This window comes from Lemur catta, chromosome 7 (genome assembly GCF_020740605.2).
Source record: "Lemur catta isolate mLemCat1 chromosome 7, mLemCat1.pri, whole genome shotgun sequence".
NCBI lineage: Eukaryota > Metazoa > Chordata > Mammalia > Primates > Lemuridae > Lemur > Lemur catta.
The window spans coordinates 56346726-56477068 of NC_059134.1; the positions used below are offsets into that span (position 1 = coordinate 56346726).

The window sequence follows — 130343 nt, forward strand, 5'->3', positions numbered from 1 at the left end:
AAACAGACCTATAAGAAGTAAAGAGATTGAATCAGTGATCAAAAAAACCTCCCAACAAAGAAAAGTTCAAGACCAGATGGCTTCACTGGTGAATTCTAGCAAATACTTAAAGAATTAACACCAATCTTATTAAAACTAATACAGATGCAAAAATCCTCAATACTACCAAATTGAATCCAAAAGCATATTAAAAAGACTATACACCATAAGCAAGAGGAATTTATCCCAGGAATGCAAGGGAGAGTCAACATCAGAAAATCAATGTAATATACATTAATAGAACAAAGGAAAAAGTCCACAAAGTCATCTCAATTGATGCAAAAAACGACATTTGACAAAATCCAATATCCTTTTATGATGGAAGACACTCAGAAAACTAGGTATAGCTTCCAGTTCTCTCCTTCCCCTTACATTCTGCTTCCTTCCTCCCCATTCACTCTAATGCTGTCTCATTGTTCTTCCTGTTCCTTGAACATGCCAGGCATACACCTGAGGGCCTTTGTACTTGCTGTTCTCTCACCTGAAATACTTCCCGCAGAAATCAACCTGGCTAGCTCTCTCACTTCCTTCAGATTTTTTTTGAGTCATCTTTTTGGTGAGGCCCTCCCTATCTACCCCCTCTAAACTTTCATACTCACACACCTTAGAATCTCTTATTCCCCTTCCCTACTTTACTTTTTTCTTATTATCACAAAGATACTATACATTTTTTGTTTATATTCATTGTCTGTTTGAAATGTAAGCTACATAGGGCAAGTACATTTTACTACTAATATTTTGTTCACTGCTATAGCCCTAGTGGCTAGAATAGTGCTTGAGACACAAGTGCTCAATTCAATGACTTAATCTGTACATAAGAAGTTGAAGCTATAGCACAGATGAAAGCTACAGGAATACTATGCAGAAGAAGAAGGGATGTAGGTTGGGTACAAATCCTGGTGAACACCATCATGCAGGGAAATAACAGTTGACTAAATAGGAATGGTATTGAGTTGACTGTGAGAGTGAATCTTATCAAGATTATTTAAAATCTCACTAAACATTTTTCTAATGAACTTGAATATAAAGCCTGAGATTTAATTCAACAGCATAAGAGAAAAAGAACTGAGAAAGCTCAGTGCTTATCACTTCCGGATGAAAGAATTTTTTACAATGACTCCCTAGAATATTACATTTCAAGGACTCTCTGGGAGTCACAATGTGGGGGATTACAAAGGAACCCTCATAGCGTGTCATGGTGCACACCTGGAGTTCCTGTCATAAGGAATTCGATAACTTCCAAAAATAAAACATTAATGCTTACCCAAAAAGAGGATCCTTATGCACTGCAAATACTTCTCAGTAGGTAACCAATGGTAAGTGCTAAGTGCTAAAGGAATCCAGCAGTGGGGTGGGATGAGTTCTTACTGAAGAGATCTGGGCAGTTTTGATGAATAAGGTGGAATTCAAGCTGAACTCTGAGCAATGAGTGAGATTTTCAAATGCAAAGCATAAACTGTGTGTAGTCAGGGAGGTAGCTAGTAAGTAGCTTGGGGTAGTGAAATCAGAACATGAATCTAGAAATTTAGGTTGAGGCTTTGGCCAAGAGCCTTAAATGCCAGATTCATACCCCTGTAGGGAACCATTGAAGATGTTTGAGAAAAGGATAGTAAGGTGAGACTGGCATCAAAACAGACATGTCAAGTATGTCTTTCTGTTCTACTGAACAAGCAAGACTCCAAATGTTTTAGAAACGTATTAATTCACTTTTGCCAGTTTCAGTGACTTAAGACTTTTCATTCACTTCCTCTTGTTCTTAAAGATACACACACCTTTATCACAACCTGCAAGATTCTTACAGTTCAGTCACCACTGTCTATGCCCACCATGCTGCCTTTGCTATCCATGTGGCAGCTACATTGGCCTACTTGAAGTTCCCCTCCCACCATGCCTCTCGCACTACAGGGCTTTTGCATCTGCCGACCCATCTACTGGACAGCTTATCCCCCTCCTCTTTGCCTACTTAAATTCTAATTCCTGCTCTTCTTTCTGATCATGGCTCAAGCATTCCTTCCTGAGGAAAACTCCCCCCAACCTCCCCATTACAGGCTATCATGGCACTATGTATTTCTCCACCCAGCTCTTACCATTTTATACATATAGTTGTAATTCTTTGATTAACATGTCTCCTTTACTAGGCTGGAAGCTCCAAGAGAGAAGAGGCTTTCTTCCCCTGGCTGACAACTGTATGTCTGATGTCTGCACACACAAGTGCCCAATAACTATTCATTGCAAGGAAGAGAAAGAAAAGTCAGGACACCAGACAGAAGAACCATTTGGAGGGAAGAATGCTTATCTATCAGTCTTTTTTAAGGAATCAGATAAAAAATGTAGTACTATAACTCATTCTGTCCTCTACTGTTTTATGCCTTTTAGAGCTTGTTCAAGCTCACATTCCTTGTCAGGATTCAAACCCAGGCTTGCCTGGTTTAAAAAAAAAAAAAAAAAGCTGTATTTTCAGTTACAGTGTGTATGTATGAGCATGGAAGAGGGAAGAAGGCAGAGTGAGCCTCCTCACAAGTATAAATCTGATCCTACTGTGTTTCAGTTACTCTTTTTCAATATATAGGTCATCAAGTCTTGCTTACTTAAAAGCTTTTAGACCTGCAAGCACAGGCAGCAGACTGTTGTCAATATCCTTTCTTGGAAAGGTCTTGCTTATATGGTGCTTTTTTCACTCCACTTCCTCTCATATGGGATTTATGACACATAATTGAACTCAAAAAGAAAAAAAACCAAAACAAATCCTGAATTGAGCACCTCTGTGTGAAGGCACCTAAGGCTAGTTAGTAGACATGTCCAATGCCAACTTCAGCTGTCCTTCCAATGTCCAGTTCTGTTTGGTGGCACAAACATACCCTTCCAGAGAAAGTAGTAACTCATGGCTCACCATGATGCCATTAGCATTTAATCTCTGAGTTTGGGTATATCATTTAACTTCTCTGAGCCCTCAGTTTTCTATTTATAACTACTGGATTCAAAAAATAGTGAGCACCTAACTCTGTCCCTGGTATTTTTACATGCACTATTTCATCTTGTCTTCACAATAATCCCATGTGGTTAGAAATACTCACTTTGTATCACGAGGGAAACTAACTTGGAGAGGGAATGTGATTTGCTCAAGTTCACGTGATCAATAAAGGAGCCTGGGACTCAAATCCAGACCACCTGACTACTATTTCTATGTACTGTGTCTCCTACCTCAGCAGGCTATTGTAAGAACCTCACAAAGAAATGTAATTAAAAGCAAATTTCAATTGTAAAACTATACAGTTTTAGTAATGTTATACAATTTGCTACATTAGAAAGAACTAGAACCTAATCTAAGATTTTAAGGGTGATGAATTAATTAGCAGAGAACAGATTACTTCTCTCCTAAAGAATAGTAATTATTTCCTCTACTTCGAAAACTCTCAATTTAAAATAGGAAAAAAGAAAATAATTGAAAAATGGGCCAAGAGCCTGGATATTTCTCCAAAAATATACAAATGGCCACTATGTACATGAAAAGATGCTCATCATTAGCCATCAAGAAAATGTAAATTAGAACAGTGATGTGGTACTACTTTACACTTCACACACTAGGGTAACTATTTAATACAAGCAAAAAGACAAATAATAGCAAATGTTGGCAAGGATGTGGAGAAATTGGAACCCTTATATGCTGCTGATGGGAATGTAATACAGGCATTCACTGTGGAAAAGTTTGTCAGTTTCTCAAAAGGTTAAACAGTTACTGTAGGACCCAGCAATTTCAATCCTAGGTATATACCCATGAGTATTGAAGAAAACATATATAAAACTTGTACATGAATGTCCATAGCAGCATTATTCATAATAGCCAAAAAGGAGAAACAACACAAATGACCATCAACAGATGAATGGATAAACAAAATGTGATATATCCATACAATGGAATGGCCATAAAAAGGAATGTAGTCCTGACACATGCTACAACATGGATGAACCTTGAAAATACTATGCTAAGTGAAAGAAGTCAGTCACAAAAGACCACATATTGTATGATTCCATTTATATGACATGTCAAAATGGGCAAATCCATAGAGACAGAATTAGTGGTCACCTATGGCTGGGGTGGTGGTGGTGGTGGCAGTTTCAGGGTTATAGATTTCTTTTGGGACCAACAAATTGTTCTAAAATTGATTGTGGTAATGAGTTGCCCAACTCTGTGAATATACTAAAAACCACTGAACAGTACACTTTAAATGGATGAATTGTATGGCATATGAATATCTTAAAAAAGCTTTTTCTTAAAATGTCTAAGTTCATCATAAACTGCACCTGCAATACTAGGCACTCATTAAACTTTACATTGAACCAAATGGACTTTTCTTACCACTGCCTGACAGTTGTTAGGATGCTAATAATTCTGTAGTATTTGCATTGTCATCTCTGAATATTCTTCACAGAGATGAACTTAGAATTACTTTTACTTTATGGACTTACACACAGAATACTAATAGACATAATGCTAAGACTTTCAGTAAAAGGATGTCTGGAAATCCACATATGGCACCACCATCTACCCACTTAATCAAGAAACCTAAGACTCATTATTGTTTTCTCATTCCTTCATCCCTCATATCCATTTCATCAGCAGGAAGCCCTGTTTACAAACTCCATAAAGGTAGGGTTTTCTTTTTGTTCACTATGGTATCCCTGGTGCTTGGTATGGTATCTGTCACATAGAAGCCGCTTAATTAATATCTGTTGAATAAATAAACGAATTCATGCTGTATTTGGAATTAGCACATTTAAAAGAAAAAATTTAACCTCTCACTTGATAATCTGTGTGTGTGTGTGCGTGTATATATATACATATATATATATATATATATATATTTTTTTTTAACTTGGACTATGGCAGTTCTATTTGCCATCCCAGATGTGGAAACATACTAAGGCTAAATTCTCAAAGGGATACAGGTAAGCTATGCTGCTAAAATATGTAGAACATAAATTTATTCAAGTTTGCCCTTGCTTCCTGATCCATGAATATTTAAAAGATACTTTATTTCATAAAAACTTACATCTGTAAGTAATGGATTGACCATAAGAGAGGGCTTAATCTGGAATACATGGATAGGCCTAGGGGCCCATGAACCCCTAAAATTGTATGCAAGGTCTAACATGTAGTTAACATGTGGCATGTGAATCTTTTTGGTGAGAGAGTTCATAGTTTAATCAGATTTCCAAAGAAGTCTATGACCCAAGAGAGGTTAAAAAATTACTTAACTAGAAACAGAGACACAAAGATTTTTAAACATGAATTTGTACAATAAAATAATATCCAACAGCTCCATCTATGGGTAAGTCATTATCACCTAGTAGAAATATTGACAACCGCCAGAGATCAGTGCTTCTCATGAATGCTTGTGTTTAAATCTTCAGTGTCACTCTAGTGGGAATTTATTAACTATAATATCACAGCTTTTTTTCCCAGATGTAGATGCAAAAATTAGGAAACTGTTGAATTCTACTTACAGTACTTCAGCACCAAAAAATTGGGCAGTTATGCTGATATATGTATGTACAGTTCAACATTTGTCAGTCTTAAAATGCTTATTTATAGTGAAATCTATATAAAACCGTTAAAAATTTTCTATTTACATTTTTTAAAAACGAAAAGTATAGTTTCCTTTGCCACAACTTGTCAAAACTGACTCTTACCCTCCCACCCCTTTACCCCTCACTCTACTTTTGACAGACAACAATCACAAGACCAAAACATATTGTTTAAACAAACTGTGTCCCAAAAAGGTAGAATACTTAAAAACATTACATTGAGAACTGTAAATGAACTTTTTATACATTTCAAAGGGGCTTAAACAAAAGTATGTAATAAAAATTATTTTCAAAGTCTCAGTCCAACATGAATGTGCAATGTCAACGTTAAGGAGCATTATATGAATGAATAATTTGTTTTCTTAACATAACTGAACATTTCCTTTGGGACAGAAAATGTTTCTTTTCCTCTGCTTCACAATGAAACATTTTCTAATAAGTTTTCTTAATGGAGGAGAGGAAGGGAGAGGGGGGAGGGGGTAATAGCCGTGGAAAGGGTTGGCAATCCTGATTTATAAGAAATTTGTCAGAAGGAATATGGCCTGCTTTGAAATGTTTACACTTAAATAAATAGAAGGCAAGTGTGCTGCCTAGAGTACAAAGGAACACCACCACAATAAATTAGCATACAACTGATGAGAATGTACAAGCCACCTAAAAAGCACTTCCTACTGGTTAGGGATCTGATTTCCACCATCCAACAAGGATTCTTTAATACTAATGTTTTTCTAGATATTTATAAACTAATTATGAACTGAGCAAATGTAAAATGTTAACCAATTCAACACTTCCAGGGATTTGCAAAAACATAAAAGATTTTTAAAAAACTTTTCCTGACACATCATTTCAAAATACAAACTATTCACATTCTCCTTCAAGATGGTATTTTGCTCAGTAGAAACCAGTTGAGAAACATTCACAGGAAAAGTCTCTTTCCACTGCAAGACAAAACTTTTCCATCAGCCATGGTCCAACAGAGAAAGAATTCAGGTCTTAAGTCACTGTAGATGTGCATCTTTTTTTTTTTTTTCCCTTTTCTTCTTCTTTTTTTTTTTTTTTAAAAAAAGTACATTCCCCTGTGAGTTTTATCTTGTTTTAAAACGCTGCTCCTGCAGCAATATCTTGTTGAAACACTGCTGTTTTAGGGTCCACAGCCTAAGTATGGGCAAAGTGCTCTTTTTAGACATCAAAATACAAGGGTTTCCCTGGACACTTGGTAACCAAGCAGGTTTTAAAGTGCATTACTGTGTCCAAAACACTAAGACCGTTCAGCAGAACTCTGAGAGGGGCTGGGCTCTGTTCCATCCTCCGTGCTACTGTCTATGTCCTGCTCCATTGCTGTCTCATCGTCATCCAGCTGCTGACTGGTGAAGTTATTTAGCTCAAGAAGCCCACTGGGCTCTACTACCACATTGGAGCTGGAGTGACAAGGAATAGCATACTGGGGAATGGCCTGGAAAAGAAGACACAGGAGAATCTTTATGGTAAGAAAAGGTAAAAGAAGGATTTCCGCAACAACACTAACAAAGAAAAAAAGAAAACTGACATTTATTGGACAACTACCACATGCCAGGCACTGTGCTAGGTGCTTTCACATATAATGTTTTACTAAATCCCCATAAGAAAATTATTATTCCCATTTACAAATGAGGAAGGTGAGATGGTAAGTGACTTAATCAAAGTCACAGAGTTGGTCAGGGTTAATGCCAGGATTCAAATCCAAGTCTTATACAACTCAAAGTGATCTTTTTACTTGGAGCCTCTTCTAACAAAGGAGGCGGAAGTCTATTGCCTAATACAAGAGACAAACTTTGAGGGATACTTTCATTGGATCATTAGGGAAATTTAAACATAAATGTAGTCAAATTTTGGTCTGTATTTGCAAGGTGAACGATTAATTTGCTGATACCACAATATATTTTAACCCTCTTTGGTGGTTCAAAGGGGAAGTTATTTATTTGGGTCACATAGTAACAATCTTTATTGAAAATGAGAATAATGAAATCATTCAAGTATAAGAGAGGTCAAAACTTGCCTTTAAAACAGTAAAAATACCAGTAGATAAACAATGGCTATGGGCCTCTGAGCAAGGAAATATCATAGGCATATTGCCTTGTCAGATTCTTTTTCTTCATCTTTATTAGACATCTTTTTATTTCTTTGTTATTTATTTTTTTAGACAGGGTCTTGCTCTGTCGTCCTGGCAGTGGTGCCATCATAGCTTACTGCAACCTCACACTACTAGACTCAAGAGATCGTCCTGCCTCAGCCTCCAGAGTAGCTGGGACTACAGGCGCGTGCACCACCACACTCGGCTTGAACTCCTGACCTAAAGCGATCCTCCCACCTTGGCCTCCCAAAGTGCTAGGATTATAGGCGTGAGCCACTGCACCCGGCCTCTAGATATCTTTTTAAAAGATGTATCAGTTCATGTCATACCTCTGCTTAAAACTCTGTAACTGTTTCCTCTTGTACGTGCTATATAATCAAACTCCCTACCACAGCTCCAGCCTCACGCCAAACGCACTTGTACGTCAGGGCTTTTGCACTAGTCCTGCCCCTCTTTGTGGAATACTCTTCCTCTTAATAATCTTTGCATGCCTGGCTCTATCCTGTCATCTGCAATTTAGCTCAAATGCTTGCAGAAGCCTTCCTTCTATGGCCATCCAACCAAAAGTTTTGTTTTTCCCACCCTCCACCTCTATTATTAATATAGTCTATTACATTTTCTTTATTGTATTTATCAAGTGTTTGTTAGATTGCTTTTTATTCTTAGGATGTAAGCTCCATGAGAGCAGAGACAGAGCATAGACCTTGACTATTTCATTCATTGCTAGATGCCTAGAGCTTTGACCAGGGCCTGGCACACAATAGATGCTCAATAAACATTTGACAAATGAATAATACATTTTTTAGAATACATTTTTAACATTAAAAACCTCAGAGCGAAGTTGAATACTAGAGCTGCGCAAATATATCTGACCAAAATAACCTTTTATTGAGGAAAGATATAAATTTAACACTACGGGGTGGGGGGAGGATAAATTTAACACTCAAGAAAATAATGCAATCAATAGGCATTGATTCTAGGATGTGAAATTTTGTTTGCTTCTCCCTCTCTCTTCCATATTGCTGATCATTGTGAAAAACTATTAGATGGAGTCAGGAGACCTGGATTTCAGTTCTGCTTTGTCCCTGACTTGCTGTGGGGCTCTAAGTAAGTCACTCCACCTCCTTGAGCCTTAGATTAATCTTGTGTAAAATAAGATAGTTCGAAGATACACTCTAAGATTTTTACAGTTCTAAAAGTCTATAAATTCCATATAGATGTCTTCAGGATAGAAAATATATCCATCTTGTTTACTTCCCTATCCTCAGCACTTAGCACAGTACCTGAAACACAGTGGTTAAAAAACATATGTGGAATGAGTGAATGAATAAATGAACCAATGAAAGAAATACAGATTGTCTGTCTACAAAGAACAATGCGTTTCATTCCAAGCATTTAACATCAAATGTTGAATTTTATAGAGCATTCATTCTTCAAAGAATCAAAGCACTTCACAGACTCAATAAATCAATACTTCAGATCAGAGTTAAACATAACTGATAAGATCTGAAAATGTTCTAACAATACATAACTGATGAGTATAATAGCAGGAGTTATCTTTATGGAATACTGCTCTACATCAGACACTTGACCAGGTGGTTTTACATACATTTTCTCACTTCATCCTCAGAGCAACCCTGTGAGATAGGTGTTACTGTTTCCATTTCATTGGTAAAGAAATTGAGGTACAGAGGTTAACTCAGTTGCCCAAAGCCACAGTGCTATTACATAATGAGTACAGGTGGAAATCAAATCCAGGGATCTCAGACTCCAACAGCTTGGTTCTTTCTTTCTTTTTTTTTTTTTTTGAGACAGAGTCTTGCTTTGTTGCCCGGGCTAGAATGAGTGCCGTGGCGTCAGCCTAGCTCACAGCAACCTCAAACTCCTGGGCTTAAGCGATCCTACTGCCTCAGCCTCCTGGGTAGCTGGGACTACAGGCATGCGCCACCATGCCTGGCTAATTTTTTCTATATATATTTTAGTTGGCCAGATAATTTCTTTCTATTTTTAGTAGAGACGGGGTCTCGCTCTTGCTCAGGCTGGTCTCGAACTCCTGACCTCGAGCGATCCACCCGCCTCGGCCTCCCAGAGTGCTAGGATTACAGGCGTGAGCCACCACACTCGGCCCAACAGCTTGGTTCTTAATTAATTATTCTGCTGCCCTTACCTCTGACATAGCACATCTAGCACATGTGACATGCTAAAATCTGGCTGAGAATTCTGTAGAGAACCTATACATTAGTTATCATCCTTGATACATGAAGCAAATTATATTTTCACCCCTGTTAATAAAGTACAGAAAAGTAATTTCCAAATAAGCTATCCAAAATGGTTTTCAATTTAGTGAGTATGGCAATCTAAACTCCCAGTAGCCACAGCAAATTTCAGTAAAAACATTACTAGTTACCACATGTTAGACAATAACTACAAGCCAGGTACTGTGCTAGGTGCTCAATTTTGTGTAATCCTCACGTCAGTACTGTAAACTAGGCAATACTTATTTTCCCATTTTACTGATAAGGAATCTAAGGTAGGATGAGGTTAAGTAGTCTTGCCCAAAGTCATACAAAGAATGGCAAAGCCAGAGAACTATTCCTTTGCCACCATACCCTACCTCTTCAGGGAAAAATTTTTAAAATCACAAATCCTTTTATCAAGGATTATTTAATTCACTAACATTTGTTTTTACAAACAGAAATAAATTATTTGAATAATTCAATGGCCATTTCTAATTGCCTTTGAGCATTTTCCCTATATTTAATTATATATTATAATTGGTTTAACATTGGTCAATTTGCATTCTCTCATAGTTTGACATCACAGCAAAGACAAAGTTTACCACAGAAACTTCCAAGTCACACAATAGTGAATCTATGGTAAATCCTAGACTATTCATATTTCAATAAATCCAAATGCTCAATTAACTAAAATGTGCTGCTCTGACACCTTCTAAGCTATATATCAGCTTAGCAAAAAATGACAAATGTCAAGAAAACAACCTGATACATTGACAAGGAGAGAGGGAAATAAAGCACAATTTCTAAGATATAATCTGGACTCAGAAATTTCTCAGTCTTGATCTATTATGCATGATGAGAGATGACTTTTAGAATGAAGGGAATGTGAGGCACAGGAAGATCTACTGTCAGGGAATATTCCACTATGTTAACTAGCCTGTACTTACCAAGGCAGACAGTAACCGTAACAAGATTTTTAAAATAACAATGATTGAAATAAAAAGCAAAATTTATGGTTAATCCCAAGTGAGACATAAAATTATTTAGAAACATCCCCTTAGAACATGTTTTTTCAGACATTCCAGTTAACTGAGGTTTGTCCCAAGAACCAAAAATTTGGATAAAGAACGAGAACTGTTTTTCCAAGGAAAGAGTCCCTGAAGTTAACTTGAAATAAAAGTACAATCCAGTTACATTCCAGGATTTTTTGGGTAAAGATTGGGGAGTTTAAAATTTGAACTTAGGAACTTGCTAATCTTCTGGGTTAACTTGCTAACACATTGGGAAGTATGGCTTGTATCTCACAAAATCAAGCTGACACATGGGCTCGGGGCCCTTTGTTGTCTTTACAATATGCTGTGTGACAATATCCATCAATTTTCTGTGACTCTCTTCCAGAAGACAAGTATAAATTTGTATATTTGTAATAGGTATTAAACCAAATTTGTCAAACACCATCTCAAAGATAATCTCTATGTCTTCTTGCCATCTTGGCCTGATTCTTCCTGTGACATCCCAAAACACACCAAACCCACAACCCCCAAGATTTCTCATTTTCCTTTCAATTCTTACCTGGATGATAATTTCTGCTGGACTCTCTTCAGCTTTCTTTTGGCCTACATTCTGAATACGCACGAACTGGCCTGTCGTAGGCACTCCTGGTGCATCGATTTTTCTTGTCATTAGGGGAGGGCCAACAGCAGATGGACTTGAACAGGACTCTCTACATTTCTGTTGCTGGGGAGTGGAATTCGCCATCCCTGCCACCACCATGTGGGTGGAGGGTAATGATCCTGCTTCACCAGTGAGCAAACTAGTGGCAAGAGCTTTCTTTGGGGGTTCCACTACCATATGCTCTACATTTGTATCAATCTGTGCTTCCATCAAAGACATTTTCAAAATGTCTGACACTGCTGTCTTCTCAGAGGCCTGAATGGGAGATATGCTTGTAACTGGTGATGTCAGCTTAGGCACAGAACTGCCACCAGTTATCTTTGTAACTGTGGGAGGCTGGCGCCCCTCAAAAGTTATCTTTGTAACAGAGGATCCTTGGGTTATAATTGGCTGCTCCACCTGAAAATAAATTGGGGTTGTGTGTGTTACAGCTACATCTCTTTGAGAAAACCTAATCAAACACCCCAGACAACATGGCAAAAGAAACATTCGTGCGGTATTACTAGGAAGACATTTATGAAGCTTGGTGTTTTAAAAAGAGGGCTGAATTGGAAGGATCTGGTTACTTTTACGTAGGGAAAGAGGAGGGGTTGAAAGAACTTTTGTTCAGCCAGCCAAGGTTTATGGCAGTAAAGGAAAAAAAAAAAGTCACGGCAGCCGAGTTTTCCTTTGGGATTTATATCCCTTAACAGTATACCTTCAGCCTGGCTCAAATTATTTCATACAATCTTCGGCTTTTTAAAATAAAAAGTAAGATTTTTTTCCAATCTTTTGCTTCAAAACACATTTATACAAACATATTCTATATATACATATATGTATTTATAATATATACATACACACATGTATATCACTCCAGAGCCACTGACTTTCACTAATGTAATTTTTTCAATTATCCACAGATAATTCCTCTGCAATCTAGAAGATAAATTTATTAACTAGATGGTGATGATGTAAACTACAAAGGAAGACGTTCAGTGAAGTTCCTTAGACTGCAGTTTACCTGCATTATTGCCACAGAAATAAGAGTTTATAGGTAGGCAAGGAAATAAATATTTTATATCTCAAAATAAAAATAATTTAGAAATATCGCTTCTATGCACTGTTGGTCAATGCTGAAGTGATTTCATTAAAAACTGCCTGGAAAACCAAGTTCTGAGTGCTATGCTTTTTTTTTCTTCCTACATATTAATGCGTGCATTTCTTTCCTAATGTCAACCTTCTGATGGGGCAAAGTAATACCAGCGTAATGAGGCTTTTGGGTTTCCTCTTGCCAGAAGAAAGCACTGCTACCATGATAGGGTCGTGATGTTCTCATTTTTTTTCCGTGAACAGTGAAGTTTAACTTTGCATGCTATCAATATTCTGTTACCTGGCTTGCCGGCTGTTTCTCTGACGAGGCTGGGAGCGACATTTGGCTCTGGGGGGTTTGGGGTTGCACGTAGATTTTTGGTTGGTTCGGAGCCTGCTGCAGTTTAGGAAGCTGCTGCGTGGTTTTCACTGCAAGCACCTGTACTACAGTTTGCGGGGGCTGTGCCATTAAGGTAGGAAGCTGCCTGTCTTTGGCCACCATGGGATGCTGGGTGTGCTGTACATCTGGCTTAGGCTGTGCTTGTTCTTGCTGGAGAGGGGTGAGTTTTTGATGCCTGATGGAAAGCTGAGGCATTTGCGGGAGTTTGTGTTGGAGCTGGTCTGCCTGCAGGTGGATGGTCTGCTTCTGCTTAGTCTGGAAGCACTGCAGGGTTTTCACTTGCAGCTGAGTCTGTTCCAGCGGGGGCTGGCTAAGTTTCTGCTGTTTAGCTGACTGTGACTGAGTCAGGGCGGATCGGTAAAACAGACCTGTCTGAGGGTCTAAAGTGTCCATCTCTTCAACCTCGCCCTCCTCAGTTCCAAGTTCCTCGCTGTGTTTGGTAAAAGCAGTGTGACTGCTTAATGCCTAAGTAAAAAAGGCACAAAGTAAGAATGAAATAAGAAAAACACCTACATTGCTACATTTTCCTCTAACTGGAAAAAGAGTTGTTTATGAGATTCATTCAAACTTTTTCAAAAGAGCCTAAAAAGACCAAGAAACCTCAAGGGGGCTTTAGAGAGAAACTCTTATAATTTAAATTCTCAGACATTAAGTACTTCAAAAACTGGTCTACGGGCCAGGCACGGTGGCTCACGCCTGTAATCCTAGCACTCTGGTAGGCCGAGGCGAGTGGATCGCTCAAGGTCAGGAGTTCGAGACCAGCCTGAGCAAGAGCGAGACCTCGTCTCTACTAAAAATAGAAAGAAATTATATGGACAGCTAAAAATATACATATAGAAAAAATTAGCTGGGCATGGTGGCGCATGCCTGTAGTCCCAGCTACTCAGGAGGCTGAGGCAGTAGGATTGCTTAAGCCCAGGAGTTTGAGGTTGCTGTGAGCTAGGCTGACGCCACAGCACTCACACTAGCCCGGGCAACAGAGTGAGACTCTGTCTCAAAAAAAAAACAAAAACAAAAAAAAACAAAAAACTGGTCTACTCACTACTATAGGAAAAGTCCTAGAGGGCCCAGAACTTACAGATTAGAGGAATAAGGTAGCCCTGCAAGCACAGCTCAACACAGAAAAAAGAAGAGAAAAGCTTCCTGGCTCAGGAAAAACTCTTCAGCCTACTCCAAAGAGTGAGGTGTCCAGAGAAGCCCAGATTGGCCATGTGTATGTCCAGTGCTGTCCGAAAAGTCAGGGATATTGTCTGAGAGATGTACCCATCCCAGTCCCCACAGAGAACCTCCCTGCAGGGAACGGAGATGGTTCTTCAGGCTTCACCAAGGTCTGTGTGAATCACTTCTCCACCAGCCCTTCTTGCCCCATTGCTCAGATTCCAGCCCACCAGGCAACAGCCTCCCAGAGACCTGGCTCCCAGGAGGGAAGGAGACTGGGGAGGGGACAAGAGCGCTTCTGTCAGTGGAAAGGAAGACTGTCTGGTGTCAGTAACGGGTTGGGAGGAGGAGTCATCTTGAGTGACATGATTATGGCTAGCTGGTCTGACCCCTCTAGGTGTCTGGACAAAGGTCAGTGTCAGGACCTGCCAGGTGAGGGACGTGCTACCCAGCAAAACCTCTGACCAGTTGGCTTCCCCTAGAGACACAACAAGATCTACCTATACCTGGAGGGGAGGAGGGAATGGGTATATACACACATAATGGGTGCAGTGCACACCGTCTGGGGGATGGACATGCTTGAAGCTCTGACTCGGGTGGGCCAAGGGCAATATTCGTAACCTAAACATTTGTACCCCCGTAATATGCTGAAATAAAAAAAAAATCTACCTATACCCATCCTTAGCACTGCCTTGTCATATGCTGTATGTCCACTCTGAACTTGACTTTACACATACAGATTTTCAATTCAATATCTCTTCATTTCCTTTCAGGTAGTTTGCTTACAATTATTTTCAACTGCTCCCATCACAGCAATGGTGATTTATGTGACTACTAAATCTACCACTATGTTAAATATGATATCCATGATGTAACTATATAACAGAGGCAGTTCACTTGAGTTTAAATTCTGGCTCTGCCACCTGGGACAAGTTACTTAACTTCTGTGAGCATGAGTTTCCTCACTTGTAAAAGAGGGATAATATACCCACCTTGCAAGATCATACTGAGAATCAAACAAGTTAATATGCTTAAAGCTCAAAGCACAGTATCTGACACAAAATCAACCTATCAACATATTTTTTCCTTTTCTCCACTACCCTTAATACCAGATGTTCCTATTTTATATTATATTTATATTCTCAACTTCCTATCACATCTCTTCCTCTATTGGCCACATATAGTTAAAAAAATCAAATATTTATTTTCATCCTTATTTATAACATTCCCATGAGCAAAAGCAAAAAAACAAAACAAAACAAACCCAGCAGCAAACAGCTAAACATTAGCCAAATACTATTTCATTTAAAAATCTTATATACAATAAAATACAAAGAAACAGTGACCAATTCTGATGTCATTAGATTCATCTAGACAGCCTCACCCTTTTGAAATGGTAAGCATACACAGAAGATTAAAAAATACTGTTTCATAATTATTTTCTGGTGTTAAGATCTTTAATTCACAGTTAAATTATACACTCTACAATTCGGTTATTTCTCCTCTTAAAATAGATGAAACTGAACCTTATTTCAGGAAGAAGACAGTTACAGAAGACAGGAAGGAAAGGAAGAGATACAACCTGCTGCATAATGTGGGTGATTGCTCCAGGGGAAGATGCTGGGATGGACTTCACCACCACTGAAGTCTGTGTTGCAGTCTGTGACTGAGCCACATGCTGGAGCAGGGTCCGCTGGGGCTGGGAGGGTTGTTGGGGCTGGGAGCGATGGCTGACTGAAAATAGAGGAGGTGATGATATTTCTCCAGAAATCACCACAGCATCTGTAACCAGTAGTCATTTTAAACAAATGTCTGTGAGCTTGAATCACAGATAGAAAGTGTAGTATTGTGAACTAGGAGGCAGGAGATCAGAGTCTGCCCATCTATGAGCTGTGTGACTCTAGAAAGTCTCTTATCTTCTCTGAGACTCTGTTTCCTCATCTGTAAAATGGGAATAACAGAGCTATTATAAGGATGAGATGAGAAATGTATGAGGAAGCACTGTGAAAACTATTATCACAAAGGAGGAACTTCTTAAAGTTACATCCTCCTGTCAGGCGTACTCACTTTCTCCAGTGATTTTTCTCCCATTAAAATAACAAAGCAATAATCAGTTTCTATAATCCCAGACTAATATCTTAAGGAGAGTAAGGCAATACAAGTTCTTTAATCTCCTGGTCCCAGTTTCATATGCAATACAAATATTGGAAATATTCACTCCTTTACATGAAATGACTGTCTCATAACCTTACAGTTCCTGAAAACGTAAAAAGTCAGGGTGATAATGCAGAAAATAAATTAGACCAAGAGTCACACTTGGATTCTGTCCTGCTCTGCCACCAACTAGCCAAGTGAAGTTGAACAGATCACTTACTCACTATTAGCCTCTAAAACTTAGAAGTTTTATTTTGTTTGATTTTTTTAATGAAATAATAAAAACTTGATGTTTCTATGTAGGAGAGGACCAAATGATGTAATGGATTAAAAAATGTTTCTTAAATTATAAAGTACTGAACAAAATGTAAGGTTAAAAAAAAAAGAACAGAAAAATCTGTTCTGTCATCTCAAACTGTCATCTCAAGCTCATCTGACACAAATAGGTTAAGAGTATGGTATAGAAAACAACCTCACTTCTTATTCTTTCGCTTACAAAGGTCCCATGAAGTAATTAAAACTATATACATCTACATAAGAGCCAATTTATCATCTTTTATCAGCCTCAATTTCAACTTTTTAAACAGTATAAACGTGTGCTACTTCCAAATCCACAGAGCTGTAGAAACACTTATGGTTACTGGGAAACTGATCCTTTGAAGCAGAAACAGATAAAGTCAAACAAACCTGAAAATTAGATAAGGACTGTGGGGTTATTAAAACTCTCTCAATAATCCATGATTCTACTGTTCATACACTTTGATCTACAATTTCAAGTAGCACCAGTTTCATGCTTAGAAAATTCATAGTGAGGTGTACAAGATTGAGATGATCACGATAGAAATCAATGTAAAAATGCCATCTTTGTACTACAACTATGAACTTTAAAACTATCCAGTGAAATATAAACTTTATTGATTTTTTTATTATACATTCTATCTACATTCACAAATGTGGTGTTTCTATTGTTGCTATTTATATGTCTACATGTGATAGGAGATTACAGGCAGCATTACCAGTATTCTTTTATAAATATATGCTACAATACCTTACTGTATTTCACAGTATGCTTTATATGGTCATTTTAAATGATATGAGTTAATAAAATCTTCCACATATGCTCAACTGAACTGAAAATAAAGGAGTCAAGGTTTATATTAAAACATAACTACTGAAATCATTTACAATACAACTGAGAAGAAAAAATAACTTATAGTAATATTAAAATTAAGCAAGCAAATTAGTAGTTTTTTAATGAAAGCATCATCAGAAATGAATTACATGTGAAAATAAATGAATTTATTATTTATGTTACATAAAATGTTATGTTATATAAAAGATTATACAAAATGTTTCTGGCTGCCCATACTAATCTTCATAATTATATTTTTTATTAAGAAATGAAATGGATTTAATAGAAGATCAATTTAAAAAATTTAAAAATAATCCTCCTTCAAGATATTGTAAATTTCTTCACAGTCATTCTGCAGAATTTAGGAAAGTTAGAGAAAACTAACATCCACAACGGAAGGATACAAGGGGCAGGGCTAGGCAGCTGGTTTTGAAATCAAAGAAAATGCTCAATATGGCTACAGGTATGGTGGGTAGAGATTGTGGAAGGAGGTCACAGAGTTAAGATTTGGAAAATGGCTGAATTGACCTTAACTGGGCCATCTAAGTACCATAAAACAGTCATTTATTTTTTACAACAATTCTTATTTTTCCCAGTGTCAAACTGCTCACTTCTGACAAAGAATCCCACTATTCTGCAAAAGGAAAATCTCTCTCCCTTTCACTAAGCGGAGCTTACCTTTCCTCTACCAGATCAGAGTAGAGCGCATCCATTTAAGTGGTTTCCCCCAAACAACATCTTTTACCTTCAGTGATACTACAAATGGATGCACACCACTTACCTAGAAGGGGAAAAGCAACCTCTGTCCCCTCATCAGTGCGTTCTGAAAAGGATAAGTAAGGGAAGAAATCACAGGTCTTTTCATCTATTTACCATTTAATAATCTAGTCTACCCCCAGAGGTTTAATCCTGAGTTCCCCAGAATACTGGCCTCTGCTTTAATTAGCTTTCTGCTAAATATCTCTAAAGAAAGATTCTAGATGGCTTTCTGTATCTTAACTGGATTTTCCCTTTTGGCAATTTTAACCCATTAGTTTTAATAGTATCTCCTAAAGTGATGCCAAAAAATTTATTTTCCTTTGTGGTATTTACATCCTTCAAATATTTGTAAGTTTATGTTCTCCTTTAATCACTGTTTAAGAAAACTTAAGATAGGAGTTCTCTACTTATGATATTGCCTCATAAGTCATTTTTCCTAACTCCTTAATTATTCACATTACTACTCTCTGAACTATTTCAAATCACGAGGTAATGAAGTGTTCAAAACAGAAAGCAGTGATCCAGGTGTGGTCTCACCAGAATATGAAAGAAAGAATCTACTATCCTTCCTGCTTTACTTCATATATGCCATCCAAAAATCTCATTAGTACTGCCAGACCACATTTCAAACAAATACCCAATCTGCTTTCCACCAGAACTCCTGAGTATTCACAGGAGTTAAGGTTTTTCACATTTTTTATATTAAAATAAAAGAGTTGGATTTCATACCTTCTTTCCCCCGTGACCCACCTCCCCAAAACTAAAAAATCCAGATGCATAAAAATACTTGTTCTTAGATAAAAGACATTTTATCCTCTCCTTACAACCACTGCCCTATATTCACAGATGTTGTTTATGGCCAACTTGCAGTTTTACATTACTTGCAAACTTTGTAACATCCTATTTTTTTTCCCTAGTCATTAAGATGGGGTAAATCCCAAGGATGATGTAAATTTGCTCTGAAAACAAACAGGAAAAGAGCTAAAAATATAGCGAATATATTCTTCCCCAAACAACCGTCCCATGAAATCCAGAAAGGTAGCTCTCCTACTTTAATACTACGTTTTAATAGGACACCTACCAGTAGTGATGTATTCAGCAACTAGTTCTGACTCTACCACAGCAATTGATGGACTCTCAGGAGAATGTCTCTTTTCCTGGGTCATCTGAATAGGCACTGCCATTTGACTCAAGTCAATAGTGGGTTGTCTTGGTTTAGATTCCAATTTTTCCTTTACTGTGTAAAAAAGTCAGGGGAAAAGTTAACTTTTATTACAAACAAGTACCAAAACCAGAGTAGTCCACGGGGGTAATGAACCAGACCTCTGGGGTGCAACACTGGCAGTGACTAGTAGACAATGAATCAAAAAGAAAAAGGCAGACTGCTATGTATGGCTGTAAAGGTACAACTTACATAACCATACTCAGCAGCCTAGCAAGAAGGACTCATGTAATCACACTAAAATCCTTCCCCTGTTATTTCTAGGCCAAACAACTGGGTGTTTCTCTTGTACACACTCCCCTTAGGGTATTTCCTTTACCCTTCTTCAAGATGGTAGTCTTGAGTTCACCAACCTAAAAATAAAGGGTGAATAAGCAGTATACCGCATGAGTTGCTCTAGGGTGTATCTCCCCAGAATAGCACAACACAGTGACCAGTTTAATTGGAGCTACTAAAAATTCAAGATAATCTCCAAAGAAATATTAAAATGTTTTCAATGACTCTTAAAAATAAAAATTTTCATTGTTAGGAAAAAATGGCTTCTCTGTTTCTGTAAAAATGTCTGATATAAAAGTCTAGAATCAAGAATGGTTTCAGTGAATAGATTCACTTTCTAACTTATCATAAATACAAAAATCTATTCATTCAAAATTCCCACCTCTATAAGGCATTAATGGAAATGGCTGAGCACATCAAAGACAAGGAACTAAGGAAATGCCTAAGGTCAAAAATAAGACCACTAGGACTAACCAAAGATTTACATTAAATGCTAGTAATCTTTGGGTAGTACAGAGTGGAAGTTATAATAAACAGTAACCAGTAACTAAGTCCACTGAATGATCATTCCCACCAAGTATATAATGTGATAAAATCAAAACAATCATTTAAACAAAGAAAGTAAAACAAAACAAAATGAATACAAAAGTCACCCCACAAGTAGAGAGGACATTAAACTAGGAACCAAAAGATGTGACTCACTCTGCCACTAACCAACTGGATAACCTCTCTTGATCTCGGTTTACTTATCCATAAAATGAAAGAGTTGGATGAGATAATTGCTAAGGTCACTTAAATACTCTAACAATCTTTCACTTATTATAATAGAAAAGTCAGTATAACTTCCACAGATTTGTTCTAGAGTTTACCAAACATAATCAGTAACTAGAAATACTGATAGGATCTTATTACATGAGGACAGCTTTGCATGGAAGCTCAAGTGGCTAACCTATGCTATACAAAGAAATAAATCGAAGATAAAGTTAAAACAAATCAAAATGTTAGCAAGGGCCATTAATGGTGTTTTATGACCATAAAACTGCTCCATCAGTATCAAGGAAGAACACAGGGGCCCTTTAAGCTGCCTCTTGCTATTCAGGAATACAACTGGCAACTATACTGCATCTATCCTTGTGCTTATAAGTGATATTCTCTTTTTTTTGAGACAGGGCCTTGCTCTGTCACCCGAGCTGGAGTGCAATGGGACAATCATAGCTCACTTCAGCCTTGAACTGATAGACTCAAACGATCCTCTCATCTCAGCCTCCTGAGGAGCTGGGACTATAGGCACATACTACCATGCCTAGCTAATTTTTCAAATTTTTTTAGAGATCTCTTATTTTTAGAGATTTATTTTATTTTCTTGTTTTTTTTAGAGACTTATTTTTTCGGGGTCTCACTATTTGCCCAGGCTGGTCTTGAACTCCTGGCTTCAAGTAATCCTGCCACCTCAGACTCCCAAAGTGCTGGGATTACAGGCATGAGCCTCCACCCCTGTCCAGATCTACTCCTTTCTGGTGGCTAGAAACAATAGGAGTGTCCTTTTTAAGCAGGAGACGGAAAGAAGACAGAGCTCTGTCATATTTTTTCTCCTTTCTACAGATAGTCCATCTGTGCTTCAGCACTCCTGTACACATCTTAATGAACTAACAAGTAAACAGACTGTACCAATGATTATAGACAAGTCCAGAGGGGGAAATGTGCTCAAATAATAGTAAAAAAAATATAACAGTGGTAGTCTTTTAGCACAACCCATCTCTAGAGAAAACATGCTTCATTCAATTGAGCATGTGAATTCATACCTGTTGTCTGTTGGAGTTCTAACAGAGCTTTGATTGTTGAAGTAGCTGATTGTGATTCACTGGATACATCCTGATAAATTATGGTGGGGCTAGTTTCCATTGCAATCTCATGTTCTGACCAATCCTGACGCCGGGAAGCAATTACATGAACTACAGGCTGGGAATCTGTTTTATATTAGTTAAAAAAAAAACAAACCCTATAAACAAAGTTTCTTTTTAAAAAAAAAAACAACTTGTTTTTTTTTTTGTTTTATCTTTGTATTTATTGTAAACTTCATGCTTCATCTCCCCAAGAAGACTGTAACCCCCCAGAGGGCATGTCATTCACTTCAGAATTCACTTATTCATTCATTCATTCATAAATTCCACAAACTGAATACCTTTGTGTCAGAATCTATATTTGGTATTGAAAATATAAAGGAACTCATAGAATAATCAGAGGATGCTCAAGAAGCATAAAGTCTGGTTGGGGAGACGGACATGTAAAAAGACAAATTACCATTCAATGTGATAACTGCTATATAAATAGATGTGCATTTGTGTAGGCACATGCATGTTTGTGTATAGTAAGAACAAAATGCTCTAGGAGTCTTATCTTCCCCAATGCACCTGAAATGTGTTCTGTATTACAGCCTGAGCATTCAGTCAACATGTATTAGATGACTGAATTACTGAAAAGAAATCCTGTCCACTGCCAGCAAGACAGATAACCTAGAAGCAACGTGATATAATAGGACAAGTATAACTTTTGGAGTTCAAAGTCTTAGGTTATAGCCCCACTATCAATTATTAGTAAGTTGATTCTTTGGGTCTTAGTTTCATTATTTCTAAAATGGGAATAATAAAATTACCACTCTATCTCATAGGATTTCTGAGGATACAATGAAATGATATATGTTAATGAGGCTTTATAAACTATGAAGGACAATAGAAATGCTATTATTATCATTATTGTGGCCTGGAAGTTCTCAATTCTAAGACTCTTTGTTAGTTTCAAAATAAATTAAATGAAGGCTTATTATATTCATGTTATACAGGTATATATATAAATACTAAATATGCATCAAATCAAGCAACAAATTATTTATTGAGTTTTCCACCTATAAAATAAGCAGCTTGGGCTAAACTATCACTAACTTCCTAAACTCCTTTGTCCAAGACACTGCAGAACAACTTGTGGAGAATATAAAGGCATGATTCTTACTCCCAAATTTAGATTATAATGGGTGAAACATAAAATAAAGATATATGGCTTTGTATCTTGGGATAAATATCAAATGATTAGGGCAAACCAGACCAATCTATAGAAAGTAAGAGACTGCTTTGAATTGGACGGTCAGTGAAAGCATCACAGAAGAATGAAAAAAATTCAAGTAGCTCCTAAAACAAGAATAATTATAACAAAATTTCAACCCTTTATGAACCTTATCTTTTTGAAAGCCACAAAGCTGTCCAAAAACGTTAGGGCAAGGGAAACAACTCTTCAAACAAAACAGCCTTCCTGAAAAAAACAAAATCAATATACAATAGATCTAAAATTTTTAAGTACTATTAACTGTATTCCCCACCCCTGCCCCAAAACACTGGGTAGAATATACACCACACCTGGGTTGTATAATTTCCATTAAGCTTCAAAAAAAATACAGAAGACTGAAAGACACTATCCTTTGATACCAAATGTCACATGAAGCATGTAACAGCCTTTCCTTACTCATTGTAAGTAGATATGTAGACTTTAAACTTAAGAGAACTGATATTAGGAAATCATTTCTTTTATATAACTTAAGCTCTCAAATTTAAATTCTCATGATGATATAGGCAAAGAATGACTTTGCAACCCAACTCTGTGAAACACACTGAAAATCCAGAAGGCAGGGATTGTGTTTGCACAGATAAGGTAGAAAGAAGTAGGAGAAGGGAAATAAATTTCACCTATCTGAGACCATCATCCCAAATACCCGCCCATGGGGACTAGGGAAATTGCTCTGTCTCTGTCTGTTTATACTCAGAAAGAACAACTGACCATCATAAATTATCAATGCAGTAACCCCAACAAGCTGTGACATAAGATGAGGGTGTGAACCTAGGTAAAAACCATTCCTTGAATGATTCTCCTCTCTACTTCTAGCTATGCTTTGATAAATCTACTGTCTATCAAGTTTGATGGTGGGGTCAGAGAGTCCAATGACTGAGACCACCAGGAACCTGATCTCACCAGTACCATCTGCTTATGCAGAGTGTATCCATCTAGACTTCCCTACCTCTTTTGAGGATGGCAGCCTGCTGTCTTTCCCCACCGGTCATTTAACAAATATTTATTGGATATCTACTACATGTGAGATACTAGAGACACATACTTTCGTATTATATTCAAAGGCAGACTCAGGCATCTCCTATGTCTTTATTATAAATGGCCTATATTATACTTCCATAGATTCTTAAGACTTCTCAGTTAGAAGGAAGCTTAAGGTTTATTTAATGCTATCATCAGTCCTATACTAAAGTCTTTACAACAACATCTCTACCAGTCTGGGAACTCCAGCACCAGAGAACTCACTAGTTTCTAAGGCAGTTCCCTTATACCTCTGCACAATTATGACAATTAGGAAGTTTTCTTACATTGAGCAGAAACAGATCTTGCTGTGACTTCTACCCAATGGTTCTAGTGTCTGTCCATGTATCCACAAAGACCAATTCTTTTCCCTCTTCCACAACATAGTCCTCGATATACTGACAACCGCAGCTCCCATGTTCCCCCAACCCAAATCACCCCCATCTTCTCTTCTCCATGATAAATATCCTGCCTTCACCAACCACTCCTCATACAAAACGATTCCCAGATACCCTACCCACCTACACCATCTCTTCTAAAGTAACTTAAGACATCTAGATCCCTTCTATGATGTAATATGTACCTTTCCTCTGAAGCATAGTCATAAAGCTCAAGGCCTTTACAGTATTTAATTACCTAGACAGCATATTCCAACATGTTCTAGAAAAAATTAGTTCCTCAGGATGTTCTTAAAAAAAAGAAGGGTTTCATGGTCAAAAATGTTGGGCAACAGTTACATTTTATATTCCACTCTTCATCTTTCACAATACAGATTAGCACCTAATGACTCTGATAGTTCTGCAATAAGTGTTTTGCTAAACTTGAATTTATTACCCACCCTCACCTGAACTACTGAGATGGTGAAGCTTCAGGAAAAATCATCCTAGAAACTGAGTTGTGACCTTTGCAAAGCAATGTCTTTATAAGATACATCTTTGCATTTGCCTCATGCCTTACTACATTTTTAAATACCTACTCTTGGTGTTGTCTCCTTGTTCTCTTCCACTTTACTTAATATATATAATATTAATTTAATCCACCTTAAAATCTTGCAGAAACAAAGCAGAATATAAATAAAGAGATCTTTAATGTTTATTTTTAAAAAATCAGGAACCCAATAAGGCTAGCCCATTCCCAAGTGAGAAATGGAAAAAAGGAAGACCCGTTTAGGAAGGAAAGCACAGGAGCAATCGAAGACATAGGGCCCAATCATCAGTAAGTGACCTAGGTAAGTATGAACTTGATCCATCAGGCTTGGTCACCTAGCTACCTATCAATATCTAAGCAATAGTCTAGATATACCACTTGAAAGGCCCACCTACAAGGCTGTGGGGAACCCCAGAAAGGAAACAACATTTTGGACTCAGGCAACAAAAATCAGTCTATAAGGCTAGAGCTTAACCCTATGCCACAGTTATTATGGTTGCTGCTCGGCTGTTTATTCACTCAGTGAAACTTTTACTGAGTACCTACTCTCATTGCTAATGAACCTCTTTGCTAAATACTGGATATATAAAGATGAATATGATCTCTGCCCTTGAGAACTAGTAGCCTAGTGGAAATGAAAATAATTATAATAAGCAAAAAAAAGTATAAAATAAAATGGTTGATGTTAAAATAGCTGATAGTACAAAGCAATATTGGAAGTATAATGTAAAAGGAGTGATGAATCCTCCAAGGGTGATCAAGGAAAGTCTCAGAATAGGGTGATGATGAAGGCCTCTATTCTAGCCTATGAGAAGACAGATGAGGAATGAAACATGGGGCCTAAACTTTTCCTCCTTGAGAAGTTTAGAAACCACAGTGGAATAACTACACAAGGAAATGGGGGGAGGGCAAACAGATTATAAAAACTGGCTTTACAGTCAACTATGTCTACTCTGAATTGTGAAATTTTCTGTGTTACAGAATATTTAAAAAGAAGTAATACACAATGAAAGATATACAATAAAAAAATTGATGAAACAAACTTTTGTCTCATTCTTAGAATGAAAATTGAAGATTCAACTAATGAAAGGCCATGTTTGAGAAGTACTGATTGGCTTATAGCCCCCTTAGGAAAAAACTACCAATTTCAAAGGACAACCTGAGATTATGCACATAGACTTCTACTGTTCATGTCCCGTTTCCAGTAACAACTCATAAGCTAAACATTTTACCTGTCCTCCATGAAAATATTTCTTGAGGGTAAAAAAAAAGCCAATATTACTTAAGGGAACTGTAGGCTTAATAAAAGAAGGAAAAGCAGCTAATCAGTTGACCTATGAATGGAATCTGTAAATACCTAATCAGTAAGTCCAAAAGAAATAATTAGAGAATAAGCATCACTCAAATGTAACTACCACAACTGATTCATAATCAATATAGAATAATAAAGTGAATCTTAGCAAATGAATTCAGAAAATATTACTATCATGGATAATATGCTGAAGGAAACCATCCATTTTCTAAAATGAGTGCCACATTTTTGTTAAAAATCAATATTTCCATTTATTTTTAACTGATAAGTTTTCAAAGAACATTTCAAATGCTACCTCCCATTCATGAAGCTTTCTCATCTTCTGCTCACTAGAGTGTGAACTTTCAGCCTTTGGCATTGTTTTGTTTGCTTCTAATAAAATTATTATACTGGAGTGTATATGTATTTTTTTTTAATCTCCTAGTCTAGATTTTAAGCTCCTGGAGGGTAAGAACTATATTTTACTCTAATTCTATAGGGTCTAGCACAATGCTCAGTAGGTAGTATAAACTGATAAATCATTGTCAAATTGAATTAATGGACTAATCAGCAATATGAACCAAGAAAAAATAATCTGGAAAGACTCCACCAAGGAGTTAAAATAATAAAGTGTTTGCACAAAATGAAGACTGTGTATTAGAAAAGTGAAGGTGTTAAGAGTGCACTCCAGCAAGAACAGGAAGGCAGGGAGGGGGAATGGAGACAGTGAGGAAAGAACAAGGGAAGATAAACAGCTTTGCGTAATGCATCAGAGTGCAGCATAGATATAAACATACAACCTGACAATATGGGCAGTTAAGATAACTGAGAGACAGGAGTACTAGATTTGTACATCTCAAAGCTAATGATCATGAGTTTATTTCAAGAGACTCCCTAGAAGAAAAATAATAAAATTAAAATGGCACTGAGACAAAGAACTTCCCTGCTACAGAATCTAGTTTCATAGTTCCTTCCTTATAATTAGGACAACCATACAATTATCATCTGTAATACTTCTGACAGTGAAAGGGAACACTATTACTAATTATGCCAGAACAACAGATATAAACTAAGACTTGTCCCACGCAAACTGGAATGTACAGTCATCCTACTTACAACTCACTTAATAGTCTACCTCTGGCCACGTTGATTCTTTCTCAAGATTCATCAACAACCATTTCAAAAGGTATATTCACTTTCTTGCAATACTTCTTTCCCTACTTACCCAAAGCAAATAGGAAGAACATGAAAATTACCCTCTGGGAATCATAGCTCCATCCAGTTTAACATTACCTACCTAACAAAATCATCATCTAAAGTTTACCAATTATTTGATGAACATATATCATGCAGGAAAGAATAGTAAGCTTTACCAAAAATAAAACTTCAGCTCACTGATTAAACATTACACAAAACAAAATAAAACTAAAAGAACTGACAAATCAAAACATACAAGTTTGTCGTGAAATCCCTAGAAGCAACTTCCATTTTAGAACTAGGGCACTATGTCAGCAGTACTTACATAAATCAGAAGTAAAATAGATCTTACCTTGGGAACTCTGGGAGGACTCCGTAGAAGAGGAACTACTATCCGTATAACTTTGTGGTTCTTCTTTTCCTTCCTGAATAGATGAATTACCAGCCTCTGCTACCCTGGATGCTTGCTGTAATGTTTCTGTTACTAGCTGTCTTGTTTGTTCACTAACAACTGTGGCTTGAAATGTCACTGGTTTGGGTTTAATAAGAACCTAGAAGAAAAGCAAAAATATATCCAGGTGAAATTTTACAGCACTTTTTAAAATGCTAAACTTCTATGTCACAAAATATTTTTCTGGGACGGAAAACAGTATTCTGTATATTTATTATGCTTTGGGCACAGTATTATTCATCAAAGACTAATTCAATCTAGAGACAAATTACAGTTAAGCCACAGACAAAATTTTAAGTGGTACATGCCAGACTGCAACAGCCATGATTTTGATAATAGCCTTAGTGCCTATTTTTGCTGGCCTATAATGACTTCAGAAGTCATTTTACAACCTGTTAACTTTATAGTAGAATGATAGCCAAAAGCTGAGGATGACAACAAAAAGACACAAGAGCCTAGATTCCCAATGGAATTTCTGAGCTGAAATATCAGTCCAGAACTTCTTTCCTCTGAACTCTTATTAATATAATAAAAATAAAACCCTAATCTGTTTAAGCCAGTGTTCTTCAAGTTCCTTTTAATTAGGAACCAAATGAAATTCTTAACTGACACACCTGCATAAAGTAAACTTGCTTAGAACCTAAGTAATCTTTGAAGAAACCCCCAGAGGAACACTGATTTAGACCTGTGGTCCCCAGTCCCCAGGGCCATGGACCAGTACTGATCTGCCTGTTAGGAACCCAGGCCACAAAGCAGGAGGTAAGCAGTGGGCAAGTGAAGCTTCATCGTATTTACAGCTGCTCCCCATCGCTCACATCACCACCTTAGCTCCACCTCCTGTCAGATCATTCACTGTCTCCCATCACCCCTAGATGGGACCATCTAGTTGCAGGAAAATAAGCTCAGGGCTCCCACTGATTCTGCATTATGGTGAGTTGTATAATTATTTCATTATATATTATAATGTAATAATAATAGAAATAAAGTGCACAATAAATGTAATGCACTTGAATCATCCCCAAATCATCCCTCACCCCCACCCCTGATCTATGGAAAAACTGTCTTCCATGAAACCAGTCCCTGGTGCCAAAAAGGTTGGGGACCATTGATTTACACAACTATCAGAAGCAACATGGACTATGTGGTAGATCAACTACTTTTGCGAAAGTCAAAATCACAGACACTGAAACAAGTGAAATGGGAGAAAATTTTCAAACTGGACCTTTCCATTTCAAAATCTAAACTCTAGGAGTTAACTTCAATTGAGTTAACTTCAACTGAATAAAAATGTTAACTCACCACAATTATTTTTATTTCTATATATACATAAGATTCTAAACTTTTCTGGACTCTATTAAATCCCCCATTTCCAAGAGTTCAAGAATGAAGAAATGATTACACCAGCTTAGATGATGGAGCAAATGAATTTGTTACAGTTGAACTCAATAGGCAATTTGAACTTGTCACAAAGCTTATGTTTTAGACATGTAAACTATTTGGCTACAATTCTGAGGGAACAGATTCTGAAGGCAAATTATTAGTTTATAGGTAAATTAACACCTTTTATAAAACTTCTAGGATAGTATTTGTCAACTAAAGCTGATACTGCTTTCTTTGACATTCTCAGGAAAACAGTTAAAGTACGTACAAAATAATTAGTAGCCTAGCAATATATGATTAAATCCCAAGCCTCATATTCCTAGGCAAATATTCAGAAAAGTTCCCTTGTCTTCTATTGGTTGAAAAAATGAACACATCTCTAGCTTCTCCATTATGTAGGGTTCAAGTAAAGTAAATTTTATAAGTAAATAAAAGCTTTTGAAGGCTATGTTAGCTTATGAAAAGTAAATATTTTTTGAGAGATTATGAATAACTAACATCCTCGCTCAACCAACCACTCCTCAAATAACAATATACATCTTCAAAAAATTTTATTCCAAAGGGATTCTTTCCCACAATCTTTGCTCATAGAATGACACAAATATTTAAACATTTTTAAAAAGTACTGTCAAAACACAAGTTTTGACAATAGAAGAGTAATTATATAAATTCAGTCATAACTTTTAGTAATCTGATATTTTAAAGGAATGTTCATCTTTCCCTTCAAATTTCTACCTGGAAATTTTAGGAATTTAAAATATATAAGAGCCCAGAAAAATCACCATATCTTACAGCATACCTGTGTTTTACCTTGCTGCCCATAAACAATTTTTGTTGGGATGATTTTAGCTGCTGGTTGAACTGTGGAACCTATTGCTTTTGGTTGAGTTACAATCATTTTGGTGATGGGTCTTGTAGCAGTGATGATAGCTGGCTTTGCTCCTGTTGGCACCGTCTGAATAGTCTTTTCTCCCTAAATTGAAGTCAATGATTATATAAGAGATTTGTATGCATTTAAATGATAAAAATTGTCCTTACTGAAAAATCAGAGAAAGGTTTTACCAGGATGATAGGAAAAGAACTAGAGATTATATAACAGAGTACGATGTTTCTTGGTGATCAAAAATCGTACACTTAGTTGAAATTATCTTAATAAAAGTCATCTGACCCACGTTTTATCTAAAGAAGGAATTATTTCTTGATCAGTGAATTTTTAAAAATTACCTCATGTAACAATATTTATTATACTGTCACATTCATAGAATACATATATGAAAATAGAGTCAGAAAACTCCAGAAGAATATACAGTAATCTGTTAAAAATGTTTATCTCTAAGAGTTGGGATTATAGGTCTCATCTTCCACATTTATCTTTATTTTCTAATTTATCTTAAATGAATATTTGTGTAATAAAATATTACTATGCAATATACCAGTAGCTAAATGTACACATACAAACTCCCTTAGTCCCACATACTATAAGGATATATAGCAGAATGTCTATGTGAAAAAGTATGGGCAAGAGATAAAAATCAGCACAGATTTTAACATCCTTTCTAAGGTTACATGGAAAAAAAAAAGGAAGGAAAAACTCGGAGTGCTTCTCATGTTTTACTATTAGTATATTACTAATATCACTTTAGTCTATCAACTAGATAGCTTAAGCCCATTAACTTTTCACCATTTTCTGCACTTTCACCTGCTTTATTCATCAGTACCATTTTCTGGTCATTCACGGACTCGACATTTTTTCACTTGAACTTAACAAAATTAAATTCAAATATAGGGATTTTACTAAATTATGAAAATTTTCAAAATTAAAATGGAAACGAAAGGATCTGAGAATTTTTACCTCATCAGTTTTTCTTAATTTTTAGCTATCATCATCTAAAGGTGTGGCCATCTAAACTTAGCAGCCAGTAAAAACAAAGCACCCAGGTGAGCTGGCTAAAAAGTAATCACTGTGAATTTAGAGCTAAACATGATTATAAAAATCATAAGTTTAACTATCTGCTATAATTATCTAGGGAAACTTGAGGTGTCTGCCAATTGTAGTATTACTTACTTTGACACACACATACTGTTTACAGCAGCATCTCTGGAAAGAGCTCTAGTTCATTTGCTAAGAGCCACTAGTTTGCAAGTAAGCATGCCTATTTATTAAATAGCTCAGTGGGTCCTGCCCAAGTATGATGACCCATTCAAAGGAGCCAAACAAAACCACTAGCAGGCTGTTTTTTAAAAAAGCTCTTCTGATGTGTGTTGTGGGCATGCACGGGTGAGCAAGTGGTAAGCATGTGCACCACACATGCCTGTGTGGTGAAGAAGATGGTCTTACATGCTGATCTGCTTGTTTTACTAGTATTGCCCATCAAAGTGTTGCTATCAGATATACCTAGCAGCTATGATTCACATGTGACTCTTAGATCTTTCTGACCATAAGGGTCTAGAGTACAGGGCATCCCCTCTTATATAACATGTTATATGAAATTTTAAATCACATTATAAAGAGTTCTAAAAATTTTAATTCTAATCTTTGCTTTTCTGTTGGCTTACTATGTAAATTCAGGCTAGGAATAATCTATTTTTCCCAGATGTTGAAAAAATCTAATGCTGGATTCCTACCAACATTATAAAGACTGTGATGCATAAGAAGCTTTTATGAGATCTACTTCAATGAAGTATAGCATTCTGTTTTCTTTTCTTTTTCTTTTTTTTTGAGACAAGGTCTCACTCTGTTGCTGGGCTAAAGTACAGTGGCCTAATCATAGCTCACTGTAACCTCAAACTCCTGGGCTCAAGCAATCCTTCTGCCTCAGCCATCTGAGTAGCTGGGACTACAGACACGCACCACCATGCCTGGTTAATTTTTCTATTTTTTGTAGAGATGGGGTCTTGCTATGCTGCCCAGGCTGGTCTTGAACTCCTAGCCTCAAGCAATCCTCCCACCTTGGCCTCCCAAAGTGGTAGGATTACATGTGCCCAGCCTGTGATCTACTTAAATGAAATATAGCATTCCATTTTCAAGTGGTGTCAGGCAAGCCTAAATAGTTAAGTACCAAGAATAATAACAAGAAGAAGAAAATCAATGGTTGAGGACTTCCTACGTACCAGGTATTGTTCTAAGCACTTTCAAAACAGCCACCAGTTACTGAACAACCTCACTAATAAAGATCATCATCCCCAATGCACAACGAGAAAATTAAGAATGAGAGAAGTTGAGTAAGTCATTCAAGGTCAAACAACTATAATACTGAAAGAAGAAGCCCAGGTTTGTAACTACAAACCTCTTAAGCTCTTAACAACTACCTGCCTTTGAAAGTATAGATGAATCCATTATTTATTTGATTGTTTTTTTTTTACTAGCTCAAAGAGGTAAAAAGGAAAAAAATATAAAAGTAACAAATCTCTATCAATTATGTAGTCTTAATCCCAAATATTTCCCTTTGCCCAGCTTAGGCCAAACACTAGGCCAATATCTATTTACCATAAGAATGAATAAAACTCTGCTTCAACAGAAGTCCTCCTGCAAGTTTAACAAGTAGAATTCTCTATCTGGACCAAGCTAAGCATCTAAATCGTGGTCATAAGCAACCTAAGCTATGAGCAAGTATGAGCATCATATTTTAGAAATTACTGTGAAAAATGGAATCAGTTGGTGGTGCTTTGACAGTTATTATATCACAGTAGTGGTAAATCAAGCCATTCAGGCCATTGTGGGGTTTTGAAGTCCTTATGCAAATATTTGTATAGCTGGTCTTTAAAAATCCTCAGTGGATTGCTGAGTCTGCAGTTCAAGCTCTTACTTACTCCAGCATTTAGCAATGTTGTGACAACGTTTTTGCCCGGGAGGCCTTGAATGGTCGTTCCTTTTCCTGTAGTCTTTTGCACAACAATCACATTGGGCTTGGAAGTCATTGGGATTGTAGTAATTTTGGTAGTCGTTCCTTAGAGAAGGGGGAAGAAAAGGAGGCCTGAGTTAAAGGACTAGTGATATTTGGTTATTTCTATTTAGGTTGTACACAATTAATACATGTAGTTAATGTCATCCCTAGATGACGTGAAAGCTGTCATGAGGAAGAAAATGAAGGCTTGAAATAGTAAGTTATAAGTCATCCCAGCATGAGAGAATATTAAGAATTGACTCTTAAAGTAGTCATCTTTTTAGAATCTGAGGAGCTACATACCAAACTCAGAATCTAAAAACATTGCTATCAGTGTCCACATCAATATTCCTTTTCTAACTAGTTAAATTAAAAAAATCAAATCTCTATTTGATATGTATTTGCCCCAAACTCAGTATTATATCTGTATGACTAGTGTGGTAAGAAAATTCTCCAAAAAAGAACATAAGAGGTAAATATTTATCAAAATTCACACCACACTAGACTCTAGAGAAAACTGATGAAAAGAAATAAGCCATGTATTTTTGTGTGAATAAAAAAGACAAAGTAAACACTGATACACAGACCAAGTCACAGATTCACTGTGTGCTTCTGTAATCTGCAGCACTCTGGAGAGTATAGGGGTAAAACTCATTTATATTTTCAATCATTAAGATCTACCTCATGAGGCATCCTTAGATCTGTATCTACTGATTCAGACATAACATTACCTTGTTTTCTCCCCTACATCCTGTCATAATCTGCTTCTCCTCTACCTATCAAATCTACCACCTATCAGATTTATGCTCCATATTCTCCTAATTGTCCAGGTCGGAAATCCTGGTGCAAATCTTTAATTCATTCCTGTCTTAACTCCCTGTGCTCCCCAACAAAATGAAAGCCCCTTAAGCTCCACACTGTGTCTTTGTCATGTCAATGATTCTTCGGTGCTTAGCTCAGTGGATGGTAATTACTCAATAACAGTTGTTCAAGTTTTTCAATGGATATATGAATGAACTCAATTTGTCACCAACATACATCCTCTTTCAAAATGTTATCAATGAATGACTCAACTCAAAAGTCTCATCTCCTTTCCCACACTGTATCCCTATTGCGAGTTTCTCCATCATGCAAATAGCTCTGGTGCTCCCTGTCATATCAAATATCCTAAAATAAACTAACTTTCCTAAGCCAAGAACTTGGAACATGTCAAATGGGTTTAAAACCTCCCTAATCCCTGTATCCCTAGCTCCAGCTTCCCTTCTCCTGTTTCAAAATCCTACAAAATCTGGCCTTTAATCTACCAATTCAATCTAATTAGTTTCTACTCCACAGTATACACCATAAACTCTAGTCTAACAAATAACTTCTTCATTATGGCTTCCCATTATCTACCATACAAAGTGCAAACTCTTCTGCCTAGCTTTCCAGGTTTTGTCAGACTTTAATTTTTAGGATTATCCAACATACACCTCTCCTTCAGTATGTTGGTTTCCATATCGGTCCTTGAGTATACCAGTCCCAATGCTACCTTTGCTCCTATAATTTCCTGTGCTTATGAAAAAGGCATGCCATATTCTTCTTCTACAGGCTTGTATATCATTTATCAATGACTAAGCACAGAATAAGCACTCAATAAAAACACGACTGATACATTCTTAAAAAGAAAAATTAAGTAAAAGTGTATTATTTTCCACTGGATAACCTTAATCCTTACTAGAGTTTTAGAAATAAAGCTATACCAAAAATAAGAATATTCTGTTATATGTTAATTTGGGCAATATCATTATAAAAGTATCTTTATAATATATACTTGCTGTTATCCAATGTCTCATCAGTCCAAGGTAACATACTCAGAAGTTACATTAAAAGCACTTTTATCTATGAACTAGCTTTACAACTGTTTTTCCCTTTATCTGTAGATTCTGAAGTGAGCTTTAAGAACCACAATAACCAAGCTGCCCATTATTCACTTATACCAACTACAGCTCTTAATTTACGCCAATCCTTCATATGGATTGACTATGTAGAGATCTTTTGACACTGCAGCCTCTCCAAATATTTGATTAATAAAAAGTGTTTTTAGAAAGTAAGCACTAAAAATTACCTCAACGAAATGTAAACCATGCTTTTAACTCTACACCAAAATACAAAGACCACTTTTTGACAAAACTTGCTTAGCAAGTGAATTATATCGACTAAAATATCTAATCCTTTCCATAATGGAGGTTTGTAAATTTATTAGATAGTTGCAAAACAAGTCCATAAGCGTAAGAAAATGGGGTGTAGGAGAATGTTAGAAAATAGAAGAAAAAGGAATAGAACAAGGAAAAGCAAATCTAACATCATATCAAAATAAAATACAATGTATGACTAGAATTATCAATTATGAATGCCTGAAATTACAGTGAGCATGTTTCTGTATCTCAGGAGATACCTATGTTATATTGAAGAAAGAAGTATTACTCACTACAAAAAAAAAGTCACCTTCTACGCTTTCATAGTAGTTGGTCTATAATTCTCATGTTACAACAGAATTATACAAATTCATTTGTTTAGCATTCTTCAGGACAGAGAATAAAACTCATGTACAACCCTATATATCACAGCACCTACCACAGTATCTAGCTCATAGCAAATCAGAGAATCCACCTATATAGTCTTTACTTATAAAAGTCAAGACACAATGGGTACAAATAACTACGAATCCCATTTGGTTCACAATGGGCTATAATACTGATACATTCCAGGGATTCTTATTTTTAAAAAAGATGAGGGTGAAAGTTTGGACATTACGGTAGGTAGGATTACAGAAGAACACAAATTTATTGGCTCAGATTTTACTATTCACAGATTGTTAAATCACCTGATAATTTTGATTTCTTCTGCAATGTTTTATGTTGCTTTACTCAAAGAATGGATGAATGAAAAACTATCCTTGCCTGGACACAAGAGAATTAAAATAAGGTCCTGCCATTGTCATGGTGGTCATAATGCCTTCAGAGTCAAGAGAATGAGATCACTTCTGAAGAATCCAATCTTCTGCTAAAATGGGTATGATTCTTCAATCAACCCTCAACAAAGCTCACAATAAAACCTATAGATTTGATAACCTCATACATACACATATAAATAAATATTCGACTCTGTTAAGATGGGAGTTAACTATAAAGATAATCATGGCTTCCGCTTAATTGGTTATTCAAATAAAAAGAAAAATTTGACTTTTCTAGAAAGTACTTTGGAAGCATTAACTTGCCTTCTACGATATTATACAGAGGAATTAAGAACTTTACAAAATAATTTATGTATAATAATGTTCAATACATGATTATTTATAAGGACAAAAAAAAAACACCCCACACACAAAAAACCCTATAAGCAACCTAAAACATTCAACAATAAGAAAATGGTTAAAGAATGGTACCTCATATAAGAGAATATTATGTAACCACTGGAGATGTCAAAATACATTTACTAGCATGAAAAAAAATCAATATTACATAAAAAAAGGACAAAAACTAATATTAGAACCCAATTTAAAAATATATATGTATATTTTTAAAATATACATACATACACACAAATACATTTTTACAAGTGAATACAAAAAATGAAAAGAAATATACCTAAATTTTAATACATTACTATAGATGGTAAAAATCATAGGTTTTAAATTTTCCTTGTACCTTTCTGTATTTTCCAAATTCCCCCAAGATGTGGGGGAAAGCTTTTTTTTTAAGTCTTCTATTCTCACAGATAGATGTTTGAGTATATTTTAAGAAAAGTATTTCTTTTTTGTTTGGAGGAGAGGGGACTCTAGAATCCAGCATCTATTCACGGATGAAGGTAGAAAACCATCTAAATTCATTCAACCAGGCTTATCAGTTTACTATAAATAGACAATAAGTATTAAAAAACTATTATACTAATAAACTAACCTATAATTCCAGTATCATGGACCAACAAGAATATTATGAAATAAGAAAACTGTCTTTATAAAGAGCATAGTGATGTAACATAAAGATCAGTTTATAGCAAACAGAAAGAAGTTCTTTGGAATAAAAGTGTCAAACAGTGAAGCAGAGGTAGAGACAAAATGAGCTCCATGCAATGAATAAAGTTATTTCAACTGCATGCCAAGTATATCTTATAGTACTAGAGAAGTTTAAGAACTCTTCTTATGTATATACCTATGTACTTGAAATAGCAACTAACCATGAATGGTTTTATAACTAAATACAAAGGTGGATAATATGTATATTTATATAGGATATATATCTCAGATTACATCTCTGGTTATAGGAAAATGTGCTTTTGTATTGCTCTGACAACGTACAAAGTAACTACATTATGAATAAGGTCTGAAAACAGAGGCTTCATGGTATGTAAACATTCCCTCAAGCTATATGGTACTATAAATTCATATATATAAGCAAAGAAAAATCCTTAAAGTCATAAAAAGCTACCTACCAATAAAAAACATGATCACTTTTTGACAAATATTTAATTGAGTAAGTGCTTTATACTAAAGATATTGTCAAGTAATAAATTATAATTTAAGATTTAACTGTGTTATTTAAAATATTCTCTTAAAAGCCAGAATATGATTCTTTCCCTACTGGTTTCACCCTCCTCAGTCTGGCAAACATTAGATTTTCTCACTTACACTTAAAAGTAGGGCCAAAATTAACAGCTTTAAATATAGTGCTTTATGCCAATACCATGCCCAGCTTTGGTGTATTTTTTTTTTTTTTTTTACTCCCTGAGTTATCAGCAACATCAAATTACTGCCAGGAATTTCAAACCCTTGACTTTAAAATGTTAGAACAACTCACCTGGGGCATATGACTAGTCTACAAAAATAGTAGACAGTTAAAGTCCATAAGGCTTGCTTAATCAGAGTTTATTTATATCATTATAATTAAAAATTAATAATCAATGAAAACAGATGCCATGTTAGGGTCCACAACCCAAATACTGCAGGGATTAATGAGCCAATAAAACCAGGTATGGTTCCAATATACCAATAAACAGGCAGATAGTTAGCCTTCACTATCTGAATAAAATAATTTTTAAAAAGCAAAGAGTTAACATAAATGGTGAAAAGCAAATAAAGATATTCAAGTATTTTTATTTTTAATAAGCTAAAGTGACATCAGTAATTGAAATTAGGAGATATGTTCCTCAAACATATTTAGATGAACAAATACTACCTCTTCCACTATCTAGCTTGTATGGCCTTGGACAGGTCAATTTGATCTCTCTAAACTCAAATCTGTCTTCATTTGTAAATTTGGCACAATGCCAACCACCTCAGAGTTGTTATGGGGTCTGAATGGATTGATAAATGAGAGAATACTTTGCAAATGAAAAATCTCTATGCAAATATAAACCATAATTTTTCCATTCTGATTAAAAGCAACTAAATGGTCTTTCTGTTTTAGAACTATCAAAGCTTGATATGTGAATATTTAATATTAAAACTAAATACTATACTTAATACTAAATATAAGGACTAAAAATAAAGCTTTAGGTTTCTAAGCAGAAAACTGAGATCAAACAGAATCCTTCAATAGTGAAATATGTTTTTTTCTCTCACTGAAGGCCAGAGATATACCTACCAGACACTATATTACTGCTAATTATCTTGCCCCCCAAGGTAGCTAATGATTTGGGTACTACTGTAATGATGCTACCACTGGTAGTTTTCACATAGGTTGCAGCTCCAGGGGTTGCAGCCATCCGACCTATGGATGGGCTCACTGTTGGCCGGGTATAGGTTGCTTGTGTGCCTACAAAAAGGGAAAAGCCAAAAGAAAAACTTGTCATTACTTACAGAAGAATGATAATTTATACAGTTTAAGTACAATTTAATATAATCTACATTACTTTAACTTGAAAATGAAATTTCCAGGTATCAAGACATTAATTTATATTTTTACAGCCAGTTTTCAACGCACACAGCAAGAAGTACTATAGTCAAGTGAATTTAAATTATTTTTACACATAAAATTTTGTGATGTGTTGCATCAAATTACTAACCCAAGAAAAAGTAGAGCTAACTCTATTCCCTTCTTCCACTACCCTTCTTCCACTAGTTTTATGCCAAAAGAAACTTAAATTTAATCATCTTTCCTGCCAGAGCGTTCTAGATATTTGTTATAGATTTAAAGGTCTCTGCATCTGTTTTATGCTGTCTCAGTGCCAAACCCAATGTCAGCACTCAGCAAATAAGGCAGTATTGTTTGCTTAAAATTTTATAAACGTTTACTGTTTTGTACTTTGCTACTCTCTAAATATATTTCCATCTTTTAAAGAGTTATTCCATCATTTTAGTAGAGATTAAAGTTGAAGCTGCCAAGAGTTGCCAGGAATATTTCTCTTCAGCCTAAAATGTTCTCTAATTACATATTTCCTCAACTTTAACTGACCTGCTTAGGATATTTTTCTTCATGTCACTCAAAAGATTTTACACCTTTTCCCACTATTTCTAAGACTTTTCTCTTTTCCCAAACAGGAATTAAAAACTAACTAGAAGAGTCTATTGTTGTTTCTTATAAATCCAGTAACTCAGAAAGACTATTCTTAAATTGAGAATTAATAGCCTTGGGGAGAATGACAAAAATGACTAAGCTAACACCTACTTCTATCAAATATAATTTTTCATAATAATTAAATTCAGAGGCCACTGTGATAGCCATTTGCAACAACCCCCCCAATGCTTTTATCAAGTTATTTATCATTTAAAAATACAACCACTATTTTTAAAAGGGAAGAGGAAAAGACCATTAAGTAGAATTAGTTTAAATTGGTTACAAGGATAGATCTGAGTCAGAAAATCTAGCGCAAAGTAAATAGCTACATGGATTTATAGTTCGAATCTGCTGAATTATAACTGAAAAAAATTTCATATTAAGCTTTTGTCTTAAAACCACTTATTCTAGACACATTACTTTCCACTGCCTTTATATATATATGAGGAATCATATATCTGTTACACTACTGTCTGTGCCAAATGGAGAAATGATTGGGGGAAACACTATAAATTTAATACAATAATAACAGTGTTTAGCACATGTTTCACATACAGAAAGTAGAATATGGTTGCTAGGGGATACGGGAAGTGGGGAAATGAAGAGTTATTGTTTAATGGGTACAGAGTTTCAATTTGGGAAGATGAGAAAGTTCTGGATGGTACTGATGGTTGTGCAACAATGTGAATGTACTTAATGCCAATGAACTGTACACTTGAAAATGGTAAATTTCATGTTATGCATATTTTACCCCTCCTCAAAAAAAAAGAAAGCACAGGTTTTGGAGTCAAACAGATTTGATAAGTTCAAACACCAGTTCTGCCTCTTTTTGACTATGTGACCTTGGGCAAGTTGCTTAATGCCAAGTCACTGAAAATGGAGATAATAAAACCTAAAGGAGATTAAACCCAATGTTTGTACAGACCTTTACATACTGGTCAATAAATGACAGCTAATAAACTTGAGACAGGTATCATTTTACATTATTTAAATTCTGTCATCCAAATACCAGCCCTCATTTTTGGGGGGTGGGAGGGCATGGGCAATATACATAACCTAAACTTTTGTACCCCCATAATAAGCTGAAATAAAAATAAATAAATAAATAAATACCAGCCCTCAAAAAGTTTGGTTAAGAGTTACACACATTTAAAGTAATAGTAATGGCTAATTCTAATATTAATAGCTATTGAGCACTATGCTGGGGACTTTTTACATACCTGATTTCATTTAATACTTATGGCACAGGTATTATTATCCCAATTAAATAGACGAGGAAAAAGATTTAGAGAGATTAAGTAACCTGTTCAAGGTCACAAAGGGTGGTACTATTTAAAAAATATTACACACCGTCACTTCCTCCAGCATAGGCTGATTGCTCTCCTATCTAGGTACAATGGCATCCTGTGCTTCCCTCAGTCTCATAGTAATGCTTACTATACTGCAATGTAATAAAGACTCTCAATCTCATCAGAGTGAGATCCTTGGGGGTTGGGTCTATTTTTATTCATTCAACGAATTCCAAGTGAGTACCTACTTACAGACCAGCTCTACATATATATAGCAAATAAAATGAAAACAGTCCCTTACCCTCATAGAACTTATCATCTAGTAAGGAGAAGAACATTAAACAAATCAACAAACAACTAGCTAAGTAACTAGAAATTGTATTAAGTGCTATAAAGGAAAAGAACAGAAAGCTAATTTCAGGGCAGTGGGGGCACAAAAGTCAAGAAAGCCCTCTTTGAAGCATTGTCTAATTAATCTCTATATCCCCAGTATCAAGCCTACTGCTGGTACAGAGAAATTGTTTGATGAATATATGAAAAATGAATGAACCAATGCTCAAGGGAACTTACCAGTAGGAGTGGTTACCAGTTTAGTTGTCATAATTGCACCATTACTGCTAACCACCATAATAGGGGAATTGCTACTGGTGGGTAGAGTTGCTGCCACTGGTTTGGGTAGGATTTTACTTGGCTGAACCTGTTGTGTGATGATTTTAACACCTTTCAAAGAAAAAAGATAGATCTCAGTTCAAATTATTTTTAAAAACATGTCCCTTATATCAACCCAAGAGGGCAGCAGTCACACACATTTGCTCAGTCTTGCCTATAGAGAAGCTTTTTTCATAGCTTCTCTATAGCTATGAAACTCTATAAACTTTAATTCTTCAAATTCCTGTCTTTCCTAATTTTTTTCATTTCAGGAATGCAACTAAAACATTACATTAACAGAGTTCTTAAAGAAAAACAAATCTTTTCTTTTGTCTATATAAGAGCTTTCAAACCAAAGTTATCCATTGGCCTTGTATTTTTACAAGCAAATAAATACAAATATTTAGGATGAAAGGACTAGCATAAGAATTCAAAAACAAAAGTTAATGTAGCTTTTATGTATTCCCAACTCCACCAAAGATTTTTCACAACTCCTTAAATGTATATAAAATCTGCTAAAAACTATTAAAGACCAAGAACATTTTTTGTTTGAATTATTAAATTGCCTTCTTTTAAAAGTACTTTTAATAGCTCACTTTGACAAATACAGAATACATAAAAAGATACATTATTATTGCACCTACACAAAATATGCATGTGGACAAGAACTTGAGGGCAATATGTAAAAATAAAATAAAAATGTTAGGGCAGTGATGTTATGATGTTTTTTAATTTTCAAAATTTTTATTTAAAATGCCATAATTATTACATTGACTATCCAAATGTAAATATTCCATTAACAGAAATTTCTTATGCTAACTACAAATTTAAGTTCTAATATTAATAATTGCTAACTAAGGAAGGAAATTTTTGGTAACACTTTTCCCCCACTACTTTCTTCAGTGAAATAATTCATGAGAATTATTTCAAACTGTATTGCTATAGACAACTAAGAATTATACTACTTTTTAGATGGTGATGTAGATTAAGACATTAGCAACCAAATAGAGTACTTATTTAATAGCTTTAAATAATTTGAAACTTCTGTTGCCAACAAAGAAGTTAAAATTATGACATCCAGGTGTAATTAGACAAGTTGCATAATCACTATGACTCAGTTTTCTTAACCATAAAATAAAGATACTATTAGTATATACCTCATAGGGCTGTCATGAAGATTAAATAAATCAAAACTGTAAAGTGTCTAATGTATAGTAAGAATTCAATATATAATTATTTTGGAAGTTTGGAAATTCTGATTATAATAAACAGTGAGGTTGTAGGGGATAAAATGAGTTTTAGTATTATTTCATGAACAAATCACAATAATGCTTAAAGCACATATAAAAAGAAGCCCCTAAAGAAATAACCACAGACATAGAAAAAAATTAAGAGAATCAGAAGACTACCCTGCTCAATTATATACAAATAAGTTTAAAATGTGGAATAGGTAATTTTCTAGGAAAATAGTATTTATCAATATTGACCCCAGAGAAGAGAGAAAATGTAAAACAGACAAATTTCCATAGGAAAAAAATGTTATGAGCTCTACCTCTTTGGCAAAAAGTTGCAGGCCCAGATACTTGCACCTGAGAATTCTATAGTCCTTTAAAAAGAAGATAATTTTAATGTACTTAAAACCACTCCAGAGATTGATTGCTGGCATGGCAGCATGAGGAGCTCTGCTACCCCCTAACCCAGTGACACTGGTGAAAATTATAAAACAACAACCATTGAAAGGCTCTGGAAATGGTTCTAAAGGCAAAGAGCAAATGAAACATCTACTTAAGAAAATCTACAAAAATTCAGTAAGAAAGGCAAGATTTGTGATATTTAAACCAAAACTGTTTCCTCTTTCCCCCTACCAGCTCAGCAAGAGGGAGGCTTCATTCCAGATGGCTTCCATCAAGAACACAGGATTCCTTTTCTCCCCTCCAGCTCCCAGTTGAAGGGCTTTCTTCCCAGGAGAAACAAGACTTCAGATTATCTCATCCTGCCTCCAAATATCTGTTGCTAAGGCTAAATTCCTATCAAGTACAGTAGAGAGGTGGGAGCTCCCTTATTCTGCCCAGCCTCCAACTTGTAGACAAAGGCTCTACCTTGGGCACAGCACCACTGAGAATACTGGAATACTGACTACTCTTTCCCTGGCTGGTGAGGTGGTAGTTCCACCACCAGGAAAGGCAAGAAGAGAGGAACTTAGGTTGCTGCCCAAACCCTCACCCCTACCTGCACTGAGTACTCAGTGCCTCAAGCAAGGATGTCACATAGAGATAAGTTTGCCACTGAGCCCATCCCCAGTTCCAGAGCCCTGGCTCAGAGTCTTTGCCTGAGAATATAAACAGGTCATAAAACAGACAGCTTTTAATCTCTTCCCAAAGGACATGACTTCATAGAGCATGGAGACATTCAAGCCTAAGGGCATTCTCAAGAACACGATGGAAGATGTAGTGACAGGTAATTGGAAGGAGATTCATAAATGTAATGAAGATGCAGTGTAGACTATAGGCAGATAGTTTATAGGAAAGAAGCAGAGAATAAGAAAGCTGGAAGGAGCCTTCCTGGGGTCAAAACAAATATCAGAAATGACCTCCAGAAATTACTCCTTCAAGGGACCCAAAATTTGGACAAGTTTGTAGAGTAATTTATGTTCCAGGGCATTGCTAAAAACAATAGAGTGGAATTTAACAGCTGGGTGTGGTCAAGAAAAGAGAGGAAGAAAGCCATACCAATACCCCTGTCATCCCAAAATGACTGTGGGCATATCCAGAGCTGTGGAGTAATAGCAGATGTTTAACGGAGTGGAGGGGGGCAGCGGAGGCGGGGAGAGTAGAGATGAAGCATGGGATAGAGAAGGAATAAAAGACTTCACGAAAATAATTGATCCAGCCACTAAACAAATAACCAAACAAATAATAACAAATTCTTAGGGAAAAGACAAGTACCCAGCTACTATACAGTCATCCCTCAGTATTTGGGAGTGGGGGAGGGGGGGGTTGTTCCAGGACCCCTGTAGATACCCAAATCTGCAGATGCTGAAGTCCCTTATATAAAACAGCATATTTGCATACGACCACACATATCCTCCCATATACTTTACATCATCTCTTGATTACTTATAATACCTAACACAATGTAAATGTTATACAAATAGTTGTTATACTGTATTGTTTTATTTATTTATATTATTTTTTTACAGCTGTATTATTCTTTTAAAGATTTTTGATCCATAGGCATCTGCAGATATGGAACCCAAGGATACAGAAGGCCAACTGTAATTGTATAGCATCTAAAAGGTCCAATTTCTCACAAAAATATAAGGAGATATGTAAAGAAAGAGGAAAATATGGCCTATCTGTGAGAGCAGCCAAATGTCAGATTTAACACAAAAAGACTTCGAAGTAGCCATTATAAGTATATTCACAGAACTAAAGAAAAGCATGATTACAGGAATAAAGGAATATATGATAACAATGTAATATCAATTAAGAATATTAATAAAAAGATACAAATTATTTAAAAGGAACCAAATAGAAAATCTGATGGTTAAAAGTACAACTGAAATTTTTTCCCTTATCCAAATTTAAAAATTCACTAGAGGGGCTCAAATATAGATTTGAACTGGCAGAAGAAAGAATTAGCAAAGCTGAAAATAGATCAATAAAGATTATGCAAGCTGAAGAACAAAGAGAAAAAAAAACAAAGAAAAATGAACAAAAGCCTCAGAGAAATGTGGGACCACATTAAGCACACCAACATATATGTAATAGAAGTACCAAAGGAAGGAGCAGAAAGAAAAGAAGAGATATTTGAAGAAATAATGGCTGAAAACTTTCCAAATTTATTGAAAAAACAATAATGTATACATCCAGGAAGCTCAAAAACCTGCAAATAGAATAAAAAACAAGAAGATATAGACACATCTCAGTAAAAATGCTGAAATCTCCCAGCTAATTGGGAGGCTGAGGCAGGAGGATCACTTGAGTCCAGGAGTTTGACACCAGCCTAGGCAATATAGTAAGACCCTGTCACAATCAATCAATTGATAAATAAATAAATAAATCTTGTAAGCAGCAAGAAAAAAACAACTGACCAATTATAAGGGAACTGCAATAAGGTTAACTTCTCAGTGGAAAGAATGAGGCCAGCAGGCAGCAGAATAACATATTCAAAGTGCTCAAGGGAAAAAAAATCAGCCAAGAATCCTGCATCCAGCAAAGCTATCTTTCAAAAATGAAAGCAAATTAAAGACTTATGATGATATGCAAAAACTAAGAGGATGTGTTGCTGTTAGTAGACCCTTCTTACAAGAGACACTACAAGAAGTTCTATGAATAGAAGGAACAAGAAATAAGACAATGATGCCTGCTCTTTCCACTTCTATTCAATATTGTAACAGAGGTTCTAGTGAGGGAAATTAGGCAAGAAAAAGAAATAAAAAGCAACCAAACTGAAACAGAAGAAACTATCTCTATTTGGAGATCACATGATTCCTAATATAGAAAAACCTAAGGAATTCACTAAAAAACTATTAGAATTAATAAATGAGTTTGGCAACACTGTAGAATACAAAGTCAACACACAAGAATCTATACATTAGCAATCAACAATCCAAAAAATTAACTATTCTATTTATAATAGTACCAAAAGAATAAAATATTAAGAATAAATTTAACAAAAGAAGTACAAAATGTATATTCTGAAAACTACAAAACATTGAAAGAAATTAAAGAAGCTCTAAATAAATGGGAAAACGTAATATGTTCACAGATAAGAGGATCAAACATTGTTAAGATGACAATATTCCTCAAATTAATCTACAGATTCAATGTAATCTCAAAGTCTCAGCTGACTTCTTTGTAGAAATTGACTAATTCCAAAATCATATGGCATTTCAACAGACTCAGAATAGCCAAAACAATCTTTGAAAAAAGAAGAAAACAGGATGACTCACACTTCCTAATTTCAAAATTTACTATTATACGAACCAATGGTAATCAAAAGTATGGCACTGGTATAGGGACAGACATATAGATCAATGGAATAGAATTGAAAGTCCAGAAATAAACCCTATAGTCAACTGATTTTCAACACAGCTGCCAAGATCATTCAATAGAGAAAAAAATAGATTTTTCATCAAATTCTGTTGGGACAACAGGATAGGCATGGGCAAAAAAGAATGAAGTGGATCCCTTACATCACACTATATGCAAAATTAACCCAAAATGAATCAAACATTTACATTTAGAGGTAAACCTATCAAACTATTAGAAAAAAACAGGGGTACATCTTTATGATCTTGGATTTGGCAAAGGATTCTTACACATAACAATAAAACATGAACAAGAGAATAGTATAGATAACTTGGATGTCATCAAAATTTAAAATTTTTGTGTTTCAAAAGATACCATTCAAGAAAGTAAAAAGAGAACACAGAGAATGAGAAATAGTATTTGCAAGCTGCATATCTGATAAAGGTTTAATATCAAATATATATAAACTCTTACAACTCAATGATAAAAAGACAAATAACACAATTGGAAAATGGGCAAAGGATATGAATAGACATTTCTTCAAGGAAAATACATACAAGATACAATCAGCATATGAAAAGATGCCAAACGTCATTAGTCACCAGATAAGTGCAAATTAAAACCATAATGAAATACCAATTCTAACCTGGCTAGAATCAAAAGTAAGAGAATAATAAGCATTGACAAGGACATAAAGAAACTAGGGCCGGTTGCAGTGGCTTATGCCTGTAATCCTAGCACTCTAGGAGGTCGAGGCTGAAGGATTGCTAGAGGACAGAAGTTCAAGACCATCCTGAGCAAGAGTGAGACCCTGTCTCTACAAAAAACAGAAAAAATTAGACGTAGTGGCATGTGTCTGTAGTCCTAGCTACTAGGGAGACTGAGGCAGGAGGATCGCTTGAGCCCAGGAATTTGAGGTTGCAGTGAGCTATGACAATGCCACTGAACTGAAGACTAAATATCAAAATATTGCACACAAATGTTTTTAGGAGCATTATTCTAATAGTCAATAGGCAGAAAAAATCCAAATGTATGTCAATGAATAAATAAACAAAATGTGAAATATTATTTGACCATAAAAAGGAATGAAGTACTAATACATGCTACAACGTGAATGAACCTTGAAAATATTACATTAAGTGAAAGAAGCCAGTCACAAAAGACCACATATTATATGAGTCTTTTCATGTCAAAATCCAGACCAGAGTAGAAATCTATAGACAGAAAGTAATCAGTGGCTGCTTAGGGATGGGAGGGAAGGGGGGCAAATAGGTGGGTCCAGAGAGTAAGAGGTAAGAGCTAAAGAATATAGGGGGTTTTTTTAAGCGATGAAAATGTTCTAAAATCAAACGTAATGATGGCTGCACATATCTGTGAATATATTAATTAACACTGAATTGTACACTTTAAATGGTTTCATTGAATGTTTTGTGAATTATATCTCAATAAAGCTGTATTTAAAAAATTCCAGAGCACTAAAAAAGAAAAATTTCAAAATTCTTTCTTGGAAGCACACATGATACTCAAATGAAAAACTGATAAAGACTGCACACAAAAAAGTAAACTACAGACCCATGTCACATATGACTATCAATATATTGTATTATCTACACTTCATATCAGGATAAAGTCAAAAAAATTTAAATATGAAAAATGTAAACTGTGATGGAAAATGTGTGGTAGCACTAAAGACCACAATGATTAAATTCAACTACACAAAAACAAAAAATGTTTTGCACAGAAGTCTCCATACATAAAGTCAAAAGATACACAAATAAACTTGGAGAAAAGTATCTACAAATCATGAAACATACAGTGCCAATTATTCTGATATATAAAGAATTCGCAAAAACTGATCAAAACACAACAGCATGGACAATGGATACAAACAGTACACAAAAAAAGGAATTACAAGGACCACTAAAACATATGAATAGTTGTTCAAACTCACTCTCTAAGAAAAATGAAAAATAAAAGAATACTGAGATAACATTTCCCCCTCATGAGATTGGCAAAAATCCAACTGTTTGAATATATACTAGTGGGAAAGGGGCACTATGAGCAAACTGCGATTCATATACATTACTGGTTGGAGTACAAATTGAAAATTGCTACAGACAAAAATCTGGCAATATGTATAAATATTTACAATTATTTTATCTTTTGACACAGCAATCACACCTATGGAAATTTATCCTGCAGATATACTTACAGACATGCAAAATCACGATATATAGGCTTGTTCACTAAAGTTTTATTTGAATTTTTAAAAAAACCAAATGATTGGAAACAACCTTTCAGGAGATTAGTTACATAAATTATGGCACAGACATATCTTAGAGATATTGCAGGTTCAATTCCAGACAATTGCAAAAAGCAAATATCACAATAAAGCAAGTCACATGAAATTTTTGGTTTCCCAGGACATATAAAAATTATGTTTATATAATATTGTAGTCTATTAAGTGTGCAATAGAATTATGTCCAAAAAAACCAATGTATATATCTTAATTAAAAAATACATTATTGCTTAAAAAAGGCTAACAATCATCTCAGCCTTCAGCGAGTCGTAATGTTCTCACTGATGGAGGGTTTTGTCTTCGTATTGATGGCTGCTGACTGACCAGGTGGTGGTTGCTGAAGGCTGGAGTAGCTGTGGCAATTTCTTAAAATAAGACAATCATAAAGTTGGCATCAATCAAATCTTTCTGTCACGAAAGAGTTCTCTGTGGCATGCGATGCTATCTGACAGCATTTTACCCATAGTAGAACTTCTTTTAAAATTGGAGTCAATCCTCTCAAACCCTGCCACTGCTTTATCAACTAAGTTTATGGAATATTTTAAAACCTTTGCTGTCATTTCAACAATATTCATAGCATCTTCACCAAGAGTAGATTCCATCTCAAGAAACCACTTTTTTGCTCATCCATAGAAGCAACTCCTCATCTGTTAAAGTTTTAACACGAGATAGTTATTTTCTCCACTGAAGTCTTGAACCCCTACAAAGTCATCCATGAGGGTTGGAATCAACTTCTTCCAAACTCCTGTTAATGTTGATATTTTGACTTCCTCCCATGAATCACAAATGTTCTCAGTGGCATCTGGAATGGTGAATCCTTTCAAGAAGGTTTTCAATGGACTTTGCCCAGATCCATAGGAGGAATCACTATCTATGGTACACACAGCCTTACAAAAAGTATTTCTTAAATAATAAGATTTAAAAGTTGAAATTAGTCCTTGTTCTATGGGCTGCAGAATGGATATTGTTTTAACAAGCATGAAAACATTAATCTCCTTAAACCTCTCCATTAGAGCTACTGCTCTAATGGATGCATTGTCAATAAGCAGTAATATTTTGAACGAAATCTTTTTTTCTGAGCAGTAGGTCTCAACAGTGGGCTTAAAATATTCAGTGAAACACGCTGTAAAATGACATCCTGTCATCCAGGCTTTGTTGTTCCACTGATAGAGCACAGGCGGAGTAGATAAAGCATAGTTCTTAAGGGACCTAGGATTTTCAGAATGGTCAATGAGCACTGGCTTCAACTTAAAGTCACCAGCTGCCTTAGTCCCTAATAAAGAGAGTCAGTCTGTCCTTTGAAGCCAGGCATTGACTATGAAAGTTCTAGATGGCATCTTCTTCCAATAGAAGGCTGTTTGGTCTACATGGAAAATCTGCTGTTTGTTGTAGTCACCTTCATCAATGATCTTATCTAGATCTTCTGGATAACTTGCTGCAGCTTCTCCATCAGCACTTGCTGCTTTACCTTGCACTTTTGTGTTATAGAGATGGCTTCTTTCCTTAAACCTCATGAACCAACGTCTGCTACCTTTCAACTTTTCTTCTGTAGCTTCCTCACCTTCATAGAATTGCAGAGTTAGGGCCTTGCTTTGGATTAGGCTTTAGCTTAAGGTATGTTGTGGCTGGTTTGATCTTCTATTCAGATCACTAAAACTTGCAATAAGGCTGTTTCATTTTCTTAGCATTTGCATGTTCACTGAAGTAGCACTTTTAACTTCCTTCAGAATCTTTTCCTTTGCATTCACAACTTGGCTAACAGTTTGCTGCAAGAAGCCTAGCTTTCAGTCTATTTCAGCTTTCAACACGCCTTCCTTAATAAGCTTAATCATTTCTAACTTTTAAGTGAGAGACAAGTAATTCTTCCTTTCACTTGAACACTTAGAGGCCACTACAGGGTTATTAACTGGCCTAATTTCAATACTGCTGTGTCTCAGGGAAGAGGGAGGCCCAAAGAGAGGGAGAGAGACATATAAATTTGCCACCTTATGTGGGCGTGGCCGATGGCAGCCAAAAATAGTCATAATAGTAACATCAAAGATCACTAATCACAGGTCCTCACAACAGATATAAAAATAATAAAAAAGTTTGGAATACTGCAAGAATTACCAAAATGTGACACAGAGATACAAAGTGTGTACATGCTGTTGGAAAAGTGGTGCAGATAGTGGTGCTCAACACAGGGTTGCCACAATCTTCAATTTGCAAAAAACACAGTATCTGCAAGGCACAGTAAAGCAAAGCACAATAAAACAAAATGCAATAAAACAAGGTATGTCTACATATTCATTGTAGAATGAAGAGGCCATTTCACTTACTGACTGTATTAGAAAGATCTCTAAGATATATTGTTAAGAGGGCACGGGGGAGCAAGGTCCAGGTATTACATTCTGCTTGTATATAAAAGGAAGGGAAGTATTAAGAATCTTTCTTTCTGAACTCCTGGCCTTAAAGGATGCTCCCACCTTGGCCTCCAAAAGTGCGAGGATTACAGATGTGAACCACTAAACTGGGCCAAGAATCCATATTTAAATTTGCTTATATATGTAGAAATATCTACATATATTTCTATATATAAAATATATAAGAAACTAAGATTTTTTTTAAATGGTGAGGGAGAACTACACAGATAAAGGACAAAGAAGACAAGTTATTCACTGTTCAACATTTTACATTTTTCAGTTTTTGATAAATATATTTTCTATTCAAAAACTAAAATAAAATCCAATAATTGGGCCAGGCACAGTGGCTCATGCCTGTAATCCTAGCACTCTGGGAGGCTGAGACAGGAGTATTGCTCGAGGTCAGGAGTTCGAGACCAGCCTGAGCAAGAGCGAGACCCCGTCTCTACTAAAAATAGAAAGAAATTATTTGGATAGCTAAAAAAATATATATAGAAAAATTAGCCGGGCATGGTGGCGCATGCCTGTAGTCCCAGCTACTCGGGAGGCTGAGGCAGAAGGATTGCTTAAGCCCAGGAGTTTGAGGTTGCTGTGAGCTAGGCTGACGCCACGGCACTGTAGCCCGGGCAACAGAGTGAGACTCTGTCTCAAAAAAAAAAAAAAAAAAAAAAAAAAAAAAACCTAATAATTGACTCACATATAAAAATGCAACCAATACAGACCTTAGAAACTGGAACCTTGCAGAAACAATGTATTATACATTAACCAACATTAGGTACACTAAAAGCTCCCCTTTTTATTAGAAAAGTAAAATTATTTCAAATATAGAGTAATATGTGGTGAAACAGTCAGCTGTGATAAGTAACAGATATATATATTGTAATACCATAAGCGAACACTTAAAAAACCAGAATATACTTAAAAATAATATAAATAAATCAATATGGAATCCTAAAAATTTTTCAAGTATACCATACGTAGGCAAGAAAAGAGAAACAGAGGAATAAGAAATGGAAGAGAAAAACAGAAAACAAATAATAAAACAGCACACTTAAGCCCTACCATAGCAATAATTACCTTAAATGTAAGTGATCTAAATATATTATTTAAAGGATAAAAACTGGCAATGTGAATACGAAGACACAACCACACTATATGCTGTGCACAAAAAACTCACTTCAAATACAATAACATAAGTAGTAAAAGGATGGGAAAAGATATACTATGTGAACATGAATCAAAAGAAAACAGGAGTGGACATATTAATTACAGACAAAATAGACTTTAGAAAGCAACAGAAAACTCACTGCATCCAATCAAATTGATACCTAGCACAATTGAAATCACTTTAGTTCTCTAACATGGACTAAAATATACTAATGTAGGCTAGTTATCACAGTTACCACCATTTAGTTTATATAGCAAACTTTCCAAATTGAAATTGGAATTAAATTTTAAGAGTAGAAATAAAGTATCAGCCTTTATATTAATAAAAAAAGAAGTGAAATGACAGAGTATGTTCTCAGACCATAATGGACTCAAACTAGAAATCAATAGCAAAAAAGATCACAGAAAAATCTCCAAACTTGGAAATTAAACATAATTCTAAATAATCCATGGGTCAAAGAACTCTCAAAGGAAATTTAAAAACACACTAAAGTGAATGAAAATGAAAATACAACATATTAAAATATGTGGGATGCAGCAAAAGCAGTGCTGAGAGAAATGCATCACAAAGGTATTTATATAGACGCAGATGTAAATGCTAACAATGTGCTTGGAAAAGAGAAAATGTCTTAAATCAATAATAATCTAAGTTCCAACCTCAAGAAATTAGAAGGGCAAAATAAACCCAAAGAAAGCCAGAAGGAAGAAAATAATAAAGATAAGGAAATTGAAAATGGAAAAATGATAAGATCAATGAAACAAAAATCTAGTTCTTAAAAAAAATTAATGAAAAAAAAATTAATGAAATCGACAAACCTTTAGCAAATCTGACCAAATAAAGGGGTCGGGGGGAGAAGATACAAACCATCAGTATTAAAAATGAAACAGGGGACATTAATATAGATCCTGTAGCCATTAAATGAATAATAAGGAACTACTACAAATTTACTCATAAACTTGGCAACTTAGAAGAAATGGACCAATTCCTTAACCCACAAAACTAACAAAACTCAACCAAGATGAAATAGAAAATCTGAATAATTCCATAACCATTAAAGAAACTGAATTCATAAATTAAAAGCTTTCAAAAAAAAAATTTTCCTGGCCCAGATGGTTTCATTAGAGAATTCTACTAAACATTTAAAGAATTAACACTCATCTTACAACAATCTATTCCAAAAGAACAGAAAAGGAACACTTCTGAACTCATTTTCTAAAGCCAGTATTATTATGATACTAAAACCAGACAAAGACAGCACAAAATAAGAAAACTACAGACCAAAATCTCTCATGCAAGGAGACACAAATTGAACCCAGCAATGTATTTAAAAAATTATACACCGTGAGCAAGTAGAATTGACTTCATATATGCAAGGCTGGTTCAGCAGAAAAATCAATCAATATAATCTAGCATATCAACAGACTAAGAAAAAACACAACATCTTATTAATTGAACAGAAAAAGCATTTTACAAAATCTAACACTCATTCATAATACAAACTCCCAGAAAACTAGGAATGGAAGGGCACTTCCTCAACATTATAAAAAGCATCCACAAAAAACCTACAACTGGCTTTATACTTAATGGTGAAGGACTGAATGCTTTCTCAAGATCAGGAACAAGGCAAGGATGTCCACTCTCCTCACTCTTATTCATTCAACACAGTATTGGAAGTTCTAGTCAGTATAGTAAGACAAGAAAAAGAAATAAAAGACATATTGATTGGGAATGAAGAAGTAAAACTCTCCCCTTTTACAGGTAACATAATTCTGTACATAGAAAATCCCAAGAAATCTACATATAAATACTCTCAGAACTAGTAAGTGAGTTCAGCAAGGTCACAGGGTACAAGATCAACACCATATTTATATACTAACAAGAAACATATGGAAATTGAAATTAAAATCATAATACCATTTATAATCACTCCAAGAAAATGCAACACCACTTAGGTATAAATCTAACAAAACACGAACAGGATCTTTATGCTGAAAAGTGTAAAACATTGATAAAAGAAGTCAAAGAAGACCTAAATAAATGGAGAGACATATGGTGTTCATGGACTGGAAGATTCAGAGAACTGGTGATTGGGGAAGAATTAACACATCTTGTAAACATTTTCCAGTTACCTGACTCTTGTTTGATCTGGATAGTAGGTTTGATACCAGATGGCAAAGGAGACTGCTGAGGCTGTTGCTGATGGGATACTGCAGAAGGTTGGGGCACTTGTTGCTGTGTCTGCTGTTGCACTTGATGTAACTGCTGCTTAGGAGATTGTTGATGCTGTTTAGGAAACTGTGCAAGAATCTGAGTTGGGGTACCCACTAAGTTTTTGGGAGAAGGAAGTCTGGTTGATGCCATTTTGATTGCTGATGTAGACACACCTGCACAAGAGTAAGGGAAAAAAGAATTTGAAAGGCAAGCATAATTAAAGTTACTTCTGGTTATTATAGTAGATAACAGTTTAAAGACAAAATCAATAAAAACTATGATTTATTGAGCACCTAGAGTCAGATAAAATGTGCGATTCTTTACGTATTTGATATCTAGTCTGCAGACTCTGCAAGGGAGGCATCATTGCTCTCAGATTCAAAAAATGAAGTGATTTTCCCTCAGTGAAGAGTTAGAATGAAAGAAACAAAATATCACACAGGATGTTCCCTGACCTGTTTCTCAACAGATTTTTTAGAAAATGTAGGTTCTCAATGTGAATAATATAAGAATAAAGCACATCTATTAATTTTTGAATCTTATTTATAAGTAATACATTTTTCAAATATTACTTTTCAGATTCTAATCAGTCAATTTAAACATGACAACAGATAAAGTAACTCAAACATTCATCTTTTGAACTATTTAGCAAGGTAAAATAGTTTGTCTATATCTCATTTCTAATAATCTATAAGATAAAGTCATTTCCTAAAAAATTCTAACTGGTTCAGTAAATAATCATGTAAAAAATTTCTATATCTAAGATACAGCAAAAAAAATCTGATAAGGTCCTTTCCAGTGCAATGCTAATATTAGCAAGCATATATAGATAAGAAGTACTAGTAACTTTCACTAAAGATGTATGAGTTTGAGAAATTCTTTCTTCTCTCAGATTTTTCATCTATAATTTTTTTTTATAATTAATCAACTACCCAACAGGACTATTATCTGTCAATGAGTTAATAAATTAATATTCCTAACAGAGAGAACCTGGAATATAACTCATCATATTTACTTTTTAAGCACTGCTGAAACAATAAAAAAAATTAATAGCCTAATTCTCAAGTACTTAGGATGTTTTTTTCACACCTTCCTCCACCAAATCCTCACCATGACAAACACTCACTGTATTACAGAAAAATTTTAAATACAAATATCACATTCTTATGTCTCTAGAGAATGATAAAAATAGAGAAGGATAAACTTTGAGAATACATTCTGATTCTCTAAGGCCTCAGCTTCCTCATTTGTTGAATTTTTCTTTTGCCCGCTAAAAGTTGTAATGTGGATCAAGTAAGAGCACAGATTGAGGAACACTTTGAGGAGACAAAAAGTGTAGTCACAATCACCTGTAGGGCTTACTCACATTACTTACATAGTTCCCCACCTCCCCCACCCCAACCCCTCCCTGAATACCAGTGCAGCAGGGAGCCATTTTGGTGCTATATATGTTCTGTATTGCTTAGTCTTGCTGAACTGAACTATCTCTGGAGCCCCTTTCAGAGCTAACATTTTATGATTCAATGAGTATAAAGTGTTATACAAGTGAAAGATATTATTTTTAAACCATTTAAAAGCTTTAACCCTTATATTGTACTCATAATGTATGGTCTTATATTAATTGAAGCTAACTGTACATATGGGTAACTCTCTAACTCAACTATGATCTCCATATACTTTTGTATAGGAAAAATATCTGACGTAAAAGCATACAAGGTTCCTTTAGAATCAGATAATTGTAGTTAAGCCATACCTTCAATACATAAACACATAATAGCTGTGTGACCTGATTAAAGTACTTAATCTCTCTGAAAATTCAATAAAAATTTATTGAGTACATACTTTATATGCTAGATCCTGGGGAAACTATTTTGTACCCATGAAACAGTCCCTACCTTCAGGAAGGTTTAAGTTTAGAGTAGACAATCACATGATCACACAAGTGTATCATTACAAACTAACAAATATTACTCTTATTTTAACAAGTACAAGGTGCTCTTCCTCTTCCTTTGCCCTTAGCTTCCCAAACCATTCAGTATTAAAGCCATCAGGTAGCACAAAGCAAAATGGACAGCTATGCAGCTAAGCAGAAGAGTGACCTAAAGCATGAGGTGCCAGAACCCACTGAGGAGACTGGCCTAGCATGGGAGTCAGAATGAGAGCAGGATGAGGAGGGTGTCCACAGTGGGGGTAGTTCATGGGGCAGCTCAGCACGTAGAATTAGAACCCAAGTGGGATGAAAAGAACTTCTGTGAATGTGAGCCAGCTACACAGGGTCTCAAAGTTTGAGCAGGGTGTCCATGGGAAGTGGTGGCTAGGGTGGGTATCAGAGTCCAAACTAGGTAAGGGCTTTTGGGTAGGAAGGCCACCCAGCACAGGTATCAGAGCTGACCCAGGTGAGATAGCCACCAATGCAAAGCAGTGGCTGGAGGAGGGTGTCAGAACTCAGGTGGGGTGAGGCAGGAATATACAGGATGTCAGAGACCTAGTGGAGTGAGGAGAGCATCTGCACAGGGGACGGGCAACAGCAGTAATGATGAGCGATTGGTTACATACCAGAGGACTGATAAAATATGTATATTCAAGATAATAGAAGCTAGGTTTTTCGAGTGAAGGGAAGGGAGAAAACCATAATTAACATGCATTGTTTGATTAAAATTGGATGCATCAATTTGAACTCACAAATTTTCAATATATAGAAATAAATATGGATATAAATATGAATGTTTATGTACACATTCCCTAGCAATAAGCATATCTAGCACCCAAATCTTAGCATCTAATTATTACTTTCCACTAAAAGGAACCAGGGCACCTTGAAGAAATAACTGATTGCAAAGCTAGAGTAGGAAAAGTACAAGATGAGCTTGGTAAATATAAAAGGCTTCCCCCCCCCCACTTCTTTTGTAATTTCTTCAAAAGCAAATCACCTGTTTGAAGCAAAATTACTAACAATACAATGTAAGGTTTATAATATATACATAGAATTAAAATGTATGACAACCATAGTACAAGGATGAGAGGGGGGAAATGGAAGTACTGTTTTAAGATTTTAAAACAATACATAACGTGGTATATTATTTGAAGGTAGAGTGTTAAAAATTAAAAATGTACACTATAAGTTCTAAAGCTGTGTTTTCAACCAAGAGCAATTTTGCTGCCTCCTCCCTCCCCCAGGATAGCTGGCAATCACTTACAGACATTTTTGATTGTCATGACAGGGGGTATGCTATTGGCATCTAGTGGGTAGAGGCCAGAAATACTGCTAAACATCCTACAATGTTTATACAGGTCAGCTCCCATAAGAAAAAAATTGGTCCAAAATGTCAATATGTGGAGGTTGAGAACTAGACTATTTTTTTTAAGTGTAGTTAATAAGCCAATGGAGGAAATAAAATGGAATCCATTAAAAGAAAAAAACTCAATAAATCCAAAAGAAGACTGGAAAAGAGGGGAAAAGGAATAAAAGCACAGATGAGACAAATACAAACAATTATCAAGATGACAGACTTAAACTCAATCATATTGATAATTATATTAAATGTAAATGGACTAAACACTCCAATCAAAGGTCAGAGATGGTCAGACTGGAGAAAAAAGCAAGACCCAACCATACAATGTTCATAAGAGATGCATTTTAAATTTACAGGCACAGATGAGATAAAAACAAAAGGATGAAAAAAAGATGTGTCATATAAGAAAGTTGGAGCGGTTACATTAACATCAGAAAAGGCAGACATCGGGCCAGTAGTGGTGGCTCAAGCCTATAATCCTAGCATTCTGGGAGGCCAAGGCAGGAGGATCACTTGAGACATCGTCTCTATCAAAAATAGAAAAATTAGCTGGGTGTAGTGGCACACGCCTGTAGTCCCCGTTACTTGGGAGCCTAAGGCAGGAGGATTGCTTGAGCCCAGGAGTTTGAGGTTGCAGTGAGCTAGGATGAGGCCACCACACTCTAGCCTGGGTGACAGAGACCCTGTATCAATAAAAAAAGAAAAAAGAAAGACATCAATGGTAACATCTAGGGTTACGACATAAAGAGGAACACTTCATAATGAAAAAGAGATCAATTCATCAAGAAGACACAACAATCCTAAATGTGTATGTACAAAAAACGGACAGAATTACAGGGAGAAATGTACAACGCGAAAATTATGGCTAGAGGTTTTTAAACTTTTTTCTCAGTAACTGACATAACAAGCAGAACCCCTCGAAATAGAAAAAAACAAAGACGCCGTGAACAATTCTATCAATAAGTTAATTTCATAGACATGCACAGGAGCAAATGAAAAGCCAATTGCTCTAAAACCAGTTATTACTTTCTCCTCTGACCTTCTACATTTCTAACAGAATCCTGTCTTCTTTCCTCAAAAATTCACCTTCTTAACTTTGGGCTAGAAGGATTTAAAAAAAAAAAAAAGAATCCACCTTCTTAGGCATTAGTCCATACTTTTAGCGAGGCTGGCCTTAAGCCAGCTCTAGAGGGCAATTCCTAATTAAACCAGTCATGGTGGCCCCATTATTTTTGCCAGGGACTAGTTTAGGCAAGGGTATGACACAGTTGTGGCCAACATGACATGAGGGCAATCTTCTCCTGGGGGACTCCTGGGAAAAGTTTTCTCTTTCCTACGACAGACCCACAGAAGGAGATTGTTTCTTCTTTCTCTGAACATTTTCATGGCTGGATGTGGCTCTTGAAATGTACTCATCTTGCCCATGATGAGAATTACCTGAGAAAAAAGCTGACATACCAAGAAAAGCAGAGAAGAAAGGTAAAAAGAAACTTCTTGATGGCTCCACTGAGCTATTGTCTAACTTAACCAGAGCTTCCCTTTTTCTGGACTTCTGATTTTGTGAGATAATAAATTTTCTTATTATGAAAAACCAATCACTCAATCAATGCAGATTTATGTGGTGACATTCATTCAATTACTTACCACATTTTCCAAGCAAATTAAGATACTAACAATCCAGAGGATTTCATAAAACATTTGAATGCACAAAAGAAAACAGGCTGCTGTGAATACCACTGAAGCAAATATATCAGTCCGTGTTTGGAGAACTTATGGTCCAGGATACATTGGTATTTTTGAATAAATATGAAATACTTAAGAGTTTTCAACATGAGCCCTAGAGAGAGAATGAAGCCCAAAAAGCTTTTTTTTTAAAAAAGCCATGAAACTGAAGGGGAAAGATGGCACATAAATGTTAAGAACAATACCCACGTTTTGTTTTACACCCATAGATACTAAAGAAAAAAACTTCAGGTATAAAGCAATACAGAGGTTAAGTATCCCTTATCCAAAATGCTTGGAACCAGAAGTGTTTCAGATATTTTTTCAGATTTTAGAACATCTGCATATACATAATTAGGTATCTTAGGGATGTGGCCCAAGTCTAAACATGAAATTAATTTATGTTTCATATATACCTTAATGCACATAGCCTGAAAGGAAGTTTATACAATACTTTTAATCATTTTGTGCATGAAACAAAGTTTGTATACATTGAACCATCACAAAGCAAAGATGTCACTATCTCAGCCATGTGGACAGTCTGTGGTTGTTTGGCATCACCATAATTCCTGACTCTGAATTTATATGTTACTAATAAGCAATCATTTTCTTATACCTATTCACATGTAAGTACTTAATAGTAAAAAATATGATATACCATTAATACAGTGAGAAAAAAATGTGTTCAGGGTAACTAAACAGCACAGTAGCATTATCAGAATACTGTTATCAGCTGTTAAACAACAGCAACAACAAACAATGATAGCCTTTCAGTATCCACCTACAATGCTATGTTTTGATTAAAAGGTTACTATATACTGTATATTGTAACTGCATACTATATTTTCTTTTTAGGTGATAACAAGCAGTTGAAGGACCAAGAAGTAGCACCTCTGTGGATGAGGAGGCATTCTGGTAGATGGCTTTCTAAAATGTTTCCTTAGAGTCATTTGCCTCATTAACAACAGTTTTTGTCTTAGAAGTTTCCTTTGATTTTATAAAGTTAAATGATTTATTTTTCTGTTATGAATGTACTTTGCTCTAGTCCTTCAATAAGCTCATCACACATTTTCATGATGTTGCCTACAGGCACTTTTTTCTACAGTGTTAACAAAGTCATCTTCATCATCACTATTATCATAACCACCTTGATTCAGAACCATTTCGGCTATTTCACCATGGGTCAGTAAATTAACAACTGGAGCCCCATTGCTGATGTTAAAAACTTCATTATCCACTTCTCCCAGCTTACTGATGGACTCTGAAAGTATGTATTTTGCATATGCAAGGAGGTCAGACTTCATTTTTTTCCTCACTTAACATAGAGATTCCTTCAAAGCCACCACTTTGTTCAACATTACCACTGAATATAGTCACACACCAGAGGTTGTGCCAGGCATGCACAATCATGACTTTAGTCATTATGTTCTAAGCATTGGCAATAGCATATATGGTAAATTTTATGATAAACTCCTCTTGACAACCTTCCACACCCACACCTCTGTTCACTGCTGCTAGCATGCTATTCAAGAAAGTGTTTTTATATTTACTCTTCATTGATCTAAGGATACCCTGGTCACATGGCTGAATTAACGAAGTCACATTTGAGGGAAAGTACATGGCATAAACATTATTTTTGATAAGAATTTCAGCTGGAGGATGAGAACAGTTGTCAAGAAATAACATCTTGCAGTCATCACCCAGTCCAGCTTCACTGCTGTGAGCACAAGCCACTGGTACAAACTGTTTGTGAAACCAACCTTGGTGATCCATGCCTTTTTGTTAGCATTAGTAACGGACTGGTAAGAAAATTCACTCCTTGAAAACAGAGTATGCAAGCTTTTGCTTATCACAGAAAGTTTACACTTATGTGTGCCTTCTGCATTAGCACAACCCAGCAGTTACTCTGTCCTTGGCATCCTTCATTCCTATAGCGGCTGTCTCATTAGCTGTAGTTGGTGTCTTTCTGAGGGCAATAACACCAAAACAGTGATGTTTCATCAGCATTATTGACTTGTTCTGGCATCCAATTTTCATTAGCAATGACCCTAACAAATGTTATCAGTGAATTTCTTGCTGCTTTATGATCGGCAGATGCTTTATCATAACAAATTTTCTACACTCTGGAAGAGTCTTTCTTAAAATTTTTCATTATGGGTCCATAATAGTTGTGTATCTTTATAGGGTACAAGTGATGTTTTGATACCGACATACAATCAAATCAGGGTAACTGGGTTATCCATCACCTAAGGCATTTAACATTTCTTTGTGTTAGGAACATTCCAATTCCACTTTTTTAGTTATTTTAAATTATACCCTAACTTACTGTTGATTATTGTTACTTTGTTGTGCTATCAAATATCGTTCATTCTATCTAACCATCTAACTATATTTTAGTACTCATTAACCATACTGACTTTACCCCCACCCCCAACCACTACCCTTCACAGCCTCTGGTAACCATCATTCTACTCTCTGTCTCTATGAGATCAATTGTTTTTAATATTTAGCTCCCACATACAAGCGAGAATATGTGAGATTTATCTTTCTGTGCTTGGCTTATTGTACTTAACATAATGTTCTCCAATTCCACCCATGTTGTTGCAAACGGCAGGATTTCATTCTTTTGTGGCTATATAATATTCCACTGTGTATATGAACCACAATTTCTTTACCCATTCATCTGTTGGTGGGCACTTAGGTTGATTCTGTAACTTGACTGCTGTGAATAGTGCTGCAATAAACATGGAAGTGCAGATATCTTTTCGATATATTGAATTCCCATCCTTTGGATACATACCCAGTAGTGGAATTCTTGGGTCATATGATAGAACTATTTTTGGTTTTTTGAGGAACTTCCATACTGTCTTCCATAGTGGTTGCACTAATTTACATTCCCCTCAACAGTGTAGGAGGGTTCCCCTTTCTCCACATCCTCCCCAGCATTTGTTATTGCCTGTCTTTTTGATAAAAACCATTTCGGAAGGGGTGAAATGGTATCTCATTATAGTTTTGATTTGTATTTCTCTGATGACTTAACAATGTTGAACATTTTGTCATATACCTGTTGGCCACTTGTGTGTCTTCTTTTGAGAAACGTCTATTCAGATCCTTTGCCCTTTTATTAATCAGATCATTTGATTTTTTCCTATCAAGTTGTTGGATACATTAATATATTCTAGTTATTAATTTCCTTGTCAGATGAGTAGTTTGCAAATATTTTCTCCAATTCTGTGGGTTATCTCTTCACTTTGTTGGTTGTTTCCTTTGCTGTGCAGAAGCTTTTTATCTTGATGTGATTCCCATTTGTCCAATTTTGCTTTGGTTGCTTGTGTTTTGGGGGTATTACTCAAGAAGTCCTTGCCCAGACCAATGCCCTGAAGTGTTTCCCCAATGTTTTCTTTTAGTGGTTTCATAGTTTCAGGAATTAGATTTAAGTTTTGAATCCATTTTGATTTTATTTTTGTATATGGCGATAGGGGTCTAATTTCATTCTTCTGCATATAGATACGCAATTTTCCCAGCATCATTTATTGAAGAGACTGTCCTTTCCCCACTGTTATGTTCTTGGCACCTTTGTCAAAGATGAGTTCACTATAATGTATGGATTTATTTCTGGGTTGTCTCTTCTGTTCCACTGGTCTACGTGTCTGTTTTTATGCCAGTATCATGCTCTTTTGGTTATTACAGCTCTGTAGGATAATTTGAAGTCAGGTAATGTGATTCCTCCAGTTTTGTTCTTTTTGCTCAGGATCGCTTTGGCTATTCTGTGTCTTTTACGGTTCCACATAAATTTTAGGATTTTTTTTTCTATTTCTGTGAAGAATGTCATTGGCATTTTGATGGGGATTGCACTGAATCTGTAGATTGCTTTGGGTAGTATGGACATTTTAACACTATTGATTCTTCCAATCCATGAACATGAAATATCTTTCCATTTTTTATGTCCTCTTCAACTTCTCTCATTAATGTTTTATAGTTTGCATTACAGAGATCTTTCCACTTCTTTGGTTAAGTTTATTCTTAGGTATTTTATTTTATTTGTAACTATTATAAATGGGATTACTCTCTTAGTTTTTTTTGTCAGATTGTTTACTGTTGGCATATAGAAATGCTACTGATTTTTGTATGTTGACTTTGTCACCTGCAACTTTACTGAATTTGTTTAACAGTTTAATCGTTTTTGGGTCAAGTCCTTGGATTTCTTTAGATATAGGATCATGTCATCTACAAACATGGATAACTTGACTTTTTCCTTTCCACTCTGGATGCCCTATGTTTCTTTCTCCCATCTGAAAGCTCGTTAGAACTTCCAGTACTATGGTGAACAACAGTGGTGAAAGTGGGCATCCTTGTCTTGCTCCAGGTCTTAGAGGAAAGACTTTCAGTTTTCTACCACTCAGTATGATACTAGCTATCCCACAACTGTCATATATGGATTTTATTGTGTTGAGGTAAGTTCCTTCTACACACAGTTTTTTGAGGGTTTTTTATCATGAAGGAATATTTATCTAATGCTTTTTCACCATCAGCTGAAATGATCATATGGCTTGTGTTCTTCGTTCTGTTGATATTAATATGATGTATCATATGATTGATTTGCACACTTTGAACTATCCTTGCATCCCTGGGATGAAACCCACTTGATCATGATGAATAATCTTTTTAATATGCTGTTGAATTGAGTGGCTAAAATTTTGTCGAAGATTTTTGCTTCTATGTTTGGAGATATTGGCCTATAGTTTTCTTTTTTTGTTGTGTCATTGCCTGGTTTTGGTATCAGGGTGATACAGGCCTTGTAGAATGAGTTTAGGAGTATCCCCTCCTCAATTTTTAGGAATAATTTAAGTAGGATTGGTACTAGCTCTTCTTTGAAGACTCGGTAGGATTCAGCAGTGAAGCCATCGAGTCCTGGGCTTTTCTTTGATAGGAGACTTTTTTATTACTGCTTCTATCTTGTTACTTGTTGCATGTTTATTCAGGTTTTGGATTTCCTCCTGGTTCAATCTTGGTAGGTTGTATGTGCCTAGGAATTTATTAATTTCTTCTAGGTTTTCCAATTTATTGGCATATAGTTGCTCATAGTACTCTCTAATGATCCTTTGGGTTTCTGTAGTATTAGTTGTAATGTCTCCTTTTTCATCTCTGATTTTATATATTAAATATTTGGGCTTTCTCTCTTTTTTCCTAGTTAGTCTGGCTAAAGGTGTGCCTTTGTTGTTTATCTTTTCAAAAAAGATAAACTTTTTGTTTCATTGATCTTTTATATTGTTTTCTTCATTTCAATTTCTTTTATTTCAGCTCTGATCTTTATTTTTTCTTCTACTAATTTTGGGTTTAGTTTGCTCTTGTTTTTCTAATTCTTTGACATGCATTGTTAGGTTGTTTATTTGAAGCTTTTCTACTTTTTTGATGTAGGCACTTAATACTATAAATTTTCCTCTTACTATTGCTTTTGCTATATCCCACAGGTTTTGATATATTGTGTTTTCATTTTCATTTGTTTCAAGAAATTATTTAATTTCATTCTTAATCTGTTCATTGACCTTCTGGACTTTCAGGAGCATATTGTTTCATTTCCATGTTTGTATATTTTCCAGTGTTCCTCTTTTTATAGATTTCTAGTTTTATTCTATTGTGGTCACAAAAAATAATTGGTATTTCAATTTTTTTGAATTTTTTGAGACTTGTTTTGTGGCCTACCATATAGTTTATCCTTGAGAATGATCCATGAGCTGAGGAGAAGAATGTGAATTCTATAGCCATTGGATGAAACATTCTGTAAATACCTATTAGGTCCATTTGGTCTATAGTGCAGATTAAGTCTAATGTTTCATTATTGATTTTCTGTCTGGAAGATCTGTCCAATGCTGAAAATGGCATCTGATAATATGTGCATTATATATCTGGGTGTGCCAGTGTTGGAAGCATATATATTCAGAATTGTTATATCCTCTTGTTGAATTGACTCCTTTATCATCATATAATGACCTTCTTTGTCTCTTTTAACAGTTTTTGTCTTAAAAGTTATTTTATCTGCTACTCCTGCTCTTTTTAGTTTCCATTTGCATGGAATATTTATTTTTCCGTCCCTTTATTTTCAGTCTACGTGTGTCTTTACAGGTGAAGTGTGTTTCTGGCAGATAACATATAGTTGACTCTTTTTTTAATCCATTCAACCACTGTCTTCTGATTGGAGAGTTTAGTCCATTCACATTCAATGTTATTATTAATAGATAAGGACTTACTACTGCCATGTTGTTATTTGATTTCTGATTGTTTTGTGGTTCTCTCTTTTTTTCTTACTTACTTCCTGTCTTCCTTTGTTAAAAGTGATTTTTCTCTGTAGTGTTTTAATTTCTTGCTTTTTTATTTTTTGTGTATCTGTTGTAGGCTTTTTGATTTGAAGTTATCATGAGGCTTGCAAAAAACATTTTGTAACCAATTATTTTAAGCATGTGACAACTCTGCTTATAAATAAAGAGAACAGTAACAGAAATTCTACCCCTTAACTCTATCTCCCTGTTATCCCCCTGCTTTTTAACTTTTTTCTTCCCATCCATTTCTTTTTATACCATCTATCTCTCAAAAAATCATTATTTTTGACAGGTTTGTCCTTTTAGTCTTCCTCCTCAAGATATAAGTGATTTACACACTGCAATTACAGCAAGAGTATTCTGTATTTGTGTGCTTACCTTCACCAGTGAGTTGTATACCCTCAGAAGATTTCTTATCATTCATTAACGTCCTTTTCTGTCAGACTGAATAACTCCTTTTATCATTTCTTGTAGGATAGGTCTAGTGTTGATGAAATCCCTCAGCTTTTGTTTGTCAAGGAAAGTTTTTATTTCTCTTTCATGTCTGAAGGATATTTTGCAGGATATAATGTTCCAGGGTTAAGGACTTTTTCCTTCAGCACTTCGAATATGTCATGCCACTCACTCCTGGCCTGTAAGGTTTCCACTGAGAACTCTACTGCCAGATGTATAGCTTTTATAAGTTATTTTTTTTCTTTCTTCTTGTTTCCATTAGGATCTTTTCATTATCCGTGACCTTTGGGAGCTTGATTATTAAATGCCTTGAGGTAGCCTTGTTTGGGTTAAATCTGCTTGATGTTCTATGATCTTATACCTATATATTGACAGCTTTCTCTAGGTTTGGAAAGTTCTCTGTTATTATTTCTCTGAATAAACATTCTACCCCAATTTCTCTCTCTACCTCCGCTTTAAGGCCAATAACTCTTAGATTTGCTCTTTTGAGGCATTTTCTAGATCTTATTGGTGTGCCTCATTCTTCTTTCTTTTTTTTCTTCTAACTGTGTATTTTCAAATATTCTGTCTTCAAGCTCACTAATTCTTTCTTCTATTTGGTCAATTCTGCTGTTGAGAAACTCATGCATTTCTCAGTTTGTCAATTGAATTCCTGAACTCTAGAATTTCTGCTTGATTTTTTTTTTTATTAACAAGGAGTCACTTACTAAGTTACTGTTATTAAGACCTTTTCCCCTCTACCACCAGGCTGCACCTACAAGAATAACCAGAGATACATCAGCTATAGAACAGTCTGTCTCTAGTAGATCACAGAAGTAGACACCGAATATCCTTATCGCCCAGGTACCCACACAGGAGCTGCTAAAAAAGTCCTGCAGTCAGAATTGCAGTCTGTGTGTTGCCATTTCCACTAACATTTACATTTTTAAAAATAAAGTGCCTTAATTTCTTAGCACTAATAATATCTACAGTAAATATCTCAAATAGAAACAAAATAATTACATAGTTTCCTTGAGTATCTACAGAACATTTACTTTCACATCCCTCATTCTCTATTAACTTCCAGTGACTTTTTAAGAGAAAGCTCTGAGATGTCATGTCCAGCTTCGCTATAACTACTTAAGGCTCAAAGAGATACAGAACACTTAGAAGCAAAATAGAAAAACTGGGGGAAGTCGTAAGTTCCCAAGAGCATTCAGAGGATACCAGGAGAAAATTAAGAATAAAAGCATGGGATATTCATTTTGCCTGAGGATATTTCATTAGCGACCAAGAGAAACACCTCTCATCTCAAATAATAACATCTTCCTTGGAAGAACAGTAATCTTTCTAATACAGTAAAACTTCAGCAAACTGTTTTATGAGTACTAGAAGGGAAAAACAACTATCAATAGATGATAATTTACATTACTTTTGATATAGGTGCCAGTCAGGTGAAGAGTCAGGTGGCCTTTCCTTCTCTCACTTTCAAATTTTGAAATAGTGAATTCAGAACATGTTTGCAACCAGCATTTTAAACTGCCTCTGTATAAAAATTATTTCTAGGCCAGGTGCAGTGGCTCACACCTGTAACCCTAGCACTCTGGGAGGCTGAGATAGGAGGATTGCTTGAGCTCTGAAGTTCAAGATCAGCCTGAGCAAGACCCCTTCTTTATTAAAAATAGAAAAAATTAGCCAGGCGTGGTGGCACATGCTTGTAGTACCAGCTATTCAGGAGGCAGAAATAGGAGGATCGCTTGAGCCAGGGAGTTTGAGGTTGCTATGAGCTAGGCTGACACCACTGCACTCTAGCCTGGCAAGAGAGTGAGACTCTGTCTCAAAAAAAAAAAATTATTTATATATTTAACAAGACTATATTACAGTTTACTTCTGTATAAGTACAAATATTGGAATGATTTTTTTTAATTACTTCAGGTAACACATAAAAGGAAATTTAAGGCCCGCTATTTCCTGTCATTGATGGAGACAGTAAATGGGTATCAAAGCCAGAAAATGACAGATGCTCCTATATCCTACTGTAACCAACACAGAGTGAAGGAATACTGACTGTAATCCATATCTATGTAACTTCTTCCTTGCTAACAATTACATAGCACATATTATACATTACTAAAACAATCAAGATATTGTGTTTTCCTATTTGTGTGGAAATATTTCCTATTTCCAAGCCCCAGTCTATCTTAAGCTACACATTATTCAAGTAAAACTCAATGAAAACTAATACCAAGTATCCTTCTATATTGCTTCTGTGCTGTGCTCCCTTTGACGGACTAGAAATGTTGAGTATGAATTCTATATAATAAATGCTTCCCTCTGATCCCTGTCTTAAGATTTATCAACACTGTAAAAAAACAATTTCTGACAGTATGCTGCTTGCCTTTCATATGGGAGAAACACAAAGACATAGAGGAGAACTAACTGATTTAAGCTAAAATGGAACTGAGGTTTCCACATTTTCTTTCCTCTGCTATTAAGTTATCCTTGAGTTCAACTTCAGTTCCTCTTCACAATACTTCCATCATCTACCAATACAGAAAATTTAGGAGACTGAAGAAAAGGCAAATGGCATGTCCTTGAAACCATCTTCTTCCCCCTACTTCTTATCACTTACTTTGAAGAGGTTATATACTTGATATTCCCTCTGAAGACCCTATAGCAATATAATTTCATGTTTTTCCTTTAACATTTTCATTATATTAAAGATATTTGTATAGTCCTTTCAAATTTGTTGTGACAAGATTTAATCTACATTTTGTGAATGTTAATTGCCTAGGTGATTAGGTACTACTCATTTGAAAACCACTTGAGGTAAGTGTATTAATATAAGAAAACTGAGTAACCCACTATCCTGACATTTTCAAACTGAAGGTAGGGATGGGGGGCAGCAGGGGCAAGAGTGGTAATCTCTGATCTAACAATAGGGACCTGCACACCCAAAGCAAAAAAACATACCTACAGAGTTTTCTTCAAAATTCCCACCCACCACCCACAACAGAATTAAATGGTGAATCACCACTCACCTTGTGCTACTGTTGACATGACCACAGATGGTGTAGAAGACACCACAGCTGTTACTGCAACTGTATTAGGAACAGGTGATGGCGTAGAACTGCTGCTGCCACTGCTGTTACTACTGACCAGAGAGGACTGTGAAGCAGTTATAACAACTGGCGGCTTCTGGGTTGTGGAAGCAATGACTGATGTTGGTACAAGCTTAGTGACTGCTGCATAGTTATGGGATTTGGAGAGAATGTTGGGCACGAAGGTTGAACTTGGTGATGTGGTCACTATAATAACCTAAGGAAGGGAAAATAAGTTACTTTCACATACCCTCTATACTACTAATGTATGCAGACTCATAGTTAGTTAAATACAATGCAAAAATAGCTTATGAAACATGAAGAAACAATTCAACAGAGAGGAATATACAACTAAAAATATATGAAAGCTTTCCTTTACTAGTAATCATCAAAATGTATTTAATAGCAACAACTTTCACCAATCAAATATTTTAGAAGATAACATTCAGTACTGTGCAAGATATAGCAAAGTAAACATTTCAATATACTGCTGAGGGAATATAAACTGGCATAATCTTTCTAGAAGGTGATTTAGATATTTATTCATTTGTAAATATTTATTGAGCATCTACTATGTGCCAGGCATGGTTCTACATGCTGGGGAATAGAAGAATGAACAAAACAAAGTTCATACTTCCAAGGATCTCACGTTCTAGTAGGGGGAGAGAAACAATGAACAAAAAAGGAAATATATGTCAAATAGAGACAAATGGAAGACACAATGAAGTGGGGTAAGGCAATAAAGAATCATGGGCATGCTATATGGTTTTTTTATAACATACTGAATAAAGACCTCTCTGTAAGGTGACACGAGCAGAAACCAGAAGGAAATAGGGATACAAACCATGTTGCTACATAGAAGAGCATATAACACAAGGAGCAGGCCCTGAGGCAGAAGCAAGCTTGCTATGTTCAAGAAACTTTAAAGACCTAATAAACGGGATAGGAATCTATAAGGTATAGTGGGTGACAACTACAGAGAAGCAATAGAGGACTAGATCAAGTAAGATCATGTTCATAGTATATACCCTTGATATGATGTGATGAAACTGACATTTTCTGTGTTCTTCCTCCAAAAAACCTATAATCCTAGTCTAATCATGAGAAAAAACATTCAAATTCTAACAGTTGGGCATCTACAAAATACTTGACCAGTACTCCTCAAAAGTTATTAAAAACAAGGAAAGTCTGAGAAACTTTCACAGTTGAGAGGAGCCTAAGGAGACATGACAAGGAAATATAATGTGGTATCCTAGAACAGAAAAAGACAATAGGTAAAAACGAAGGAAATTAATATCTGTTAATTATAACAAAGGTATTATACTAATGTAAAATGTTAAGAATAGAGGAAATTGGGTGCAGGATATATGAAAACTTTGCATTACCTTCTCAATTTTTCTGTAAATCTAAAACTGTTCTAAAAATATCTTTTTAAAAATAACCATTACTCTATCTGCTAGGTAAAAAGTATAATAGGGCAATGAAGGTAGAAACAGGGAGACAATTACGAAGCTCCTGTAACAAACCAAGCAGAGATGGTGACCAAAGTGTTTATGGTGGAAGTAGTGAAAAGTGAACAGATTCTGAATATATTTTAAGGTTAAAACCAACAGGATATGTTCATAGGTGGATATGAAGAATGGAGAAAAAAGAGGCAGAAAAGAGTCAAGGTTCAGCTAATATAGCTAGAAAACTGTAGATGATCTAGAAACAAAGCATTTCAGACAAACAGAACAGTATGGAGTAAAGGACCTAATGTCAGAATTAGCTTGATATAGTTAAAAACAGAAAGAAAGCCAGTGAAGCAAAAGCATATAGGGCAAGGAGGCATTGGAAAAGTCAGCAAAGGCCACAACACATAGAGTAAAAAATTTAGATTTTATACTAAGTTTAATGGGAAGCCAAGGGAGCATTTTAAGTAGGGAAAAAAAATTTGATTTATATTTTAAAAGATCACTCTACCTGCTATGTGGTGAGAGGCCAAGAGTAGAAGCAGTGAGACCAGTTAAGAAGCTATTGTAATAGACCAAGCAATAAACGATAGAGGGTGCTTGGACCGAGGTGTTAGTAGGGAAATAAAGAGAAGTGATCACATTTAGATTATTTTGAAAGGTAGAGACTAGGACTTGTTGATGAACGGAAATGGCAGGGTTGAGGAAAAGAAAAGAATCAAGAATACCTTCTATAGCTAATATATATTAGATTATTTAAATCTCCCAAAACTCCTATCACGCAGATACTATTATTATCCCCATTTTACAGTTGAGAAAACAAAAATCATTTATAAATCTGTAGTATCACAGTTTTATTTTGGGGTCAGTATAATGGTGGTATAGTGAAACCCAAAACAGAACAGATTATCTCCTTTCTCTTTCACTGAAATTATTTGTACCTACCTCGGATAGAAAAACTGTTTTGAAACAGTTAGTACCTACATCTCAAAGAAGCTTTGACCATAATATTGTTATTTATATATCTTCAGAGCTACAGAGAATTACAAAATATAAGTACTTGTTCATTACTTTAAGGAGTTTGTTAATTATTTGAGGAGTCAAGAAAGATACCTAAGTCTTGACCAGTAAACACCTATATAGAGTTGACCAGCATGCTTACATATAGACTTGATCAGTAAATACCTACATAGTATTATTAGAAAAACAACAATCAATCATTGTACAAACTGAGAAGCAGACCAATATCGTAAAAAGACCACAAGCTTAAGTCAAATAAACCTGCACTTAGATCCTGCCTCTGCCATTTATAAATAGCAAGCCCCTGGACATGTTAAAATCTCTGGGCTCCAATTTTCTTCTAAAAATGGGGATAATAATACATATCTTGCAAAATCATTACAAGGACTAAATGAGATAATGATTTAAGCATCTGGTATAGTGCTAGGCACATAGCAGGTGGTCAATATTTGGCAGTCAACAAATGGTACTTATTAGTAGCTTATTGTTATTACTTAAATGTTAAAAAGATATCAGTAAAGACATTACACATCAAATCAATTGGGAAATGTATTTCAGTGTACTTTATTTTTGTTTCATTAAAAATTTTCCTTAATCTTTTCCCCAAATTCTAGTACCTCCCAGAATCCAAAGAACTCACAGCTACTACCATAGCCAAACCATTAGAGTAGTAATGGCAATTAGGTCTCACTTTTGCTGGTTCTGAACTAATAGCAGTAGCTTCCTAGAGGCACAATCCTTATAAAGACTGTGAGGCACAGATGAGGATTTGCCAAGTGTTGGCAGGAAAGTATGCCATAGTTAATTAGCAATGTCTGTCATGGGCAAGGGAAAGGGAAGTGTTTACACTTGTGTCAAATATTTATAATTTCAGAACTACAGTATGCAGGTAGGCTTCTAACATTAAGACAACAAAACTTCAAAATAAATCTAGAGCCTTAAAGAGTAGGTTTTAGGTTAGAGATACAAATGATAAAACATATTTTGAGACTTCAGTCTGTAGGTGATTGCTGGTCTGAAAAGGGATTATCCAAAATTAGAGCTCCACCCTGGAGAAAACCTACTTGCACTTTAAAGTTACTTATTACAACAGGTGAAATATAGGGGTTTTGAAATCACGTGAACCAAACAGTGTTTATTCAGGCCATAATTCAAATTACTGACCTTCTAGCACTCACAAAAACTCCTTAAGAGTGCTGGGACTTGCACCCTAAGGACAAAATGAAAAATATCAATCAAGCACATGAAAGCATAAAGCTATATTCTGCTGCTTTGTTTATATAAGTGCTGCATCAATGTTATCTTTAAAATGAAGGCACCACATTAACATAGGTGGAAATTTGTCGACCCTGGAAATATGACCTATTTGAATTTGAATAAAGTCCACAAATTCATAAATAATTATACTTAATATAAAAGTCACTTCACCTAAAATAATTCCTAAGTTGCCTTACACAGGATTTGTGAGAAATCCAAGGTAAATACAATAATGGCAATAGCCTTGGATAGATTTTAGAAAAATTCAATTACCCAGCAAAAGGAAAACAAAAACAAAACAAAACACCCCAAGTTAGTCCTATTAGTCCTACCTGTACTCAGCTTGTCCACAAAATAAAATTGATGGCATTGAGTACACATGAAGTAAAAAAGTACAGTTTTACATCTAGAACATAACAGATGCTCAATAAATATTTGGGGAATGAATGAGTCTTATTTTTAATTTAATCTGTTCTAAATGTTTATTTATTTATTTATTTATTTATTTTGAGACAGAGTCTCACTTTGTTGCCCGGCCTAGAGTGAGTGCCATGGTGTCGGCCTAGCTCACAGCAACCTCAACCTCCTGGGCTTAAGTGATTCTACTGCCTCAGCCTCCCGAGTAGCTGGGACTACAGGCATGCGCCACCATGCCCGGCTAATTTTTTCTCTATATATTTTTAGTTGTCCAGATAATTTCTTTCTATTTTTTAGTAGAGACAGGGTCTCGCTCAGGCTAGTCTCGAACTCCTGACCTCGAGCGATCCACCCGCCTCGGCCTCCCAGAAGGCTAGGATTACAGGTGTGAGCCACCACGCCCGGCCTAAATGTTTACTTTTTTTAGACACAGTAAGATATATCTAAGGTTCTGAGCCTGAAATCTCATAGTATGGCTCATATATGACTCTGGAGATGCATATGACCTCTTATAAACATCGTAAGTCTGAAAACCTCAACTATCCATTCTCAATCGAAAATTCAGAGAAAAAAAAGATATGATAAAGCCAATGAATTATAAAAAAAAAATGTTCACAAACTTCACTGAATAGGTGAACCCCCAACTATTATAGGTATTTTATGCACGTTTACCAAAGATTGGAAAGTTAATAACGTTAGGTGACATTTACTGAGCACTCATTGTATGTACTATTTTAAGCATTTTACATGAACACCTCATTTAATTTTCCCAGTAACTCTATGCAATACTACTATCATCTTTATTTTATAAGGAAACTGAGGCTCAACAGAGGTAGCAGAGCCAATGTTGGCACCAGATCTATTTATTCATTTATTAATTAATTTGTTCATTCATTCATTCATCAAATATTAATTAGCACCTACTACATGCCAGGCACTGTTCTAAACACTAGGGAATACAGTGATAAAGAAGACAAAGTCTCTACCCTCAACAACTTATAGGCTATGGGAGAAATAAAAGATAAACAACTCTGCAATATAACATGAACTAGTTAGAAGTATCATGACTAAAAATAAAACAGAATACGGGAATAGGAGGATATGGATGGGAGGTAGGTACTCTTTTAGCTAACAGTTTTGCTTTACTATTTCTCAAATATCAAATTAAAGTAGATAAGGGCGGAAGGGGGAAGAATTACTGAGAAAATAATATCCAGCAATGAAGGCAGTAAAAACATTACAGTAAGTAGACTTGAAAATTCAGAGTACAGCCGGCTGATGCCACCAAATATAGGGCTAGCCTAGAAAGCAATAACTATAATAGTATATGAAAAATGACATTCAGAAAGGTTATCTTGGAAGTCATCAAATAAAAATGTAAAAATTATGTTCAGTGTAACATTTAAGAAGTCATCAAAATAGTTAATTTTTATATATTAAGGGTATATTTCAATGAACTGATGAATTCACTTATTTGGAACAGCTCATTATCAACAGTGTAAACAAACAAAACACTACTTTCCATAAAATACCTGCAAGGGAAGGATGCTATCCTTTTTTTTAATACAAACCTTATGTTGTACTTTAAATAGCCAATCTCATTTAATCCTCACTATAACCTCATGAGATTGGCATTATTCTTACCTCATAGATGAATAAACAGATATAGAAAGACTAATTTATCCTAGGTCATACTAGAAAACCTGGGGTTCTAACCCAGGACTCTCTGACTACAAAAATTCTTGTTTGATTTTAATACTACATCATAATCCCTCATCCTCAGACTGAAAATAGAATTATATCCCACAGATCACCTCCTTATCACTTCTAGTTATTGAGAGAATAATGATAATTTTTTTATATATGATATAATGATATCTTTCCAGGAAACTCAAAGAGGTTCTTTAAATGAAAGTTATCACAGGACTAAAAATTCAAAGATGGAAAGAGCACTGAACACAGAATTTACCTCCACTTCTTCCCTAAAGTCCCCCTAAAATAGTTTGAAGGTTAAAGGGAAGAGGCACATAAACCTATAAGGTCAAAACAAAAAGGAGACAATAGCTATAAAGTTTTGGAAACTGGAAAACAGACAAGTAGTAATGGATCAAGCACATCCAAGAAAGTGGAAACCTAAGTCAGCAAACAGACAACTAGCAAATAAGACAACTACCATTAGTGAACCCCAGAAAGACTCAAGAATTGAGAGCGCCAGCAACTTCTGAAATGGGGGTAAAAGTGAAACTAAAGAGAGGAAAACTGGTTGAAAATCTGTTTAAGAAGAATGTAGATCACTAGCCATCCTTCCCCACCCTAAAGAAAGGCTAGGAATATACTCGCTTGAGGGTGACTAAATCCAAGGATATCTGATGACTTCAGGCACAGCTGAGGGGGGCAGATACTGTACTGAAAAACAAAGGTGTTAAGTAAAGTCCACCTAATGAATGGTGAGTCCATTTAGCCTTCTCCCCCCATTTACTCCCCAAACACTGACAGCCTAGCTTATACTACTCAAGGTAGGAGACTAGAATATTCTTTTCTAAGGAATCTGACCAGTCCAAGGAAAAGCCCTAAAGATAGTGACAACTGATGGAGGTGAAGGGGTAGTGAGTGTTCCTCAACAAAACAGCCCAGCTAGGTCAATCTACAATGAAAGTCACCATTAACATGTCCCAACCATACACAGAGAGCTCTCTGTCATCTTTTTAGTGCCTACTTTCATTTATAAGCAGATAGCCAGATACTTAAGGAAAGTGAAATAAAAGAGATCAAAATAAATAGATAAAAGGAACATACATGTAAGAGAGAGAAAATGAAAGAAGAAAACATAAAAATATTATCATGAATATCATCAAGTAAAAGAATACAATGATTCTATGAAAGAGCAGGATGTTATTTTTTTTAAAAAAGCAGCTTTTAGAGAACAAGAAAGACTTACTAGAAATTTAAAGTATGACAGCAAAACTAAATTACATAAAAGTACTGAAAGATAAAGTTAAGTGATAAGGAAAATAATAATATTTACAGAGCATTTACTATGTGCCAGGCTCTATTCTAAGTTTTTCATATATTATTTCGTTAAATAAATGACACTCAAAATCTTGTAAAATAATATTGTTTTCCCTGTTTTACAGATGAGAAAACTTAGGTAGAGTCTGGTTTTCCCAGTCACATAGCTAGTAAGTGGTAAAAGCCAGAATTTGAATCCAGGAAGTCTGTTCTGACATCCAGGCTTTTATCATTATACTAGAATAGGAAAAAAATGCAAAACAAAAATGAAAACTGGGCCAGGCGCGGTGGCTCATGCCTGTAATCCTAGCCCTCTGGGAGGCTGAGGCGGGTGGATCGCTCAAGGTCAGGAGTTCGAGACCAGCCTGAGCGAGATCCCATCTCTACTAAAAATAGAAATAAATTATCTGGACAACTAAAAATATATATAGAAAAAATTAGCCAGGCATGGTGGCACATGCCTGTAGTCCCAGCTACTTGGGAGGCTGAGGCAGTAGGATCGCTTAAGCCCAGGAGTTTGAGGTTGCTGTGAGCTAGGCTGACGCCACGGCACTCACTCTAACCCGGGCAACAAAGTGAGACTCTGTCTCAAAAAAAAAAAAAAAGGAAACTGGGAATGAGAAAAGATAAGAAAATTAAAGGATCAATCCAGGCAGTTCAATGTTGAATAATAGGTGATCCAAAAAGAGAAAACAGAGAAAAATCAAAGAAATAAATCAAAAAATTTTCCAGAATTGAAGGACATAAGTGTCCAGAATAAAAGGGCCCACTGAGAACACAAACTTTTGGATAACAAAGACACACACCAAGGAACATTACCTTGAAATTTCAGAACTCTGAAAGTTACTAAAAGTTTTCAAAGAGAAAAACAAGATCTGAAATTAGAATGGCATTGGGCTTCCCAAAAGCAATACTGGAAGCCAGAAGCCAACAGAGCAATTATCTTCAAAATTCACAAGGAAAATGATTTCCAACCTAGAAGACTTTACTCAGCTATACCATCAACAAAGTGGGAGGATAGAATAAAGAAATTTGCAGTTCACCATGCAAGGTCTAAAAAAATTTACTTTCCATTCAACCATACACCAGGAAGCTACTGGAGAATACACTCTAGCAAAACGAGTCAATAAACGAACAAAGAGGAAGATCAGAATAATGGTAAAGAGAGATCCCAGAAATATAAGTGTGCAACAAGCTTAGTATAGGAAGTCAGAGGGTTCTAATAGCATGATACTGACAGAATATTGATGACTTGAGCATATTTAGAGAAGACTTTAGGAAGGCATTAATACTAGTATATAAAGAATTTTAAAAAATGACAATTATTTGCTTAATTATAGCCTTCATTTCTTTTATGAAACACCTAATGACAACTTTATTACTTCGGCAAAGTAAAAACTGAGTTCCTAAAGGTCATATAAATATAGATTTTAAGATTTTTTCTATTTTAATTTTTTCCAAAGGGATTACAATTATAAAACAGAGCACAATTCTTAGAAGTAGGAGATCTGCTAGCTGTGTCATCTTTGGCAAGTCATTTAGCATCACTAAGCCTCATCTGCAAAAACTGAAATAATAATACCTATCCCAAAGCTTCATGTGCAGAATTAAACAATGTAAGAGATGTGAACATTCCCAGCATAATGCCAAGCACATAGTAAGCACTCAGTGCATGTTTATTAAATCTCAGTTATATTGTCTGAAAGAAACAATGGGCAGGCAGAGTCTCCCTCTACCACATACCTTTTGTGTTGTTGTGTTTGTTGTCTGTGTTGACGGTTTGGTGAAGGTTATTTTCACAGGAGACATGTGGGGTGGTAAGGAGTTGGCAATGCTCTGCATGATGTTGCTCATCTTGGGACTACCACTCACAGGCACAGTGATTGTCTTTGAGACTGGAACAACAGCCTTTGGAACTTCCTTTAGGACAACGGGAGAAGAGCTAGAAGAGTTTGTTCGCCTTCGTTTTCTGGGCTTTTCATCTTCATCTGAACAGCTAACACCTGAAGGGCAATGATAATACCGCTATATTTATATCAAACTGACCTTGCATTTTATACCTTATTTTTAAAACCTTTGTGTCATCAAGTCATCCTTGACCTCATGCCCAATCAGCCAAGGGTCCTATCAATCCTCCCTCAAAGAAGTGGTCTCTAAATGCCTTCCCTCCTTTTTTTAAACCTATGGCCTCTGCTCCATGTCAGGCCTTCTTATGTCTTGCCTGTATCTTAGCAACAATCCCCTAAAAGATGTCCAAGCTTCCAGTGTCTCCACTTCTGTTCTACCCTCCATGACTAGTTATATCTAATCACATCAATGCACTACCTAAAATCCTTTAGTAGTTTTTGTCTTCCTAGAAGATGAGACACAAAATCATTACCATACCATTCAAGGCCCTGTTTCTTTCCAAGTATACAATACCCTGCCGCTGCACCCAATCTTGTGCAGCCCTTTAATCTTGGCATGTTAAACTGCTCACCATTCCCCAAAGCCACCTAACCACATTTTATCCATCTCTGGGTATCCATATACTATTGTTGTTTGGGGAATACTACCTACCATCAATCACCTCTTGATCACCTTATAATCATCATTCTGTAAGCCACCTCCTCAATGAAGCTTTTCCTTCTTCCTCTAAGCAAAGTTAATCCATGTCTCCCCTGAGCTTATTAAAGCACTTTGTACATTCTCTTCTATACCACTTATCATATTGCAATGTGATTGTTTGCACATCTCCCATTATTAAGGGGCTCCCAAAAGGCAATGACTAAGTCTTATTGGTTTGTTTCCCCAGTATAGTTCCTTGTATAAAATAAAAAGTTAGGTGAATAAATGATTATATCCCACACTAATGTTGTTCATGTGACTTCTGAGTATAAAGCAATAAACTTCCTGTTACTTAAAACTACACATTATGTGACATGGTTTCTTCATGTTTGAGATGCACTTTCAGTGCTTAAAAAATGATCAAAAAATAGGTCCCTACAGTTATTTTGAAAGATCACCTTGGCTAAATCCACAGAAATCAGATATAAACTTAATTAGTAGTCCCAGATTCTTAATTATTTCTTGATGAACTAAAACCTCAATTGTTTTTATAGACTTTTTAAAAATCAAGTGAAAAACACAAGACATAGCAACCTACATAGGAAATCTCTACAAAGAAGACATAAAAAGTTATATAGCATGACTCATGGAATTGGTAATAAATATAACTCCACACCTTCAATTTTTAAACTCTAATTTAAACAGGGCTGACGATGACTTAGAATCATACCTCTCTAAAACAGCAAACTTTGCCTCTAAAAGTTACAAAGAAATCAAGTTTATTAACAGTATAGAGAAAAATGAAACTCAAATATTAATGATCTCTAGTTGATAGTAAAAGCAAAGCAAAAAATTAAATTAAAAATAAAATTTAAAAAGTATGGCTTCCTCAGTTTCTGTCTCGCTTCTTTTCTCACCATGTGATCTCTTTGTATACAGCTGCTTCCTTTCTACTTTCCACAATGAGTTGATGCAGCATAAGGTCCTCACCAGATGCAGCTGCCTAATCTTGGAACAATAAAACTCAACTTTCCAGCCACCAGGATCATGAGCCAAATAAACCTTTTTTCTTTATAAATTAAATAAGTAAATTAAATTTTAAAATAAAAGCAACACTGACATAACAGAAAGCAAAAAGAAAAAAATAAACTGGACATCAAACTGCTTCATAGGGTAGAATCAAGGAGTTAAAAACTGCAAATAAAAACACTTCAAAAAATTACAGTCACCTAGAAACAAAAGACTCTAGAATGCTAGAATGCTTCGCTGAATCTAACAGTTGAATGATATGTTATATAAAATAATTTAAGAAGCTACTACAAAGATTATTATAGGAATAAATATTGAATAAATCATATAAGCAATTCTTTCAGTTTCTATTCACAGTATTTCTATTTCATGACAATGAAAAAACTGAATTCTTAAAGGATAACACTGTTCAAAGGTAGATTCCCCATAGAGAACAAAAAAGAAGTCATTTCTCAAACCCCAGATCTGATTAAAAAGCAATATACACCTAGTCATACGTAAAGAAAGGAATTCTTTAGAACCTTCAAAAACTAACCACTGCTAATAGCTAGTAGACCGATGATTTAATCCAGGAAGGCAGATCTAATCAGGCCTATACTGCAGCATTTAGCCAAGATGGCCCTAATAACACTGAGAGTATCACTTACTTTTGACATAAACAGTACTTCCACTTGGCAAGACAACTACATTGGAGGCAGGACTGGCAGGTCTTGGAGACTTAACCGTTGCTATGCTGCCACTTGGAACAGGGGTAGAGGTTGGGGTTGACGTGGTACTTGTGTAGGAATAGCAAACCACTACTGAAGGAACGATAAAAAAGTTTGCTGTTAACTTTCACCAAAACTGTCCAGGCATACAGAAAAATTATTTTTATTGCAGGCCAATTTTAACATTTTCATGTGATCAGAAGTCAGAGGCCAGTACTAGGTATTAGTTCTACAGGTTAAAAGGTATTAATAACCTTTCCTGAAAACCATCATTTAAACGGGTTTTCCCTATAACAGCTTGTCTACAGGTGACACTGCCAATGGAGAAGAAAGTAGTTACAAAGAAATCAAGTTTAAAACTACACTGAGAAAAATGAAAGTCATTTTTCATTCATGGCAGAGTTGAGCAACAGGCACATACTTGTATTCCCTTTTAATACTAACAGTACCAATGACAGGGTAAGGGATAATTTTTCCCTGACCATAGCAATATTCAAGGTGGCCACTAGGGGAGATTCAAGGTAAGGTTCTTTTATATAAACCAACTCACTAGTCATTTGCCATCCAAGTAGTGCAACAATAACTCAACTAAAATAATGACATCATATTTCAACCTAGCATTCAATGAAGGAACACAGCTCACCAACAGCAAGAATAGCTTATAGGCACCATGCACTGTGCTAAATCCTTTCCATACATTTTCACTAATTCTCACAATATCACATCCTTATTTTAAAACTGGGGAACCCAAGGCTCACAGAAGCTAAGACTTGCTGGAGGTCACATAGCTAGGAAATGACAAAGTAAGATTCAAACACGTATTTGACTAGTGGAAACCCTACATTCTTTCCACTCTACCAGAGATTTGGTAGATGGAAAACATAAAAGTGGAAAGAGAGAAAAGATACCTCTCCAACAACGAAGAAAACAGGAACTCAATGTAGGCCAAGTTTGCACACAGATAACTGTCTTCCTCCAAATATAGCTTCCTTCAGCCTAAAACAGAGCCTGGCATGCATGAAAAGAGTATCTCACTCTGCTCCACAGCCCACTGCTAGGCAAGAAGAGACAATTCCCCAGAGTAATCTGACAAATGCATTGTTTTCAAGGTCATTATTATGCAACACCAAACTAAACTACTGGAGTCAATCCAAATATGCTCTCTCAAATTTAATATTATTCTTGGTGAGAGAGAATGCAAGGATTTTTAAAGCATGTGTTAATTACTGGATTAAATAACAATGAGAAAGTCTTTCTGCCAGGTAATGGCTTCAGCACATTGACTGGAACAGAGTAGCAGCATATATCACGGATTCCAGAAAACAAAAAGAGCTTTATTTTCTAAAGCTATCAGTTCGGCATCTTTTTTTAGCAGCTAAATGACTTCCGTCATCCATTAAGGCCTTCTATTCACTTCTAACAAAATACAGTGATATCAAAAATTTATTCCAAAAAGATTTTTGTAATTTTGTGATTAACATAATACACACTTTCAATAAAAGGAAGATTTAATTTTGGCTGAGACTGAAAACCTGGCAGTTTCTAGTTTCAGAATCAGAGTTGCCCACTATGTTTTATACCTTTACACACTGGGATAAAAGTAAATGAAAAATAATCTCTAACACAAAAATATTTTTCTACTCACCTTCCTTGCTTCCTGTTTCTGCAGGCACTGGAAGAGATGCATTGTGCTGGACAGCTGCATTAGCAACAGCATTAGCTGTTACAGTGAAGGCAGTTTGGGGAACCAGCCGGGGCATCAATGGGACCAATCGCCGACCTTCAATGGACCATTCTGAAGAGCTATTAGGTCCAGACATACTAAACAAAAAAGAAAGTGCTGCTACAAGGGTTCTCAATGGCTAAAAATGAATTAAATATATTTTCTCAAATAAATATAACTTTTTAAACTACAAAAAGTACCCTGAGTGAATAGCAGAGGCGTTATTTTAAGCAAGCAAGATCAAAATTACGAATAATTAGAATTCAAGGAATGTCACACTTAGGTTCTTACACATTTGTTTCTATAATCTGAATCTTATAATGAGCATAACTGAAACTACAAAAAACTTTCTTATGCCTTCTAAATAAACGTGGACTTTGCTTTTATTAACTTAAATTTGCTATCACTAATGAAAACTAGTAATTCTACTAACTTTTATAATTTAATTTTATAATTAACCCAAGAAAGTAAAAAGCACTAATAATTTTAAAAATCAGATTTTCCTTAATAATTAAGGATGGAATTCATTGAACCTTTGTAAAATTACCTAACTGCCTGCATGGCCAGAGGTTCTAAGGCTTTCAAACAAGGGAAACTGAGGCAGTAAACGAGGGGGGATTAGGTAGTAAAGTATAGAAGAGGGCTGTATATATAAAAGCATGTGTCATTGACAATGTATTATGCTATTATTCTTCCTGTTAAAAATAGACTAGCTCTGAGGACAGTGAAGAAACCTGCCACTGCTTTATTTTTATTTATTTATACCATTTTTCACTCTAAGGAGGATTTGAGGCAATTGGACTGTCTCTAAGCAGACAGCACTCTCAGTTTCTCTACCCTAAATTTCTTGAGCAAATTTTATCCTCGACTCCAACCAGAGGTTGAAATATCAAAAGGTAGCTGTGTCATTTCTCTTGATGTGGCTCCATGAAAGACCCCAATCATTAGTGTCAAAGCTCAAAATTCACCCAGAAACAACCTCTTCACTAAATCGCAAATATTTCTGCACTTTTTTCAAAACCATAAATTCTACAGCTCAATTTAATGACTCTGTATGTCCACTGATTCTTCAGATTTAGATGGAGTATACAAATGCCCTTAATTAATGGATAGTGGAATAATGATTATGATGATGATGATGGTAATGATGATAGATAACATTAAGCACTTACTATATGTCAAACATTGTTTTAAACATTTTACATGTATTAACTCTCAATAAGCCTATGAAGTTGGATTATTACTTGATTTTATAAATGGGGAAACTGAATCACAGACAGGTTAAATAACTTGCCTAAGGTCACACAACTAATAAATGTCTCCTTTAACAAGCATATATTATGCTATTGAAATTATTTGCCACATCATAAATAGAAAGCATGAAATTTTTCAAGTGGGTTTTATGTCTAACTTCTGCCTTTGATTTACACTATTTGGGCACTGCTGTCGAATTACTACCAACTTTCACTGAATGGAATAAATTACAATTTAAGAAAGATTTAAGTTCGGTTCAGAAAGGAATTTCTGGGAGCCGATGAATCCAAGTGGGTTACTATGGAAAATCTATAAATTCCCACATGGTTCAACACAGTCCTACCTAAGACAAGGAAAAGAGGAGTTCTTAAAACCCCAATAACCCTCACAAATTTGTTATTACATAATCTCCAAGTTGATGCTAGTTTTGAAACAAAGAATGGTACGAACAAGACAGGAAAGGGCTATAGCTAATTGTTAGAGGAAAAAATTCTAAAAGTTATTCGGCATTTTCTTGGCTTACTCTTATTTTGCTATCATTTTATTAGAATATCACTAATAAACTTCCTTGATGAAAGCTTACCACGCAAATAAAATGATGTCTACACTTACCTGATGCATTGTTTAAATGGCAGCAGAAATTATGGAAGATTGATCATTTGAAGCACATAAATATACACTATTAAAAAGACAAAACTTGCAGTGCAAAAGACACAACTGCAACTTTTAGAAAGATCTATAAATCTTCCAAATTTCCACTCATGCAAACATGCTCCAACTTTTTTTAAGTGAGTGAAAAATCAAATACCATGTTAGAATTAGGTCAAAAATCCTATTTGCTTAGTAATGAAGGTGTAAATGTGCATTAGTTGCATAAGTAATCTAAATTAAATTTTACAGACTAAACATCTTCCTGCAGGGCTTCACTGGGATACCTTAGTCTCAGTGTAAGAATGCCTCTATTTATACTAACTATGGCAAGGGAAACATTGCTCCAACTTCTTTTCTGAGAAATCTAAGATGATACTAATGAAACTGGCTTGGCCCTCACATCCTTTGGTTGTATAAGGCACCAGTAAAAAATACTCACCCTCACACAGAAACTCACATCACAACCTGTAAATGTTTGACTGATGGGGAAAGGGTTAAGAGAGCAGAAATTCCAGATAGCCACTCTTCTAACTCTAAAGACAATGTGGGCCAGAGTGGCCTGATTAAAAAATCTGAATCTCCTTGACATCCAAGGCTTTAATGCTATAATATTCTGACATAATTCAAAGCTGCATTAGAGTATCAAACTTAATAAGTAGCCTGGTGCCAAACAGTAAACACGTGTTATGCTTCAAGCCACAAGCAAGGCTTTTCTTTGATCCCAGATACCCTATTCCTTTTGTTTTCCCCTCCTTTGTGCTCAATCTTCTCATCACCTTTCAACCACATTCCTTCTGGCCTAAACTGCAATTTTGAGTTGGGGGAGGGAAGGGAGAGGAGAAAGGGAATGCAGTCAGTTCAGATGCATTCCTCTAGTTGTTTTTTCAGGCTCAGAGTATGAGGCCCTCCTGTAGATAATCTTTGGAACTATGCTCTGCTGTTACTTCTGAGTGGAAGAGAGGAGATGGAGAGAATGAGGGATCTACTCCTTCCTCACCACTCTCTGACCCTTGAGCTCAACAAGTAAATACAACATCTGATGAAACTAAAATGATAATATAAAATATTAAAACAAAACTAGAGAAAAACCTAAAAAGCTTAAAATTATGCATGGAAGTAAACTCTTTTCAAAAAATGAAATTCATATATTAAAGAAACCAAAAAGGAAAGAAAACAAGAGGAAACACAGGCAGATAAAAGCCAACTCTCAATTATCCATGCTAATGGAGAGAGGAGGGAAAGGGAGAGGTCAAATAGATTAAAGAAAGTCATGTATGATCCAAAAATATTTTGGCAAACACTTGTAAATTCTCCCACCAAACCTTTTCCAGGACAACTAACATGTAGAAAAATGACTAATTAAAATTTTCACCTCCTCTCCCTTCCCACCCTCTGACTTTAGGTACTCCAAGCAGCAAAATGGCTAAAGGGTGGGCAGTATTAGGAGGGGGAGGAAGGGAAGAGAAGGAAAAGCAAGGGGCATGGTTAATTCATAAATGTAATAATGTGCCCCTGAATAATTGAGAGCTTCAATTTGGAAATAAATGTAAGAAAAAGCCTGAAATAATAATAACCTATTTGCATACCTGTAACTTGGTCTTTCACCCAAATATAAGGATAAATTCATTCTTTAAAGGGGAAAAAAGGAAAAGGAGACTAAATAAATGTTATCCTTTAAGTATGAAACTGATGCATCAACTTATAACTAGTTGTTTCACAACACTGTTCCAATGCTTCTAAGGTACTAATTTGTTTCTAAGTGCCTCTGAATGCCAGCTATTGTTTACTACTTAATTATCTAGCACATAAATTTCCTATTACTAGTTCTCAAATTAGAATTTAGGCTCATTTATCATTATTGCTAGAGCAACTGAATTCAAAAGTTTAGAGCAAATTAAAAAAGGAACACATTAATATTTGAATGTTTCTGTTAGCCTGACAACTAAATATGAACCATTTCTAATGGAAAATTTCCAAATTTCTACAGTGCGTACCTACCACTAAAGAAACTAAGAATTCCAGGATAAGCTAAACCTTTAAACTATGCTGTTAAAAAGAAAGCACCCCATTTTATGTTAAGTAAAATGAGGGACAGTGAAGCACAACATGAAGCTAATGGATCATTGGGGTCAATTTAAATACTGTCAATTGGTTTAAAAACATGTTTATCACATTATGGAAATGCACTGAATTTTTCCTTTAGTTTTATTTCACATTAAAACACAAAAATAAAAAACCAATGAATTATACTATAACATTTTATGAAATGTTTATATCTTATATTAAAATTTAAAAGATAATTTCTGCTCCTATCTATTCTTTAGGCAGGACTATCTTCACATACACTCAATTAAGGTTTGATCCCTTCCCCTCAGTCCTCTACCATCCTCCACCCCATCTGTCAAAGCATTATAATGATCTGAAAACAAGTTTATAAGAATTCTTTATCATTTTATTTTGTTGAATTTAAGTAAATTAAGATATAGTATATTCGTATTTCTTAAAAGCAGAACATACATCTTACACTTTTTTGTGAATCTCAAAATACATGAAATAATGAGTCAGGTATCAAAAAAGTTATGGTGCCTACTTATAAAGCAATATACATATCAAATATCATTACAAAGAACCTCTAAGGGGCTGTCATTTTTAGGAGGCACACTATTTTGTTATTGAACTGTGCTTCAAGTAAGTGCATCATCTGCTAAATTGTGGTGGTCTTTAGTTAAACAGAGATCACACTGCAACAGGATTTGACCTGAGTACTTAAAGCTAACCAAATACAAAAAAACATAACCAACTGAATAAACAGTTAATACCTCTTTTACTTCTATGGTCAGGATCCCTGAGTATAGAGATGTTGTTATTAAGATAAAAGACTCAGGAAGCTGCTACACAACAGGAAGATTGCTCAAAACTACGTTATACTACGTCATAAAAAAATCAGGGGTGGTATGACTAATGGCTTACTTATGTGCAATTGTTGTTAACCGTTCATCGTTTACTGCTCTCCGAACTTCAGCACGGTGGCGTTCTGTTGAGATGCTATGAAAAAAAATAGCCATTATAGAACTCTGCCAAGCAGGCAGCTCTTTTCTATACTTCTATTGTTTAAGTCAACATTTTGCTTGTGGGGAAGGGAGCAAGATTGCTTTGTGAGAAGATATAGACAGGAGCCTAATATATATCTTCATACGCTATAACGTCTTAGAAAAGGATTCATACTAATTCTGTGTAACTGTAGAAAGAATCAGTTGCAAATTAGAAACCATAGGAAGACAAATTCACCCTGATATCAAGACATTACTTCCAAATCTCAGAAATGTCAGACAATAAATGAGATTAGCAGAACTTCCTGTTATCTAAACATGCAAACAGACACTGAATGACCTCCTAATCATGACTGCTCAGAAGAGGATTTTGGCACTGAGAAGAAAGTCTTATAAGGTCTTTCCTAAAGGTTAAGAGTCTATAATTTTATGTTGAGTGAATATTATAAAGAAATGAGAGTGGCAAGATAATGTTTCCTGTGGCTGTATGTTATGAAATATAACACCAGGCCAACACTCCTTTATTTAATGCTTTAGCTGTGTGTCTTCTACATTATATTATGTTACCAATGGTAAAAACGTGCTATATTGATCCTGATTAAATACATGTAAAGTTACTAATACTAAACAACTAAAAAAAAGGCTACATCCATTCCATTCATAAATATTCAATAAAATGAGTACCATTCTTCCAATTGTGTTCTCCACTGCTTAAACTAAATCTATACCATGGACCAAAACATTTAAGGGGCTAGAAAGCAGAACTTATAAGGAAACATAAAAAACAAACAAACAAAAAATACAAATTGTTAACTATGAAAACAGTAAGACCGAGAATTTGGCTTAATAACATCCCCATATTAATGTTAATTAAATGACTGAAAGAACCTCTTCCTATTTTCACTTAAAAAAATAGGATAAAATGGTTTTAGAAACTTTAGTTAAAATAGAACATTTTCTGAGAAAGCTCAAGATGCTAGAATGGATTGAGGCAAAAAGTATCAAGGAACCCCTTTCACTAGAACTTTTCCATTGGATTCAAGTGCCACTCTGCTGGGAAGCTGAAGAGATAGGCTACGCCTAATGCTATGACTATATAATCACCACTCATTCATATAAATTAAGGTATCTTCCTTGTATCCCCTTATTCTCTCCAACAAATGCCACTCTAGATCTTCATATCCAGTTGTTGCCAGCTTTTCTTTCCTTCACTTATGTCAAAAACACCTCCTTTCCCAGGTGGCCCAAACTAAAATAACCTGCCTTAAATCCTTTCTGACTGGATTGCACAATATATGGTAAGTTACACAATTTTCTGTAACAGAGCACTCAACTGGGATGGGATCTCTAAGCACCAAAAATTTGAACACCTCTGTTCTTCAACTTAATTTGAAAGTTACTTAATTTGTGAATGAAAAGTAATGAAACCCCTCAAAATGAAATTTCTAGAGTCATGTCTCACAAACTTTTATGATAATTTACCTAAGAACTTTGGAGAGTTCTCCAAGAAGATCTTTCTTTTCCTTGGTGAGATCCCCCTGTGCCCGAAGTGCACTGATAACTCCAGCATATGCCTCCAATTCTAGAAGAAGAAAATTATTTTATCAAGATAGGCCTTTAATATTTTAATCCTATGGCTATGTATAGTGAAACTTTAGGGGGGAAAAAAAACTAAAAAATCAATCAAATGCAAATACTGTTTTAAATTTCTTTCAAAATTTTTATCTAATAGCAGATAAAACTGTGGCTTTTATAAGTTTATATCATTTTGTTTTTCATTGCCTTACACAAGTCATGTATGTAAATGTTTAGGTAGAAAAATCTAACAGATATTTTGTTTCACACATTATCATTGAAGAATATATAACTCAAATGCTATCAACAACTGTGAATAGGCTCCAAGTGATGTAATAAGGCTGGTAAGAGAAGTATTTAGCATTATTGAAAGGCATTATAAAGAGTTCAAACTATATTTCCCCTCCCTTCTCAGTAGATGAGAGTACTGAGTACTGTGCAACCAAAAAAATACTGGAACAAAAGATTCTGGCTCCAACATTGCCATGTACTAGTTGTGTGACCTTGGGCAAGTCCTTTCTCATCTCTGAACCTGTTCCCTTATTTAGAAAGGACTTTGTAGGTACCTTTCAGAAATAAGATCCTCTGCACCTATAAAAACTATCATCAAAATGACTAATTAGGAAAAATGAAATGTTCTTACAGCAACCAGGACATAATATACTGAATCCTAATACCAGACAACTTCATTTCACTTTCTGCAAAAACAACCATTATGAAATAAAACTGTCAGTCCCTAGCATGGATATAAAACCAAAAGTCCTCAATGGCCCCCAATGAACCCTGCATGCCTCCCAAGTAGCTCCGGTGTAATACCTTTGTGTATCTCCTCCCACACTAACTCTAAGCTCCACATGTAATTTGCTTTGGCCAATCAGAAGTTTGCTAAGTACTTGCACACTAGGCCTTGCTCTCTTCAAACTTTGAGATCACCAGGCTGTGAAGAAGGTCAGAATGAAAGGCCACAGGAAGAGAAAGGCTCGGCTAGTCCCCAGCTAACTAAGCTACTAACTGAATACCTGAGACCTCAGACAAGGCCAGCAACTCACAGAATGGTAAAAAATAATAAAATAGCTGTTGTTTTAAACAATAAACTATGAAACAGATACCTGAGCAAAACAGAATGGTAGGAAATAAATATCCAGACTAGAGTCATCTTCATACTCAAATTCCTATTTGCTAATTTGCCGTCTGCCAATGCCTGACACATAAGAAACATTCAATAAATACAAGCTAAATAATGAATATATGAATGCCCTCAGACTAGATACTACACCAATAATAAAAGAGTAGTCTCATTCAGTTCATATTATTCATAGTTCTGAGTGTCTAAGGAAGCTTTATATAGAAGAGTGGGCTGGTACATTAAATAGAAATGTCTGGTGGAACTGAATTACCCTAAGTATAAACATCCTGCATGTTCAATCTGTGCTGTGCTGGATACTGTGTAGACATTTCACCCAATCTCTCTTGAAAGACAAAGTTCCACTGCTCTGAGTAGTAAAGGAAATACTTATTTCCAGGAAACATATTTAAGCTTTCATCAGACCCAGAATAGAGTTCAGAAAGGCACTAGGGATAACAACTAAGAATTTACTATATTCTAAATGTTTATGCTCCCATTATGGAATATTTTATTCAACAAATCAGTATTGAATCCTATTATGAACACCAAATGATATGCTAAGTCCTGCCTTCGAGGAGTTAACTCTAGAATAGAAAGCTACAGTGAAACAAGTCATCAGATAATTATGATACAGTTTACATACAGTGGTAAAGACACAGAGGAGAAACATATCACTAAGTCTGGATGCATAAGCTTTAATCAGAAAGAGAACTGTGCTCCAGGCAGGCAGGGGAGGGAAAATGCAAATGTACTAAACGAATAGAGAGAGTAAAAGAACAAATAATGTTTCATATTGTTCTAGTAACTTCTAATAACAGTGACTATGTCTGAGAGTTTTATACTAAAGGAAGTAAAAATATGTCTGTATTCTCATAGTCACTAATTCAAACCAAGCTTCTAACTGAACATTACAACTACTACAAGGTATCACGAGAAGATTCGTAGGGGAAAAAAAAAGTCCCTATCCTCAAGGTGATTAAAACCCAACAAGGTACCTAAAATATATATACATATAAATAACTATTATAAAGATTTTAGTTCACATATGTAAGGGAATAAAGAAAGATAAAAATGGAAACAGTTTGTGGCCAGACTGAGAAAAGCTTCTAATTCCAGTCTAAAAAGTTTTTTGACAGGATTCAGTAATTGATCGATTGTGGAAGTAATGGCAGAAGAAATAGAGATTTTTCAGCTTGTAAAATGTTTAGGAGAATAGCAAGGCCATCAAAAGAAATGGAAAGGCCAAAGAGGAAGTAGTTGGAGGAAAAAGAAAAAGAAGTTTACTTCTGACCTATGAATTTATGATGAAGACACTATTTTAAAGAAAATAAAATTAACTAAAGAAATATGACAAATATTTCTGACATTTCAAGTCTCACTTCAAGTCTAAGAAGCCATATACAACATTAAGAGATGGCAACTTCACATACACCAAACTGTGACTCAGAACAGAGTTATCACAGCTATGGCAACCACAGCACTTCCTTTCACCAGAAATTCACTTGTTGTAAAGAATCCCTACTAGCTTTCCAACCTCCTTTATATTTTTTTATGTTCATTTTGATGGATATCCTTAGATCCTGACATATCTCACACTTAGTTGAATTTCTGGTACTATTTTTGGTGCCGTTCTATTGTACTGTTAACTCAATAATAACACCTAAGTAGAACGAAATAATAAACACATGGGAACAATCTAGAAAACAAAAGATTTGACAAACCATTTTTATAAAGCCCACAACCCATTCCATTTAAACAAATCAGCTATTCAATTTATACCACAGTCCATAAAGTCCCATGTTAGAGTTACAGCTCAGGAATGATCATAAAAATAGGGCAAGGGAGAGAGGCAGGACAAAGGGAAGCAATTAACTATCACCGATATCTTCAGTATTTCATAAAGAAATTCTCTATCCCAATTTCTTTATACTTAAGCAAAATTTAAGTATTTAGTACCGTATATTAAAATGATTTATGACTATTTTTAAAAGGACAAAGCTAATCCTTAAAATCTTCTAAGCAAATTTTTAAACACAGAACTTTCTCTAAACTTTGGACCTAGAGCTAGGGTTTGGAGGCAATTCAAAGGTTTCATTGTTATGATAATATGCCAAGAGATGGGGAGGAAGTCTTTGGCAAATCACTATCAAGGCTCACTTTCCAAAGGCAAGGGTCAATGAAGATGACATTACTATGTAGGATGGCTGTTTTCTTTTACATAGAAGTAGCTCTCCAGTAGCATTAGCCACATAGCCCTGACTAAAATTAGCAATAAATTTAGACTTGAAGATTACCATTTTTATATTTAAACATAATCTCTTGATTCAAGGCCCCAAAAACCTAGAAACCCCATATCCAATCTACAGTCTGTGATCTGTTCTTCTGCAATTATTTCAGCTATGAAATAAATACAAGTCCAAATTTATAATCGGTAGCTATCAGGATATATTGTTATATTAATTACATCTGAGTATGTAGAAAACTAACTTCAGATTAGTACTAAAAGTCTGGATATAAGGTTAAAAAAAAAGATAAAGGAATGATTAACACCCCCCTCCCCAAAACAACTCTTGTACTTGCTAAAATGCAATGCTAAGAAGTGATCTGAAATCTTCATAGTGGCCTCCGGGAAATAAAAAGGGCAGGCAGGGCCAGAGCAGCTATGATTCTATCTGACTTACACATACGAATTCTCAACAAAAATTTCCTTTGAAGAAAAGATTCAGCTGCAAATAATAAATGTCTAAAAGTAGCTGCTTACAACACTGTATACTCAGAAGTCAGGTACTGTGATAGGCCCTTTATATATACCGTTAACACACATAACAAACTAAGGTAGATATTACTATTTTTTTACAAAGTGTCAACAGATTTAGGAAGATTAAATAACTTGTCCTCAGTCTACGGGTCATAAGTAATAGTACCAAAACCCCAGGTCTGCCTGAATTTAAGACCCAAACATTCCCCTTTAAAATCATAGCTATCTAAGGAATTCATATCAACTGCCAAAGCATTTAATGTTCTTTTTCAAATTATTTTTTCATTTATTTCATTTATCAGAAGCTACAGCAGTAAATTAGACAAGGTCCTTACAGTCTAAGGCAGCATTTCTTACCCAAGGATCCTCATTTGAACCACAGAACGCAAAAAAATAATTTGAATAATAACTTTTTCTCAGTTTTCCCAAGGATAATACCATTCTAGAGACACCAAGAGAAGTGAGTTCATTATATACAATGAATACCTTAGTATTAGAGCTTAATTCTTTCCCTAAATGCTTTGAGAAAAGCTGCCGTAAGGGAAAAGAAGCACTAAATATTATAAGCATAAAGTATGTTTTATTACTGATAGGAAAACATAATTTGGGAAAGTGAGCATAGCTTACATTAACTCAGAATTCATAATAGTATGTAATTCACACATATACTCATGAAGGTTAAGAGTATATTAAAGTGAGACTGAAATCATATTCCCTGGGTTCAAATTCTGACTCAATTACTTACTATCAGCATTACCTTGGCTTCTAAGCTTCATCTGTAAAATGGAGGCAAAAAAAAAAAAACCCATGAAAACCTACCTTTTAGGTTTGAATGCGGATTATATGAAATGTTCAATATAAAGAACTCAGAATAGCCAGGTAGCCCTCAGTAACTCTTAACTACTACTATTATTATTATGATTCATGCACCTACTATGTACAAAGCACTGTACTATGCACTGGAAAAAAAAATGAATAAGATGGAAACTATACCTCCAAAGAATTTCTGATATAGCATGAGACACGGTACCCATGCAAATAGCAATGACCCAAACAGAAAGGGAAGAGTATCATGGAAAGGTTAAAAACATTAAAAATTAAAATCATACCCAATTTTCGAAGAATCCTTTTGCATTCATCCCTGCTGAGATCCAAAAGGGTTGGCCACACAACAGGCATTGCTGCTTCTGTTTGGTAGCCCCAAAGAGCTTATCCCCCCTACCAGAACAAAAAAATAAAAAATCAAATTACCCAAGTACATTCAAAAGGCCACTCACCTGGAGATCCATCTACAGGCTAAGAAGTAAAACCAATAAAATACTTCACAATCCTTTTTCACTACCACACTTTCCAAATTCTGACAAATCAAGAATGAAACAACCATTTGAGAGCTCACTATTCAAGCCTATGACAGTGAAAAGAGCACAAGCTTTAGAGTCAGACACCTCTAGGTTCTACTCCCAGCTTTTCAACTTACTGGTTATGTGACCTGGGGTCAATTGGCCTCTCTGGGCCTAAGTTTTACACATCTATAAAACAGAGATAACAACACCCAATTTGTTATAAGTATTAACAGTTTATGTAAAGTTCTTTCACAGTGGCTGGCATATAATTTAAAAATTTAAGGTGCTACTACCTGAGTAACCTTGGGCAAGTTACTTGATAGGTTGGCCTCCTCACTTACGAGTTACATGAGATAAAATATGTAAAGCTCCTAGCACATTACTTCGGTCAATGGAACTTAGTAAAGAACTCTCTCCTCAAGTCTTAACAATGAAATATGAATTTAGACCCTGCAGTCACTTAAACAACCATTAACCAAAAGTTTAGCTACCAGAAACTTACTTTGTATTGAGAATTCCCTAATCTAAAGGACAAAAAGACAACGCGCTGGGGGCCTGCACAATACCTGCTTAGCACACAGTAGACCTGCTGTAAATATCTGTTAAATGGACAAATGAAGGACTGACGGGAGTAAGTAGAATGAATGAATAAAGGAATGAGCTCACTGTCTAGCCTAGGAGTCAGACATCGAACCGAAATAACTGCTACTAGTTAACTCCAACTCTACGCCCCGAGTTGAGCATCCCCTCCCCCTACTTCCCATAGTCCTCTCAGCTCAGAACCAACCCACAGCAAGGAGAACTGGACTGCGCGCCCCAGCCGGCAGGGTGACATAAAGAAAAGGGGTGGGGAGGAGGAAGAAGGGGCAGAGCCAAAGGAATCCGCTCCCTCCACAATCCAGTCCCCGCCTCCCGACAGGATCTTGGAGGCGGCCGGCGACCGCCCGGATCAAGCACCACGTCACGGCATCCCGACGCATCCCCGCCAGCGGACCTCACCGCGGGGCCGCATCGCATCGGAAACCCGAGCAGTAGTTGCCGGAGCCCGCTCGGGCAACCACGATCTCCTATAATCCTTCCCCACTCAAGTGTCAAGGAGGCAAGCCCGCCCCGCCCCCTCTCCAAACACGCACTCTCTTGCAGCACCACAACAAGAGCAGCCCGCCCAGGCTCCTCACCCGGGCCTCTCAGCACCGGTCCCAATGTCAAGCCCACGACCCAAGCCCCTCAAGGCCAGCAGCCGGTGTCAGGAGCCCCAGCCGGCATCCGCGCTTCACCCCCGTCTCAGCAGAGAGGACAACAGAGAGAGACTAGGCGCGCGGACAGCCAGCCATACGACCTGGACTCACTGGAAGCTTCCGAGAACTGGTCGTTCGGGGTCCCAACAGCAGGCCTGCCAGAGTCCCCCTCAGTCCACCTCCGGGAGCCCTATGATCCCGTTAGGAAACAACGGAGGATGGGGCTGGGCGCCCAAAGCCCGGCTCCGAATGCTTGGCCCGGCGCGCCTCTAGCCTGGCTGGCCTGCCAGCTCTTCCCAGGACCCTGCCTGAGAGTCACCCACCTGCCCGGCCTTTCGGGGCTCATCTAAAAGGCTCCTCCGCCAAGACTAGGGGACAGCAGGAATTGGGTTTGTTTGCGGTGCCTCAGAAGGGGCAAGATGGCGACAAGTATTAGAGCGCAGGCGCATCCGCGCGCTGCCAGTCGGGAGATGTAGTTCGCCTTTCCCGCCTTTCGGAGAACTGACACCAAAAGCCCTCCATTTATCCTGTCCCTCTTTTCCTCGGCGTTATGAAAGAAAAAGACAGACATCGCAGGGCGTGCTGGGAGTTGTGGTCCGAAGCCAAACTCCAACCTCTTTCTCCCCGGGTTGGTTGTCGCACACGCAAGGAAGTCTGGGATTGTAGTTTCCTTGGCTTCGCCTACATACCCTCGTCTCTCTGGCTTCGCGCGCCTCTCCTACGCCTGCCGCCTCTCAGCGAATCGGCTGCGCTCTCTGCTACGTGTGACGCCACACGTAGCGGTCAAGATGGCGTCGGTAGCTGGAGCCCGGTCTTTGCGGCGACCTTTACTCTACCGAGGTTGAGAATGTTAGGAGAACTGCTTTGTCCCTGAAGCGCCGTTGAAGATTAGGATCAAGTTCCTCAGAGTCATGGGGTCAATTATTAGCGGCCTCCAGCTCCCCAGACGGCAATTCGAGGAGAGATAATCCGCGCTACAAGAATTGACACTGTGGACATCGCAGTTGCCAGTACCCGATCTGAAGGTTACGGAGTTGCAAGTAGAGAAGGGGGAACGCGAGCATTGATTGGGAATGGTAGTGCTATCTCGTGCTATATCTGTCAAAGACAAGAAGGGGAAGGCATTTATTTGAGGCCCTACGACATGGTAGGTTTACCCTCAGCTTTTGTTCTTATTTAATCACACAACAATTTTGTGGAGAAGATCTGGTCGCCCTGATTTTAGATGAGAAAAGAAGCCCAAAATGTAGTTACTCGCGACCATAAAGTCAAAATCACTGCCTGATATTGTTGAAGATTCAGTCAAGTTTTGTGGTTGTCTTCCCTCTTTAAATTTTGTACTTTTGATAACATCGGATCCAGTCGAAATACTGAAGTCAAAAGGAGTTTCTAATGTGCATTCTGTTATTACCAGACATAGTTTCCTTCTCGAAAAATGGGGTTAATACTACCCTGTAGGGATGTTGTGATACACAGCGCAGATAAAAGTTCTTTATAAGTTGTGAACCACTATACAAACGTGTGAGACTGTTCATGTTATTGAATGGACCTGTAGGTTAGAAAGAAAAAAAATAACAGCATTTAAGTTTCATACCACTATTTGTCCATTAACTAAAAATACTCTCTAAAGTCCAGGAAAAGTATTATTGTCGAAACTGAAACCTGCACCTTCAGAAAATTGTGAAGTGGTACATATTCGTCTGCAGGCTCTCCCTGATGTTCCAGTGCATCTTGTTTTGAGGCCAGTTGCTTAAGAACTCTTGGAAAGATGGTAAATGAAATCTTAGTGGATTTTGTACTTTAACATGCATTTTTTTTTTTTGAGCCTTGCAGCTTCTCTGGCAGGTATAATTAAGGTCTCCCATACTATGAATGAGAAAAACACAGATGTTCAGGAACTCACCCAGCTAGGAATTGGAAGAGCACTGGGCTTTATAACCCCAGGTCTTCTAACCTCCAAGTGTCCTGTCCTCTACAATGAAATTCAAAATGACAAGTAATGGAAAGACAAGGAGCCTATAAAACCGACCCTGACCATAAGTAGCATGAGTGATAAATTATTATAGTTAGTCCTTGTGCTCAGTAGGTGCCAAGTACTGTTCTAAGCATTTTACATATTAACTCTGTCCTTAGAACAACTTTATGAGGTAGAAACTTTTATTATCCCTAAATACAAAGAGGTAGCTGAGGCATAAGAAGGAGGTAAAATACCTTGCCTAAAGTCATACTTAAGTAAATGGTAAACCCAGGATTTAAACCTAAGCAGTTTGGCTCTAGAGCTATGCTCTATGGTTCTCAAACTTTATTGTGCAGTTGGAACCACTTGAGGATCTTCTTAAAATGCAAATTTTGATTATAGATCTGAAGGAAGGCCTGGATCCTATATGTCTTTTTTTTTTTTTTTTTTTTTTGGGACAAGAGTCTCACTTTGTTGCCCGGGCTAGAGTGAGTGCTGTGGTGTCAGCCTAGCTCACAGCAACCTCAAACTCCTGGGCTCAAGTGATCCTCCTGCCTCAGCCACCCAAGTAGCCGGGACTACAGGCGTGAGCCACCACGCCTGGCTAATTTTCGTTTGTTTCTATTTTTAGTTGACTGGCTAATTTTGTTTCTATTTTTAGTAGAGATGAGGTCTCTCTCTTGCTCAGGCTGGTCTTGAACTCCCGACCTCAAGCAACCCTCCCACCTCAGCCTCCCAGAGTGCCAGGATTCCAGGTGTGAGCCACTGTGCCCAGCCTGGATCCTATATTTCTAACAGGTTCCCAAGTGATATTGATGCTGCAGGCCACTACATACTATATCTTTCCTTTTTTCCTACCATGTTTCTTTTGCATCCAGAAACTGCCTTCCCCTCTGACCTCTTCATGGTCCCAAATGTTCCCAGCATTCTCTTCCTTAGGGATCAAACTCAAACTTTGCCCTCAAGAAGCTTATCCTGCCCCTACCTTTCCCTCTAGGGTAAGACAGACATTCCCTCCTCTGTTCCCACTCCAGTTACTGCATACCTTGTTACAGAGCTCAGAACATTGAATTATGGTCATTTGTTTGGAAAGCTTCTTGACTAGACAATGAGCTTCTTAAGGAGAGGGACCAACCAGGTCTGTGCAGTCTAGTGCCTAGCACATAATAGGAATAGCTAATACTTATCCAGGGCTTTCTATGTTCCAGATGGTGTCACATACATTGACTTGTTTAATCCCTGCATTAACCTTAGAGATATACTATTATCCCCATTTTATGGATGAAGAAACTAAGGCACAGGGAGGTTAAATAGGTAACAAACTAGTAAGTAGCAGAGCCATGATTTCAAGTGAAGGTACTTTGGCTCCAGAAAACGTGTGGTAACTTAGAGCCTCCCTTACAGTTCCAAAGAAGAAAAACGAAGACTTAATATCCTACTAGCCATGAGTATAACTACCTCTAATCTTAGAAAATGTATGCGAGTACAATACCTGTCTCATTTATTCCTCTGTTAACTAAGTTAGTCTTAAAACAAAAACTTATTCAAGATGCCTACTATCTACCATTCTAATTTCATAGTGCTGTATTGGAGAAGGTAGATTTTACCATTACCATGAAAGTATCTGTTAAACTCCAATGGTATATATAGGTAGGCAAATTGAAATAGATAAAACCTTAGAAATTCATTTTCTACATGAAAAAAACCAGAGGTCCAAAGAAGTCAAATGAGTTAGCCAAATTCACACGGGAATTTCATAGCGGGACTGGGACTAGAAACCAGCCCTTTTGACTTTTTTTTGGTCTTGCTATTCCCATTTAGTATTAGGTTCACTTGGGAACCTGTTAGGAATATAGGACCCAGGTCTTACCCCAGATCTGCACAATCAAAATTTGCATTTTAACAAGATACTCAAGTGGTTCCTACTGAACATTAAAGTTTGAGAACCATTGTCCTAGCAGGGATGGGGAAACTGGCCTTCTGATTTCCAGATTGTTCCTTTTTAAGCACCAAAGCCGGCAAGAACAGTTTCATCTTTCTGTGCTGCACCCCTTTTAATAAAAGGATTTGTTCTGTAAAATTTGGATTCAGTCAAAAGGCCATACTTAAGGACCTAGAAGGCCACATGTGGCCTTAAAGCCACAGGTTCTAGAGTCAAACTGCTTAGGTTTAAATCCTGGTTTTACCATTTACTTACATGTGACTCTCTACTATACCACACTGCCTTAGATTCTTAGCTTCAAAAATTTTATTACCACACTGGTATGGCTAAGTTATGTGTTAAAAATGGGAATAGCAAGACTAATATATATATCGGTGTGTATACACACACACACACACACAAATACACTCATCCATTAAATTCTGCAATTTTTACTTCCTAAATAGCTGACCTCATTGTTTTAGTGGGGTGATAATAGGGCCTCACCACCTCTGTGGAATGGCCCTTTTTACAAGCCCTCTTCTTCCAGAGGAACCTCTGTGTACCCCTTGCCCAGTATATCCCCCATACTGTCACTGCTGTTAGGGTGAGCTTTCTAAAATTAAAAGCTCACCATGTCTGTTCCCTGCTTAAAACTTTCCAGTGTCCAGCAGAATCAAGTTTCAGCTTTTTTATGAGCAAACTCATGCTAGTGCAAAGAAAGTTTCTTACATAACCTAACGTTTTCCTAGAGCATTGCTGCTACCTCTTTATCTTGTGTAAAATCTGGTGTTCCCTACACCCTTGAAGTCTTTTCCAGAGGAGTTCTTTCTTCTCTCCCACCTTCAATATCTTAAGCTGGGAGTAAAAGCTAGCATTCTCCAAACTTGTCACTACAAGTTCCAGACCAGCTACCCCAGCATTGAGGCTTTCACCATCAAGCCATGCAACTTCCATTCCACCATCATTCTGTCACTCATAGGGAGAAGATTTTTTTTTTTTTGAGACAGAGTCTTGCTGTGTTGCCCGGGCTAGAGTGAGTGCCGTGGCGTCAGCCTAGCTCACAGCAACCTCAAACTCCTGGGCTTAAGTGATCCTACTGCCTCAGCCTCCCCAGTAGCTGGGACTACAGGCATGTGCCACCATGCCCAGCTAATTTTTTATATATATATATTGTAGTTGGCCAGATAATTTCTTTCTATTTTTAGTAGAGACGGGGTCTCGCTCTTGCTCAGGCTGGTCTCGAACTCCTGACCTCGAGCAGTCCACCCGCCTCGGCCTCCCAGAGTGCTAGGATTACAGGCGTGAGCCACCACGGCCGGCCGGGAGAAGATTTTTGACAGTCTGATGTAATCAGCTTAGGTTGCCCCATTGTCCTCTCTGCCCTTGCACTTACCCGTATAAAAACCTTTTATTGCCACTGCCATTCAACCACCCACTTCTATGACCAAATCCTGCACTTTTTCTCCTGAACTGTTCCACCTCTGAAATCAGTAACCAAGGCATTTCACATTCTAAACAAAACTTTCTTTTATTTCAAATTTCTTACTCCTTTACCCTCACCAAACCTGCTCTTCAATGTCAATGAAATCTGCAGGCTTACCTTTTCCCAATTCTCCAAGTCTGTTCCCATCCTCTGCATTTACTTTCCTTTCTACCCTGCACCTCATAGTCATTTATTTCATATTCAGTCTCATCAGCAATTTCAAGTTCATTCAACCACCCCTGTCTTTCCACATGTGACCCTAAAGCAGTCCTCAACATTGGGTCAATTTCTCCCCTATGTCCCTTTCAATTTTGATATAGCTATTAGTTAACTATTAGTGCATAAGAAATTATTCCAAACTTTAATGGCTTAAAACAAAAATAATTTTTTTAAGTTTTATATAGTTTTTGCAGTTTCTGTTGAAATCAAGAGTGGCTTAGTTGGGTGGTTCTGGCTTGGCATCTCCCAAGAGGTTGCATTCATCTGAAGGCTGACTTCCAAGGTAGCTTACATGGTTGGCAAGTTAGTGACGCAATATGTCTTAGTTTCTCACTATGTAGGCCTCCCTATAAGGCTTCTTGAGCATCTTCAAGACATGTAGCTGGCTTGCCCCAGAGCAAATGATCCGAAAGAGAACAATGTAGAAGCTACCATTTTGCAATGTGTATATATAGAGAGATACTTAAATATAAAATCATATTTTATATATACATGTGTATAAACACATATAACACACACATACCCCAAAGGAGAATTTGTACAAAGCAGTAAAGCTAGAACAACTTGTTGGGAATAAGTTGAAATAATAATAGATAGCATTTATTGAAGACCTATTATAAAAAGAACAACTTATGTGTATTATTTAAACCTCACAACATTCCATGACTTAGTAATTATTGCTCCATTTTACAGCTAAAGAAATCAAGTCTTAGAAAAATCATTTTTCCAATGTCTAATATCACCAGAAGACTCTTCCCAAGAACACACAGGTATTGTTCTGGTTATCTATGGTTGCATAACAAACCATTGCTGTGTCTTAAACTATTTATTTTGCTCACAGAGCTCCAATTTGGGTAAGGCTTAGTGGAGATAGTTCATTTCTATTTCTCTTGGCATCCTCCAGGGAAGCTTGAAGACTGAGGTCTGGAATCATATGAGGGCACATTAATTCATGTCACCAGCAATTGATGTTGCTTGTTGCCTGGAATCTGCTGGAGTCATCAGCTGGAAAAACTGTATGTGGCATCTCCATGTGACCTAGGCTTCCCTACAACACATGGCCAGGTTCCAAGAGCAAATGACCAGAGCGAGAGAAACGAGGAAATTATCATTTTAATGATCAAACTATGGAAGTAGTGTAGCATTATTTCTGCTATACTCTTGTGAACAGTCACAAGCCCACCCAAGTTCAAGGAAAGGGCAATAGATTCAGTCTTCTGAAGGGAGTGTAGTAGATTCTGGAAGACCACGTGGGGATAGAAGTATTATTGTGGTCATTTTTAGGAATATCAACTACCACAGTCTGTCTTCTGTCCACAATGATTCACATCCTTCTCACATGCAAAATGCACTAATTCCTTCCCCCTAAAACCCCCAGAGTCTCTTTCCATTCTGGCAACAGGCTTGAGCTTGAGATCTAGGATCTTGTCATTAAAATCAAGTCCAGGTTTGGGTGAAGTTCCTCAGGTACAGTTCCTCTCAACATGAAGACTTGAGAACTAAAGAGACAAGTTATCTTTTCTCCACACATCCAACATACAATGGTGGGACAAGCATAGAATAACCATTATAGATACTCCTGTTCAAAAAGGGTAAAAGGAGGCACACCAGGAACACTGCTCCATAATAATTTTGAAGCTAATTCTTCATTAGGGCTCAGTCTTATTGCCTAGGAATGATTCTTTACAGCTCTTGACAGTACCTCGGAACTCTAGGTTCTGCTCTGTGAGATAGTCTTAATTTTCCATTAAAATGGCCAATGTGTGAAGCCAAGTAATTTTCTCAGCTTGCTTCCTGCCCATGGAAGTTCAGGGGTCCAAAGGCTTATTTTCATTTTGAAACCTTCTATTCCTTTTTATCCAAGCTTGTGGTACTTCTTTTGATATAATTTTCTTAAAATTTATGTAAGTTTTCAATGACTCTTATTGGGGTTTATGTATTCCATTAGATAAAAGCCACACCAACAAACTTCATCAGGATAAACTCTTCTGTCTCTTAGTCTTCCTGTTAGGTTGCTATGGGGCAATAGGCTTAATATTTATAGAAATTTTATTCCTTTTCAAAAAAAGATCTTCACAGCACACTCTTTTAAGATTCTTAGAGGGACTTTTGTCTGTTTGAAACACACCATAAATCTGAGGTCTTTATTGAAGGTTTATTTATTTTATTTTATTTCACTTATTTTATTTATTTATTTATTTTGAGACAGAGTCTCACTCTGTTGCCCAGGTTAGGGTGCCTTGGCATCAGCTCACAGCAACCTCAAACTCCTGGGCTCAAGCAATCCTACTGCCTCAGCCTCCCAAGTAGTAGCTGGGACTACAGGCATGTGCCACCATGCCCGGCTAATTTTTTTTTCTATATATTTTTAGTTGTCCAGATAATTTCTTTCTATTTTTTTTAGTAGAGATAGGGTCTCGCTCTTGCTCAGGCTGGTCTTGAACTCCTGAGCTCAAACCATCCTCCCACCTCAGCCTCCCAGAGTGCTAGGATTACAGGCGTGAGCCACCACGCCCAGCCTATTGAAGGTTTTACAGTCATGCCCTTTGCTTCATCTTTAGACCATGTTGCCCTGATAGCACCCTAGATATAATCTCTGCCCAAAAGTCATTTCTTAATTTTAACATCATTTGGCATCTAGAGAAGCTGGGAATGAGAAAATTTTATTTTGAAAATTAGCAAGTCCTGGCTCCTTTATTCTTAATAGTTTGTTGATTACCTTATCTCCTCTCTCATTTCATTATAGGCAGCAAGACAAAGCCAAGCAGCACTTTTAACACTCTGCCTGGGAATGTTTTTAATAAAATCATCTAGTTCATTAGGTACATTTTCTATTTCCATGTTATCACAGGTGATAATGTTGCTAAAATTTCCTCCAGTACGTAATAAAGGTCTACATTCCTCCAGCTTCCAATAAGATTTTCCTCACTTTTCTTTAAACCCTCACAGACAGCCTCCTCAAGGGACATCAGGCTTCTGCTGACAGTCTCTTGGAAGCCCTTTAGGTTTTCACTAACACTATCCTTTTTAAGGTCCACCCAATGCTAAAACGAAATGTCTTAAGTTTTGTTAAAGCATCCCACTTCTGGTACCAAAATTTGATCTGGTTATCAATTGCTACATAGCAAATCACCACAAAACTTTCTGGCTAAAAACAACAAGAATATTTGTTTTCACTCATCAGTCTGCAGTTTGAGCAGGTTTGGGCAGGGACACTGGCCACTTTTAGAAAATGCAGTGTGCGACAGAGTCAAACCAAGATTTAAACTTAGGTCTAATTCCAGAGCACATGCTTTTGCCACTGTATCTTGATGTCTTTCTTAGATGGATGAATATTAAATTTAAAAACCAAATGATCTGTGTGCTGAAGAATTAAAGGGGAAAAAAATTCAAGCTGAAAACAAACTACATGAAGCAGTATACCAGCAACATACTAACATTATAGTAAAAGCAGGGGCTTTGGGTGACCACTCAAAAAAAAATTTATGTTGGAGTTTGTGAACACCCTGAGCAACATAACAAGATCCCATCTTAAAAAAAATTTTTTTAGGCCTCGCGCGGTGGCTCACCCCTGTAATCCTAGCACTCTGGGAGGCTGAGGCGGGTGGATTGCTTGAGCTCAGGAGTTCGAGACCAGCCTGAGCAAGAGCGAGACCCCGTCTCTACTAAAAATAGAAAGAAATTATCTGGCCAACTAAAATATATATATAGAAAAAATTAGCTGGGCATGGTGGCACATGCCTGTAGTCCCAGCTACTGGGGAGGCTGAGGCAGTAGGATCGTTTAAGCCCAGGAGTTTAAGGTTGCTGTGAGCTAGGCTGACGCCACAGCGCTCACTCTAGCCCAGGCAACAAAGCCAGACTCTGTCTCAAAAAAAAAAAAAATTTTTTTTTAGATTAGCCAGGCATGGTGGTACACCCCTGTGCTCCCAGTTGCTTGAGAGGCTGAGGCAGGAGGATCACTTGAACCTAGGAGTTCAAGGCTTCGGTGAGCTATGGTCATGCTACCACACTACAGCCTGGGCAACAGAATGAGACCCTGTCTCTTAAAAAAAATTGTGTTGTATAAGCATGAGAGTAAATCAAAAGACTAGATATGTCTTTTCTGTCCTTCTAAAAATGATTTCAAATAAACATTAAAGAATTTACATATGTCAAAGCTCATTTATTCATCATTTAATACTCATTGTGAGTGAAGCCCTGTGCCAGGCTCTGGAGAAAGAGATAAATAAACATGATCACTGCCCTTCAAAAACTCATAATTTAGTGAGGGGAGACAGACACATGAACAGATAATTGCCATACAATATGGTGTCAATGGTATTATGAAGTTGTAAGAAAAGGGTTAAGGAGCTGTTAATTCTTCCTGGGAGCAAGTAAGGAAAGGACACCAATAAGTCAACATGTGAGCAGAGTCTTAAAGTATAGGAGTTCAACAGAAAAAGGAGGAAAGGGAGTTCAAAGCAGAGAAAGAAACAGCAATACAAACTCACAGGCATAAACATTAGAATTTCGGGAAATGCAGGCGTTTAAGTTTAGCTAGGTGGGGGGATTAGGGTGGCTTCATTACCACTAATTGAAGTTGAAAGTCTCAGTTCTCCACTAGGCCTCATCTGACACCATCACACCAGAGAAGGGAAGGGGTACCTCATTACCATCAGGTGCAGGTGAAGATCCATGTTCCACACGTGGCATCTGCTGACAAAAGGAGGAGGGAAGTATTAGGAGAGAACTTTGTTATTGCCCATTGAGGATAAAAGTCCAAGCTTCCCACTCCATCTTCTCTGACATGAACCCAGGAGAAGGAAGAGAATTAGATAATCTCGTTATAACCTGGCAAGGGTGAAAATCTAAACTCTCCACCTGTCTTGATGGTGGAGTTGAGGTTGGGGCCATAGTTTTTTTCTGTGGTATTTGCCTAAGGTAAGCAGTTATTCTCTAAAAGTTTTCTGTCTTGCTAAGCTGCTCCTTTCACAGTCCTTTTACTAGAGAGAGCAGGCTTTTCCATTGGCATTTCTGGGTTGCCAGCTTCTCCAATACCCAATCTGGGATATATGAGACAAAAAGAAAACCCAGGGAACTCGCCACCATATATTCCTTGGGTCCTAGGTCCTTACCTGGTCTGCCATCTTCCCATCTTTCAGAGTCTTCTTATATTTGTTTTAGGTATGTTTTATGTGTAAGGTTTTATAAATAATGTTCAGGGGTTTTAGCTGTACCTAGCAGGAGGAATAGGGAAAAGTAAATAATATATACCATCTTTCTATAAGTGGAAGTCTCAGGTCAAATAATGTTTTACAAAGCTACCAAGGCAATATTCTGTTAAAAACACTGTTAAGAGAACGAAAAGGCAGGCTACAGACTGGGAGAAAAACACTTGCAAAACATTTATCTGACAAAGGACTTGTATCCAAGTAAGAAAACAAATAACCCAATTAAAAATGGGCAAAAGACTTAAAAAGCCACTTCACCAAAGAGAGTATACAGATGGCAAATAAGCACACAAAAATACGCTGAAAAAGCTTATCCATTAGAGAAATGCAAATTAAAATCATGATGTCAGCTGGTCCAATGGAGATGGGTTTCAGAACTTATTAACATTAGTGTCACTAAAGTTGGCATTTAGCTCCCCACTGCTAAATTTGACTGACTTAAAAAATAAATGAAAACAAAATCATGATGTCAGAGCCAGGTGAGGTGGTATACACCTGTAGTCCCAGCTACTCGGAAGGCAGAGGCGGGAACGTCGCTTGAGCCCAGGAATTTGAGGCTATAGCACACTATGATTGTGCCTGTGAATAGCCACTGCACTCCAGCCTGGGCAACATAGCAAGACCTCATTTCTTAAAAGATCAAATCAAATCAAATCATGATAAGATACCACCAAACACCTAATAGAATGGCCAAAATAAAATGTACTGACAATACCAACTCCCTGTGAGAATGTAGAACAACTGGAACTCTCATACGTTGCTGATAGGAAAGCAAAATGGCATAGCCACTCTAGAAAACAATGTAGCATTTTCTCATTAACTTATGCACAAATACCACATGACCCAGCAATCCCATTGTAACACACTTTCCCTAGAAAAATGAAAAAGTTCATATAAAGACATACATGAATGCTTGTAGCAGCTCTTTATAATCACTGAAAACTGGACATAACCAAATGTCTGTCAGTGGGTGAACAGTTAAACTGTGGCACATTAATATAATGAAATACTACTGAGCAATAAAAAAGGGAGGTATGATGGATACAGCAACTTGGGTAAATCTCAAGGGCATAATTCTGAATGAAAGAAGTCAGCTAGTCTCCAGAGTTTACCTACTATATGATTCCAATTATATGAGATTCCGAGTGGGGAAGGGTATAACTACAAAAAGGATAACACAAGGGGGCTTCGTGGGGGCTGATGGAACTGCTCTACATCTTGATTGCAGTGGTGGTTATAAAAACTATGTATGTGTAACATTTATAGAGCTATACTCCCAAAAAAGTAGTTTTCGTACTGCATTGTAATTAAAATTTTATTGTATGTTAATTTTAAAATTCTATACCATAAAAAGTATACCATCCTCTACGTAAACTTTTAGAACTTACTGTTTTCATTTATATTGTTAAGAGTCATCCATATTGTTGCATGTTGCTGTGGTTCATTCATTTTAACTTTTGCTTTTCCATTGTGTGAATTGATCACAGTTTTTTCACCTATCCTCCCATTGATAAGCATTTTGTTTGTGTTTGTTCACATGAACAGTTTGCTATGAATATTCGTGTTCACACCTCCTATTGAAATATATGAATATCTCTAAGGTATTTACCTAAGAGTGAAATTGTTGGGTCAACTTTTCTCCTAAAGCCAACTCTAGGAGAAAATGGCCAGACCATTTTCAAATACTAGGCATAATACTTGAAGCTGTTAGAATGAGGATAAGGGTTTAAAAGTGGAAGCATGGGGACCAAGTTTTGGGAAGCCCCTGTAGTACTCTGCTCTTCACCCAAGAGATTTTGCCCACATTTCCCTCTTTTTAGAAGCCTACCCTCCTTCCACATCGGCCAGAGTCAGAGATTTTTTCCTGTGGGTTCCCAAAGCACATGTTCTGTGTCACACTTAAGGTAACTATCAGACTGTACTATGGTAACCATACCTTCTGCTGAGTAGGGAGCTTCTTGAGGGCACAGGCCGAATATCTTTATATTCCCTGTGCCTAGGACCTAGACAGGCATAATAAATATTTCCATAAGTAAATATTCTTTCTTAAATCTATCCACTTTCCCAATATAGAATAATGAACATAATTTATTATTTCCTTAATAATTTAGAACATAACTACTTATTTCCATGATAGTTGCCTATGCCAAAGGATAAGCTCCTTGAAAAAAGGAATTTAATATAGTGCCTGGCAAATGGTAGATGCTTGATAAATTTACTTAATATGTTTAATCAATTCAATGTTGCAGTGTTTTAAGAGTGTTTATTTTGAATGTCAGTTACCATGGTTCAATCCTGGAGATAAAACGTAAAAGATTTAGCTAAATATGTATTGACTATAGAACATACTCATGTGTATGGTTTAAAAAACAAAAGTAAAACCTTTATATCATAGTGTGAGATTCCATTTACATAAAGTTCAAAAGCAATTGAAAATAATTGATAGTGATAGAGATCTGAGTAGTAAATACCTTTAGGGAAATAGCTACTTGGATAGAGCGTGTAGGAGCCTACTAGACTATAAATGTTCTATATCTTGATCTGGGTAGGAACTATATGTATAGATATGCATATGTAAAAGTTTACCAAGCTGTACACGTGAGATTTGTACACTTTATAGAGATTATTCCTCAATAAAAAGTAAAAAGCACTGCAATTATGGATACAAAACCCAAGAGTGAACCCTAATGTAAACTATGGACTTTGGGTGATAATGATGTGTGAGACTCTGTCTCTACAAAAAATATATAGAAAAATTAGCCAGGTGTGGTGGCATGTGCCTGTAGTCCCAGCTACTCAGGAGGCTGAACAGGAGGAGGGTTGCTTGAGCCCAGGAGTTTGAGGTTGCAGTGAGCTATGATGAGGCCACTGCACTCCAACCTCGGTGACAGAGCAAGATCTACTCTCAAAAAAAAGGAAGGAAAGAAGAAAAGGAGGGAGGGAGGGAGGGAGGGAGGGAGGGAGGGAAGGAAGGAAGGAAGGAAGGAAGGAAGGAAGGAAGGAAGGAAGGAAGGAAGGAAGGAAGGTTGGTTCATCATAGAGGTAGCAGCTGGGCCTTATAAAGTGAATAGGATTTTACCATGCAGAGAAGTGAGAAGAGAGTATCAAGGATATCAAGGCAGAGGAAATAAGAGAAACAAAGGCATGAAGACACAAAAGGACATATAAAATGGTGACCTCAAAAAGTAAAATGAGGGATGTTAGACTCCTAGTGGCCCTCAACTGGCAGTGCTTATCAGAATAACTTGGAAAGCACTATCAAATTTTTAAAGATTGTGATGTATACCCTTGGGTTAATACCTTAGATGGCCACTGAGATCTTGTCTGTGCCCTAAAAGTTTCTGGGTCTACGATTACCACTGTCCCTCGTGAGTGAGCACTAGACTTAATAACACAAGTTATTGCCCTTTAATCCATGTTGGAACCCAAGTGGCAAAAATATTCTCTGTGCTCTAGATGGTGATTTGACACTGATGAATGGGTTGATCATTAGAAAACCAAAGGGAATTGCAAATGAAAATAAAAATAAAGATATAGTCTCATACAGCGAGTTTTCCCCAGTTCATTTTTGTAAAATAAAAGAGCACTTTTTTTTAAGGTTCACCCAAGTGCTAAGATGCCTCAGGTGAGGAGCTGATGATAATCAGTAATTATCCAAGGTGAGATCCAAGATACTTTGTAAAGATGGAAATAATAACCTTGTCGGAAATGGACATCAGCTATCATGGGGCAGGAGGCTATAAATCCAAACATAATATCCAACTTGTCTTCACCTCAGAGAGTTTCCAGCTGTTTATGATGTTCTGCTGTGATTTGCCAGAGATGAAATGCATTTTTTTAAAACTGTTACAGCCAGCTGAACGAAAGACTTGGAGCCATATTCTCTTTCAAGAAGTGTTGAACACTTTTGAAGTCTGCAGAGAAATGGTAGAAGGTGTCCGCTTTCTTGTCAGTTCCAAATTAAGATCTTTTCTTTGCAATCCTAGAGTTGATCATTGTTTTCTAAGTGAGGTAGTAGACGATCAGTTAAGGTCTCTCTTGGATTGAAAAGACACTTGTTGAGATGCTATGGGCTTTAAACTTATCGCTTCAAGGCTAGAAGTTCAAATCCAAGCCTTGTTAAAGGTAGAGGTAATAAAGGAACACACGCTTATGGAGAGCCCAGGGAGTATATGTGTTGAGAAATGATTGTGGGAAGGAAATGGCCCAAATAATGCTTGTATCAGTATGTGCATGTGTGCGTGCGTGCACCCCCCCACACACACACACACCCCACACACACACATTCTGTGCTGAAGCATACAAGGTAATCAGTGGTGATGGCAGTTATCTCACTAGATTGTAGTTTTTAGATTGGAGACTCCTTGAGTCCAAAGGACTCCAAAGGACTGAGGCCTTTTGAACTCTGAGTCCCCAACAGTGTTGAATTAATGAATGGCATATTGAATCTGAGAAGACAGTGGTATGGGCATGTGGCAATGTCTTCCCACAGTCACACTGGCCTGCCTAAGGTGCCTCAAACAGGCCTCACACCTTCACACCCTCCTCTGTGGCTGTACCTCTCTCATTCTTCCTCAGCCTGGAATGCCTTTACCCCCTCCCTTCTTCCACCTCCTTGCCTTTCAAAGTTGTGAACATCCTTCTCATTCTTCGTAGTCCATCTGACTATCTTCTGAAAATAATTCTTTAGCACAAATGGGAGCAGGGAATGTTCTTGGAAGTCAGAAAGATCTGGATTTGAATCCCAGTTCTATTACTTTTAAGTTCTTGAACAAATTACATCATCTTTTTGTGCTTCAGCTTCCTCCAGATGGGTTTTTGGAAAGATTAATGTGATAAAGTATATAAAGCATCTAGCTTTATCCTGGCACAGGATAGATTATCAGTGAATAACTATTAGCCTTATTCACCTTCCTCTGTGAAACTCAGCTCAGTGCTTAATAAATGTTGGCTCCTTCTGTCTATATATTCTTTAACATCTCTCTTAGGTTTCTTTCCCCCAGTCCACCACTCCTTCATCAGATATAATTGACCCCTTCTCTGTTCCACAGTGCCTTGCTTATGCCCCTTTTCTAGTAGTTGTTATATGCTGACTTGTGCTGTAGCTCACTGTGTTTTCCTCCCCTGTAGGCTGAAAACATCTCAAGGGCAGTATCTACAGCAACTTTCACAGGGACTAGTTCAGAATAGACATTCCATAAATGGTTGTCTGATTGAAATATAATATTTAATCCAGCTTTCTAGGAGACAGAGTGAGCCCGTAACATGTCTTCTCGCAGCAAGTGCATGGTCTAAGTAGCAAGGAGGAAATTCCCTGCAATTAAGTGTTTCAGAGTTGATTGCAGTCCATCCAGCCCAAGTCAGCAGAGCCTAAACTTCCAGATGTCTTTGTTTCTCCCACTTCCAGCTTAGCCAGGCCAGAAGTACATTCCCATAAGGGAAACCCAATATATCTTTTTCTGATGATCTGACTAGCGTGCAAAATACTTATTTGGAGAGAATGCACAAGAGTGAGGTTTTTCTCTGTTTTTACAAGGGACAGACGGTGAGGGAGTGAGAGGAAAATTGAAGCCAGAGAAAAGTCTACTATGCCCCAGGAAAGAAAGAACACATAGAGCCAACACAACAGATACTGTTTTGGGTCAAAACTTCAGAGCTTGAGCCATAAAGGACTCTACCCCCTTAAATCGATTTTAGGAAAAGAAACAGAAGCAAAAAAAAAAAAAAAAAATCCTGCCCAAATAAAAACACTTTCCCAGAAGCTATTCTTTGCAGTGATATCTGTACCAGTGAAAAACTGAAAGCAACCTAAAAATTCAATCTAACTCAACAAATATTGTCTGAACTACTAAATGCAGGGCACTAGAGTTATGGAGATGTTGGTAAAGCTAGACTTCTAACCGTAATCTATTGTTCTATCTACTCAATTGCTTTATTATAGGAATTTGATTTTATTATAGGGATTTATTATAGGAATTTGAACTAATATAATTGTGGGAATAGCTGGGGAAGTGACACTCTGAAAGTGGAGGGAGGCAGGGATCAATGGAGCCTCCAACCAGTCAACACCAGAAGAAGCCAAGCACACCCAGTTGCCATAAAGGGGCTGAAAAGGAGGAACTGATGGAGACGTCTATGGAAGTCTGTGAGTCCACAGCCAAATGACGGGCTTAGAGCTACTATTGCTCACCAGGGTCAACAGTAGGGAAGAGCTGGATATGGAGTTGAGGAGAGTGAGGACAAACTGGAACCTACTGGCACCTCCTTGCCTGTTGTTGCTGTAATGAACTCCCATGATCTTCAGAGAGTAATGGCTGCTGATTCACTCCCACTTCCCAAATCTCAAGAAACTATCACTCTTAACCAACTTTAACCTAGAACCATACGGTTGCAATTCAACCAAGATGATACACATACATTTCCTTCATAACTATAAAGTCATTTCTTTCTTCTTCCAATTTTCTACAGGGGAAAAAGGTTGAACCTTTAAGTCTAACAGTCCTGGCTTCTTATCCTAGTTCTGGTCCTGTCTAGCTGTATGACCTCAAGTAAATTACCATTTCTGAGCCTTAATGGATCAGGATCCCTTCCTCTGTGCTATCATAGTCCCCTGTGCTTCTCTCTGTTGTAGCATTTATTTCATTTTCTTGTCATTATATATTTATGTGTCCATTTCCTCCACCAGACCATAAGCTCATGCACTGACTCCTCTTTATATTTATTGTGTCTCACAGTACCTAGCATAGAGTAGATGCCCAATAGATGTTTGCAGAGAGAATGAATCCCTGAAATGGAAAATAGAAATTTATCAGACCATCAAGCTGGTAATGAAACCCAATACTAAGACATTAAGGCAGTGAGACCCATCTCTGGGCCTGTCACATTCAGAACACTATGATATCGGGCTCCAGACACCCTTACCTCTTCCATAGCTTCTATCTTAAAACCATTCACCACATTCCACTTCCAAACCAGTTTTAATCATCGTGATTCCTGACTCCTGGACTTGACTTCTTTTTATGAAATGCTATCACCTCTTAGTCCTATTACTTGAAATGTTCAGGATTCTAGCTATCTTGTTTGGATTTTTCACTTTCCTCTCTGATTAAACTATTTTTACTTTCTTGGTATATTTGTCATCCCCTACCCTAGGTTTTCAGATCAGAGACTGTGAAATTCCTGCCCTCAGGCTGGTGAACAACAGACAATGAAACCAGCAATTCCAGGACAATGTGATAAGAGGTAATGTGGGAACATAGAAAGATTGAAGAGCACCTAATCTTAGAAAGAGAAGTGGAGCTGTCAGAAGCAAGTGAAGTTTGACCTGAGTCACAAGAAATACATAGGAGACTCCAAGGCAGAGAAAGGGAGGATGGGCATTGCAGACAGAGACCAGCAATGCAGAGGTATGAAGATAGGAGAGATCAGGGTCTGGGGGCTGCAGGTGGGTTGGTGTGGTGGGATGAGTGTGAAAGCACAGCTGGGAAATGGATGGAAATGAGCAAATGTCAGGTCATGAATGACTTGAGTTCCAAGCTTAGGAGCTTAAATCTAACCCCATAACAAGAAAGAAGTAGTAAAATATCAGGATGATTTGGCCCAGAGATGTGCTTTGTTTGCCCACATAATTTTTAAATTTGTTTGGCAATGTTTTAAAATTGGGAGATTTTGCATAAAATTCTGGACCTCTGGCTTCTGTAGAAAACTCAGATCTGGCCACACGAGGCTCTCATTTATTGCCACATGAGCTGAGTGTTGTTTGTCCTTCTTAGATGCCATAAGTGTTTTGTAACTCCCTGGTCTCCACCACACCCTTTTGTCATCATACTTGCACTCTTGTTTTTCTTTAAGAGGAGAAATATTTCTTAGTACCAGTATTTCTGTGAAAGAAGGGAGATGGAGGTTAGACCACAAGAATCAGGCATTTCAGAAAATGGGCAACAGCATGTTTCTTTGTGGAAATAAAGAAACCAAGTATATCTGTTGGAAGACTGCAACTTTCTCTTAAACACATTTCCCTTCACTTGTTTATGTTACCTGCAGGGTTTGCTATATGATGACTTCACGGGGCCACCTTACTTTCATAAAACCCTGTAATGCTCACAGACCGTCAAGAAGAAATGTGTTGGGTGTGCTAGTCTTAAAGAAAGTGTAGGAGACATGTACATGTCTGGCCAGAGCTTGTCGAAGAGAGGCCAACACTGACTCTCAGAGCCTCAAATAAGTGATGAATCAAGTAGAAAGAAATCAAGAGGACACAGAAAAGGGCTTGTCAGGGCTCAAAGGCAGCTAATGGCAGGAGCTCTCTTCAGCCAGTAACAGCACAGAGGAAATGCAGCACAACCCCCCACTCTCAGATCTAAAGCCAAAAGACTGATCCCTCCCTGTAATCATGCAGAACTGGCCTAGCTTCTCAGTAAGAGGGTTACTGGATGCTTCAGACACCCCCCCTTACATCCTGGGACTGCACTGCATTTCCAAGCATCTAAACCCTGCAGCCTTCTTAGCTAAAGCCTTGAACTCCTGCTTCTGAGCTCTGCACAGCTGGTGAAAGGAGGCTGCACTGGGCTCCTTGGGGGCCTCTTGTCTTCAGTGATGATTCTCTGCAGCTCAGCTCTGGCAGTCTTACCTCCTCTCCCCATGTAACTGATCCCAGTCCTCTGGTTCTGTCAGCACTTCTGCTGTGTACTCTATAACATGTGTGAGTCCCTGGCCCAGCGTGAACCTCAGAGTGAGGTGTGAGTTTCCTCCCAGGCCACTGAAACTGCCTTTCTGCAGTAAGCCAGACACTTGGGCTCAGCTAGTCTTAAAAATAGGGCTTTCACTACACGGTCAGGGAGAAGGGATTCCCTAAGTCTTCACATTGATCTCGCTGCTCCATATCAATTCTGCTAGTACCTGCAGAGTTAATGTACATTAAAGCACAATGCTCAGTATGTCACATTTTTGATCAAAAGCCTTCAATGGCTCCTCATTTCCTGCCAAATTCAAACCAAATGATCTGCCGTGGCATGGTGGACCTTTTCCCAGGATGACCCCAAAATGCTTTTTGCTAGGCTTGTCTCCCACCATAGTTAACAGATGCTTCAGCCAGAATGATCCTTGGCATTCTCTGCAAGTCAGGCAACTTTCTTGGCTTGGTTCTTCTCTTCTTTCCTTCCTGCCCATTTCCAGCTATCCAAAGCCTCCCATTCAACAAATCTCATCCCAAGCCATGTCTCAATGTGCCTAATGGCTTTAGTCACACGTCACCTCTTCTTACTTGAGGGACCTGCCACACATTGTGTTTTCTTTGTTAAACCCTGGGTATAGTCTACTTTTTATTTTAATTATATGTCCACATGCCTTAGTCTGTTTGCTAAACTGAGCTTTGACAACAGGGATCATGTATTGTTCATCTGTATCACCATGTCCCAGACAGGGCTTGGTAGATGCAAGATGCTCAGAAATATTTATTTGAATTGATTGTATTCCTCCTTCCTGCCATATTTTTTGGTAGATTCGGCGGGGGGTCGGGGAGACTTTCCTGGTACCTCTTATGTAATCCTCGACGCCAGCAAAGGAATGGCTCCTAATTGTCGTTTTGTCCAATCCTGCATTTGATGGTAAAAGCCTCTTCCTGACATCTCTGGCAGAAGATGATACCAAGTAATTTCCCACTAGAGCAGTTGGAAAAGTGGTTAGGCCTGTCCAGGTGGTACTAAAAGAGAAATTTCATGTACAGAGGCACCAGGGTTAATTCAATTGTGTCTCACTGGGGGCCAGCCTGTCCTTTTCACCAGATGTTTTCAACCCCAGTAACAAGAAAGGCCCAGTCTGCTGGCAACAGGGGGACTGTGAGACCAAGCCAACTGGTGTATCTCTTGCAACCACCCTCACCTGTATGCTGTGACTGTCCCTCCTCATGCCATTGTTGGGGGGCGGGGGTTGGAGGCCATCATATTTTAAGTACCATACATCATAGACTCAGGTTTCTTGGAATTTCATCCCAGAAGTTGGAAGAGATGGAAGAAAGAGCATGGTCTTTGGAGCCAGCCAGACCAGGTTCAGTTTTCATTGTCTTGCTTAGCATGATGTGGTTAAGAAGTCTGGAGTTAAGCAGAACTAGGTTCAAATGCTATTATGCCATTTTCTATCCTTGTGACTTTGGACAAATTACCCAACTTCTCTGGGCCTTCATTTTCTAATATGGAGAATAAGGACAATAACACTGTCCTTATTGATTTTTGATGACAAATAAGAAAATACATGCATATCAGCTAGAATGTCTTCAGCTCCAAGTAACAAACAAAAAGTCAGAATGGGGGAGGGAGGGAGAGCGCCATGGGATGAAAAGTTACCTATTGGGTACAGTGTACACTATTCAGGTGATCAGTATATTAAAAGCCTAGACTTCTCCACTATGCAATTCAGCCATGTAACAAAACCATGTGTACCCCCTAAATCTATTTAAATGTTTAAAAAACTCAGAATGGCTAAAACAATAAGGAAAATGTATTCTCTCACATAACAAGAAGTCTAGAAGTAGGGAAGCTTTAGGATTGGTTAATTCATCTAGGACCCAGGTTCTTTTCATCTTAATGCTCTTCCAACCTCAGTGTGTAGACTCTCCTAGGCTGGCTTCCCTAGTGGTCAGAAGATGGGTGCCCCAGTTCCAGGCATCACATCCAGACACTACAATGTGCAACAACAGAAAACAGTCATCTCTTTCTTTTGTGTCTTTCTAAGAGTAAGAAAACCTTTCCCAGAAACTCCTCACTGATGCTCTCTCCCACATCCTTGGCCAGAGCTGGGTAACAAACCTGTCTTTAATGCAATCACTGACTAAGGGGAATGGAATCACCATGTTTAGCACAGCCAGTCATGCTGGAGACAGAATCCCTTTTCCCGAGGGATGGATAGCTGAACAAAATTAGGATTCTGTTGGTAGAGATGGGGTAGCATGGCTATTAGGTACACAACCAACAAGGACAGTTACAGCATGGAATCCAGTACATGGTATGAATAAAATATTTGTTAACTATTATTATTAACTCTTCCTAGCTGTATGAACTTATTCAAGTCACAAATCTCCTAAAAACCCCTATTTTCTCATCTGTAAAATGAGAATATGATTATCTGATTTGCTGGCTGGTTATAAAGTTAAATGAGATGACATATGTAAAGTCTTTGGTGCTTAGTAAATGATAGCTACTTATTGTAGTTGTATATAATTATTGCCAGAGTACTTGGGCATCAGGCTGAGGTTTCCAACAAAGGTTCCTGGGGTTGTCTCCAGCCTGAAAACATCAAAAACAGGAGTACTAGAAACAGTTCATATTTAATATTTTATAGTTGTGATCCCGTATGTTAATTTGTTAGACTTTTTTTTTTTTTTTTTTTTTTTGAGACAGAGTGTCACTCTGTTGCCCGGGCTAGAGTGAGTGCCGTGGCGTCAGCCTAGCTCACAGCAACCTCAAACTCCTGGGCTTAAGCGATCCTACTGCCTCAGCCTCCCGAGTTGCTGGGACTACAGGCATGTGCCACCATGCCCGGCTAATTTTTTTTCTATATATATATTTTTAGCTGTCCATATAGTTTCTTTCTATTTTTTAGTAGAGACGGGGTCTCGTTCTTGCTCAGGCTGGTCTCGAACTCCTGAGCTCACACAATCCGCCCGCCTCGGCCTCCCAAGTGCTAGGATTACAGGCTTGAGCCACCGCGCCCGGCCTAGACTTTAATCCTGTAGGAACAGTTGCCCATGCCCCGTAGTTCTTCCTTTGTGACAGGAAACTCACTAAGACTGTGTCCCCAACCCCCAGGCTGAGGACCAATAGATTCTCATAGGAGCATCAACCCTACTGTAAACTGCGCATGCGAGGCATCTAGGTTACGCTCCTTATGAGAATCTAATGCCTGATGATCTGAGGTGGAGCGGAGGCGGTGATGCTAGTGCTGGGGAGCAGCTGCAAATACAGATTATCATAAGCATGGAGGTCTGACTGTACAGTAAGTGCAATGCTTGCCTGAATCATCCGAAAACCATCCCCCCTCCCTGGTCCATGGAAAAATTGTCTTCCATGAAACTGGTCCCTGGTGCCAAAAAGGTTGGTGACTGCTGCACTAAGATTTCTACTAGGTGCTCTCCACTGCCCTTGCCCCTAGAGGGCACTAGAGGCAATCTTGCCTCTCCTACTGAAGGATTTGATGGCCCAAGACCAACAACCTCAACCACTACCAAGAGTAGGTCTCATTTCTTGGGCTTTGAGTCCTCAACTCAGGATGGAAGCTTGATTCTCTACAGCACCCAGGACTATGGCTCCCATCCCAGCTCTACCACTTATTAGCAGTGTGACCTTAAGGAAAAGCACTTTACCTCTCTGAATATCATTTTTCATACCTGTAAGTTGAGGTGCATCCTCATCTTTCATCACCTTCCCCTCAAACTCAGGCCCCTGGTCACTTGGATTGCCATTGCTGAACAGACCATGCAGTCTCTCCCCTCCAAGCCTTTACCTGGGCTATTTCCTCTCCCAGGATCAATGCTAACCTGCATTTCCTTCCACATCCATCAGGATGAGGTTCAGGAAAGCACCTCCTCTTTCTCTACCTCCTACCCACAGCTCAAGTGATCCTAAAGCACCTTGCACTTACTTTCTTTTTTAAACAGTTTATCAGTACTGCTTTTTTTAATTTTAATTTTTTATTGATACATAATAGTTGTACTTATCTTTGAGGTATGTGTGATAATTTAACACATTCATATAATTTGTAAAGATCAAATCAGTATAATTGGAATGTCTATTACCTTAAATATTTGTCTTTTCTTTATGCCAGAAACATTAAAATTATACTCTTCTAGCCATTTTGATATTTTACAATAGATTATTGTAAACCACAGTCACCCTACTCACCTACCAAACACTAGGCCTTATTTCTTCTATCAAACTGTATATCATACTCATTAATCAATCCTTCTTCTTCCCCCCTCCCCCATCCTTCTCAGCCTCCGGTAGCCACCAGTCTACTCTCTGTCTTTATGAGATCCATTTTTTTAGCTCCATATTTGTCTTTCTGTGTTTGGCTTATTTCACTTAACATAATGACCTACAGTTCTATCCATGTTGCTGCAAATGACAGGATTTCATTCTTTTTTATGGCTGAATAAAAGTCATAAATATGTATTTGTATATCTCGCATTTTCTTTATCATTCATCTGTTTTTCGTTATTGTCCTTTTTATCCATTCATCCATTGATGGACACTTAGGTTGAGTCCAATATCTTGGCTATTGTGAATAGTGCTGCAGTAAACATGAGAATGCAGATATCTCTTTGATACATTGATTTCCTTTCTTTTTGATACATACCCAGTAATGGAATTGCTGGGTCATGTGGTGGTTCTATTTTTAGTTTTCTGAGGAACCTCCATACAGTTTTTTGTAGTGGCTGTGCAAATTTACATTTCCACCAACAGTGTACGAGTTTCCCCCTTTCCACATCCTCACCAGCATCTGTTATTCCTTGTCTTTTTGATAAAAGCCATTTTAACTGGGGTACCTTGCCCTTATTTCTATCATTGCGTTGCTTTCACATGACTGAAACTCTCTTTTACTTCTTTGTCTTTACCACTAGGTTGTGAGACCACGAGTTGAGAGCAGGGTCCCCCATTCATTGCTTTACCCTCAAATGAGTAAAGAGCATTGAAGTCTTTTCAGTGAAGGGGAGTTCGCAGTTTCCAATGACATTACCTTGGGTGTTGTGTGGAGCCCTAAAGAGCACCACAGAATCATTCACCCTCCCTCCCTCTTCACCCCTGGAATCCCAACCACAACAAAATAGTATGATGACTTGCTTCCTTGGGAGACTATCCATCCCAGCAAGTGGATTATTTCAATAAACAAATAATAAAAGTGTGGAACAAATAGGAGAGAGAAATGTAGGCTCCCAAGAGGAGGGCTGGAATCAGACTTGGCAAGAGTCTGTGAATATATCCAAAGCTGATAGATTTATAATTGGGATTTGTGTGTTTCCACATGGACCTTGCCTGCCTCCAGTATAATAGCATACAGGGCAGGACATAGAGCCAAAGTGATTCAGAGGAGGTAGGACACCAAGATTCATTTGACTTGGAAAGAGCTTTGAATTTTTACATTCTACATAAACATAGAGGTCCTGAATGGTCTTAGGGGGATGCATGTGTCTTTATTTACATATGCATTCTCCTTCTCTATTTTTTGCTCTCTCACAAAACACAGAAGTGCACATGCACGCGCAGGTGCGCGCGCGCACACACACACACACACACACACACACACACACACTTTCATATGCGGGGATTGATTTTTTTTTAAAAAACATGATTACACTGCCATGCTTCTCCAAGAAATTAGAAAAGAGACCTTCAAGCTTCTTTTTTAATTTTTCTGAAGCTCGGGAGGATTTAGGCATTCCAGATTCTTATGTTTGTCTGAGTTGAACCAGATGTCTCCATTCCAAATCTCAGGGTCTCATTCCTTCCCATTCAATGTTCTAGCTTTCATGTAAGAAACCTGGGACACCTGTGATTTCTACTAACCTTATAATTCTGCACCAGGATCAAAGTTTGGGTCTGATTTTCAATTATATTAGTCCTGCAGGTATAATAGGTAAAAAAAAAAATTATTTTAAAACCATAACAGAAGCTCTCTGATTCTCTGAACATGCATAGAACTGAGAGTTTAGAACCTCAAGCTTATAATTTTCTTTTGATAAGAACTTCACCACAGTCAGAAGCAGCCAATCCATCTTCAAATCCTTGGCCACAATTCTCACCTTACCAGTCCACTCCAGCAGCCATTTGATCTCCCAGAGACTTGCCTTCAATAGGCATTTCATCCCAGGTATTCACAGGTGATACTGTCAGTAACTCTTTTGTCATTGCGTGCCATGGATTACTAGTTGTTGGGAGATGCAGCCCACCAGGGACTCCAAGTGTCCCAGTACAGTCTTTTTTTTTTTTTTTTTTTTTTTTGAGACAAAGTCTCACTTTGTTGCCTGGGCTAGAGTGAGTGCCATGGCGTCAGCCTAGCTCACAGCAACCTCAAACTCCTGGGCTTAAGTGATCCTACTGCCTCAGCCTCCTGAATAGCTGGGACTACAGGCATGCGCCACCATGCCCGGCTAATTTTTTCTATATATATTTTTAGTTGTCCAGATAATTTATTTCTATTTTTAGTAGAGACAGGGTCTCGCTCAGGCTGGTCTCGAACTCCTGACCTCGAGCGTGGTCCACCCGCCTTGGCCTCCCAGAGTGCTAGGATTACAGGCGTGAGCCACCATGCCCGGCTGTCCCAGTACAGTCTTGCTGAGTGTGCCAAACTGCAAGGACTAACCATTCTCTGACCCTGAGTCATTTATATAATAAGTCACAAGACAATTCAGTAGGTCAAGGTGACTGCAGTGTACAACTATTCACGCCCCAAGGGAAGGAGACTGGCTTGACTGGTTGCTATAAAAGTTTCTAAGTCTTTGGCCCAGAGTTCCTCAGTGATAGCACAACCCCACTGTATGTGTAGCTGCCATCTGGACCATTGCATTGCCCTGTGGGACTGGGGACAAGGAGACCAGCTCTACCATGTTGTTGGCCCTTCTATTTGCTGTGCTCTTTTTCTGATCCACTGAGTGTTGTCTACTTTCAGTACCAGTGGAGTGTGGCAGGCCAATTTGGAGTCCTGTTACTCCTTGCCATCTTCCATGAGGTTGGAGCTCTTCCCTGACACAGTATCCCATTTTCCACAGGCAATGAGGTCATCACTGAATCCAGACCCACTCAGGTCATATTAAAATCCCAGATTTCCATCTTTGAGGGTCAGTTTCCCATGACTACTTTACACATCAACTACTGTATCAGCTAGAGCCCTGTCAGGAAAACAAATCATTCTATATCTGTGCTGTTCAATATGGTGGCCATTAACTACATGTGGCTATTTACATTTAAATTATTAAAATTAAAAACTCAATTCTTTATTCACACTAGCCACATTTCAAGAGCTCTATAGCCATATACAGGTAGGTGACACTGGGTCAGCACAGTTAGGACATTTCTGCCATTATAGAACATCCTATTGGACAGTGCTGCACTAGATCATTTCAAGCAGGAAGAGATTTAATGCAGGAAATTGTTTACAAAGATGTTGGGCCACATGGGAGTAGCCCAAGGAAGAAAGGGCTTAGCAGGGTTAGAAGAGAAAGAGGGAGAGCAGGAAGGTGCTGCTACCCTGGGTGAAGCTGGCCCACAGTAGGTGCTGGTCTAGTAGGGGCTCTGCTGCTGAATAGGAACAGGGGCTGAGCAGGAACCCAGGAGCTGCACTTGCTGCTGCTGGAGGCACCACCAAGAATCAGGACAAAACAAGGGCCTCTTCCTTCCATGCACCTTTCAGTCTCCTGCCAACACCTTCTATCGGGCAAGGCAGTTTTAAAAAATGTAATTTGCAAGTTTCCACACTTCCTTTAACATTGAGGAAGGCAACAAGGGTATGATGGTATCTTAAAACAGACAAATAATAGCAGAGTATGGATTTTATGAATAATAATATTATTAGGGCAGGTGCCAGGGTCCCCAACCTATAGCTTGTATCCATTCCCTTAGCTCCGGAACTGCCCCTGCCACTTATGATCCTGCTATGTCGAATTGCATTCAATTTTGTCCTAACACCTTATGATCTTGTGTATCCTGTTCCCTCTCTCTTCACGTGGCTGCCTATTCTCATCCTTCAGATAGCAGGTCAGGTGTCACCTCCTGAGAGAGACCTTCAGTGACCTTGCCGACCTGCTTAAAATAGCCTCACCACCCCCCACCTCAGCCATTCCTCATCTTGCCACTCTGTTTATTTTATAGTCCTTGTTTCAGTTGAAAATTATCTTCTGTGTTTGTTTTCTGTCTTCCTTCACTAGGGTGTAAGCCCCAGGAAGGCAGAGCCCTGTCTGTGTTGTTCAGTGCTGTGTTCTCAGCGTTTAGAATGGTGCCTGACATGTAAGATACACTTAATAAAAACATATATTGGCTGAATGAATAGTTTCCAACCATCCTTCAGGTCTGAAATCTTTCCTGTCTCCCTAGCTGGGTGAGATATTACTGCTTAGTGTTCCCAGAGAACCCACACCTCTCCCACTGTAACACTGAAAATGACTGTAATTACTCGTATCTGATCCCTTGCTAGACTATAAACTCAGTGAAAGCAGGGACCATGTCTGTCTTGTTCCCAGTAGAGTCCCCAGTGCCTGGCACAGTGCTTGGGATATAGCTGGAAGTGGTAAACTACCTGACAGATTTAGTCATTATACTGTTCTACCAAAGGGTTTGGGAGAAGATTTGGTGATGGGTATGTAGAAACTAAGCAAAAGAAAACAACAAGGCAATTATTAACTGTAGGGAAAACTGAAACCTTAAGAATGGATATAGTCATAACCAGGACATTAGTTACATTAGACTGTATTAGTTGTTAAAGTGTCAAAATATTTCTGTACTGGTTAGTAAATTGTAGCTACCTCTGAGTACCACTGCCCCAGCCACCCTTTGCCCCCATCTTAGAACTTCCCAAGATCCAGCAACTAAAGAGACAATACCTGGCATAGCCAGTAGCTCCATAACCTCTTTTAAGACGCCAGCATCTGTTCAGATCAGATCAGTCCATGCCTGTGCCGGTCTGCAGCCTCCAGTCCCTCCTGGGCATTGCCTTTGGCTCTCCCAGAAGGCTTGCCTCAGCCTTGCTTGCTACGCCTACCTGGCCCTGGGAGCCCTGCATGGGAACCATCCAGAGACTGTTCCAGTACCCACCAGGCTGCAAGGTGTTAACCAGCTGGCCTCCCCTCCCACACATCAGCCCCTGTACCTGAGTGTTCTGCCTGCCCCCAGCGGGCTTAGACTTCATCAGAAGAGACAGCATAGGCCGGGCATGGTAGCTCATGCCTGCAATCCTAGCACTCAGGGAGACTGAGGTGGGAGGATTGCTTGAGGTCAGGAGTTCGAGACCAGCCTCAGCAAGAGTGAGACCCCCGTCTCTACTAAAAATAGAAAGAAATGAGCTGGGGAACTAAAAAAAAAATAGAAAAAATTAGTTGGGCGTGGTGGTGCATGCCTGTAGTTCCAGCTACTCGGGAGGCTGAGGCAGGAGGATCCCCTGAGTCCAGGAGTTTGAGGTTGCTGTGAGCTATGATGCCACAGCACTCTAGCACTCTGAGGATTTCAGGAGTCATGTTAGGAGAAGAAAAAGGTGGGAAATAAAGCAAGAACAGGAGTTTGTGGCCAGAGCCTAAGAGCCTGTAATGTAGCCCAAGTGGTTCTCCCCTCAAACTGGTGGCAGCATACCAGTTACAAACCTTCTGAAAAGCAATTTGGAAATACACATCAGAAGCCATTAAAATACTTCTACCCTCTCTCCTAGTAATCTTATTCCTGGGGATTGTTCCTAAGGAAATACATTTTTTAAAGGATAGGGTGAGGAACATACACTAATATATTTATTGCATCATTATTGGAAATAGCTAAAAATTGTAAAATAACCAAAATTTCTATCAGAGGAAAATAAGTAAAACATGGCACATTCACCCAATGAATAATAAATATGCAGACTGACATGCCTGTCAGAATTTAGGTGGGCTCACCCAGGAGGCCTGCTGGGCCTAGAGGAGGAGAGATGATCAAATGTGGGCAAGAGAGGAAAAAGCAGAGTGGATCCTAGGTCGGCCCCGACAAGGGTACAGGAAGGAGAGCTGCCATTTATTGGGCATTTCTCTTTCGGTAGCTCACTTAATTCTCACTGCAGTCCCAAGAGGGTGGTACTAACGCCATCCCAATTTTATAGATGAGGACCTGAGGGAGGCTCAAACAGGTGGGGTGATCTGCCCAGGGACATCTAGCTTCAAAGTAGAGGAGCTTAGATTCCAACCAATTCAGTGTGATGGCAGAGCAATCAGTGTCTTCCCCCTGCAACATGATGCCAATTGTCAATGACAGTCATGTTGCCTGGGGAAAGTACTTTTATGTGACCCTGGGGTCTTCTTCAGTATTGGGAAAATAATGCCAAGCCTGTGTGGATACCAGGGGATGGAAGTAAGCAGTAAAATAGAAAAAGCTGAATGATACAATGCTAAGCAATAAAAATAGTTTTTAAAAATATAGTTGCATCAGTGATAAAAGCAGCTAAAAGAAATTATGCTCAGAGACAACAGCAGAAAAGGACAAGGAGAAATGGAAACAGATAATGTGTGAGTGGGTGCTCTCTTTCCTCTTTATTTTTGGGTTTCCGTTCTTAACACTGTATTATTTGCACAATAAAAAACAATTCACAAGGAAAGATGGAAAGGCAGAAAATATGAGTCCCCTGGGGTGGCCCATGGCCATGCCTTGAGTCCAGCTGCAGCTTGAGGCCTTCCAAAGCCATTCTGACAGCAGCACTTGTAAAGAAGTTGGCTTCTTTTGGATAAAGGAGAGGAGGAGAAGAATGTAGTGTGTGACCCATGCCAAGAGGCTTAGGTTCTTTGCCATCATGCTTCAGTATTGGTGTCATTGCCACAGCTGATGTGAAGCTCTTACCTGGGCTGGGGAGATATGGCTATGACCGGGCACTCCGCAACCCAGGAATTTTTACATCTGATGATATTGCTGTTCCCTATTTATCAGTTGTTGTCTCTCTTGGCTGGGGCATGCGTTCAGTCTTGCTGGAGGAAGGGCCAGTGTGGGATCCTCTCCGACTGAGGGACAGAGGCCAAGGTGACTGCAGCCAGCAAAAAGAACAGTGAAACAGCAACATCCATGCCTGGGTTTCATAGCTGGGGCCCAGTGATTTTTCTTTTGTTCTTGCTCACAACCCATACCTCGCTTGATTTTATTCTATCCTTTAGATCACCATTCTTTCGAGATTCTATGTTTGCCTGTGCTTTTCCCTCAGTCTGGAGTGCCCTTTCTCATACTCCCGACAGAGCTAAGCCCTGCCCCTCCTTTTGTACCACTTCCTTGATAAACCTTTTCCCAATTTCCTTTTGAGAAATGAATCATTCCCTCCTCTGGCTCCCAAAGCACTTGATTTGTATCTTTCCTATGGCAATTGTATTTTTTTGCAGTACACTAGTTATTTATGTCCATGTCTGTTTCTCCCACTAAATGGTGAGCTTCTCAAGGTGGCCAAGGAACATGTCTCATCCAATTCTGATTCCACACACAGTCTGGCCAACGTCTGGCATATGGGAGGTACTCAATCAATGCGTGGAATGACATTAATTTACAATGGCTGAGTTCTTCCTCTTTGTATGTCATGGATTCTGAAAGCTGTTGAGATTATAGGCAGATAACCAGTTGGTTTTATGTCCATTTGTTTCCTGTGCATTTTGAAAGAGGCAGGAAGAGGAAGAGAGTTAAAGCTATCTGTGGATCCATATTCCAGAGATTTCAGCCAGTGCTCCCTAGGGCGTAATAATATGAATAATAACTAACATGTGCAGAGCTCTTGCTCACACTTTCACACCCATTAACTCTGTTGAGTCTCACAAGGACTTTAGTAGGCAGGCTGGGTGGGCAGTATTTGGCTTGTTCCAATGGTACAGCTGAGGAAACCAAGGCTCAGAAAAATGAAGTGGGCCGGGTGTGGTGGCTCACGCCTGTAATCCTAGCACTCTGGGAGGCTGAGGTGGGAGGATCACTTGAGGTCAGGAGTTTGAGACCAGCCTCAACAAGAGTGAGACTCCGTTTCTACGGAAAGAAAAAAAAAAAAAGAAATTAGTTGGACAACTAAAAATATATAGAAAAAATTAGCCGGGCGTGGTGGCACATGCCTGTAGTCCCAGCTACTTGGGTGGCTGAGGCAGGAGGATCACTTGAGCCCAGGAGTTTGAGGTTGCTGTGAGCGAGGCTGATATCACGGCACTCTAGCCTGGGCAACAGAGTGAGACTCTGTCTCTCAAAAAAAAAAAAAAAAAAAAAAAGGAAGAAAGAAAAAGAAAAATGAAGTGATTTGCTCAAGATTACATCAGCTCAAAGTAGGGCTGGGACTCCTACCCAGATCTGTTGACTCCAAATCCCATGCTGTTGGGATTGCTGGGCTGACAAGGGTACAAGCAACCCTTCCCCTTATCAAGGTTTGCAGAGGGAGGGAAGGAAACCCCTGATTGACTCTTTACAAGGTGTACTTACTTGCATCAGGACCCAGTTGTCACCCTGATACATTATCCTGCTCATCTAGAGGTTTAGCTCCTCAAGGTAGACACCACGCCTTCTTTATTTCTCTCTCTAAAGCTCAGGTCTTTGGCAAGCCCCACAGTTTTGCTGAGTCTTGATTTTCACGTCTAAAATGAGGAAGCTGAGCTAGAAGTTTAAATTGGGTCACATTCACACTGGCGCCCAGCACAGAGCCTGGCCCACAGTTTCCATCACCCTCCCCACGGATGACTCTCAAGCCCAACACTAGAGGCCTCCAGGACTTCAGCTGACATGATGGAGTGTGTACCTTGCACGTTGCAGCCTCTTCCCAGGCTGGCTGTGGAAACTGAGCCTCCTCCAGACAGCAGGGCTGCTCTGCTCAAAAGGATCAAGTCCGGAGCCTCATTAGTCATGTCAGATGACATAGTTAACACTTGGGGCCAGCACAGCCAGTTCATCAAAAGCTCCTATGTGCCTGGCTCCATCGCTGCAGCTGAGGAACTACTGTATGTGGAGCAGGCAGCACATCAGAGGAGCAGCGCCAGAGTGCTTCCAAATTGGTTTTGATTAATTGCATAGACATGTCTTTAATTGGTGCCAGGGTAGCGGCCAGAGAACTTATGGGAAAGCAGGATGTTATGCTTTCATTCCCTGAAGTCCTATAAAGCTATGAAAGATGAGGAACAGAATCACTGCTCGTTGAAAATTTATCGACCGTGCAGACCCAGAAAACACAAATAACTATCTGAATTGAAACCTAACCTCATTTTCCCAACTCATTGGAAACCATGCATGTTCCCCTCTGCCCTGCCTGCCTGCCGAGATGTGCAGCTGAGCAAAAGGTGTGATTTCTAAGAAACAAGTGCTTTAGCACGGAGTCGGCATCCTCAGCTTTCCCCAAGGCCCTTCTGGAGAAGACGCCTGGAGGGATCTGGGAAGGTGCCTCCCCCTCAGAAACGTCTCTCCCTCCAGCCCATCACCATTCTGTGAACTGATATTAGAGACTGATTCACTTTGGGTGAAGCATTCATTCAAGCATTCTTTCTTTTCTACCCCTGGGAGATGTAAGACTCATGTACTGAGTGTGTACTAAATGCAAAGCATGGTTCTGGTGTCACAGGGAATACAGAATGGAGTCAAGAACAGACCCCTGTCCGAGGAAAGTGGGCATCTGGGAGAAAAGAGAGGACAGGTCCGCAGGTGAATTAATGCATGGTGGGTGGCATCCCACAGAAGATGAAGCATTGGGATTTGGCATCAGGAGGAGTTGGGTTCAAATCTCAGCTCTGATTCCTATTACTGAGCCACCTCAGATAGTCACTTCAATTCTCTGAGTTTTAACTACAGAATAGGATAATACATGACTGCACATGGCAGTTTGAGGCTTGTAAGAGTTAGCAGGGTGGAAAGTGCCCAGCACAGGGCCTGGCCCTGGTCAATAAATTGTTGCCATCTGAGCAGGCGTCATCCTCAAGTTTCTGCTAGAATGCTGTGTTACAGTTCACATATTCCAGGAACAGATGATTACTGATCACAGACTCTGTGCCAGGCTCTGGCCTGGGCATTAGGGATTCAGAAAGGAAGCTTAGTCCTGCCCTTGGATGAGACTAAGGTCCACTAGGGAGCAACAACGACCTAATGTGGTAGGAATGGCACAGCATCACTGATGTACTGACAGCCAGTAGTTACTTCTACTTAGAGAACTCAGGATAGATTTGCCTGAAGAGGGAATACTTGAGCTAAGTCCTGAAGCATAAGAAAATTTTCATTTGCTGATAAAGAAGGCATTTTTTGTATTCCATGCACAATGCCATAGTTTCCTTCATTTTGTTCCTAGAGCAAACAGAGATTACCCCCCACTTCAGGATCTTGGAATCAGCTGTTCTCTTTGTAGAGAAAGTTCTTCCCCCAGATTTTCCCAAGCTGGCTCCTTCTTGACATTTATAACCTGATATTTTCTTATTTTTTCATTTGTTTATATTATGTCTTCCTAACTAGAATGGCAGGTCCATGAGAACCAGAGATCCTGGTTGTTTTTTCCTCTATTCCGTTATAACATCTAGAACATGGCATGACATATGTCTGTTGCATGAATAAATAAACAAACAACTGGAGTCATGGGAGGGCACACTGCAATCAAGGAACTGCTACAAGCACAGTGCCTGGCACACAGTGAATACTAAATTTTTTTCTTGATCAAGTTAAACAATGAGGGATGCCTGAAGCGTAGGCTAGAGGAATTGAGGTCGGAGGTGATGGAAGAGGTGGCCTCTGAGCTGCACCTGAAGGCAGAGAAGGAGGACAATGTGATGGGGATACTGGGAAGGTGACCAGGATTAAGTCACATAACTTTCAAACCCCTTTCAATCTTGAACTTCTAAGAATTTCTCCCAGACAAATCATTTCTTGTCACCCTTCCTGATCCCCTCACTCACACTCCTCCTTTCCACTCCACCCTGTCTGGAGGCTGTAAGGACATCTGACGCACCATTTCCTGCCAGTGTAAATCACAGACTGACGTGTGATGCTGGTTCTCAGTTTTAACCATCTCCCAGGTGGAGATGGCCCCAAATCTCAGGGTGGAGGCCCCAAGCAAAGCCAGCCTTTCCACAGGGTGGCAAATAAGGGGGAACTGTTTACCCACCCGCGCCTTCCTGGCCCTGCTCCCAGATAATTTTATATCCTCTGCTCCTGGATCTGCTTCTTA

The 130343-nt window shown here is 37.5% G+C and overlaps 1 protein-coding gene across 8 annotated transcripts; it reads right to left on the reverse strand.

Moving 5' to 3' along the window:
* Nucleotides 1-5005: 5005 nt before the first annotated feature.
* EMSY (EMSY transcriptional repressor, BRCA2 interacting) lies at nt 5006-96211 on the reverse strand. 8 transcript variants are annotated; one of them, XM_045557313.1, is made up of 21 exons: nt 96013-96211; nt 94218-94326; nt 89132-89231; nt 87570-87644; nt 82617-82774; nt 80912-81064; nt 78432-78691; nt 69475-69751; nt 54588-54842; nt 41478-41627; nt 38707-38877; nt 33009-33145; nt 29998-30171; nt 27720-27918; nt 21621-21785; nt 19402-19557; nt 18343-18384; nt 15858-16009; nt 13019-13582; nt 11545-12045; nt 5006-7078 (listed from the first exon to the last, which is right to left on the reverse strand). In XM_045557313.1, exons 2-21 carry the CDS (start codon nt 94285-94287, stop codon nt 6884-6886), a joined length of 3954 nt encoding a protein of 1317 aa, XP_045413269.1. In that variant the 5' UTR covers nt 94288-94326; nt 96013-96211; the 3' UTR covers nt 5006-6883. The 8 variants fall into 8 exon arrangements, with proteins under 8 accessions (XP_045413269.1, XP_045413268.1, XP_045413265.1 ...); XM_045557312.1 differs by having other exon boundaries at nt 80912-81061; nt 82617-82792; XM_045557309.1 differs by having other exon boundaries at nt 82617-82792.
* Between the last annotated feature and the right edge of the window lie 34132 nt (nt 96212-130343).

Excerpts from the sequence above, each read along its gene's own strand:
- EMSY (XM_045557309.1), bottom strand. The coding sequence starts at position 94,287 with ATGCCTGTTGTGTGGCCAACCCTTTTGGATCTCAGCAGGGATGAATGC. Across the intron at positions 81,065-82,616 it reads AGAAACAGGAAGCAAGGAAG|TAGTGGTTTGCTATTCCTAC; the intron begins GTGAGTAGAAAA and ends TCGTTCCTTCAG. Across the intron at positions 41,628-54,587 it reads CCAGATCAAACAAGAGTCAG|GTGTTAAAATCATCACACAA; the intron begins GTAACTGGAAAA and ends TTTCTTTGAAAG.